Source organism: Castor canadensis, chromosome 2 (assembly GCF_047511655.1).
Source record: "Castor canadensis chromosome 2, mCasCan1.hap1v2, whole genome shotgun sequence".
NCBI lineage: Eukaryota > Metazoa > Chordata > Mammalia > Rodentia > Castoridae > Castor > Castor canadensis.
Genome location: NC_133387.1, coordinates 13,219,089 through 13,363,267, shown reverse-complemented (window position 1 = coordinate 13,363,267; position 144,179 = coordinate 13,219,089). Strand labels below are relative to the sequence as shown.

General features: G+C 37.2%; 1 protein-coding gene, 1 long non-coding RNA gene, 1 pseudogene and 1 gene segment (V, D, J or C); 3 read left to right on the top strand and 1 right to left on the bottom strand.

The window, feature by feature from the left end:
• The first annotated feature begins 37,195 nt into the window (after positions 1-37,195).
• Positions 37,196-37,708, top strand: LOC141416908 (T cell receptor beta variable 16-like). The segment is given in 2 exon segments: positions 37,196-37,244; positions 37,356-37,708. Coding segments are annotated over 2 exon segments (402 nt in total).
• Positions 37,709-49,178: 11,470 nt separating this feature from the next.
• Positions 49,179-126,611, bottom strand: LOC141419220 (uncharacterized). The gene is made up of 6 exons (XR_012443886.1): positions 126,320-126,611; positions 99,582-99,659; positions 80,420-80,561; positions 79,892-79,995; positions 75,099-75,150; positions 49,179-49,586 (listed from the first exon to the last, which is right to left on the bottom strand). It is a non-coding gene; the product is annotated as an uncharacterized lncRNA (long non-coding RNA).
• Positions 52,565-53,509, top strand: LOC109676506 (60S ribosomal export protein NMD3 pseudogene; annotated as a pseudogene).
• On the top strand, positions 125,646-128,691 carry LOC109676512 (trypsin-like). The gene is made up of 5 exons (XM_020152885.2): positions 125,646-125,795; positions 126,311-126,470; positions 127,435-127,688; positions 128,079-128,215; positions 128,504-128,691. Exons 1-5 carry the CDS (start codon positions 125,756-125,758, stop codon positions 128,651-128,653), a joined length of 741 nt encoding a protein of 246 aa, XP_020008474.1. The 5' UTR covers positions 125,646-125,755; the 3' UTR covers positions 128,654-128,691.
• The last annotated feature ends 15,488 nt before the right edge of the window (positions 128,692-144,179 follow it).

Below are 144,179 nucleotides of genomic sequence, written 5' to 3'. Positions count from 1 at the left end.
TCCCTTTATAATTTTGTTAGCTTTTTAAATATCTTAAAATATGTTCCATCTCTAAGAAGACCTGTGTAAATATGCTTTATTTTCAATTATAAATTATTTAATTTTCCAAGTTTTTTGAAGTATTACTGACAGATAAGAATGGTATAAATTTAAGGTATACAGGAAACATATTGATTTACATATACATGTGAACTAATTAACACTATCAAGCTAATAAACTACTCATCACCTCACACAGTTACCATTTCCTTTCTTTTTATTGTTTTTGAGATCACATTTAAGATCCAGTCTCTTAGCAAATTTCAAATATACACTACAGTATTATTAACTATAGCCATCATTTTGTACTGCAGATATCCAGAATTTTCAAGCCCACTTCAATCACCAATTTATATTCTTTTTAAACCTAAAATAAAAGGCATCATTAGCTGGGTGCTGGTGGCTCATACTTGTAATCCTACCTACCCGGGAGGCAGAGATCAGGAGGATCATGGTTCAACTCCAACCTGGGCAAATAGTTCTTGAGACCAAACCTCAAAAAACCTGTCATGAAAAAGGGCTGGTGGAGTGGCTTAAGGTGTAGGCCCTGAGTTCAAGTCCCAGTACCACAAAAAAAGGGGGCATCATTAAAGTAAGTATAAGTAGTGGACAGTGTTAGCATAAAATAAGAGAAGAGGAAATGGAAATAAGGGCTCTAAAGTCTTAATGCTATAATTCAAAATAGATGTGAACAAACCAAGGATGGAAACCCCTTTAAACAGCTGACACTCACAGACCCAATAGAGGAAACTGCATGATGTTTTGGGAGGAATCTTATCACTGCAAGGTAGATAGACACCAAAGGCCCAGTAGAGCCTTGACTCAGAACATCTTTCTGTAGGATAAGGAAACTGTGCCTTATCTTCTCATGCTATGGTTGGCCTTTACCTTTTCCTTTCAATCAATATATTATCTTCCTTAATCATCACCTTGTGATGTGAAATGCATCCCACACCTGGGCACATGACATATGGCAACTCTGAAGCAGCCCACTAGACATTGACACTACTCAATGACACATGTAAAATAAATTACAGCAATGATCCAGCATTTCTAACAGACTCCCTAAAAGACCACAAATGTCTAGATTTAGGGCATACAATCAGGAGCACAGAATATATGACTAGGTTGGACAGAACAGAGAGCCTCTAGAGGTTTTATTGTGTCTTTTACTTTCTTATCTGAAGTGGCCCCTGGCAGTGGACTCTGGGCTAGTTGGGACAGTGAGACAGGTACATATGGTATTGACCAAGATGGCCACATGGCGAAGCCAGGTTTCCCCTATGAGGATAGAGAGAGCTTTCCAACTGGTGTGCCACAATGGTCTGCTGCTATTATGATGTCCTTTTTTTCTGAGCAAATGACCCCCAAATTTCATATTTATTAAAATTATCATCTTTATCCAATCTGATATTTTGATTGAAATTGCATAAAAGCTATATGTGAATGTGGAAAGAACCAACACCATTGTAATAATGAGACTTTTATGAAGTTCCTAGGCCACCAGAAACTCATAGATTGCTACCATGTACTTGAAATGAATTATTCTTATTGTGCTTTCAATTAGGCCAATAGTGAAAAGCAGAGATTCATAGAAGCTAGACTAGACAGTCTTTTAAGTCAATTTCTAACAATTTCTCATTGTCTCTTTTTCCCACTCCCCCCACAAAATGGAACAAATGAAAGAAAGAAAGAAAAGAAGGAGGGAAAGAAGGAAAAAAGGAAGGAAAGAAAAAAAAGGAAAGGAAGGAAAGAAGAAAGGAAAAAGATATCCTTAAGAAGGCCCTTGTGCAATCTATTCTACCTGAATCAAAATCTTTCATTTCTCATACTTTTCACATTCTCTTCTGCATACATTTTCCCAACTTCCGGAAGACTCTTATGTCCAGTGCTTTTCAAACTTTAATATACATATTGTCAGGACCTTGTGAAAATGTGATTCTGATTCAATATTGGGTAGAACCTGATATTCTCTGCTTTTTGAATAAGCTTCTAATGATGTCAAGTTGCTGGCTCATAGACCACACTGAGTAGCCCAGCTCCAGATAATTGCTGCAGCTATAATCAGCATTAGGTCCTTCTCAATTCTGCATGACTCCTCAACTATGTTGGATATAGACTCCATTAACCACATTGATCTTTGTATTCCAAGTTTTATGTAATTCCTTTTCCTGAATCTAGGCACTCATAATTTTTAAAACAGTGACACAGTACTAGGCACTCATAATTTTTAAAACAGTGACACAGTATAAATACCTAAACGCCTATCATTCTGAAACTCACTAATTTCTGGCTGAGAAACACACAGCAGTAAACAGAAAGCAGCCAAAGCTATGGTAGTGAGTCATGGCAGCACAAGCCACGACTTGTCTTTGACAAGGATTATTTCTTATTTAGAGATGACAACACTCTCTGAGAGTAAGTATATTGAAGTAAATCACTATTGAAATGAAGTTGTTGAATCATGTGAAGCTGCCAATTTCACTGCTGTTCTGGTAGATAATTTCATGTCTCTCTTTTGTGATAAACTGAAGATATGTAAACTAAACAAAAGAACAGGAGAATAGAGAAAGGTCACAGAGTGGCCACGTGTTTCTGTTTCTAAGGAAGCCGTCTCTGAAGTGTTTCATTTAAAATAACGATACCAAGTTATAAAATAAAATGAACTTGAATCAAATTTCTATTCTACTTACTCACTTACAAATCTTTAAAACACCAGCTACCATAGATCAAAAATACATCATTTTAATTGGGCATAATATCTATATCTAACTATTCTTAACTGGTTAAAATACCACTGAAGTTCTTCAATACCTCAAACTCAGAAATTTTCACTCCTGAATATGGTAAATTTCTTATCAGATCAAGTCCCAAAGTTCCCTATATATTTATTTCTCTCACATTTAGTATCAATTTCTCAGTCCATCAAAAGTGCAGCAAAAAGGATTAGGATTAAGAGATTTGTATGAAAAGTTTGAAGGTAATAGGATTATTGTAGGATAAATAAGAGAGTGGAGTAGCAAATGATTTTGCCTTATAAACTACATTAAGAACCTGAAGGTTTTCTCAAACTCTAGGAAGAGGGTTTTACTATACAGCAGTGAAAGTGTATGGAAGTGTACCAATTTAAGAATTGCAAAATTGAAAGATGTTGGGTGTACTATAGATCCCCAGGAAGGAAGTGTTTTAGAAAGAAGACAAAAGAAAATATATAGTATATGGAAGGAAAAAGCACAATGCCATATGAAACTGCACACAAAATTTCTAGACATGGATATTCAAATAATATTGTGGTCTGTTTTCTCAAACATTTGAAGGCACACTGGACATGGTAACAGGGAAGGCAACTATAGTTACATTGAGCTCATATTGACTCAGGTTTAAAAAAATAAGAGAAGGCACTAGGAGCTTCCTCCCTTTCAGACCACTGTTATTGTGGTGGTTTAAAAGGTGCAGATAGGGTAACAGCAGAGTAAGGAACCAGAAAGATGTCTAAGCCACATTGTGCTTCCTTCTACTGCATGATTTCTTTGGCACAGTGAGGAAAGTAGTTTCTAAGTAATTTTCTTCTGACCACAAGGAGGTATTATGGTGTTACAGATAATCAAAAGTTGTAGAGAATTTCCTTAATATTCCCTGAAAAGTGGATATAGAGGAACCCATGGGCTGGATTTTTAAATTAACATGATGATAGTTTATAGACATAGGTTATCCACCTGTGATGTGAGTAGTAAAACATAAAGCCATGATCTCAATAGGTTTGCAAGTGAGATTTTACCAAAAGCTGTTCATGCATGGAAGAAACTCTGAGATTCTTTGCAGGATGTGAGAAACTTAGAGCAAGGGGGAGTGGACTAGATAAACATTGTGCAGAAATAGGGAAGCAGTAAATAAGGGAGCACTTGCCTCAAAAAAATAGCAAATGATATAGAAGATAAATGTTCACTTTACTCCTGAAGCAGCCCAGCATAGGATTCCCTACCAATAGGAAGCTGTGTCTAATATCATAATGAACAGTGACTTCTGCCCTTCTGAAGTCACTAGCTGATCTTCCTATCAGGGATCAAGAGTTTTCTGAAACTCCACCTCTCAAGGATCACAGCAAAGACCAGACTGAGGTCCTCATTCATGTTCTGACTCTGCTATGGCTCCTGGTCTTCTTGATTTGTGATTCTCCATCTCATTGGAATAGGCAAGTCCTGAACAGAAAGGAAATCTTTGACTAAGCTTGTCTTGTGCTCAGTTCTGTGCTCTTTATTTCATGGTAGCAGCATCAGTTTCTCTGTTAAGTTACTCTTCATTCTTCTTTCTTTGCAGATCATGTGAGTGCTATGGTTGTGTAGAAGATACCAGGTTGTCAAGGTGGGAAAGTGACCCTGATGTTCTCAGAATGTGAACCATGATGCCATGTACTGGTACCAACAGAAGCCAAGCCAAACACCAAAGCTACTGTTCTACCAATACTACTTAAGGAATTGAAAAAGGAAGCAGACACTTCTGATAACTTCCAATGCAGCTGGCTTAACGCTTCTTTCTGCTTGCTTGACATCTGCTCACTTGGCGTGGGAGACTCAGCCATGTACTTGTGTGCCAGCAGCAGCAGGGACACAACTTCAGCATCACCTCCCCTCTGTTCATAAACCTTTCTGTTTCCCAAATTCAAATGATTTTCCTAGAACCATTGATGTCCCTTCTTAAAACAATAGGCAGTGGGTTTGTGGCTGTCATTTTCTCATTCGTAGACAGAAGTCAACCATAAAGCTAAAAAAAACATTAACAGTTATACAAGAGTGTGAACGTGGTTACATGTGCCTGCCGTTCGCTTTGTGATATTTTCCCAGGAACGCCTTAAGAACCTATTCTCTCCTCTTCAGTGGAAAATAGAAACTCTTTCCTCCCCTCCTCCTTCCTTTACTCCTTCCCTCCTTTCTTTCTCCCTTCTTTCTTTCTCTCTCATCTCTCTCTCCATTTGTCTCTCTCTAATTTTAATTTAAGTTGGAGGTTTAGAAATACAAGAGTTATTATGCAAAGGATTATAGAGAATCAATGTCATAGACATTCCAGTCTCTGATATTTTGTGAACTCTTACAGTATTTATCATTTCACAATAATCCATACCTTTTGAGCTTAAACCTTGAGGAACTACCTTATTAATGGAGAAGAAAAGCACCACTGCCCCAAGATGAGAATCTCATAGGAGAAAAGCCATCTTAGAAAAAAATCATATATTAATCTACTCATATCTGAGTTGGAGTTACTGTTGGGATGGCCAAATGGATGCCATTAGCAGATAAAGAAATGGTAATGAAAGACAATATGGTTGTAGATGAAGATCTTAAAGTCATCTATACAGAAGAGGGTGCAAATTTCATCAGGGTGCATGAAAGCTGCAGAGAATGTAAAGAAAAATTACAGGTGTGAGGAAGAGGAAAGATCTCTTGAACAAGCTAAACAAGGGCTGAACTACACAAACTGAGACCTTGTAAATGTCACATGGGAGTATATATTTATATATCTCTTATAATTAATATCTCTGGGTAAGAATGGGGGGGGTCTGTAGTAAGGCAGAAAATATATATAGAGATAAGATTATTTAAAAGTATAAAATTTTCACATTAAATAAAAATAGGAAAAATATGACATGGTTTTTTACAAAAGAGCTTTTATAAATTATTTTCTTTGTATAAATGAAATGAGTGATGGTAATAACTAATATTTACCTAGATTTAGTGCATTTTAGTCATTAAGTTTTCTTTGCATGTATTTATAGTTCATGTAAGTATTATAATCTCACCCATTTTATAAATGAGGAAACTGAGACACAGATAAGCATCGTATTCTATAACACATACCTTATTTGTGGTATAGCTGGGATCAAAATGCAAACAGTTTACACTTTACTTCCAGAGTAGGAATAAAGTTCAAGAGTGAGGGAAAGAGAGAAACTGTAGCCCTCGACTGGTTGTTGGGAGACAAGGACCCCATGTCACTTTGAGCTTAAGGGAAATGGGAGAAGGATTGGATCCTGGCTTAAATGCCACAGACCTGAGATCTAGTGGATTTTCTGGAGTAGGTGTTTCTCCATTTGCTATAAGTCTTTGGTAAAATTTTCAGAGACCTCAAACATTTGTTTTGAAATTTCCAACTTTATGTTTTTCTCTGGAAAGATGGTATTCACAGCTCCTTCTGTTGCCATTCTGGAAATGTTTCCCTTATATCCTAAAATTGTTTATAGAAACAGGTGGCTAGCCTATGGGCTGCAGTTTGTCCACTTCAGCTAGAGTCTGACTTTGTCCTGCTGTAATGCTAGTGAGTCCTTTCTGGGGCAGGAGCCTTTTAAAGTTTCATCCTACCCAGACACAGATTACTGTTTAGCAGAAATGTGAGGAAAATCCTGTGACTACATCAGCAGTGCTCTGAGTAGCTTCATCCTCTCTGAAAGTTTTCCTCCCTAATTCTTGCTCTCTTGCTCCCATTAAACTCTATCTCTTTAACTCAAAATTAGATATTCTCTGTTTCTTCCCCTCCCTGTGTTAGATATCACCTCACTTTTTCTTTTTTTAGCAGAATCACAGCACTAAGTTTCTTGTTTTCCAATGATTGAATATCTTTGTTTTATGTGTTCTAATTTTGTTGTACAGATCAGGGCACCATAGACTATTGGATTCTCAAAGGTGATCACAGAGAAGCTTTGATTAGAGGCAAGGGAAGAAAAGAAAGTTATCTACTTCTGTTCTTTCCAGATTCTACCATGTGCTCAATATGCACCTGCTTCTTTGTCCTTTGTCTCCTGGCTGTAGGCAAGTACCTGTTCTAAATTTATCAGGCCCTGCTCTAAGTCTTTGGTCCAAATTGTCAGACTCCCTCCTGGGCTCAACCTCAAAACTCTGTCTCTTTTCTTTTCAGGCTCTTTGGATGAAGTCACTCAGACTCCACGGCACCTGGTCAAAGGGAAAGATCAGAAAGTAAAAATGCACTGTGTTCCTAGAAAAGGACACATGTTTTCTGGTATCAACATATCCTAGCAAAAGAGTTCAAGTTTTTGATTTCTATCTGGAATGAAAATGTCTTGGATGATTCAGGAATGCCCAAGGAGAGAAATTTTTCAGCTAAGTGCCCTAAAAATTCATCCTGTTTCCTAGAGATTCAACCTTCAGAGCTGCAAGATTCAGCTGTGTACCTGTGTGCCAGCAGTGAATCCACAGTGCTAAGTACTAGATGATCTTCATGCACAAACTCACTATAGTCCAGCTCAGGAAGCAGATGGTAATTTAGGTTGATAGAAAACAACACAAAGGAACTAGAGTTAGCTCAAGCTGTGGGGGAATTTATTGTCAGGCTAAACTATGTTCATAGAACCCCAACATGAGAACACAGAGATTTCTAAAAGGCAAGCTGGAATGAAGCCTTAGAACTGTGACATGGCTGATTTGACAACTCATTTCTTTCTCTACCTCGTTAGTCACATTATTCTTTCTTGTCATAAATTGTCATTTCTGCTTTACAGATTTCACAGTGACTAAAGATTTAGATGTCAGCCCTTTAGTTACATTGAAATAGACCAACTTGGGATTCTGTCATGCTAACTTATAAATCCAGAACGTAGAGAAAAACTGATCCTACTTTACCCAAGAATACACTCTTGGAAAATTCAACATTCACCAAGTGGGTGGAGCTATTTAGAATAACGTGACAGCTGGAAGCCTATCCCTCTGACCTATGGGACAAAGACTTTAAGAAGAAGAATTCCTTATTAGGAGCTAGGATATCTAATAGATGTTTGTCAAAAGAAAGTAGTGAGGGATAGTAGACACCTTTGTTGTGTAGAGTTCCTGGAAAATAAGAAGTACTTGGAAAGGGGATCAAACACTAAGTTTGAAGAAAAAAATCAAACCAAGTAAAGACTAGGTATGTCTCTTTTTAAATGATTAAATTGAAGTAATACAGAAAGCATGATAATTTTAAGTGTCACAACTTCAGACCCTACAAATTCACTAATTGGCTTCTGTGCAGCTTCAGGGAGAAAGAATATTAACGTTGTACCTAATGTGCTAGAAATTTAAAAATTCTCAAAAGACTCAAAATGTATGGAGGAACAGCACATTCATCATCAACATCAGTGTAAGGAGGCGCTATGGTGTCAACTGTACCCAAGTAGAAGACTATACTTAGAGCATATATGAAACTCAGTCTACCTCCATTTAAAATTTGCTGAAGCATTCTGTTCATGGAACTGGTCACAACCTGCCAATCTTCTTTACAGAAGTTCATGTATTCTCTCTAGTCATACCTGTTCTTATTTCAGTTCAAGATGAACACAGTTATCTTACTCCCAGAAGCCCAAATTTACTTCTTATTTTTGTCAGAATTTCACTGGAAGACTTTGGAGCAGAAGTCTTCACTTTTGTGGTCTACATAATGTCCAGTGTTTCATTTCAAGTTCCCCTTTCCACCTCTCCAGATGTCAATGTTTCTTAGTGTTCTATTCTTGGTCTCCCCAAGTCTGATCGTGCTCTTGATGGCTGATACCATCATGAATCCCTCCCATGAAGGCCATCAGCAGCCTTTCCTGGAGCATTTCCATTCTTAAAAATCTATTCTCCTAAAAATTAAAACTGTAAAGTCTTAAGACCAAATTACTCATGTGTATCCTTGTCTGCTTGGTCTCTTTGAAACATTTGATAAAACTGAAAATTCTGAAAACTTGTTTTCCCTCAGCTTCACTCACAACATTTTCAGTTACTTTTCTTATTCCCTTTCTCTATTCTTTGTATTTTTAATGCAGCTCTAAGAATAAACTCAATTTAATATTTCATTAAAAAGAAAAAAACTTCTTGCTCTATTTAAATTGTAACATTTAATTGAATGTAGAAGTGTCCTCTTTTGTTGCTGTTGTTATTTTAGCCTTTTAAAATCTCTATTTAAAAATTTTAGGGCAGGCAAGATAGCTCACTTTTCTAATCCCAGCTACTCAAGAGGTGGAGAACAGCAGGATCATAGCTCCAGGATAGCCCAGGAAGAGAAGTTAGCAAAACAATCTCAACCAATAAGCTGGGCATGGTGGCATGTACCTCTCAACCCAGCTACACGGGATGCTTAAAAGGAGGACCAAATTCGAGGCCAGTCTAGGCAAAAATGTGTGATCATATTTTAAAAAAATAATTAAAGCAAAAAAGATATGGTTCAGGTGTTAGAGTACTTGCTTAGCAAGCATGAGTCCTTGAGGAAAAACAAAAACAAACAAACAACAAAAACATTAAAGTGTGGTGTGAGGTGACTTGCCTCAGTATCATCTGAGGTGTAGGTTTAACAGGTGTATTCTAGAACTAAGTCAGAATTTCAGAGTTAGAATTTCTGGACACAAGTTTTAGGAATAAATCTAATTTTACCAAGTCCCTAGTAATTTTTTTTATTCATGCTAAAGCTTGAGAACTATTTGCATGATAATAAAATAACAACTCTCTTGTAGTTTTCTACCATTTTATTCTTCCTCTTTCTTTTAATTCTTACTCTCTTCATTTCTCTTTTCCATTTCTTATGTTTGCCTTAATCTTCAACTTTCCTAAGCATCTTAAAAGTGGGCCTGTAGCCTTTTTCATATGCAAGAAAATAAAGATGAGGGCATGCTGGAGGCCAGTGGTTCACACCTCTAATCCTAGGTACTCTGGAGACTGAGATCAGGAGATTAGCAGTTAGAAGCCAGCCTGGGCAAATACTTTGTGAGAACCTATCTCAAAAAAAAAAAAAAAAAAAAAAAAAGGTCTTCTTGTGTCTATTTTCTCAGAAGAGAGAAGCAAATTGATTGTTGTGGCTCCAGCTGCTACCAGTGAAGAGCAGGAACCCAAGCTATCTCTGAGATTATCATGATGCTTTCACTTGCTTTGAGATTTGGACTCCAGAAACTACTAGACCACAATACAGACATAATCATTCTGCAGATTACATGTCTAGAAATAAAGGCCCTAAACCCATTTTTTAAATGGCAGAGACCAGATATTTAAAACTCATATTATCCTACCAAAACAATAAAATAGTCATACTGATTTTATGTCAAGCACAGCTCCCCTGCAAACTCTTCCCGCATTAATATACCAAGTTATATATATTGTTAGGTAGTAGAGGCATGTTTTTCACAGCAATCCTGGTTGTCACATGTGTGGGGAAATGAAGATTTTGTATAATTTCATATGTAGATGATACAGATACAGAGACTATCTGGTTGCAAGGAACATTATGAATTATCACGACATGTTTCAACATGGAGGCTAATCTGAAAGGTGCTAGGTCAAAGATAATACATATTTCCTGCAATTTCTTCCACTGCTGCCAGATGGCAGTAAAGGAGCATGTCAAAAGTCCAGTATTAGCAGAGCTCCAGTAGCTCCTGCCTGTAATCCTAGCTACTTGGGAGGTGGAAATCAGGAGGATGGAGGATCCTGTTTTGAGGCCAGTTCAGGCAAAAAAGTTCCTGAAACACCATCTCAAGAAAAAAAAAAAAGCTAGGTGTTGGAGCATGTCTGTCATCCCAGCCATGGTAGAAAGCCTAATATGGGAAGATTGCTGTCCAAGATGGTCTATGTAAAATGTGAGACCCTATCTCCAAATCAACCAGAGCAAGAAGGACTAGAGGTAAGACTCAAATATTACAGCACCATCCTAACAAGCACAAAGCCCTGTGTGCAAATCCCACCAAAAAGTCCACTATATAGGATTCTCCTTCCTGATCTCACCCCAGGTAGAACACACAGGGGTGACCAGAGAGTGTCGTAGTCCTTATCACCCCACATTTCAGACATTTACCTATATTATATATGTAATTTTTATGAATAAAAGTATTTAGTTTTCATGACTTGAAATATATTTTTAATAAAAGTTTAATTTTATATTATGACTTGAAATATTTTTATATAAATAGATTAATAAATAAGAAAAGCACATATTGTATCAGACCATATGTCTTGCTTCTTCAGTCAAAGTTAGGATTAAAATTAGCTTGAGGGTCACATTTCTTATACTCTTGGGGAAAGTAACAAGCTGCTGAGGAGGGACAGTGTTAGTGGGTCTGTCCCAGATGGTCTCTGTTTTAGACAGCACAAAGACAGAAGTCTGGGTCTTCCCCCTTTTTAGCAAGAAGGGTCTCCTGTCCAGGCCCTGTAGACGTATCATCTTACTCTGACCTTGCCATGGACACCAGGTTTTTTTACTCTGTGGTCTTTTCCTTTCTGGGACTAGGTAAGTCCTGGCCAAGATGGGACACCCTTGACTTACTCTTCCATGACACTGAACTCTCTTTTTGCTCTACCTGTAGTTTCTGGTCATTCTCCAAAGGCCCTGTGAATGTTACAGATACTCAGACCCTGTACTACCTCATCACCAGCACAGGACAAGATGTAATGCTTAGATAGGATCCTCTTATCAAACTCAATAATCTCTTCTGTGTTTAATTCCCAGTCAGGATAATGTAAAAATCTGCAATGCCAGCCCTCTTCCCAAAGAACTCTCTGTGTCCATGGCCTTGATCACACATATCCCTGATATCACAGGAAGACAAACAAATGCCCACTGCCCACCCTAGGTCTCTGAATGCTGCCTGTCATGGGTCTCTAAAAGGAAGTGCAGGATGATAGTTGCAAGCATAGTTGTTATAAAAAATTTTTTTAAATACTATTTCCTTAAAAGAATGTAGGCGCTGCTGTCTGACAATGTGGACTACAAATCTGGCTCCTTTCTCAAAAGCTCTGTTAACATAAGTAAGTCTGTGAGTTTCTTTATGTTTTGGTATCTTCACTTATAAAATGGACATAACCACAGCAAACCTACTAGTATTGGATTACATGAAATAGATCATGAAAAGATCTAGCATGGAGCCTGGAAAACAGTAAACTAGTATAAATAGGTTCTATCAACTATGATTTCCAATTACTGTCAGGATTGCTATGCTATGACTGCTCATTATATGTAAATTACAAATGTGAATTTACATATGTAAACCAATAAATGTAACTTGTTGTGTTTACTCTCACCTCTTTTATTTCATACTGTACTGGAATTCCTAGTCAGAGCAATAAGGCAAGAGAAAGAAATAAAAGGAATTCAAGTAGAGAAAGAAGAAGTCAAATTGTTCCTACATACAGATCATATGATTCTATACTTGAAACACCCTAAAGATTCCATGAAAAATCTGCTGGATCTGATAAACACCTTTGGACACATAACAGGACATAAAGTCAACATACAAAATCAGCAGTTTTTCCATGTACCGGCAATGCACATACTGAGGAAGAAATCAGGAAAAGAATTCCACTCACAACAGCATCAAAAAATAAAACACCTAGGTATAAACCTAACCAAGGAGGTGATAAACTTCTACTATGAAAATTACTAAACTATGAAGAAAGAAATTGACCAAAACATCAGAAAATGGAATGACTGCTTATGCTTATGATTTGGCAGAATTAATATTGTGAAAATGGCTATACTACTAAAAACAATTTATAGTTTCAATGCAATACCCATTAAAATTCCAATGTTATTTTTTTGTAGAAATAGAAAAAAATCAATCCTAAAATTCATATAGAAGAATATAAGACCCAGTAAAATGTAATCCTGAGAAAAAGAGCAACATTGGAGTTATCACAGTAAGAGACTTCAAATTACACTACAGAGCTGGGCACCAGTGGTTCCTGTCTGTAATCCTAGCTATTCAGGAGGCAGAGATCAGAAGGATCGCGGTTCAAAGCCAGCCCAGGGACTGTTCACAAGACCTTGACTTGAAAATACTGAACACAAAAAGGGCTGGTGGAGTGGCTCAAGGTGTAGGCCCTGAGTTCAAGCCCCAGTACCCACACACAAAAAAAATTGTACTACAGAGCCATAGGAAAAAACCAGCATGGTACTAGCAAAAAGAGCAGACATGAAGACTAATGGAACAGAATAGAATATCCAGAGATAAAACCACACAAGTACAGCCATCTGATCTTTGACAAAGTAGTTAATAACATACCCTGGAGAAATGACAGCTTCTTCCAAAAGTGGTTCTGGGAAAACTGACTATCTACAAGCAGAAGACTTAAATTAGACCCCTATTTTCACCCTATATATGATTGATCTAAATGGATCAATCATCTTAATGTAAGATCTGAAATTTTAAACCTTCTACAGGAATAAATAAGGACAATGCTGGAACACATAGGCATAGTTAATGATTTTCCCAATAAACACCAATTGCTCAGAAAATAAAAGCAAGAATTGACAAATGTGACTACATCTAATTAAAAACTCTATGCACATCAAAAGAAACAATTACTAGAATAAAGATACAACCCACAGAATGGGAGAAAATCTTTGCCAGATATTCATCAGATAAAAGATTAATATTCAGAATATACAAAGAGCTCAAAACTATTCAACGAAAGAACAAATAATCTAATTAATAAATGAGCAAACAAATTTGACAATTCTCAGAAGAAGAAATCCAAATGGCTAACAAATACATGAAGAAATGTTCAATATCCTTAGCCGTAAAGGAAATACAAATCCAAACAACACTAACTTTCCATCTCACCCTAGTCAGATTGGTGATCATCAAGAAAACAAACAACAACAAATGCTGGTGAGGACACAGGGAAAAGTAACCCTCAGACACTGTTATTTGGAATATAAAGTTTTGCAACCACTGTGGAAACCATATGGAAATCACTATGGAGGGTCTTCAAAAACTAAAAATAGACCCTCCTTATGAAACTGCCATACCACCTGGGCATATGTCCAGTGGATTCTAAATCAACATACACGAGACCTATCTGTATCCCCATGTTTATTGCAGCTCTGTTCCCAATAGCTCAACTGATTCCCAGTTGAGGTGCCCAACAATCAATGAATAGAAGAAACAAAATATTTTTATATATAAATACATGTGTATATTACATACAAAATAGAATATAATTCAGACATAAAAAATGAAATTATGACATTTGAAGAAAAGTGGATGTAACTGGAGATTATCATGTTGAGTGAGATAAGCTCAAAAAGCTAAGTTCTCATTTGTAGAACTTAGACTAAAATGATGATGATGGTAATAATAATGGTTCATGAACTTGAAAGAGGAATGGTCTGGTGGTGAAAATCAATAGGGAGCGGAAAAGGACAGGATACTGAGGAGCGAACCAAATTATGGAGGAGGAGGACCAAATTATGCTACAGGTATATGTTCAAAGAGAGCGCAATGAAACCCAACAAACACTATTTCAAAAGGGATTGGGGGAAATGGCCATACAATGGAAAGTGTGAGCTTGTTCAAAGTATACTATACACATTTATGGAATAACCACAATGAAACCCCCTCTTACATTAATGTATACTAACTCAAAATATAATAAAACTATTAAAAATAAAATAAAGCCACATGCAAAAGATTGGCAACGAAAGACCTATGCTCTCTGTATTAACCTTTATCATAATGGAATTATAAGAATTACCATAGATATTTGTCCAACACAAACATGATGCACCATCACAATGACCACATTTAAGCACTTGACTATCACCTAGACAAACACATGATATTCATTTGAGGTGTCAGGCCTTGATGTAGGAAGGAGTATTGACTAGGTAAGGTGATACTGCATGTGAAGTACTATCCTTACCAGCATCCTAAATATCTGCAATTTATTCTCATTTTTCTAACAACAGAACTGAAATTCAAAGAGAGTAAGTACAAGATGTACAGTAAGAAAATGGCACACCTGGCACTTGAAATAAGGTTTTTATTGAATTCAATTCACATTACTATCATCATGTTCAATTAAAAATGACAAAGAGTTAGGAAAAGCACAGAGAGAAAATCCAGGGACACAAACTAAGGGGAAAATAGGAAGCCAAATGGTGTAGAAGTTTTAAGAAAAAACTGCAAGTTCTCTAGAAAAATACAAAAATAAGTATATTTTCTAGTAGTTTGGATAAAGCTCCAAACTCTCTTTCTCCTTTCTGGATTGTGACCACTGAACCTGTGAAAAGTTTGCATATATACTTATATCATTATATGATGATTAATCAAAATTGCCAAACTGACTGAATTCAGAAACGCCTAGGAGATTAGTAAAGCACACCTTTGGATGTATCTGAGAGGGTGTTTCCAGAGGCAGCTACATCATGAGGGATCTGACCTAATGGATGATTTAATTCATTGATAGTTTCAAAATTTCAATAGAAATTGGGGAAGTGGTAGAAATGTGAAAGGTAGTAACTGGTTCGAGGAAGCAGGCATGTTCTTGGGGCTATATCTTGACCTGGTCCCTTTCTGTTACAGATTTTCTCTTCTACATATTCACTATGATGTGAGCTGCCCCTCTCTCTGCTTCCTAGCAGCCATAATGTGAATTTGCTTTGCTCCACCTGGCCCCCTTGCTATGATGGACTAAAACCATGAGACAAAATCAATAATTGCTTCCTTAAATTAGTTATGTCACATAATTTAGTTACAGCGATACAAAAGTAACTAATACACATTGATTGAGGAGACCAGAAATTTTGATCCTTGAGACTGTCCATGACATTGAGCGACTGCCATGGTGACCTGTTATAGAGTTTTTGATCAGTGGTGATCAGATAAAAATAAATATCAATGTCTAAGACCCACCAGCAGATACTGAAGAGGAGTAGACTGAGTGCAGAGGCTATTGCATTGACTATTTACTGTTCCTATCTGATGTTCACAGAAGATGGTGAGCCTTATACTCCAGAAGATACATACCAGCTGGTGGAGTGGCTCAAGTTATAAGAGTGCCTGCCTGGCAAGCATGAGGCCCTGAAAAAAAAAAAAGGAGGTGGAGGTGGACAAGCAGGAACTTTGGTGTGATAGACCAGGCTATCTGCATTTGAATAGGGGAGCCATAGAGTGACAGATATAAACTCTTACGGTAAACAATACTTTTCTGTGTCATTCAGTGATAAGCAGAATCTCTGGGCTTCATTACCCTGACCCAGCCGCTAGATTATTTACCCTGTTTTTCTACTGGGAATAAGTTGTCTATGCTGGTTCTAGGTTCTCTAGGACATGGTGCTAAGTGCTTTTCTGATGGCTGCATCTTAAACGCACTCTTCTGTCCTTCCTGCACTTCCTACTTCTTTCCCACTGTCCTTCAGTTATCCAGAAACTAAGATGTCCATTTAGATGTGTGGGTCTGGAACTAAGAATGAGACAAGCAGAGGAAAGCACTGAGGAGCATCTCATAGGCTAGCATTGACATGTCTAGAGATAGGGTTTGCTCATTGCTACTTGGAGCAGGCTGATTTGTGAGGAAGAAGTTACCCATAAAGATATGTAGTTTATCTTACAGAGGTGAAGACATATATTCTAAGGAAAAAAATGTCTGGCTGAAAGAACTTTACAATTAACCCCTGCAACATCAGCCATTCAGAGTGAAGCAATCCCTTAGTTGCACCAGGAGATTGTCCTCGCCTCAGGCTTACTTAGAAGAATGGATGCAGATGCCAATCTGAGAGCTCCAGAGGGTAGACCCAGACCTAACAGAACTCAGAAACCCATGCAATGAAAGGGAGAAGGACAAAGTTGTGAAGAGAAAACTGACTTCTGCTTTCTTGAGGATAACCGGCTTAGGTATTTCAGTGAGGATAAACTTAATATTGACTAGGGAAATTTTTAATTAAAGAGTTATTAAATAATAAATCCTTCACATCTGGGACTATAAGTCTTATTAAAAATACAGAGAAAAATAATCTATTTCATTCTATGAGTTTATTATTTAATGGGAAGGTGGAAAGACAGACATTCACAAACACACTTAAGCATAAGCAAAAAGACTGAAGTAAATGACAGGAAAAAATGTCATTGAAAGCATGAAAAAGCTTTAAACACATTCAGAAATAAAAGTGGAATTCAAAAATACTATCAGTGGAAAAGAATGCTTTAATATGTCCTTGAATGATCCTTAGATTTTGGATATTGGAATTAGAAATTGAAGCTGTCGGATGAGGGAAGAGCAGGACAAAACAGCAAAAGTGGGAAAGAGTACAGAGTACCTGGTACCAGCAAAACTGGAACAGGTGTAAATAAATCTGATGGTTAAGCCAAGAAGCATAGTTCACAATTAGACTGAAATTTTGAAAAAATCTATTATGATGCTTAAAAATCCTTAAATATTTTTAAGCAAGGGAATTATTTCTACGTAGTATAAAAGTTATCAGTCACAACGAAATGCAGATAATAAGACATTTAACCTATAGTTTACAACACTGTATATGCACTGAATAATTTTCAAGAAGGTAGATCTTAAAACAATAACAGAAATGAGAAGTAGCAAAAGTATCAAATTTCTTAAAGACAAAGAAGGAATTTATTGGGATAGTCTAGAAAGGAAAATGTGAGGCATTGAACTAGAACAATAGCAACAGAAGTTGAAAGGGAAGGATGAATTCTTAAGGCAGAGAATGGACAGAATTTTAACACCTACCCCATGTTAGAGGGGAGTAAGATTAAAGATTTTTAAATAACGTTGAGAGTCTAAGAAGGACAGTGTGGTAAACAAACATATGGTACGAAGGTTTAAGACTACTTAAGCGAGAAGAGGCACATACTGAGTTTAGATCATTTTGAAATTGAACTACATTTAGGAGATCCACATGTCTATTCTCATAACCAAAGGAAACCCTGTTTCCTCTTTCAATTGTTAATGCCCTCACTCACGGCTATCCTGTCCCCCTGGGCTTATGCACACACGCACACGCACGTACACACACGTGTTCTCCTATGACACTCAACCCACCAGGAAATGGTGGTATCAGATTACAAAGTGGTCTAATCTATTCTTTTCATTAAAATATTTAAGTTATTTAAATAAAATTTACTGTATATATTTAAGCATACATTATAACATTGTGAGATAAAGTTAGATAGCAAAATGATTATTATAGTGAAACAAATTCACATCTCTATCACCACAGCTTCCCATTTTTTTGCCCACAGTACACCTAAAGTCTTCTCACTAAGCAAAAATACTTTAGGATATCCCATATTGGGCAATCCTCATATGGTACATTAGATATCTGGACTTGTTCCCCATCCATATCTACTACCTTATATCCTTTGACTGGCCTCCTCCATTTTGTAGCTGCCTCTTGTAACTGCTTTATTCTCAATCTCTGCATGTTTGACATTCTTTGTTAAGACTCCAAATGTAAGTGAGATCATGCATATTTTTCTTCCTGTTTATAGCTTGTTTTACTCAGCATAATGCCTTCCAAGTTCACATATTTTATGGTAAATAACACTCTATCATATTATTTATCTCAGTTCCTTATCTAACAGTCCATCCACAGACACTTAGGTTGTTCACATGTCCTGGTTATTGTAAATAATGCTGCAATGAACACGGAAGTGCAGATATTTTTATAAGGTGGTGATTATTTTCTTTAGGTATATATCTAGGAATGGGTCAGCTAGGTCATATTGTTGTTGTATTTTTTGGAACCACCATAATGTGTTCCATAGAGGTTCCATTGATCTACATCCCCACCAATAGTATGTAAGGGTTCTCTTTTCTCCACACCATTAGTAAGCATCCTAATGGGTATAAGGTAATATATCCTAGTGGTTTTGATTTGTATTTCCTGATTATTAGTGATGTTGAATATCTTTTTTATGTTTGTTGATCATTCTTAGGATAAATGTGTATTCAAGTCTTTTGCCCATTTTAAAAAATCAGGTTAGTAGTTTTCTGCTACTGGACAAACTGTATTTTATTATCATGCTTTCTATCTAAATTCCATGCTTTGATCTTTATATATAACAAGAATAATGTTTTGGCAATGGGAAAGTTAATCCTTAGTTCCTCTTTTATTATTGAGAGGTATATAACTGCCAGTTAAAGTTTCTCTGGATCCCAAGATTACAGAATGATGGGATAGCTCTGTGTAAGGACACTTGTTTTTTCCTTTAGGGTCTTGCTTCAGGACATTGTTTATTTTCCCTTAAATAATTTATGAAGGGGGAGTTGGAAGCCACTGTAATGAACTCCAACTCAAGGAGAGATTCTCCCACCTGGACCAGAGTTGGGTGACTCTGATCACACAGCTACTTGCTGCCATCACTGCTTTAGCTGAAGACCTAAGTGGAACACCTGCCTTCCATGTGCTCTTACGCTAGTCTATTTCAATTAATAAAACATTGTGAAAACAAAACCTACTTTATTATCAGTTAGCCAAATAAATATACAAGCAGGTGGGTTTAATTTTAGACAGCTCAGTAAAATAAATTTGGCATAGGAATTTTTTGGGCTCCAGACATATGCTAATTGATATGCATAAGAAGTATCACAGAATTGAAAATAAGATTACAATCTGACAATATCAGAGTACTTATAATCATCCTGTGGGGAGTTAACACATAAATAAATACATATAAATAGTATTTGGAAATGTATATGTTTTGAAGGCAAATAGGTTTATATGAGGTCACTAGGATGAGGCTATCCTGATGGAATTATGTCCTTGTAAGAAGAGACATTAGACAGCTTGCTCCATCTTTCTCTGCCATGTGAGAACACAGTAAGAAGGCATCATCTGCAAATGAGGCAGAGTTTCCTCACCATCACCTGGGCATGCTGGCACCCTAAATTCAGATTTCCAGCCTCTAGGATGGTGACACAATGAATTCTGGTCATTGAAACTGTGGCATTTTGTTATAGCAACCTAAGCTGGCTAAGACACTGAATTCTTCTATTTATATGAAAGTCTATATTGAAGGAAAAGCAGACTGCTGATTATTTAGGAATGAGAAAGAGATGGGAAAGGATGGGAAAGAGGGGTTAGAACATAACACAGTATTGACATGTACAACTTATTTGTATGCCCATTTTCCCTTGATAAAGCTGCTGTTAAAAAGAATGACAATGGAAGGAAGTCCAAAATACTTGGCAAAGTGTCTAAGTCAAAAATTTACTTGTTTGGAGATGAATAAGTGAAATTAAATGATAATTTATACCTTGCCTATATCCTGAATTAAACTATTTCACTAACTTTTATTCAGGATCTGCCATTAGCCAATTATCTCCCTTTTAAGAAGTGCCTTTCAATTGAAAGGTGGTGACATGTTGCCAGAGCTTTAAATTGGAGGGAATGAAGAATAAATGTGAGCATCACATTCTAAGGTTTTTGGTACTAGAAAGAATGTTTAGCCTTTTGTGTAGAGACTTTATTGATAGAGAGAAAGGAAATACACTTTTGTTAGAAGAGCAAAGTTTGGGGATCTGAAATTGGTGGTTTGACCAGGTAATTCCCCAGTGCCAAAGAGTCCTTTGGGTCAGGCAAGTATATTATTTAGAGCTGAGAATTTTCATCAATGATTTTGGTGGACAAATTGGAATATTCCCATGAGGAGAACTGATGTGATTTCAGAGGCAATCACAGTTGTATTTAGATTGGAGTGCAGTGGGGAGGCCTACTGAACACTCCACAAAATTATATAGACCTTTGGAAAAACACCTTATGATATTGCTGTAAATAAGACAAAACTTTCAGCCATTACTATTTGGGCATTATAAACTAGTATGACCTTATCAGTCAGAGTGTGGAAGGATCTAGATGTACAGGTTCTAACTTCTCCAGGGAGATTATGGACTCTAAAGGAATAGGACAGTGTCCTTTCCTTTGTATGCCTTTCATTCATTATACCCAGAAAAAAGAATGTATCCTTACAATTTGTAATCAGTACTGCAAGGGTAAGAAAGAAGGACAGGAAAGTGGAAGAAAGATCTCTTAAAAATATCTTTCCCATGCATTATTACAGAGGATGAAGATATCTATATTATATAATGAGGGGACATAAGGCTGGAAGAAGAATTTGTAGTATTTTTCTAATGTTTGTTCTTTGAACTACTTATTTCAAAAATTCAAATGGAGTAAAAAATATGATGAAAGTGAATAACAAATGTTAAAATAATATTCTTTCATGATTATTGCAACTATTGCTTAGCTGAAGTGGAAGAGGAAAGAAAGAAAACTAAAAAAATGTCAAGCCATTTCCTTTAGCAATTTTACCTTCAACAATGTTGGTCTTTGCTTCTCTGCCTCTTAATATGAGTATATAGATATTGTCTCTTGTCAATATCTGCATTCAACAGCAACCAGGAAACGGAAAGATAGTTTGAGGCAATAAAAGGAAGATAAAGAGGCCCCAAACAAGAAAAAGTGAAGAGGGAAGTAATAAAATTAGTTTTCAGATATATTTCAGAACCTAGTAACAATAGACTAATAATGAAGGTATTCATCTCAATACTCCCTATATTACACTGTCTCCCACAAATATATGTTAAACCACATTGTCTGTTGTTAAGAACAAAAGATCCACAATTTCAACTGACAAACAAAATTAGTTCTAGAACCAATAGGACCTATTGGAAGTGGGAAATTCACAGGAAAACCTCACAGGAAGCAGTTTTGAGTTCTAGTTCCTGGACCCACTACAGAAAGTGCTCTGCCTAGCCCTGCCTCCCAGTCAACATTCAAGTCCAGGTCTGCCATGGGCACCAGACTCCTCTTCTGTGTGGTGATCTGGCTTCTGGGGTTAGGTGAGTTCTGAGTTAATGGGTCAGCATCTCTGGTCTTCTTGGACCTCTATATTGCCCAAACATTTTCTGAAAGGTGTTAACATTTATGTGTGAATAAGTAATTGAATTATGGATAAAAGGCAAAATTGACATGATTTTTAAGGAAATGTAGGAGAATTCAGATATTTGACCTCATAGTTGGCTGCTTCATTGTATGGCATTTATTCTTCCATAATTACAACTGTCTCATATACCCTCTTCTCTTTTGAGGTCTCAAGAATGCCAGTGTCACCCAGAGCCCAAGACACCTGGTCAAGAGGAGAGGACAGGAGGCAACCCTGAAATGCATCCCAGAGAAAGGTCACAGTTATGTTTCCTGGTACCAGCAGCTCCCAGAGGAAGGTCTGAAATTCATGATCTATCTCCAGAAAGGAAGCATCATAGATGACTCAGGAATGCCAACAAAACGGTTTTCTGCTGAATTTCCCAGAGAAGGACCCAATGTCTTCAAGATAGAGCTAGCAGAGCTGGGAGACTCAGCAGTGTACTTCTGTGCCAGCTCAGCATCCACATCAGTGCAGAGTCATGTCTCTTCAGTGCACAAACATCCCCCCACTCCCTGCCCAGAAACAGCATGACAGGAAAGGAAGCACATCTGTATGATCAACATACAAGATCCATGGCATTGTTCAGGTTGAAAATAAGGAAGGATTGTAGGAATATCATGGAATATGTCAGTTTATGTTTAAGAACTAAGAATCTGTCATTTGAAAAACAACAACAACAAAATAAACATACAGGTTAGATTCAACACTTACCGATCAACACAGCTTCCTTTGTCTTACTACATACTGTGTATCAAGTTCTGTGTTTCATGATTTACATATATAATTTGATTAGCAAGACAATTAGGCAAAGGAAAGATTTTCTTCATTTTCAACATGAAAAACTATGGTTCCAGGAGTTATTTTTTTCTTTCTCAAAACTAAAAAAAAATGAATGAAATAAAGAAGAACTAATAGGTCACATAGACAGGATTTAAATGCAAGTTTGTGTTTTTATATCACTCCCTGCTGCCTGGTATTCTTTCTGGCGTACTCCTTGTCTTGTTGCTTTCCTAGTGCCTATGCAAGCTTTGATGGATGCTGGGATACAGACTCCTTCTATAAAATCATAATAGCTGAGAGATGGTGAAGGTAGAGTTGAATAATTGCCTGGAGTATAGGAGAAAGTTGGGTCCACAGATACTACTCATCAGAAATATGTCACCTCAATTTTTTTGTTATCTCAGTGAGTATTTTTTTAAATTTTCATCATTCAGGAAATATTGGGTACTTACAGAAAAAGGGCATATTGTCATTTGATTTTATGAAACAATTTCTGAAAGTCAAAAGGCAGATAAATGAAAAGTCATTTCTATAGCTTCACAAACCTGGGATATAAATCATGGTCCTGCATACATTTTTACATTTTGATTTTCTGAAATTACTTCAGGTCATCCTGCCTATACCTCACCCACCTGGGAAGGGAAAAAAAAAAAACAAAATAAAAACAGAAAACCTGTCAGAAAAACAGAAAAGGGGTGCTTTCTGGAGGCAGAGAGAGAGCTGGAGAGAATACCAGAAATCAAACAAACCCCTGTGACCTGAGAAGGATAGAGCAAGAGAAGGGGATTTCCAAGCCTATGCCATGGGTAATCTTCCAAAGGTATTGCTTCTGAGGGAGACATAAAAGCAGAGAGGAGGGTAATTAGAAAATGGAAATTAGATAATGAAGATAAAAGTAGGAAACTGGAGACAACAAAATCAAAGATAGTCATAAAGAAAGAGAATTCATGAACATCCTAATTGTGAAATCAAACAAAATTTATTAAGGTATCTGGAATCTGCTAGGATGATAGCAAAGTATTATGTTAAATTAGGTGTCCCAAAACACAAAAATGAACAGAAAAAATGAAAAGGAAAAAAGAAGTAGAAGCAGCCAGAGGGGGAGCAGTGAGTAGACAGGCATTGGCATCAATGCGGGATGAATCTGGATTTCAGCTGGTGCTCTGGCATTCTCAGGTACTGCCACAGAAACCTCTAACAGACCTCAGGAACCACTCTGCCTGAGAGTTTATGGCACTAAAATCAAATTTTATATTCCTGTACAATCAGAGAATCTAGTAAAGTAATCAAAACACTACTATAACTGCAAAAGTAAAAATCAGCAGGCCCATTAGAATGAGAACAGCCCCAGAAACAATACAGATGGGAGGTGTGAGTGCATGTGCTCTCTGGCCAGTCTGCAAAACAGGAAACCTTTCTTGAACATCTTCAGAATCCACCTCCTGCCCTGTTTCCCATAGTAAGCCAGGGGGACCCCTAAAGACAATATTCTTTTCTTATTTCTCTGCTGAATTCTGTTTGGAGCCAAAGGAAATTCCCTTCCCACTATGAGCAACCAGGTGCTGTACTGGATGGTCCTTTTTCTTCTCTGAGTGGGTGAGTACTGGACTCAGGAGGCAAGTTCCTGTCCTGAAGCCCCACATGTAGTCTTTCCCCAGGGATAGCAGCATTAAGTTCCTTCCTAGACTGATTCCAGCCTCTTTCTTTTTCTTCCCAGGAACCATAGATGGTGGAGTCACTCAGACCCCAAAATTCATGATTAGAGAGAAAGCACATGGTGTGACTCTGGAATGTGAACAGAATTTGGATCATGATGCAATGTACTGGTACCAACAAGACCCAGGGCAAGGACTGAGACTAATCTACTATTCACAAATTGTAAATGATGTCCAGAAAGGGGACCTAGCTGAAGGTTACAGTGCCTCTCAGGAGAAGAAGCCACTCTTTCTTCTCACTGTGACACTGGCCCAAAAGAACCAGACTGCCCTTTATCTCTGTGCCAGCAGTATGGCACAGTGGAGCACAACCACTTCCTCTCTGTGCATAAATGTGTTCCAATCCCTATTTCCTCCACCAGGTAGCTCTTCTTTGCTGAGTTCCTGACCTGCCTTTTCTTTCACCTCAGTCTGGCAACTAAAGGAAAATGTGCCATCAGCAGACTTTGTAGGGTACAGAAAAACTCCACTCACTTATTAAGTTGGTTTAAACATTATCCCCCCAACACACACATGCACACTAGATATATATAGAGAGACATGGACAGACACATACATACACAGAAGAGAGATACAGAGAAGAGAGAGGTTAATTTCATAGCCCCAAGGATTTTTAATTTTACTGGTCACTAGAAAGCAGAAGTGAACAGAAAATCATCTTAGTGAAGTGAGATATATATAAAAACAAATACTGAGGTGATGGTATCATAGATATACTTTAATCAAAGGTATTAGTGAAGCAGGGAAATGGCCAGTTCTGCCTGGTGACCTCAGAAAGGGCTTGAGAGAAGGCAAAGTTTGATAAAACTTGATTTGTGATATCACCTGGTTGGCTGGCATCACAAAAGTGAGACAAGCCTCAGGAGCTGTGAAAGGAAAGAGTGAAGCGATATCAGTAAAGAAGAGGATTGACACTCTCCTTCTTACCTTCCCAACCAGAATATGGCAAAGAGAGAATATTTGGAAGAATAAATGGAATGAAGTTATTGAACAAAATTGAATTTCTGGTTCTAGTGGACCTTCACTGACTATGTAGAAATATCCAGGGCATTTGCGTAAATCTATGCATGGAATTTAGAAGAGACACTTGGGTTTATGATAGACATTTAAGTGACTGCCGAACAGCCATGTGGTGGGTAAACTGTCCAAATGACTTTGATGTCTTCTGTGTATTTTCTCTTTATGTTCTGCCATCTACCCATTGAATTTTTGTACAGTATCTGTTTACAAATATTTATTTTATCAGATAGTTCTGTTTTTAGAAATATACGGCAATCTATATTATCCATTGAAATATATTTTTAAAACATTCTCGAAAGTATCACATAACTGTGGTCTGTTTTGCTTTGTGTCCCCTTGACTTCAAGGTATTTCTGAAGTCCTTGTCCAGAGTACACAAGCCTTAGGTCCATGTATTCTCTTAGAATTCCTTCCTGGATGCAGTATTTAGCTTTGGATTTATTTCCACATATTCTGTGGAAGCTTGTCTCAGAGCCATACCAAATTCAATACCCCATAGTTATGGGAAAGAGATACCTTGGAATCAGATCTAAATGTATTAAAACATGGAAAAATGAGAACTCCAAGTTGTTGTTGAAATTCGTGCACTCTGATAAGAAAAAGGAAACCACAGGAAATGGGGTGGTTCTTAGATGCTTCACTTTGAAGGTCCAGTCATGTTCACAGAAGCTTTGATAGCAGTTATTCCCTGAGCCAGATGGTGGTGCTGTGGAGCTGTGTGGCAGTGGGAGAGACAAAGCCTTGTAGGGTTACCTGCTCCCTGCATGCAAGCCATTCTCAAAGGAATGGGATAAGACCATCTGACCAATGAGGGAAAGAAAATTAAATGGAGGACAGTAAGAGACAATCTTGATTTCTGTTGCTCTCTTGGGCATGAATAGAAAGGACACAAATCTCTTCTTTTACATTGAATAATTTATAAAGTACAGCATATGGATTTAAATAGATTTCAGAGGCTGAGTGTGGTGGCATGCTTATAATCCCAGCACTTGGAAGGCTGAGCCAGGAGGCTTTTGAGTTCAAGGCCAGACTATGCTACATAGCAAAACCCTGTCTAAAGCAAGCAAACAAGCAAACAAACTTCAGAAATTACACTGTGAAACTATTGAAAAGAATTTCTCCTTCTCAGAGTAATCCTAATTCTAACAAGAATTCTGTAACTGTGAAGTTTTATCATAACCCCCATTCCTACAACCAAGTTATAAAAGAGATACTATCCAAACAGAAAGAAAAGAAACTTAAAAGGTATAAAATATCACTAAATGTTTCATTAGCAAGTTTTGAGTTTCAATCACATTTATTAACTACAGAGGTCAATTTATACAAAATTATAATCTAGAGCTATAATATTTCTTGAATAATGTTGTGGTTTAAATATAGTTTGATAGTCTGTCCCCAGTGAAACTCATACTAAGGCTTAATTGCCAATGTAACTGTTGACAGGAGTGGGAGTTTTGGGGGCATAGGGCAGTGGCTTCATGAATGAATTAGTGTGGTTCCCACAACAGAGGCTCAGTTTTCGTGAGAGTGGGTTGTTACAAAGTGTCTGGGCCCCTTTGTCCCTCTTCTCTTCCTTCCCATGTCTGCCATGAGTTGATGCAGCATGAGGCCCTCACCAGATACAGCTGCCCAACTTTGAACTTTTCAGTCTCCAGAATTCTGATCCCAAATAAGCACCTTTTCTTTATTAATTATGCAGTTTGAGGCATTCTGTTATAGTAAAAGAAAATCGACTAAGGCAGTATAATAAGCATAATTGCTCAACTTAAAAGCTCATTGAATATCATCAATCACAAATTAGACAAGTCAGAAAGCCAATATGTTAACTTATGTAAAAACTCAAGAAATAGTCCATAGTTCTTCAGGTGTGGAAAAGGATATATAATGTGATAAGAAGGCCCTGTTATGTACCTTCATTCATGATGACCCCAAACTGGATAATACCCTACTCCTTACTGATCATTAATAATGCAATGCAATGGGTAAGTAGATTGTGTTATATTTAATAACAGAATGTAATATACTAGAAGAGTCAAATATGGTTTTTAACAAAATAGATGAATATTATAATGTAATGCTGAATAAAAGAAGCTAGACACACATGAGTACATACTGTATAAAGTCAGATCAGTGTTTACCTTTGGGTCTGTTTGTTTACCTTTTGGAACTTGATCTGGGTGGTGGTCACATGAATATATTCATTTGGAAGAGACATTGGGTTGGACACATAAAATCTGTACCATCTATGATATATACTTTATATTTCACTTAGGAAGTTTAGGGTATGATGACAACTGTATCCCAATTATCTCTTTCTGTGTAACAAATGAATTCCAGATTTAGAGATTTGTCCTTATTCTCTAGATGGGTATTTTAAAAGCAGTATATCATGCACTTTTTAGTCTCATGATTTATACAACTAGAATGTTCAGTCTGTTGCTGATAATGTGCTGCTAGATAGCTTTCTGGATTATGTGATTGCTAATATATTTGGATTTATTTTTCTTATTATTTTACACATTTTGGTTTTCCTTCAGTTTTTTATTGACTTCTTTTAATTGAGTTATTTCTCATTTCATTGCTTTGCCTTCCAGAAACATACAACCTATTTTTATTTCTTTGATGGTTAAAAATAAAATTTCATCATACAATTATGTTGTGTTACCAAATTCTGAGATTAGTCTTAACTTTTTCCTTCTCCTGAAGCATGCATAAACTTTAGAACAATTAACACCTTTCTTGTCCCTTCCTTGTTTCCAACATTTTAGATAGCCATAATTTTAGAATTGCCTAATTATAATAACAAGAACTACATTGTTTGACCAATATTTAATTAGAGTCACTTACCTACACAATCATCATCACCTATACTCATCGTTTTTTGTACAAGTCTTTAGTATATATCAACTCAGAGTGGAATCCATCATGCTCTGCCTCTGCCTTGTTAAACATAATTCTTTGCCACATGGCCTTTAATTCCCAGCAGCAGATTGATTCTGGGCAAATATGTATAACACTATGAGGGGCAATCAGTGCCAAGATTTATTTTTTTCAGACAGGGTCTCACCATGTAGCCCAAGCTGGCCTCACATTTGTGATCCTTCTACCTCACCCTGTTTAGCACTGGAATTACTGGCCCAAGGCTCTTCTTACACTTCATTCCTATGATCCCAGGCCTCTGATTTTAATTTTTATCTCCTTTCCCAATGGTTCTCACAGATCTTGAAATCGTCTGAACACCAAAAAATTCATCACATGGAAAAAAATGAAAGTATGAAAGCAGCATTGAAATATTCTCAGAAACAAGGAATGAGAACGTGTACCGGCTATTGACAAAATGTGTATAGCTTGGACTATGGTAATATACATATGGCGGTGTTGATAATGGCAGAAATATTATGTCAGTTACTCTACAGTTACTCTATGAACACTAAACAATAAAAACTTTATCATAGGAATCAGGCTTGACATAATTTAAGGGGTGTGGAATTAGATAAGTAAGGATCCAAAAAATGGATGGAAAAAATTCTAACTAGCTCTGATGAAGGTGGATAAACTGGAGCTTGAGTTAAGTTACCTACATGTATACAATGGGTGGACCCACAAAGGGAGTTGGTGTAGGATCCGTGGAGGAATGTTGACTTCTCTATGGGATACCAGGAAAGTGTCTGGTGGTAGACTGGAGGTCCTTCTTGGTCAGTAAGGTTCACAGTTGGTTTGGACAGCTGGATGTGAAGCAGAGAAATATTAGCACAACCTGCTGGCACTTTTGATCTTATTCTTCATGGTTTCTTAGCAATGATGAGTTATGCCTAATGATTTTCTCCATTTTTTTTTGCCCTGTGATCAGCTGCAACTCACAACCATACAATTTTGTTTCTGATCCAGGGGGCTTCCAGACACTTCTTCCCAGACAAAACATAATGTTGGAGCAGAGGCAAACATCAAAGTTGCCCTTACTTCCTTGCTTCAGAAAAAGTACATTTGTAGTATTAATGTTCCAGTATAAACAGAATTTGATGGGCCACATCTAATACCACCATTTTAAACTACATATCTCAGAAAAAATAGATCTAAAGATTAAGCAAAGGCACAACCAGGAGACTGTTAAAATCTCTTTGTAGTTGATACACATTTTTAAGAGTAGTAGTGGTCATTAAAATGATTATTCAAACATGTTCAAACCAGAAAGAATTCCCTAAACTTAGAACTCATTTCTTTTGGCCAATTCTTAGTATGACACCCATTACAGTTTTACCATCTAATTATTATTCTAACCTCCTTTACACAAAGGCATGCAAGGTAAATAAATAGGTATTTTTAGAATTAAGTCCATCAGTGAATGAGAGTAATTGTCATGAGATAATCATTAGGTGAATATCTCATTTAGATGAGCAAGTGTTTTTATCATCACTATGAAGAAATACCGAACCTCCAGTGCAGGGCTGGACTTTGTGAACACATGTGGCAGTGTCGACTGTTCTAGTGTGCTGATGTCATAATCTTGAGGTTATGGTATGTTAGCAAAGATCTGAAAATAATGCCTTTTAGTACACAAACACACACTAGTTTCCTTATAAGAAACTCCCTTAAATTATTACATTGCCATATGTCTCTGTCTTCTATACTTTTGAAAGTTGAATTGGGAATTTTCTGAGGCCTTTTTAAGTAATGTGTGTCTTTGATCAGCATCATTGGAAAGGACAACCACTAGGGGGCAGATTAGCGCATTCCTCCCCACATCAGTGCCCCCCAAGGATCAGGTATTGATCCTCCAAGAGGTGGGAAGAATAGAGTAAATTGTCAGACCTCTCTTCAGAAAAGGTGGTGTGAGGCCAACACTGAAGATGCTGATGCTTCTGTTGCTTCTGGGGCCCAGTATGAGCTTTATTATACCCAGGAGCTTGGGCGGGCTTGTGTGTGTGTGTGTGTGTGTGTGTGTGTGTGTGTGTGTGTTGGTATGAATGAAGTGTGTCCAACCATTTTGTGAATAATTTGTGCTTATCAAAGTGAGAGGGAGTTTCTGGGCTGCTAAACTGTAAAACGTGAGTCGCCAGTCAGAGGATGGGGGAGACAATTATGACCCCTCCTTCAAAGGGGAAAAAAAAGATTTTCTTGTGGCTGGAAGAAAGGTGAGGGAGGGAGTAAAGCTGAGTTTTCCTGTCTGACTCTGGTCCTGCTGGCCTCTTTTGTCCTCCTGACCTCCATTTCAGTAGGCTCCGGGCTTGGTGCTTTGGTCTCTCAACACCCAAGCAAGGTCGTCTGTAAGAGTGGAACCTCTGTGAAGATTGAATGTCGCTGCATGGACCTTCAGGCCCCAACTATCTTTTGGTATCGTCAGTTTCCACAACAGAGCTTCACATTGATGGCGACTTCTAATGTAGGCTCCGGTGTCACATATGAGAAAGGCTTTAACCAGACTAAGTTTCCTATTAGCCACCCAAACCTCACCTTTTCATCTCTGACAGTGATGAACACACATCCTGAAGACAACAGCTTCTACTTATGTGGTCCTAGTGACACGGTGCTGGGTGGAAATCAGGGGTCTCAGCAAGAACATCTGAATCCACCTGCGCTCCCCACTCCACACACCCAGGGAGCCTTGAACAAGAAGATGTGGAGGATAAAAAGGTACAGCTTCTCTGGTTGAGAAAGCTGGAGGGGTGTGTGTGTGTGTGTGTGTGTGTGTGTGTGTGTGTGTGTGTGCGTGTGTGTGTGTATGTGTGTGTGCTAGAGAGAGATGGAGAAAGAGAGAGGTTTTGAGTGTGGAGTGGGGAGGAGGTATTTTGTTTGAGGCTTAATAAAGTGGAAATAGGGTTGGGTTTATAAAGTGGTCACCTGACATGGAAAGATCCCTGAAAATGAAAAAACCTAGACTTTTGCCCTAACTCTGGCATGCATTCTTGGTTGAATCTATGCATAGTCCTCTAGGTAGGTCTGAAGCCATTACTATAAATTGCCATGTATTTTCTATCATAAACTTTGGTGTTTGAATCTCTAAGACTATTCAGCCCTGCTCTTTCACCATGGTTGACTGCCTAGATAGAATTATAAGGCCTGCAGGCAGAGAGAGTTACTCATGTCAGAGTCCAGTGACATGCTATTCAGTGTCCTTACTGATGAATGAGCAGGGTGAAATTGGGAACACAGGAGGGGAGTACCCTGTGAACCTATGTGAGATACAGAACATAACTAAAACATCTCTAGAGAAGAGGCAACTGATCTTCTGTGGAGAAAGATGTCAAGGAGGAGACAATGCAGAGGGAATCTGAGTGGAAGACTTAAGAGAGCCTGGCTTGTCTGCTTAACTAGAATGTTTGGTCAGAAATAGAAGATAAGCAGAGCAGTGAAGGTAGGTCCTTTAAAACCTTTCCTAAGAGAAAGCAAGACAATTGCATTGATCACAAATCTGTGTAATCCAGCAGAAAATGAGCAAAGGATATTAATATACACTTAAGTCCAATAAACATGTGAAGAGATGGGATGAGAGAGAACCACTTAGTTATAAATTTACATACTGTCAAGGTCAATTTTGCATACTGTTATAGGAGGAAATGTTTCAAAAGTCCAAGGCTTGATAAAAAAAATCTGTAGTTAGGAATCACAGTTTAAGAGCAGTCAAATCTTATGCATATGAGCACAAAAAGGAGAGAAAAAGCAAAGTTGTGAAAAGATTAGATGGGATTCAAGTTCTTAAAGAGGAAGATGAAAAGCATTTCATTGTGATAACTTGGGAGAGGAGTAGTAGTGGTTCAACTTCCACTAGTCTCATATATGAATTCACTGATTCATCATAGTGGACCATCTACCCATAAACCTGAACCCATTTAAAATCCTTTGCAACTTAGAGCAGGGGCTTAGACGCCAAGTGTGAAAATTAAAGCATGTGGATATAACCTTGCCCATGGCCAAAGTGAGACTTAACAAAATAGGAAGTGAACTGTCAAAAATACATTTAAGCATAATAAAATTTTAACGGGTTTATTTCAGCAGACAATGATTCACCATCCAGTAATAGAGAAGCCAAGGAGACTATTTCAGATGCTTCCAGGGATGCATGATCTTTTACGTCTTCCCTGTCCTTATGCGTTCCCTTATCGTGCTTCTCCATTTCTCACACAATACCCTATATTAGGACATAAAAGATTTATAGTGTGTGGGCCAACTGTCATTGCAATATAATATTACACAGACATATTTTTCTGAGACTAGTTTATGGAGTCTCATCCCAGTGTTACAGTACATAGAGATCAGATGTCTGAAGGTGACCACTTAATTATTTACTTTATGATTTCAAACAATTGCCGCTATTTTTCCATGAGAAAATGGAAAGCATTTTGACTATTTTTGATTGACCTATAGTCAATCTCAAAATACTTGTTAATATTTGAGTGGCCTTCTTCTGTACTGTACTCTGTAGTAAAATTTTAAAAATGAGTTAAGATTCTTTACTTTTATCTAATAAAATGGATTATGGTTAATTTACTGTGGATGATACTTGATCCAACACTTCCTGGAAAGTCTGAAGTCCTTGGTATTAAATATTTAATATTTCCTTTTAAAAATTTAATATTTTAAATATAAAATTTTCATTTTAAGAAAACTTATGGAAAAAAACATTAAATATTATGCCTAAATACTTTTATCATAATGAACTGTAGTTAATTAAGTAGAAGTGAGGACAATGAAAGATAATCAAAGGAAGAACATTTAAGAAAGATGGAAGAGGCAGTGTGAAAATAATTCAATCAGAATGAAATCGGTGTAATTAATGAATGGAAAGAAGCCAGCAACAGGCCAGGAGCAGAATGAAGAAAGGGGTGATTACAAGGTGAGACTGAGAGAGTAAGAATAAATCAAGTCAAATGTAATAGAAATTAAAACTTTAGTTTCACAGGAACCATTGGGGTTTTGACAATTTGATTTCTGTAGTAATTAGATGTGTGCATCTGTGTGTGCTTCTCATGTGTACACTCACACACTTAATCACCCCAGGCACAATGGGAAAGCACAATGGGAAATTTTGCCTCTATCTTCTTAATGTTTTTCATTTGGAACTGAGAATTAAACTGCATAAAGAGATTAACAGGAGGGAAGCATACAAGTTTATCTAATGCAAGTTTTATGTGATACATGAGCCCTCAAAGGAAATGAAAATCCAAATATGCAGTAAGTTGAATATTTACATACTGAATGAGACAAACAGTCATAAAATTTGAAAATGTGACAAGGCAAGTGGACTTATGCTAGGGCAGTTAACTGAATGCAGAGAAAGGTTTGCCTGACATTTTGCACAGATATTTCTTGCACAGATATTTCTTGATCTCAAATTCCTGCCTTCATAAGAAAGGTACTTTCCTTCTGCTACAAGGTGGACATCTTCCATGTGGGGGTTTTACTTCCCTCTTTCAAGAAGAAAAGAGGAGGGTCACACTGTCCTTCTTGTATCTGCTATTTCTTTTTAAGTATCTTTAGCTCAAAACATATCTTATGCCAAAGTGGCATAATATTTTGGAGTGTCATATTCAGTCCCCTTTGACAGTATGAAGGGAGTTGACACAGAGAAAAGTTAATCAATGCAGTAGCCACAGGGTGATCCCAATGATGATGGTGATGATTATGATAGAAATATGAGGAAAGGCAGTTTTCAAAGGTGCTTCAAAAGCTAATCAAAGACCTGATACTTGATTAGATATGAGCAGCTGTAGACATGGAGGGGTTGAGATAGCCACTGCGACTGAATTGGACTAGTAGTACTAAGACAAGCATACCATGGTTTATGTTGAGATTTGGTGAGCCTCTGAGAAAGAAACCCAAGTGGGAATATGCAGAAAGCAGTTGCATGTACTCATCATGGACTCAGAAAATAGATCTGGAGGAGAGATGAAAATTCAGGATATTTAGCACAATTGGAATAATGAATGTACATTAGATTCCATATTGACAATATACAGTGAAAATAACAGAGAACTTAGGCCAGAAATTTAAGCAACACATTCATCCTGACTGACGGTTAGAAAAAATTGAGACTTTAATAACTAATAAACCATCCATCAACATTAGATCAATGACTGTGTATTTTTGTAACTAATTACTAGTAACAGCTCTATGAAGTGAAAAGCAAGTTATCAAACCAAGTGCTTCCTTTTTCCTAATTTCTTTCTGGCACTTGAGATACTTCACTGTTTGTCATATTTGGTGACTCCAATTCACTTCCAGGTCAGCCATGGCCGCTAAAATCAGCAGGCATAGAATGAATTTGCTCCTTTGACCACTAGGGGGAGATATGGGTCTTTCTGTAAAATACTCTTGGACCATTAAGATCAGACACAGATCTTCAACTGAAGAAATTGTTAGCTGCTTCAGCTACTCCAGGTGAGATGGATAGGCATGGGATGGAAGAGAGGTTTGCAGATAGTTAATAAGCCAGTTTATTGCATAAATAGCATTATTTATTTTTAATTGTAATGATATATGTAAACTCTACCACATATCATTTATCTATATTAGTTGTTCAATTTATACGCAATAAAGAAAGAAAATAGAAGAGAGAGAGAGAGAGACAAAAGAAAGAAAGAAAGAAGACACCATCATTTCTATTACATACACATTGTACTGCATTTGCAACCAGTGGAACAAGAAATAAAAGTGTGCATGAGAAAGGAAGGAAAAGAAAACAATTGTTAGCAGCTGATAAGTTTGCAAAGAACCAATAGTTTCCAAAGAAGCATTGCATTACTTATAGCTAAATTTAGTAAATTTACTAAATATATCATAAATATAAAAGATCAGTTTTATTTACAAATATTAACAAACAGTTAAAAGGTAGCACACACATGCACACAGAGATATCAATTACAAATAGTAACATAATATAAAATGAAAACATATAGGAACAAATTTATTAGATGATAAGGAAGACTATAATGTAGAAGCTAATTTAAATTTTAGAGGAAAACATTTTGAAAGTCTAAAATAAGTGAAGATACACACTATGATTCTGAATAAATGAAACTAATACTCCAATTTCAGCAATATTATTCATTTATCATTGAAATCACAAAATTTGGCAAAAATAATCTAAAATTTAAGTGGAAAAGAGACAAAAGAAAAGGCAAGATCATATTTAAAAACTACAAAGTGACTTGCCTGACTTATTATCAAATTATTTTCCAACTTATGATGATGAAAGCAACATAATAAATAGACAAATGGAAAAACAACAGTAAAATTTAAAAGTCCCATATGTATAGGAATTTAATATATGACAGATGTGTTGTTAAAGATGTATGAGAAGATGAGGCAATATATAATAAGTTATTTTGGAACAAGTGGTTGTCTCTATAAGGAACACTGAATTTAAATGCTGCTCACAGCAGGAGCCAAACTAAATTACAAATGGATTGAATGTTTAAATGAAAAATTCAAAATGTTAAATATTTCTATACATAATACAGGAGTCTATCCTCATGAACTTGGCTTATGGGAGAATTTCTTATAAAAAATGAAAAGATATACACAAAAGAAAGAATGTTACATAGTACTAAATAAAGAATATTAACAAAAAGTCATGAAAAAAGTGAAAACTTAAGTCAAAAATTGGAAGGACATTAGCAGATATACTGCTGAGAAAGGTTAAGTATCCAGAATATATAAAGAATTCTTACAAGTAAGTAACAGCTAATCAGCTAAAAAAATGTAGTCAAAGAGTATTTTACAGAAAACTCTGGCTACCTATAAATATAAAAATATGTCCACCCTTCTTAGCAGCCAAGAGCACAGACTAAGTCTATATTGTGTCATGAGACACAAATTTAACTTAATTGGCAGGCCAAATTAAAAGGATTCTAAATACCAATGGTGGTCCTAGATATGGGGCATTTGAAGCATGAGCTGTTGGTAGGACTCTTCTTTGGCTCAATCACTTCAGAAATTATTTTGTCACATATGTAAAGCTGGCACGCTGCATAAGATGCAGCCTTTACATTCCCATGGACAGAAAACTCTTTGCCACGTACTCTCTAGAGACATTCTCAGAATGCAATGCTGTCTGCAGGAGCACAAAAACTATGGGTCTGGAGGAGAGTGGGCATTAATTCAAGAATAGAAAATAAATTGCAACAAATGGATAAAATGCAATGGTAAATGTCAATGAAAATAAATTGGCTATATTAGTATGTGTCAACATGAATTAGAATGGAAAAGTAACATCATAGAAAAATTTGAGCAAAATGATTCCTCTTAGATGTATTTTAAAGCATATAACACTAAAAATGTATAATTTACAGATTCTTATGTCAATGTTAAAAACTATCATGAAAATTAAGTGAAAGATATGTCTAAACTTCATAGGTGTGGCTACCTGGACATGACAGAGAATGATGGAATCTGAAATTGTAACACAGACTTGAAAATTCTCAGCCATAATCCATCATTTCTTAAGCTGATTGGTTCAGGAAAAATTATTGACTTTATTATTTCTCTCCATACATTGCATTTTTTCATACATATCTTTTGTATAGTTTAATATTTAGTTCTTTAAAGTAACTGCTATGTGATGTTGTAACCATGGCAACATAGATTCCATATTAGTCAAAATGAATTGACTAGAGTTGTATGTCAACATGAATTATGCATGAAGCAATAAATTACCTATGTTGGAAAGGAGGAGGCAAATTTGCAAGGTTAAAAACCAAATAAGTGAATAATGTGCAAGTCATTTTATTAAAATAAAACAGCAAAAAGTGACCCCCAGAAGAAGAAAATAAAACGTTGCAGCTCACACTAGTTGTTTCCACCAGTGAAGAAAAAACCTGCCCTCTCACATCCTGTGAAATGTTCCTGTCGCATGTACATGGCAACTGTGTGAGTCTATGGGAAGTGATCACATCACAAAAGGTTGCCTGGCGGGGAGAGAATGAAGAAGCCATACAGAAACGGCCACATCTCAAATCTCTCTCCTAAACCAACCATGCACCTCGGCCTTCTCTGTTGTGTGGCCCTTTATTTCTGGGGAGCAGGTAAGTCCCTGTTCTCAGCTAGTTGGACACCAGTTTTAGAACTTTTTCTTGTGTTTGCAAGAAAAGGCCCTTTCTGGGCCTTTTCTCCAGCTTATGTGTCTTCTTCCACAGTTTCCACGGACACTGAGGTCACCCAAAGTCCTCGACATGTGGTTAAACAGAAAGCAAAGATCGACTGCATCCCTGTAAAAGGACATAGTTACGTGTACTGGTATCGCAAGAAACTGGAAGAAGAGCTCAAGTTTTTACTTTACTTTCAGAATGAAGACATCATGGAGAAAACGGAATTTATCAATGAGCGAGTTTCTGCTCAGTGCCCCGCAAACTCCTCCTGTAGTGTGGAGATCCAGTCCACTGAGCTAGCAGACTCAGGGCTGTACTTCTGTGCCAGCAGCCAGTACACAGTGATGAATGCTGGCTTTCAGCAGAACTCAAACTCATCATGGACCCCGCTCAGGAAATAAGGGATACATTAGGTTGCTAGGAACTAACATACTGAACTTGAGAATAGGAAAATTTGTATATAATGACTGTAAGTGAGCAAAAAGGAGTGATTACAACAACTAATGGGACAGAAATCCAAGGAAGAGAAAGTAAAGCATAAAAAGGACTCACGTTCCTCAGTGAGCAGAATAAGGATTCTTTCCCTCTCTGTGTGTGTGTGTGTGTGCGTGTGTGTAAATTTCTGTGTAAATGAATACGATGAATTTCAGTAATCTTAATAAAACTATGTAATCCCATACTTTTCCACGTGATAAAGCTAGGGGTTCCAGAATAATATGTGACTTTCACGTGGACCCTGATTATCTGGTGCTGCATTTTATCTGGAATAGGACCCAGAGATTCTCAGGTTGCATCATCGCTTCTCATAGCTGTCCCTGTTGTTGGAACTTCACAGAATCTCTTAGCTACTCCAGCCCTCTGGAATACTAAATCATGTGATTTTAAAAGAAAATGTACTATGGCATAATACATGTAATAAAATGCACCCTGTTTTAAGTGTAATTTTTATACTCATGTAACTACCTTGACAATCAAGATACAGTTTCTCAAAAAGTTCCCCTTGTCTTTTTATGGAAGTTTTAGCAAATTACTTCCGGCATTGCTTTGTTATTTTTACTTTGTAGGTCTTCCACATATTTTGTTAAATGTTCCTAAATTTATTTTTATAAAGTTATTGTAAATGTACTTTTTAATACTCATAAGGAATATTTATATTTACAAAAATATTTTGTCAAGATTGCACATCAAAAATGCCATCTTTATTTAATTTAAGACTTAGACCTATAGACAGATGCCAAAATTAAATCCTCTTATACAATTCACTGTGAGTATTGATACATATAAGAAGGAGTATGATGATACCTAAAACAGTTTAAAGTGATGGAGTATTGATAACCACTATGGTTTGCTCCAAGAATAGAGTTGATCATTTAAAAGTTAAAAAAAAAGAAGTGTCTTCACATTTCTCAACTGATGTCTACTTCAGCATGTTACATAAAAACACCTCCTACAGAACCAGCAACCATGTGTGAGCTTATATTCTCATGTCATCCAACTAAGTGTCAGGACTACTCAGCTTTGAGGTAAAGTATACTCTCACATTGGAAAAGTTACAAAACTTCTACAAGGTACACTTTAAGAACAGGAAGAGTTTGCTTATGAAAATAAACTTGTGAGTTAAGAGTAAAGGGAATATCTTAGTTAAGTACATGATTTGGAGTAAATAGTTTGGGTGTTACCACTCTGCTGGTCAAGTTCTTGTGTTCCTTTCTTCTTTTCAGGTGCTACATTCATTGGGTTTGTAGTCCTGCAATACAGGATGTCAAGAATGGAGATGCCAAGTTTTTACATGTGGAACACAGGGACACATAGCAAGTGTAGTTGCCTCTCAAGTTTTCTCTGAATTTAAAACTGCTCTGAAATATAGTTAATTAAGTTTAAAAATATGTAAGCACCTGAAAGGTATGAAATGGTACTAGACTGTATAATCTGTTAAAATATGGGAAAAACTAGTCAATAGAATAATGTTCTTGATAATATATGATAAACTTCTTTATGATTTGTGAAAACCCCTTTGAGTTATCATGAAATATGACACTACTTAAGGAATACAAGAAGTATTTGAATCCAGTTGCCAATGTCTAAAATCTGTCAAGAAGAATACTGTGTATATCACCATACAATATCATTGGACTCTGAAACATTTCAGAATTAGTAACACATACTGTTGCAAGGCATCATTTAAAAACATGTAGTATGTGGTTCTGTTTGTGATTCAATTTTAGGAATATTATTTCTGATACAAGGTTTCCTACATAACACCTCAATCTTTCATGTAAGAAGACAAATGTTATCAAACTACTATTCCAATAATGGCTCTCAGGACACATAGATACTTGAGGATAATTATTGTGATGACAGAGATGATGATGATATGGATAATGAGAGATGTAGCTGACAATGAATATATATATAATATTGCATTATGCTAACTAACTATATATGTATATCTGTAGAAAGATAGATATGGAAATTGTATGATATTTCTAAAACCAAAGTACAATCATGGAAGTGCTGTTATAATTTAAGTCTGTAAATCAGTCTAAAGAAGTAATTTAAATTGTTTTTCCTTCCATGTCTTTGACAAATATGGGATTTACATGTATGTGCAATGTATTTTTGGAGATATATGAACTTCCTAACACTTCCCATCCATAGATTCCAGCATGAAGCACATTCTTTTCTAAGGCTTAAAAATTTAAACTGTGATGCCAGGACCTCCAAGGGGTGCATAGATAAAATTCAGGGACTCCATGAAGTTGAACAGAAAAATATATCCTTATTTTCAGTAATCTATACTTGAAATATGACATTTCCTTCCATGATAAATATAGTGAATAAAAATAACAGTTTTGGTAATACCTGTGACAAAAGAAATAAAATAAATCACAGATATTTACATGTATATTACATACATTACAGTTGATATGAAAGCTAGATTTTTCCATATCACATTGCATGCAGTAAAGATCATTTACTTTCAACACTGCTTTGAAATAATGATAATTTTCAGTCACCAGAGTATATTTCATTTATTCTACTTTAAATATGTACACATATTAATGCACCATGAATTATAAGGTAATATTTTGATATCTGCCCTTAAATATAATTGCTTTCCTTTGTAATATTATAATTCTAGCTTATACCTTTGAAATATTAATCTGAAAAGAGATCCTAGGGATTTATTGAACTGACAAAGGGGTCCATGGCTAAAAAAAAATGAAGTATGCCTGTATAAGAAATGAGATCTAAACTTTGCAGGTGTGACTGAAAACATGAAGCCAGAACCCAAGCACTAAAAGCAAGTATGTAGTAAGTATTCTGTCTCAGAGTTTCACCCACACTCTTCTCTCTTTCTGTCTCTGTCTCTCTGTCTTTCTCTCCTTTTTCTTTCTCATCTGTCTTTCTTCCAGAAAAGGTCAGCAACTGCTACTAAGTAACCAGATTCTAACCGAAAGTTTGTCATAAAAGTATCCTCTATATCTCAGACAAAATATAAAATAACAACATTTATCTAACAAAATAATAGCATTTGTAAAGAAATGTTCAATCTATGATGTCATTTTCATTTATATAAGGGTCTTGAGAAACCTATGTTATGCAGTAAATTAACGTGCACATTGTAGCTCAGTGCTGGGCAATACTTTAGTTAGTGCAATCATGTCAGTAAATGTCTGGTTTTTCTTGATATGATATTAATTTCCGAATTCCTTGTGGATTGGAACATCAAGTCCAGAAAATAATAATAGTAAGCATAAATGTGGTGTTTATTATGTGTTAAGAACTGTTCTAAATTACTCACATATACAATTTTATCTTGATGTAGATACTCATTATTCCATTTTACAAATGAGAAAATCAAATCAAAGGGAGATCAAGTAATTTTCCTCAGACTACATAGCAGCTAAATGGCAGAGGCAGGGTTCAAGTTCCCGTTTCCCAAAGCCAGGATCTAATCCGTGGAGGGGAGCTTTGGCCCTTTGTCATTGCTAAAACTACAGGAGTAACCTACCCCATTTCTACTATGTTAATTGCTTATAGTAAACACAGATGATAGAGCAAATGCCTTTTAAAAAACAACTAGACTTCTGAACTCCATCCTGTGTTTGGGGATTCTTATCTCAATAATATTGGTGAGAACAGCGCAGACTATAGGCCCTGAAAATTGCAAATATTTATCTTTCTAGATCTCATCACAGCCAGTACAGAGGCATGTGGCATTCTGAAATTTAAGCTGATCAGGAAACGAGGGAGTTCATCCTCTCCTCATGTGGGTACTTGCCCATTTAGAAGAGATATAAAGAGCATCTATAAGCAGAAGTGAAGGTGCAAGGTTTAGATTTCCCTGAGCCTTATCTTACTTAGTCTCACCATCTGACAAACCAGTTGTGACAGTTAGTCATCTTATTCCAATGACAAATTCTGCACATTGACTGGGGGTAGAGGGCCTCTTTTGAAATCTCTCAGAGCTTGTGTATAGAGCTTATGAAAGACCTTGTCCCTGAAATGGGCAATTGGGCCATCTGCCTCTGCCTTGTCACCCTTTGGGAACAGGTGAGGCCAACACACAGTTGGCAAATTCTTACCCAAAGCTTTGTAGACATTTTCCCCACACCTTCCTTTTACAATAGCACCACTCTTCCATCTGATCATGATCCCCAGTCCTTGTTTCTTTACCTCACAAGACCTGTGGATTCTACCAGATGCCATTCCTGCTCACTAAGGCTGGACGAGATGTAACCTTGCTATGCAAGCAGAACTTGAGATACAATTCCATATACTGGTACTGGCAAGAGCCAGGGCAAGGTCTAAGGATGATTTATTACTTAGTGGTTGAAAAGGATGTTCAGAAAGGAGACGTAAGTGAAGGCTACAGTGTTTCTCCAGAAGAGAAGGGGCTGTTTCCTCTGATGGTGAAGTCAGCCCACACCAACCAAACAGCTTTGTATCTCTGTTCTGGCAGTGTTCAACAGTGGAAAAGCAGTGCCTGCCCCTCTGTGCACAAACCTGCCTCAGTCTTGCACTCTCACTGCTTCTTCGATTTCATGGTTTTTTATACTTTATTTTTATAATTGTGGTACTGGGGGTACATTGTGACATTTACAAAATTTCTTACAATATATCATTAGTTGAATTTGCACCCCCTCCATCATTCTCCTTTATCCATTCTCCTCCTCCAGCCCCCATTCCTGGAATAGCTTCAACAGGTCTCATTTTTCCATTTACATACATGAGTACAGAGTATTTCCACCATATTCACCTTCCAATCCTCATTCCTTTTGTCCTCCTCACTCCCACTGCTACCCATCCCCCAGACAAGACCTCTTTTGTCTTTCTATTCTCTGTTTTTGTAAAAAATAAAATGGCACTGTGTTTGTTTAAGATAGCTACACAGGAAGTTTCATTGTGATATTCCCATGTATGTATGTATTATAACCCAAAGTGGTTCATTCCCTCTATTTTTCTTCTTTCTACCTTAGTTCCCGTCTTGAGAGCTTTATGCATGAAAACATGACAATAATATTTAGTGTAACATTAATTGCAATAGTGAACACTGTAAAACATCCATATGTACACAAAACAATTGATAAATAAATGATGGTGTACTATTATGAAGGAATTATATACCTTGCAAATTAATGATCTAAAACTAAACACATGAGTAAGACTGAGTTTCACAAATTTGAATGAAAGCTACCTTGCAGAAGATATGTACTCTATTGTCCCATAGTGGAAAGTTTAAAAATACGCAAAATCAAATATTATTTTGTTTAGTTTCTACATTTATGTATTAAAAGGTAAAAGAGAACTAAAGAACCTCAAAAAAGAGTGCAATAGAGTTAGAAAACAGAAGGCATTGTTATGGCAAAAGAAACAAGATTTCAAAGATTCTGGTAACACATTGTTTCCTTGGTCAAGTTTTTAACTCAAGAGCTCATTTTCTTGGTGCAGGATCAAAGTCTTGTCTGTATATGCTGTATTATTTTTGCAACATAGAAAAAACAACCTCTCTGAACAATGGAATGAATAAGGAGAAATTCATGGAAATACATACCTCATGCTGTTAACATTACTTGCCTGAAATGGAGATAGGATTGAAGAAGAAGAAAATAAGAAAAAATGACCAAAAAAAGTAGTGAAAAATAAATGCTAATAAATGAACAAGGTAAAAGCTAAAATACTCATTCAATAACAGCTAGTCACAGAACCATAAAACAACAATAGTGGCAGGGATCTTTTATACCAAGAGATAATTAGATAACTAATAGCCAGAAACAATGACAAATCCTGATATGTATATTAATGGTTAAATACATTTAGGGGACAATTGTGAAACTTTGAAAAAACTGATTAGTAGATAAGATGAAAATGCATTGAGAGGGAAGGGCAATCATTAACATAAAAAAAGTAAAATTTTAAGTAACATTTTAATCAAAACATGCTTCCTGTACATGTCTGCTTATATACATAGAAAGAGGGAAATCTTGAAAATTTTTCACTAGAGTATATGTACCTATTGTTTAGGTTAGTAAATATACATATAAAATGATTTTGTTGCGTGGGGTTTTGAACTCCAGGTTAGTTGCTAGGTAGGTGCTCTATCTCTTGAACCAAATCCCCAACTCTTTCTGTTTTAGTTATTTTCCAAATAGGGTCTGTGTTTTCACCTAGCTTGGACTGCGATCTTATTTATACCTCCTGCCTGGCAAACCCAATTTATTGGCTGAGATAGGTCTTGCTAACTTTTTGCCAGGGCTGCCTTTGAACCATTAACTTCCCAATATCTGCCTTCTAAGCAGCTAAAATTATAAGCTTGAGTCACCACGCCAGGCCTAAAATATTTTTAAATGAATAAAACATCAAGTAGTTGTATTTTTCCAGTTAGGGTAAAAGCTTTTATTCTGATAACTTGAAGTGATTTTTCCAATAACTTGAAGCATTAAAGTGCCAATTATGAGTCTGCAAAGGATCCCGTCACAGGAAGCTTGCTGGTGGGGAATGAAAAAGCTTCATCCTTTTGTGACTTCAATGTGACCATGGGCATAAGAATCCTCCACTGTGTTGCCCTTTGGTTTCTAGGAGTAGGCAAGTCCTGAAAAAAAAAGGAAAAATCCTGGGCTTGCCAACCCTGGAACCATGACTCATTGCAGGCACCCTCATAAGCTCTCTTTAGCTTTTGTTTCTTTCTCTTCCAGGATTTTTGGAAGCCAGAGTCATACAGAATCCAAGACATCTGGTCAAGGGGAAAGGAGGGAAAGCAAAAATGGGTTGTACCCCTAAAAAGGGACATAATTTTGTTTTTTGGTATCAACAAAACCAGAACAAAGTTTTTTATTTCCTTTCAAAGCCAAGAGATTTTTGAACAAACAAATGTAATCAAGGAGAGATTCTCAGCTAAATGTCCCCCAAATGCCTCCTGCAGCTTGGAAATCCAGTCCTCTGAACCAGGAGACTCGGCACTGTACCTCTGTGCCAGAAGTCAGTCCACAATGCTGAAATATTCCTCCAACCCCAACTCCAGTGCACAAACTTGTTGACACAACTCAGGAAGCAGGTGATGCCTTAGGTTAGAAGGAAGTAACAGAAATTAACTAGAGCTTGGGTGAGCCATGGTGGTTTTTCATGCAAGATCAGAAGGTGTTTAGAAGTCATCTCCTTTTGTCTAGTCCTGGCATTGAGAATAAGGTGGTTAATAAAGATCATAACTTATTTGACATTGGTCCCACACACTAATAAAAATAATCATTCTGTCTCTATCTATGCATAGATTTAGATCTCAAGACAATGAATGGATCAGTGATGATCTAGACATGACCTCCTTATGCAGAGCCCAACTCTAGCTATGTGTGTATACACATAAAATCACAAAATGATACTATATTATGCATAAAATTCTGGCTCTTAGTGGAATTCTCCTTAGTGGAAACTGAGTGAAAAATTACTTGTTTCTGTATGGGAATCCAGTCTGCTGTTTCTAAATGATGCACAGTACTCCATCCCACTTCCTCAGAAAATGCACAGTTTTCCTGCCAGCATTAAAACACTTCTGCATAGCACATCATGGCATAGATCTGTATAATCACTTTTTAGTATTCTAAACCCAGAATAGTGATTCTTGAGACATGGACTACTACATATATATTTTATTTCTATAAATTCCAAAAAGGGATCTTCAAAATTACTGTGTAAATCTACAGTCCCACAAACAAGTGTGTAAGACTTCCTCATACCTGCTTTTGATATAATATAGTTTGAAGTCAGGTATTGTGATACCTCTAGCATTGTTCTTTTGACTGAGTATTGCCTTGGCTATTCGTGGCCTCTTGTGTTGCCATATAAATTTAACGGTAGATTTTTCCATCTCTTTAATGAATGTCATTGGAATTTTGATGGGAATTGCATTAAACATGTAGATTACTTTTGGGAGTATAGACATTTTTGCTATGTTGATTCTACCAATCCATGAGCATGGGAGAGCCCTCCACTTTCTATAGTCTTCCTCAATCTCTTCAGAAGTTTATAGTTTTCCTTGTAGAGGTCATTCACATCTTTTATTAGGTTTACACCTAGGTATTTGATTTTTTTTGAGGCTATTGTAAATGGAATTGTTTTCATACATTCTTTTTCAGTTTGCTCATTGTTAGTATATAGAAATGCTAATGATTTTTCTATGTTGAATTTATATCCTGCTACCTTGCTGTAGCTATTGATGATGTCTAGAAGCTTCTGACTATTCACAATAGCCAAGTTATGGAAACAGCCAAGATGCCCCACCACTGATGAATGGATTAAGAAAATGTGGTATCTATACACAATGGAATTTTATGCATCCATGAAGAAGAATGAAATGTTATCATTCGCTGGTAAATGGATGGAACTGGAGAACATCATTCTGAGTGAGGTTAGCCTGGCCCAAAAGACCAAAAATCCTATGTCTCCCTCATATGTGGACATTAGATCAAGGGCAAGCACAACAAGGGGATTGGACTTTGAGCACATGATAAAAGCGAGAGCACACAAGGGAGGGGTAAGGATAGATAAGACACCTAAAAAATTAGCTAGCATTTGTTGTCCTTAACACAGAGAAACTAAAGCAGATTCCTTAAAAGCAACTGAGGTCAATAGGTAAAGGGGACCAGGAACTAGAGAAAAGGTGAGATCAAAAAGAATTAACCTAGAAGGTAACACACACACACAGGAAATTAATGTGAGTCAACTCCCTGTATAGCTATTCTTATCTCAACCAGGAACACTTGTTCCTTCCTATTATTGCTTATACTCTCTCTTCAACAAAATTAGAGATAAGGGCAAAATAGTTTCTGCTGGATATGGAGGGGGTGGGGGGGAGAGGGAGGGGGCGGAGTGGGTGGTACGGGAGGGGGTGGGGGCAGGGGGGAGAAATGAACCAAGCCTTGTATGCACATATGAACAATAAAACAATTTAAAAAAAGAATTAGAAAAATCAAAAAATTATTATCAGAATAACAGAAGAGTTTTAGGAAAGTAGGGGATATATGAAGCCATCATTGCAGATTGTGGGACATATGAGTTAACAAAATAATGTTAAGAGTTGAGGTCTCAGTTAGAATTAGAATACTGCAAGCATGATGGTTATCAATCTGCCTAGAATGTATGATTTCTCCCGCACATCTGCTCAGGTATCTGCCAGAACATGGAACTAAATTGACCTGGCTTGCTAGATTACACTAGTAAAAATTTTCTATTCTGTTTCCACTATCACTAGATAGATATTGGCCTCTTCTCATTATTTACTCTTTCTAATCTTACTTCCTGTAACCTAGGTAAGAATGGGCCTTTTATCAACAGTGTAGGTCAAGGCTTTGTTTTCTCTCCACTTAAACTAATCCAATCAGCTACAATAAAAAATCCAATTTAGGGTTCTTTGTTTCTAAAAAAAAAAAGTACAATCACTCACCAGCAGAATACAATGTTTTTATTTTGTTATCATGCTACTTTTGTAACTTTAAGAAATGTTTATGTTAGTAAAATACATATAAAATGCTTGTAAATGAATAAAATATAAAACATTTATATTTAATCAGGGTAAAATCTTTTCTTTTGATACCGCAAAGTGTTTTCATCAGAAACATGAAGCAGTAACATGGCGATTATGAGTCTGCCAAAGGATCGTATCGCAGAAGGCTTGTGGGTGGGGAATGAAAACACCTTTCTTTTGCTACCTCAATATGACCATGGGCACACAAGGCTTCTCTGCTGAGCAGCCCTTTGTCTCTTGGGGGCAGGTGAGTCCTAAGTACAAAAATTAAAATCCTTGCTGGGGTTGCCAAGCCTGGATCCAAGCCTTGTTCTTTTTCAAGATTTCTCCTCAGCTTTGTCTTTAGCTTCTGTTTCCTTCTCTTTCAGGGTGTTTTGATACCAAAGTTGCCCAGACTCTAAGACATCTGGTCAAAATGAAAGGAAAGATAGTGAAGATGCTTTGCATCCCTCCAAAAGGACATACTGTCATTTACTGGTATCAGAATCATAATAAAGACCTAAAGTTTTTGATTTGCTTTCAGAACCAACAACTTCTTGATCAAATAGACATGATCAAGGGCCATTTTATAGCTGAATGCCCCCCAAACTCTCCCTGTAGCCTGGAAATCCAGTCCTCTGACAAAGGAGACTCAGCATTATACCTCTGTGCCAGCAGTCAGTCCACAGCGCTGAAATGTTCCTCCTCCTCCCAGTGCACATAATTGTTGTAGACTCAACTCAGGATGCAGGTGATGCATTAGGTTGGAAGAAAGTAACAGAAATTAACTGGTGTAAGTCATGGTGGTATTTCATACAAGACTAGAGAGAGCTTACAAGTGAAGGAGTGATAGGTTGATAATTTTCAAACACCCGCTCCTGCCCCCTGCCTGACCAGGTCTGAAAAGGCTGCCCTTCCAGCTCTTGTGTTTCTTTTCTTTTTTATTTGTGTCATTCTTCTGTCTCTGGACCTTATATTTCCCCCTTCATGCAGTTCTCTTGGTTAGAATAAGATGATCACTAAAGATCAAAATTCAGCTGGTATTGATACAACACACTGATAAATGTCATCCTGGCTCTTTCTAAGTCTGAGTTTAAAATCTCAAGAGAAAGAATGGATTAGTGATGGTCAGTCATTGCCACATCACGGAGCCTCCATCTCCATCCAGGTATGTATGTATGAATCACATATATTTTGCTTTAATATGGAGGAAATTCTGTCTCTTAGCTTTTTCCCTGCAGCTCAAGTGAATGAAACAATTAAGGTTTCTGAATGGGAATCCATACTGTCCCCTCTAGGTGAAGCACAGTATTCCTCACACACTTCTTCAGAAAAGAGCCAATTTTCCCTCCAGTTTACTGTCAACAATGAAACACTTGTCCATAGGCTTTCATGGACCTGTTTGTTCAATTTAAAGGTTTATATAAACAAAGTTTTGAATGTTGAGACATGGAGTGCTACATGTGTTTGTTATGTATTTAAATACCACCAAAGGGCTCTTCAAAATAACTAGGAAACTCTACAGTCCCACATACAAGTGCACAAGGCTCCCTACCATATCCTTATATTTTCTTACAACACTATCTAGTACTATCAATTTTTGCCTATCTAACAGGGTAAGTAAATTTTCCAGTCCTTTACTTTCTCCTAGGACATCATCAGCATCTATCAGAAAGATTCAGATGATGATTCAGGGGAAAAAAATCAAGACCTTAAGAAGTAAGAAAAGGAGAGAAAGAAATGGAGAGAAAGAGAAATATCTGAAAATGATATCACTAAGACATTAACAAAGTTATCATTGATAAAAAGCAGTATTTTACTATTTTGTTTATTTTATAACATTCAAAAAGATATATGTGTTATGTTACTAAAATTAGATATAAAATATTTTTAAAATAATAAAACATTAACCAGTTATATTTACTCAGGATGAAAGCTTTTCTTTTGATACCATGAAATGTTTTTACTGTTATCATGAAGTAGTAACAATGTTTATGAGTCGGCAAAGTGAACACATCACAGAAAGCTTGTGGAAGAGAAAGGAAGACACATCATCATTTTGCTACTTCAATGTGACCATGGGTACAAGGTTCCTCTGCTGTGTAGCCTTTTGTGTTCTGAGAGCAGGTAAGTCTTGAGCACAAAAGGAAAAATCTCGTCCCGGGCTTGCCAAACCTGGATCCAAGCCTTTCTCCTTTTCAAGGTTTCTCCTAGGTTTGCCTTTAGTTTCTGTTTCCTTCTCTTTCAAGATTCTTTTGATGCCAAAGTCATTCAGACATCTGGTTAAAGAGAAAGGAGAGAAAGCAATGATGCTTTGTACCCCTCAAAAAGGACATACTGTTGTTTACTGGTATCAACAGAATCATAACAAAGAGCTAAAATTTTTGATTTACTTTCAAAACCAACAACTTCTTGATCAAATAGACATGATCAAGGAGCGATTCTCAGCTCAATGTCCCTCAAACTCCGCTTGCAGCCTGGAAATCCTGTCCTATGAACCAGGAGACTCAGCACTGCACCTCTGTGCCAGCAGTCAGTCCATAGTGCTGAAATGTTCCTTCCCTCCAGTGCACAAACTTGTTGTGGACCCAACTCAGGAAGCAGGTGATGAATTAGGTTGGAAGGAGCTAATAGAAATTAACTGGACTGGCATAAGTCACAATGGTATTCCCACACAAGGCTAGAGGGTGTTTAGAAGTCAAGCAGTTATGGGTTGACATTTATGAAACAGCGTCTTCTGGGTCTGGTCTGGGATTGCTGACATTCCAGCTCTGACATTTTTTCTCTTTTGTCTGCTTCATGTCCTTCTGTCTCTGAATACCATCTTTCTCCTTTGTCCAGTCCCCATGGTGAAAATAAGATGGCCATCAAAGATCATAAATTCAATTGACATTGGTCCACCACAATGATGAGGATTATCCCAGTTTTTCCTAAGCTCTGTTTTAAAATTCTTTCAAGAGAAAGAATGGATTATTGATGATTCAGCTATTACCTCATTATGGAGCACCCAATTCCTGCATGAATACATTTGCTAAAACTACTTAGATTTTCCTTTATTATTGATGCAATTCTGTCTCTTATATTTTCCCCTCAGCTCAAAGTGAATGAAACAGTCCATACTTATGTATCGGCATCCAGTCTCTAACTTCTAAATGATGCACAGTACTCTATACATTTGCATTTTCCTGGTTGCTAATGAGTTTGATCACTTTCTGATATGATGTTGGTCCTGAATTTCTGCTCCCAAAACAGCTTATTCAAATCTCTAGGCCCTTTTATTGGTGAATTATATATTTTTCTCAATGATTTATAGGCATTCCTGAGATATACTATATATTAATCCCTTTTGTTAGTTACTCACTAAAAAATACCACCTTCTAATATGGTGCCACTCTGTCCCAGACTTCATGGAGACAGTAGTGTGGTAGGAACAGATGTCTCCTTCCTTGAGTGTATGTGTGTTATCTCCATTTTCTGAATCAGACTTTTCTTTTCAGTGCTCTGGACATCCATATTCTTTTTCTCTCATTAATGCATATTTGTGCAGCATAGGAAATTTATAGTCGTTGCTGCCCCCAAAACCTCCTCAGCCTATAATGCCCTAGTCATTCAGAAGTGCTCAAAAATACTTTACTCATTTAATTGTGCCTTTTGGCAAACCTCATTCAAATTAAATTTTTAAATCTTTTTTTCTAATTGGATTCTTCTGTTTGGTTATAGCAAGAGGGCATGAAGACTTCACACATTTTTTTCTTAAAGACCCAATATTTGCCCACACATTATCTCATTAATGGCCAAATTCCGTCCATTGATATCACCAATTTCATTAATCTATTGATATGACATTTGACACATTTTAATTTTACAAACATTTGCAAAATGGCTTTATTCACTGAGACATAAAAAAGACTGAAAGACTTGATGTTATACTACATGGAATTTCAATCCATCTAGGAAAATAGAGAAGATTAAAAAGAGCCATGAAAAATATATTTCAAAAGATATGTATTGCTTATACATACAAATTGTTAAATGAAAAACATGAGTGTGTCATATTCTCTATAGAAAGATATGTGTCACTGGATCAACTAAAAAAAATTCCTGAGACATAAATTTAACGAAGAAAAATTTAAATGAAACCCAGAAAGCCCATAACTGTCTACCATAAAAATAAATATAATAATTTGAGAAAAATTTTGCACCAAAATTTAATAGTAAATGAGAAACTATAAATAGGAAATTATGTAAATGTAGAAAAATGTGGTATCAGTTAAAAGTATCTAAAACACTTCATAAATATTTCATGCTATACATTTGATGAAGACCATAGTCTGAGGGATAATCTTTTAAACTACTTATAATACATAGTGTCAGTTTGACAATATAAATCAGTAAGTTCAATAATGCTTATTAATGGGAATTTGGTCTAAAAGGTAGTTGTTACTGTATTTGTCTTTCTTCTATAAGCCACTGTAAAATTTGAGAGAAATTTTAAGGCAACTGTTTTCAGACATTAGACAATAGTAAGTAGAGGATTATATCATCATAGGATGGAAGAAACAAGGAAAGGGGCTTCACTATTGCCCCAAGACTCTGTGTTGGTATAATTTCTGGACTGCAGCATAAAGGACATTGAGTCCACATAGGGTTCGGGGATCTTTCTGGGGGAGAGAAGCACAGTCAGAGTTCAGGGATGGGGAGGGGGGCACTGCTTGTAGGGGTAAGCCACTGCAGAGAAGGAAGCTGTGTAAGACCTCCACACATTGCAAGGGGTCCCCTTATATCTTTAGTCAAATACTAAAACAGAAATGCATAAAGAAGTTTCTGTAACACCCAGCAGAGAGCTGTTGTTGAGAGCTGTAAGAAGAAAAGAGGTTCTGGAAATCACACAGACCAGAGAGACATGAATTCTGACAAGTTAAAATGGAGAAGCCTCCCTGAAAGCCTGGCAATGCTGCTGGAACCTCAGAGGATCACTGCTTAAGAGAACTACTTAGTTCTAGAATAGGACCCATCGTAGAATTGTCCAACAAATTCCAAAAGCCCAAAAAGGATCTAACTGATCTTCCATTAAGTTAGATTCTCCATTTCAGAGGAAAACATATTAGTACTATCACAATAAGAGGGGAAAACAAGATTTTCAACAGTGTGTCATCCACAATTTCAGTTTTGAAATGAAAAGGTATTAGATATTGCTCACAAAATCTTCACCGTGGTTGAGCTGATAAGGTGGTGAGATATAGAGAATGATGGAGTAATGGCAGAGTCCACTGACTCATGTTCAGGCTTTATGATGACTGAGCCCTACTAAGAGGCTTAACATTCAGTTAGTTATTCAGAAAGAGATGATACATGGTGATATCTGTCAGCACAAGTTTATGATGGATTGTGTTGTTTAATATCAAATGTGCAGAGATTTAGGTAAGATAGAAGCCTAGGATATGTAGATTCAAGTCAGGCAAACGATTTCACACACACACACACACACGCACACACACACACAGAGTTTCTTCTATTTGGAACAGTTAATTCTAAAATACACACAATAAAAATATATTTCATATCAAATTCATGATGGTCTGGATTTATGTTATTGCTCAAAAATTTGTGCTCAAAAGATGGTAGAATTTCTTCAATGTACAGTTCCCTATAGATTCAAAGCATCACAAAAATATCTCACAGGATATCCATAGTAACACATATAATTACAAAAGTACATTTTCTGTGGAATTTGTTACAATATGCAAGGATATTTGTCTGTCTCTAAAACTGACATAATGGGTGGGGAAATATGAACCAGATTCATATTTGAGTAATCTGTGGCATCCACCTCATAAACACAAATAACTTCTAAGTTACGGATATTGCTGGAAGCCCTTTCTGGGGTCAACTTTTCTAAGTTTATGTCACTCCAAACAGCTAGGGAAGGACATTGTGATGGAGTGCAGCAGTGTCTGGGATCTAAATCTCAGTGCAGGTGCTGGAAGAATATCAGGAAAGCACACCCCTGGGGGAAGTCTGGGTACAGAAAACATCTGAAATGATTCAGATAGATAGTAATTTAGTCATACTCACTTGGAGCATCTTATAAATCATGGAGGTCTGATGTTGGAGTTTGATTTGTCCAATTAACTTAACTTGTGAGCATGTCAACAAAAGGAACTCAGAGTTCAAGATGTGTATTCATCAACAAGAACTGTGACCAGACCCAATGCTAGTGTTATAGAAACAGGGTCCTGAAAGAACTTCCAAGAGATAACATGGATGCAGTGATGAAAAGCAGGACTGAGATTTCTTTGAAAATCTTGAAGAAACTGAGGCAGTTATAAAAAGAAGTCAACATTTTCAGATATTCAACCACCTCTAGGGAAAACAAAAATGCATCTCAAATTAATCTGGTTTAGATTCTTGAAGACCTTCATATTTCCCGGATACTACTGCTAGGGACAGTGCATCAGTGATAACATGGTGAGGTCATGATGCAGGCAGTTTCCACATCTGTGGACTCAGGCAGCCAGCAAAAAATAATCTTTTCTGTCTATTCCAACTGTACCTCCATATTGTAAGAGGTGAAATTTAGTTTTGAATCTTAAAAAAGATATTTTATTTTTGATTCTCAAAAAAGTATTAGATATGGGAAGAAACAGGAAAATATTATGCATGCATAGAAATAGGCAGTAGAAAACAACCATGAAATAGTACAGCTGTTAGAAACTTCAGATGAGAATTTTTAATGAGCTACTATCAATATATATTCAATGACTTAAAGGGGAATATGGTATTAACCTAATAAACTGATAAGACATATTAATCTATGGCAATCAAGACAAAAACAGAAAAAGCAGAAGCAACCATATAAGTGATAAAAGAGAAGTATCTTAATAGTTGCAATAGGCATGAAAATACTGATAAAATAGAATAAATATGCCGATAAATTCCATAACATGGATAAAAGGAAATTATTTGAAAAACATAATTTACCATGCTGATTCAAGATGAAATAAGAAATGTGAAGAACCTTATTTGCAAGAAATTGAAGTTTGTTTATCAAGAGTATTTTCTCGAAGGAAACTATAAATGATGAATTCTATACAAATTTAAAAAATGAAAATCAGCTTTACATAAACTTCTAAAGAAATCAAAAGACTGGTGTAGCTGTTGATTCCATTGCTCTGAGTGCCTATTTTTGTGCCAGTACAATGCTGGTTTTGTTACTAAGGCTCTGTAGCATAAGCTGAAGTTAGGCATTGTGCTATCTTCCACATAGCTCTTTTGGCCTGGGATTTCTTTGGTTCTTTAAGTTCTTTTGTTCTTTCATGTGAATTTTAAGATTAATTTCCTACTTCTGTGAAAAATAACATTGGAATTTTGATGGTGATTTCTTTTTTTTTTTCATTTTTCTTTTATTATTCATATGTGCATACAAGGTTTGGGTCATTTCTCCCCCCTGCCTCCACCCCCTCCCTTACCACCCACTCCGCCCCCTCCCTCCTCCCCCCCCAATACCCAGCAGAAACTATTTTGCCCTTATTTCTAATTTTGTTGTAGAGAGAGTATAAGCAATAATAGGAAGGAACAAGGGTTTTTGCTGGTTGAGATAAGGAAAGCTATACAGGGCATTGACTCACATTGATTTCCTGTGCATGGGTGTTACCTTCTAGGTTAATTCTTTTTGATCTAACCTTTTCTCTAGTACCTGTTCCCCTTTTCCTATTGGCCTCAGTTGCTTTAAGGTATCTGCTTTAGTTTCTCTGCATTAAGGGCAACAAATGCTGGCTAGTTTTTTAGGTGTCTTACCTATCCTCACCCCTCCCTTGTGTGCTCTCGCTTTTATCATGTGCTCATAGTCTAATCCCCTTGTTGTGTTTGCCCTTGATCTAATGTCCACATATGAGGGAGAACATACGATTTTTGATCTTTTGGGCCAGGCTAACCTCACTCAGAATGATGTTCTCCAATTCCATCCATTTACCAGCAAATGATAACATTTCATTCTTCTTCATGGCTGCATAAAATTCCATTGTGTATAGATACCACATTTTCTTAATCCATTCGTCAGTGCTGGGGCATCTTGGCTGTTTCCATAACTTGGCTATTGTGAATAGTGCTGCAATAAACAGGGATGTGCAGGTGCCTCTGGAGTAACAGTCTTTTGGGTATATCCCCAAGAGTGGAATTGCTGGATCACATGGTAGATCGATGTCTAGCTTTTTCAGTAGCCTCCAAATTTTTTTCCAGAGTGGTTGTACTAGTCTACATTCCCACCAACAGTGTAAGAGGGTTCCTTTTTCCCCGCATCCTCGCCAACACCTGTTGTTGGTGGTGTTGCTGATGATGGCTATTCTAACAGGGGTGAGGTGGAATCTTAGCGTGGTTTTAATTTGCATTTCCTTTATTGCTAGAGATGGTGAGCATTTTTTCATGTGTTTTCTGGCCATTTGAATTTCTTCTTTTGAGAAAGTTCTGTTTAGTTCACTTGCCCATTTCTTTATTGGTTCATTAGTTTTGGGAGAATTTAGTTTTTTAAGTTCCCTGTATATTCTGGTTATCAGTCCTTTGTCTGATGTATAGTTGGCAAATATTTTTTCCCATTCTGTGGGTGTTCTCTTCAGTTTAGAGACCATTTCTTTTGATGAACAGAAGCTTTTTAGTTTTATGAGGTTCCGTTTATCTATGCTATCTCTTAGTTTCTGTGCTGCTGGGGTTTCACTGAGAAAGTTCTTACCTATTCCTACTAACTCCAGAGTATTTCCTACTCTTTCTTGTATCAACTTAAGAGTTTGGGGTCTGCTATTAAGATCCTTGATCCATTTTGAGTTAATCTTGGTATAGGGTGATATACATGGATCTAGTTTCAGTTTTTGGCAGACTGCTAACCAGTTTTCCCAGCAGTTTTTGTTGAAGAGGCTGCTATTTCTCCATCGTATATTTTTAGCTCCTTTGTCAAAGATAAGTTGCTTATAGTTGTGTGGCTTCATATCTGGATCCTCTATTCTGTTCCACTGGTCTTCATGTCTGTTTTTGTGTCAGTACCATGCTGTTTTTATTGTTATTGCTTTGTAATATAGTTTGAAGTCAGGTATTGTGATACCTCCTGCATTGTTCTTTTGACTGAGTATTGCCTTGGCTATTCGTGGCCTCTTGTGTTTCCATATAAATTTAACAGTAGATTTTTCAATCTCTTTAATGAATGTCATTGGAATTTTGATGGGAATTGCATTAAACATGTAGATTACTTTTGGCAGTATCGACATTTTTACTATGTTGATTCTACCAATCCATGAGCATGGGAGATCTCTCCACTTTCTATAGTCATCCTCAATCTCTTTCTTCAGAAGTGTATAGTTTTCCATGTAGAGGTCTTTCACATCTTTGGTTAAGTTTACACCTAGGTATTTGATTTTTTTGAGGCTATTGTAAATGGAATTGTTTTCATACATTCTTTTTCCGTTTGCTCATTGTTAGTGTATAGAAATGCTAATGATTTTTCTATGTTGATTTTATATCCTGCTACCTTGCTATCTATTGATGATTCTGAGTAGAGTTTTTTGGGTCTTTAAGGTATAGGATCATGTCGTCTGCAAATAGGGATATTTTGACAGTTTCTTTACCTGTTTGTATTCCTTTTATTCCTTCTTCTTGCCTAATTCCTCTGGCTAGGAATTCCAGTACTATGTTGAATAGGAGTGGAGATAGTGGGCATTCTTGTGTGGTTCCTGATTTTAGAGGGAATGGTTTTAATTTTTCTCCATTAAGTATAATGCTGGCTGTAGGTTTGTCATATATAGCTTTTATAAGGTTGAGGAATTTTCCTTCTATTCCTAGTTTTCTTAGAGCTTTTATCATGAAATGATGTTGGATCTTATCAAAGGCTTTTTCTGCATCTATTGAGATGGTCAAGTGGTATTTGTCTTTGCTTCTGTTAATGTGGTTTATTATGTTTATTGATTTTCATATGTTGAACCACCCCTGCATCCCTGGGATGAAGCCTACTTGGTCGTGGTGAATAATCTTTTTGATGTGTTGCTGAATTCGGTTTGCCATTATTTTGTTGAGGATTTTTGCATCAATGTTCATTAAGGAGATTGGCCTATAGTTCTCCTTTTTGGAGGTGTCTTTGCCTGGTTTTGGGATAAGTGTAATACTGGCTTCATAAAATGTGTTAGGCAGTTTTCCTTCCCTTTCTATTTCGTGGAACAGTTTAAGGAGGGTTGGTATCAGTTCTTCTTTAAAGGTCTGATAGAGTTCAGCAGAGAATCCATCAGGTCCTGGACTTTTCTTTTTGGGGATACTCTTGATTGCTGCTTCAATTTCATTTTGTGTTATAGATCTATTCAGGTGATTAATTTCCTCTTGGTTCAGTTTTGGATGATCATATATATCTAGAAATCTGTCCATTTCTTTTAGATTTTCAAATTTATTTGAATATAGGTTCTCAAAGTAGTCTCTGATGATTTCCTGGACTTCCATGGTGTTTGTTGTTATCTCCCCTTTTGCATTCCTGATTCTACTAATTTGGGTTTTTTCTCTCCTCATTTTAGTCAGGTTTGCCAGGGGTCTGTCGATCTTGTTTATTTTTCAAAGAACCAACTTTTTGTTTCATTAATTCTTTGTATCGTTTTTTTGGTTTCTATTTCATGGATTTCAGCTCTTATTTTCATTATTTCTCTCCTTCTATTTGTTTTGGGATTTGTTTGTTCTTGTTTTTCTAGGAGTTTGAGATGTATCATTAGGTCATTGATTTGGGATCTTTCAATCTTTTTACTATATGCACTCATGGCTATACACTTTCCTCTCAAGACTGCCTTAGCTGTGTCCCATAGGTTCCGGTAGGTTGTGTTTTCGTTTTCATTGACTTCCAGGAACTTTTTAATTTCCTCTTTTATTGCATCGATGATCCATTCTTCATTAAGTAATGAGTTATTTAGTTTCCAGCTGTTTGCATGTTTTTTGTCTTTACTTTTGTTGTTGAGTTCTACTTTTACTGCATTGTGGTCAGATAGTATGCACGGTATTATTTCTATTTTCTTATATTTGCTGAGGCTTGCTTTGTGCCCTAGGATATGATCTACTTTGGAGAAGGTTCCATGGGCTGCTGAGAAGAATGTATATTGTGTAGAGGTTGGATGAAATGTTCTGTAGACATCTACTAGGTCCACTTGATCTATTGCATATTTTAGATCTTGGATTTCTTTATTGAGTTTTTGTTTGGATGACTTATCTATTGATGATAATGGAGTGTTAAAGTCTCCCACAACCACTGTGTTGGCGTTTATGTATGCTTTTAGGTCTTTCAGGGTATGTTTGATGAAATTGGGTGCGTTGACATTGGGTGCGTACAGATTGATGATTATTATTTCCTTTTGGTCTATTTCCCCTTTTATTAGTATGGAATGTCCTTCTTTATCTCGTTTGATCAATGTAGGTTTGAAGTCTACTTTGTCAGAGATAAGTATTGGTACTCCTGCCTGTTTTCGGGGGCCATTGGCTTGGTAAATCTTCTTCCAGCCTTTCATCCTAAGCATATACTTATTTCTGTCGGTGAGATGAGTCTCCTGTAAGCAACAAATTGTTGGATCTTCTTTTTTAATCCATTTTGTCAAACGGTGTCTTTTGATGGGTGAATTAAGTCCATTAACATTAAGCATTAGTACTGATAGGTATGTGGTGATTCCTGCCATTTAGTTGTCTTAGTTGTTTGAAGGTTTGATTGTGTGTACCTAACTTGATGTTACTCTCTACTGTCTTGCTTTTTCTTATCCTGTGGTTTGGTGCTGCCTGCCTTTTCATGGTTAAGTTGGGTGTCACTTTCTGTGTGCAGGATCCCTTGCAGAATCTTTTGTAATGGTGGCTTTGTGGTCACATATTGTTTTAGTTTCTGCTTATCATGGAAGACTTTTATTGCTCCATCTATTTTGAATGATAGCTTTGCTGGGTAGAGTATCCTGGGGTTGAAGTTATTTTCATTCAGTGCCCGGAAGATCTCACCCCACGCTCTTCTTGCTTTTAATGTTTCTGTTGAGAAGTCTGCTGTGATTTTGATGGGTTTACCTTTCTATGTTACTTGTTTTTTCTCTCTTACAGCCTTCAATAATCTTTCCTTAGTTTCTGAACTTCTTGTTTTAATGATGATATGTCATGGAGTAGTTCTATTTTGATCTGGTCTGTTTGGTGTCCTGGAGGTCTCTTGCATTTGTATGGGAATATCTTTCTCTAGATTTGGGAAATTTTCCATTATTATTTTGTTGAATATATTACGCATTCCCTTCGCTTGCACCTCTTCTCCTTCTTCGTTGCCCATGATTCTCAAGTTTGGTCTTTTGATGGAGTCAGTGAGTTCTTGCATTTTCTTTTCACAGGTCTTGAGTTGTTTAATTAATAGTTCTTTGGTTTTTCCTTTAATTACCATTTCATCTTCAAGTTCTGAGATTCTGTCTTCTGTTTGTTCTATTCTGCTGGATTGGCCTTCTGTTTTGTTTTGCAGTTCTGTTTCATTCTTTTTTCTGAGGTTTTCCATATCCTGGCAGTTTTCTTCTTTAATGTTGTCTATTTTTGTCCTGAGTTCATTTATCCATTTATTCATTGTGTTCTCTCTTTCACTTTGGTGTTTATACAGTACTTCTATGGTTTCCTTTATTTCTTCTTTTGCTTTTTCAAATTCTCTATTTTTATTGTCTTGGAATTTCTTGAGTGTCTCCTGTACATTTTGGTTGACCCTATCAGTATCATCTCTATAAAATTCTCATTGAGTGCTTGTAGTATGTCTTCTTTTAAATTATTCTTGTGGGCTTCATGGGGTCCTTTGGCATAGTTTATCTTCATTTTGTTGGAGTCTGGATCTGAGTTTCTGTTCTCCTCATTCCCCTCTGGTTCCTGTACTAATTTTTTGCTGTGGGGAAACTGGTTTCCCTGTTTTTTCTGTCTTCCCGTCATTGTCGTTGGTGTTGTTACTGTCCCTGTACTGTGTGCAATTAAGTATTTTCTAGCTTGTAATAATAACAATGATAATATTTAGAATGGAAGAGTGAGCTGAGATGGAAAGCAAGAAGTTAAAGAAAAGGGGAAAACAAATATACAGACAAGAGGGAGAAAGCAGAACAAGGTATCAGACAAGAGAGTTTCAAAGGTATAAACAGGGAGTGTTAGTGTACTAATCGACAGTAAGCTGAACAGACATTAGAGAGACAGAGAGAGGATTGAAAATCAAAGATAAAAAAATAAAAAATAAGTAAATGAAAGTAATATCTATATATAAAAATGAATTAAAATAAAATGGAAAATAGAAAATTAAAAAAAAAAAAAACCAAAAAAACGTCCAAGTTTATATGCAATGCAGTTTCGGTCTTAATAATTTGGGTGTCCATCTCAATCTCCAGTCCTGGAGTTGGTGCCTCAGATGTTGTTCTGTAGTTGTCTCATCAAAGGGGATGCATAAAGTAGAACAAAACTACACACTCACACACTCACACACACACACACACAAAAAGCCCCACCAAGTGTCCCCAGTTCAAATGCAATACAGTTTCAGTAAGTTTTTCGGCTTGCAGGTGTAATTCGGTTGTTCTCTCATCAAAGGTAGGGAGAAAAAGAAAAAAAGCATCTGGAGACAGTTCTGAGAGTGGTATCTGCAACTGTGGCTTGCCTGCCTGCTGCTCTCAGCCTGTAGCTGGCGGCGTTATTTATGCAGATCTCTGGGGTGAGCTAGCACTCACCTGGTCGCACAGGCTTTGTTTGCTCAGAGTTCTTCTGTGCGGGAGCCTCTGCTACAGGCTTTCCCCTTTCCAAGCACTGGGAAAGGTGACACTGCCCCCTCGTTGTCAGGCCTGCATGTTTATTTACAGTTCATGTGGGAGGTGGGTCTTCCCCCCTCTCCTCTGAAGTTTTCCTCCCACTGCCACTTTCAGAAGCTTTCCTGCTTCTGCTTACTGGGCAGTGCTGCTGCTCCTGCCGGCCGCCATGCTTGTTTACAGTTCACGTGGGAAGTGGGTCTTCCCTCCTCTCCTGTGGAGTTTTCCTCCCTCCTCCACTCTCACAAGCTTCCCCGCTACTGGTTGCTGGGCGCACATCCCGCTCCCACTAGAGCCTCTCCGACCCACCCGGCTTGTTTATTTACAGTCCTGGGAAGGATTCCCTTCCCCCAATCTTCAGCGCTCAGGGCACCCCACCCTCTTTCCAGCGTGTCTTAACTGTTCTTATTGCTTATTACTCAGTTTCTCTTTTTTTTTTTTCCCGGGTGGAGATCAGTCTGTCCAGGGGGCTATGCTGCTCTGGCCCAGGCTTGTCTTGGGGGTACCGTGGTACCGCGAAGCTCACCTGGTCCGCGTTTTCTCAAGCCGTATGGGCGCCAGCCACTCACGGCCCTGGGAGCCCTCCTCGTTTCTCCGTTTAACGTGAAGTGGAGATTCTCTGCACAAGCTGGAGATGTGGAGGGGTCAAAGTTATGCCTTTTCTCAGTGATTATGCCTGCAAAGTGTGTCTCTAGCGTGTCTCCAAGATTTCACTATAGGAGGGTCGCTTTCTGCTTCCTACCTCTAGCTGCCATCTTGGAATCTTCCTCGATGGTGATTTCATTGAATCTGTAAATCTACAGATTTTGTTATTATAGCAATTTTCACAATTTAATTCTGTAAATTCATGAACGTGTGAGGTCTTTCTATCATCTATTATCTTCAAGTTCTTTCTTCAAAGTTTCATAGTCTTCATTATAGGAAAAGATAGAAGGGGAGAGTGAAAGAAAAGGGTGAAAGGGGGGTGAATCTGATCAAAGTATTTCATATGCATGCATGAAAATAAATAATGAAACCCATTCAAATTGTTTTAAAAGAGAGGTGGGAGGATAAGAAAGAGTAACAGAGGGGTTGAATTTGACCAAAGTACATTATATGCACATATGAAAATACTGCAATTAAACTTCTTTGTGCAATTAACATATGCTAGTAAGAGAGAGAGAGAGAGAAATAGAAAGAGAGAGACAGAGACAGAGACAGAGAGAAGAAAACTGAAAAAGAGAAACAACTCGTATTATATGGACTAACAAAACTCAAATGCCAAAATCTGAGAAAACTATTCAGGACTACATCCTTTTTGACCATAAATGAAAAAAAAAATCTTTCACATCATATTAACCAATCAAATTCAAATACATATGTGTATATATGTATGCATACATGTATATCTATGCAACGTACAAAATGATGATACAATATGGTCAATATTGCAGAAGAAAACATGGTTTAGCACTCAGAAATCAATGTATTCACCAGAAGAATAATGAACAAACATTTGACCACTTCAACAGATGCAAAAAACCATTTTATAGATCTAGTACTCATTCAAAATAAACACCTGGCAAATTGGTAATAGATGAGAGCTTTCTCAGTCTGATGGAAACTTCATCAGATAAAAAGTTTACACCTAACATACCATTTAATAGTGTATGTTGAACACTTTTCTCCTATATAGGGAACAAGCCATGATATTTTCTCATCACTGTTATTCAACATTGTATTAGACATCTTAACTAGCATGGTAAAGGCAACAAAAATGAAATAAAAATTAAATATCAAAAAGGAAGAAATAATAGTATCTGTTAGCAGATTACGAAGTTATTTATATAGATAACCTTAAGGATTCTTTGAATAATTGGGAATAATTAGTGAACTTTGTAAGATAATAAAAAGTCAAATTTATATTTACTAGCTACAAATAATTGGATAAAACTTCAGAAAATAATAACATTTATAATAATATCAATAACAAATTATTTGGAATAAATTCAATAGAAATGTTAAATGCAAAACTACAAAGTATTTCTAGGGGAAAACAAAATGTTAAAAATGAAGGGGGGCACCACTGATGAATGGATTAAGAAAATGTGGTATCTATACACAATGGAATTTTATGCAGCCATGAAGAAGAACGAAATGTATCATTCATTGGTAAATGGATGGAATTGGAGAACATCATTCTGAGTGAGGTTAGCCTGGCCCAAAAGACCAAAAATCATATGTTCTCCCTCATATGTGGACATTAGATCAAGGGCATACACAACAAGGGGATTGGACTTTGAGCACATGATAAAAAGCTTTAGCCCACAAGGGAGGGGTGAGGATAGGTAAGACACCTAAAAAATTAGCATTTGTTGCCCTTAACGCAGAGAAACTAAAGCAGATACCTTAAAGCAACTGAGGCCAATAGGAAAAGGGGACCAGGAACTAGAGAAAAGGTGAGATCAAAAAGAATTAACCTAGAAGGTAACACACATGCACAGGAAATTAATGTGGGTCAACTCCCTGTATAGTTATCCTTATCTCAACCAGCAAAAACCCTTGTTCCTTCCTATTATGGGTTATACTCTCTCTACAACAAAATTAGAAATAAGGGCAAAATAGTTTCTGCTGGGTATTGAGGGGGTGGGGGGGGAGGGAAGGGGCGGAGTGGGTGGTAAGGGAGGGGGTGGGGGCAGAGGGGAGAAATGACCCAAGCCTTGTATGCACATATGAATAATAAAAATAAATAAAATTTTAAAAAATGAAGGGGCATACATTTTGTGGATTCTAACAAATGTTGGAATAACTGGACAAAAAATGAACCTGTGATATTACTTACCATGACAAATGAAAATAAATGGGATGTTTCATACACCTAATTGCAGAAGCTAAAATTACAAATGTTCTAGAAAAAACCATAGGAAAACCTCTTTGTGAGTTGAGCACAGGCAAAATTTTCATAGGACACAGATATCACTTACTGGTACTTACTTCTTTGGCATCCTGTGGCAAAGGACTGTGTTATACACAGCAATAACTCACAAGTGGGAAGAGAATATTCAGCAGTCTTTAAAAGCCCATCTATCTGCACACAGCACAGAACAGGCTGTGTGTCACACTCCCACACAGTTGATTATGTGACACACAAACCCTTCCTGACTGTTGCACACATACATACACATACACACACAGTACAAAACTGGCAAAGATTGTGGTCTGTAGGTAAGACTAACTGGTAAGCACTCTGCCTGTGATAGAGAAGAGGTCAGAGGGGAAATAATTGTAAATACAATTTGAAGGCTCTATGAACCAGCACAGAGTGGAAGAAATACTGCCTTATGCCATTAAGAACCCTATCAGTTGTCCAGAAATGGGATGTCTTCTTCAATTCCATTCCCTTCCATTCCTATCCAATGTCTCCTCCATTAATTCCTCTGTTACTATTCAATCACTCCTCCTTGGCCATAGGTTCTGTGCTCAAAATGATTTCTGTTTCTCTTCTCCTTGGCACACATCTATAAACTTTGGTCAGCATGACTGAGCAGTGGCCTTTCAACCACTGGACCTGCATCCTCTCTTCTCTCAACTGGTGTGAAAGAAGTTCGTATTCTACACAGTAGTTCATATTCTAGAGTCCACTTAAATATTTCCCTACAGCAGGTGGTAGCAAAACAGCACATTGACATTCATAATCTAAAATAAGGGCAACATCATTTTCACACGAAGTTCAAACCAAAAAATGACAGTCCTCATTATCATTATCCTATATTAATCAAGCCTGGCTGAGCAATTCACTGAAATATATAAAGGTTTCTCCTGGTGGTTTAATAGAGAGCTGTAATCAGAGAGAGGAGAAGAGAGAGAACACTGGAATGTCATGTGGAATGTGTGCAGTGGCTGTGAATTCTGCTTAAGCACTCCTACATAAATCAGCATCTATTCACAGTAAGACAGGAGAAGAAATACGTGTGGCTTAGATAAATAAGAGAGGCTAGGAGTTGGCAATTATTGAAGCTGGGTTATGTAAGGATATGGTGGCCCATTGTTCCCTCAGGTCTACTTTGTATATATTTAGATTTTTCAGAATAAAAATTGAGACATGGGGAAACCTTAGTTAATAGGTATAGTTACTTATAAGAATATTCTCCCCTATATTCACACTAGGGTAAATATAGTGAACAACAATACATTGTATGTCTCAAAATAGAAGAGAAGATTTGAATGTACTCATCATAAACAAATGATAGAGGTTTCAAGTGAGGGATATACTGATTATCCTGAGTTGATGATTTCTCAATGTCTATATGAATCCAAACATACCTCACAAATATGTACAAATACTCTGTATCAGACAAAAATTGCAATTAATTAAAATATAAATAAATAAAGACTACCAATTCAATGCATCACAGGATTTATTAGTGGAGGGTACCAATGTGGATATGTGGATGAGGTAGAGCCAGGGCAAGCACAGACCTGAAGTGGCAAAGAGTCAATTGTTGATTGCATCAGACAAGGTGTCACTTGACTTACTTGTAATTTATTGAATTGAAATTTTTAACATTTTCCTCTTAAAATTAGGAACAATTTGTGCTATGATAAAAACCATCAATTTAATGGTCTGTTTTCAGATAATTCAAAACATGAGTATGAATTATCATGAGTGTTACACATTTCTTAGAAATACATACCCACACTAAATGAACATCTCCCTATAATGAACCAACATTTTTAGTAAAGTTTTGCACCCAGAAAACATTGACAGAAAGTAGGAGTCACTAAAAAACAGGGAAAATTTGGAACATAGTCATTCTGCCCTTTTTCAAGCAAACCAAAAATCTCAAATTTTAGAGAATAAGTTCAAATTTTTTAGCTTACTAGAGCAGTTAAAATAAAAGGGGAAGAGAGAGAGAGAGAGAGAGATTTACAGTGTTATAACTTCCCAGCGAGACCACATTATCCTTATTTGAAGGGTTCTTCATTTTCTCCATAGCCTATGGTATTGGGAGGAGAAAGACTATTGTCAGATAACTCAGCAAACAGCAGGGAAAAATGGAGTAAGTGGAACACGCTCAGCTTTCACCAAGAGTGATTCAATATGTAAGCTGAAGTCCGCCTGCAGGAGTCATAGAGGAGTAAGAAGGTTATGTCTAGGGGTAGAGTTGTGGCTGCATCTTTTTCTTAGCCCTAGTAAACTGGGAGGAGTACAGATCTCAGAACCTGAATCCTTCCCCTTTCCTATTTTCATGCCCTGCATCCTCCCAACACTCTTCCTGACTCTCCTTGCCATGGGCTCCATGATCCTCTGCTGTGTGGTTTTTTTTTTTGTTGTTGTTTGTTTCCTGGGAATAGAAAAGTTTGGGAAGCTAATGGAGAAATTCCTATCTTAAATTGTCCAGGTCCTTTCTTCTGTGCCACCAATTATTTGCACAGTGTTCCTTGGCCACCTGCTCTTTACACGGAACGACAGGCACATGGGTGTGTTATTTGCTCAGAAGAGTCCAGAAGCCTTCCTGGGTGTGAGACCTGAGATACTTAGACTTCGGGATGCTTCTATTAAGTGTATGCTCAGTCTAAGTGCCACTTTGGGTCAATGTCCCCAGGCAATCGGATGACTAAGACCACATGCTGCACTGAGTCTGTCTCTCATGCCCCCCACTCTCTGTTCTAGTGGGGTGGTCTCATAGTAACCTTCTAGGAAAAAGTAAAGTGGTTCAACAGTGACCTTCTGGGAGAATGGGCTCAAGTATTTGATAGTGTCTTATGATTCTCAATAAGCACAATTCTTACAAATTCAAATACAATGTGACTTTTAATAGCTCTTTTGCTGTCATCCTGATTTACTTTGCAATGCCTCCACCCCATTCTGTTCCTTCTGAAAGCCCCTTTATCCTGTTTGTCATTTCTCAGTCTCAGATCTTTTGACTTCAACTCCACCATTTAGTTCTATACTTGGTTGCCTTTATACTAAAAACAAACTATCTTGTTTTCTAAAATTTCACCTTAAGTAAATTTAATTACCATCAAATCTGACTCAGAAGGTAGAGTACAAGAGACTGTGATCTATAAAAGTAATTCTTCATCTACTGCCCCATACTTTGATGTCTGCTGATATGTTTCAATTTGCAAATAGGTACTTAGTTAAAAAAATTCTCTCTGTACAATATGGGCCCAAAAGTAGGAGTATGGAAATTCTCCTTTTTGTCCAGTCCCAGAATAATCTCCAAATTTTCCTTCAATGGAGACCCTTTTAGGACCCAGGAAGATACAGGAACAACAATATTTGATCAAGGACTGTCAGAACACAATGAAAAAGTCTGTCTCAGAATCGAGTTAAAAGCTTCCCCATAAGCTTTGTCTTCTTGCCCTATAAGCCTCAACTATTTCAGAAAAATAATCCAAAGGACCTGATCACTGTTCAGAAATAGAGAATCCAACTTGTTTCATTTTTTACCTGTTCTATCTGAAAACAATGCCAATCGTTCTTTTTTCAGCTTCCTTTACTGGCTCTATCTCATCTTCTTTATCTTTTTAAAAAACAGTTTTTCATGAGTTTCTTTCCATGCACACTTCATCAACAGTCTCTCCTGTAATAGAAATTCTTCTCTCACAAGTGATTAACTATTCCATTTTATTATATCCTGGTTATTTCTGGTAGGTTTCCCTAGGATTTTCCTTCTTCCCCCACCTTTTTTTTCTCAGTAAAAATATTTTCTCTCAGCCTTCCCATCCATATTCATGACACTTTCCACCACATTTTCTTTCACAAATTCTTTCCTGACAATTCTTTACTGTCCATTGGGCATTGCAGTGGTTGCCACACAGGCCACTCAAATGCAAAAGTATTCATTATTGAATTTATGATCTCCCCACCTCTTGATGCCCCCATTCTGGACACACTGTATTTCTGTCCCAGTAATTGGAACAATCATTCTAGGCGCTTTGTTTCTGTTAGCTCTCACATTAAACCAGTTTATAAATCTGATATATCCCATAGATTGGGATATATTGTCATAGATTAGATTCTCAGAAAACAGACTTTAAAGGAAGATCATCTGCTTTTCTGTCACACACAGTGTGGTACTGTCCAACATTCTTCACCCAGCTGAAGCCCGGGAACAATTCCCAGGACTAAAAAGCTGATCAAATCTTCCAAATTCCTTCCATCACTTAGATTCTAGATGGGTTGAACTTTTTATACTTCCTTCAAAAGCTAAGCTAGATGGCACAGCTATACCTTTGCAAAATCTCTCCCCCATATCTGAATTGGTTACTTCATGACTTTTACTTCTTTAATTCATCTTCATTTGTCCAGTCAGAGATGAGCTTAACATAAAGGCTTTTGTTTGAAAACTACAGAAAGAAAAGATTCAGATCTTCTCTTCTATGGAATGCATTGCTAGAATACTGTGGTTATTTTTATAATTTTTAATAGTGGCTTTTCACAAAGCTATATGTTCTTTAGGGGAAAAGAGATGAACCTCTAATTTTATATCCCTGGCATTTAGTACAACTTTTAATTTAGTGAAGAAACAATGGAAGAAACCATGGGAGGAAGGGAGGTGGATAAGAAGGAGTATAGATCTAAATATGTCTTAAAGAAGTTCTTCAGGGTTTTCTTCCAAGAAACATATTTTCTGACTTCTAGTGCATGCATATTTGAGCTCTGCACACTTCCCACTCATAAATCACTGTAAACCAAACAAAATATGTTTTGTTGGATGAAGATTAGAAAATGAAAGAGAGTGCTTTAGTGGACCAAAATGTATGTATATCACAATTATTATCTGATGTTAACATCTGATGGCAATATGTGATTGAGGAATAGGGAAAAGTGAACCATAATCCACTCCCCATGCACACATGAGAATGCTGCAGGAGAAATAAAAGCTATTCTCCTTGATGGAATCTGAATTTTGAAACAGAAGTTATGTAAAGGAGGATATACATGTGTATGTGCATGGTTACTTGTTTCGTTTTAATTTTTAACACCAACTTATATATTAGTATAGGTTCAAAATTATGCTTTAGTTGAAATATTTAGTGATTTGGGTTCTTGCCCAGGTTCTAGTTCTGCTGTGGCTGGCAAGGGAGCTGAGTGTGGAACAGGACGATGAGGGATGCTCTATCTAAGGGCCTTTGGACTTCCAAGTTCTGAAAATAGGGAACTGAATCTCACAAAAATACTTAGCCGTTGCATAAAATCTTACCTCTCAAACTCTATAGTCTCTGTGGAGTTGAGCTCCATCCTGTAAATGTAGGATCCTCAGTGCCATAGTCTATCCTTGGCATGGCAGGTAAAATCTGAGAGGCAATCTCACTTCCACATGCATTCAGAACTCTGAGCTTTTCATCCAATTTTAGAAACCAGAGCCCTATGCTATTCTTCTGCCTCTTCTGCAAACAGGTGTGTCCTTTGCTGTGATAAGAAATATGAACTCAGCAGTGCTATCCTATAGTTCTATATCTTTTCATACTGACAGAATACAGACTCCACCTTGCCTCTTCTTATTGGAACCTCTTTCTCCTACAAAGTTCATGGATACTGGAAGGACTACAATGTCCTAGGACTCCTAGAGGCTTCAGAGAGAGAGGGTGCTTTACTGGACTATAGATGTATAGAGACATATATTACACTTATCTCTGATAATACCTATATCCTTAACTGTTGACTCATTTTAAAAAATTTCAGCAGTTGTTCCAAAGACTTCTACAGCTATAGCAGAAAGGTAGTCTCTGGGTAGTGTTTTCATCAGTGAAGACATGCATGATCATGCATGACTTATTCCTGCAGCAGGGAATAAGTTTCTCTCTAACTTCAGTTCCACTTTTATCTGCATAGCATCTGAGCCTCTCTCATATATACTCCCAATCCCAAAACTGTTCCTCTTAGTCTTCCCTCTTTCCTTAATCACCTCTACTGTGAGGTATAGATTTTACCTCAGTCATTGGTAAGGATTGTCATCAACTCTCTACTCGTCCTTAAATCATGTCACACCTAGAACAACTGGGAGCCTCTCCTTCCTATATATTTAAAATTCATCAGAGAGAACCTTCTCAAATCTCTAATTTTCTATTTTCCCTTTTCACTTTTTTCAGAAGGAGGCAGTTAAATTTCATTCTCTTTTTCTTCCTCTATTCTTCTTGCTAGGTTAAGACCAACAAGTCAAATGTCATTAATGATTTTAATGCTTACGGTTGTCTTAAAGTCTCAGATATGATAAGAATATTTTGCAGTTTTCTAAGTCATACATCATATTTTTAGGACATATGAGTGGACAAGAGTAGACAGGAGTCTACACACGTTGTATAAAAATTATGCAAATAAAGGCTGAAGACTTAAAACTCAAATAATGGAAATATTTCCACTATTGAATACTCATGGAAGTAGTCAAACTCCCATATCAGTATGATGTAAAAAAGAATTTTATTGAATCCGATGTCAAATGTGCATCTTAGTGATCTGGGGTAAAAGAAACCAGCAAAGGAGGAAGTGGTACTAGGATTAATCTTTTTGACTCACAAGAATAACTAGCAATATTTCTGCTGAAAGGATAATGGGCAAAAGGAGAAGAGAGTATAGCACTGGGTTTAGGTGTTATTTACTGTAGCAGCACCCAAAAGGTTTTAGCCATGTTACCAAAGCATGTTCTGGGAAAACTGCAGATTGGAATACTTGTTCTGTCATCATTGATGGTGCAGTTAAATGAAAGATTAACTTAAAATCATTGTAGACGAAGCCTAAGTCAATAAAGTCTGAAAAACAAGTAGTAAAAGATGGGAGTGAGAAAACTGCATGATTATCACACACCTCTGTTTTCTGAGAAATCAATAAATACGTGTCACCCTTCCAAATCCTTTACACCTTTTGGTCTAAGGGTTGCCTCATTTAATGCTCACAGCTCTCCTGCCCCATGTCTGATTCAGCCACTCTGCTCAATTGGCTCTTCCTTTGAATGTTTTTTTTTTCCCTCTGAGCTTTGCCAAGTTCATTCCTATTTATCCTTCAAATCTTGACTCAAATAGCATTTCTATTTCCAGCATTCATAATCAGGTCTAATCTTCTTATTATTATATGCTTTCAGAGCTCTGCACTCCTCATCTTCATAACTTGTAAAAAAATGTTGCAATTGGATGTTATGTAAGAATAGTAAAGCTTTAAGTTAAATAAGCAAGCAGAGTATCAAGCCTGCTTTGGATGAAGAAAATGAACCTTTGATAGGTAAAGGATACATATGAAACTGAACTTAAGCAGGATGGCTATGGGGCCCAGGGCAGTTGAAGAGAAAGTGTCATTACACAGTGACTTCAACAAGAGCCCATCCTACTTCCCCAGGACTAGAGACATCTTTTCTAGCCCTGATTGTGCCATGGCTCTTAGGCTTGTGTGCTTTCTAGTCTTTTATCTTCCAGAAAGAGGTAATATGTACCTTTTTTTCAAAATCGGGAAGGAATAATTTTTCTGTGCTGGATGTGTTCTTGGCTCAGCATCAAGGCCCATCCTGGATTCTGTTGCCATTATTTGTCTCCTCTTGCAGGCCTAGTGGATACTGATATCTCCCAGACCCCAAACCCTGCATTATGGCAAAAGTAAAGAAAATTACTCTAGAATGTTCTCAAATCATGGGACACTGCAAACTGTACTAATATTAACAAGATCCAGGAATGGAACTACAGCTGATTCAATATTCACATGGTGTTAAAGCCACAGACAAAGAAAGGAGAGATTTCCTCCAAGTTCACAGGCTCCAGAAAAAGGAAGGAGTATTTGCCCATGACACTGGAGTCTACCAACTGCTGCTCACACATAACCCATGACTTCTGTGCCAACAGTGAGGACACAGCGCTACACTTGTACCTAAACATTGTATAAAAATGATCATCACTAAGGTGAGGAAGTCCTGCCTTGTCTTAAACTTCAGAAGCCACTGTAAAGTCAGAGTTGATCTCCTGAATGTAATTGCACTTTTGAAGCTGAGGCTTGAACTCATTTTGTCCTTCAAAAGTGGGTCTGGATTTAACAGTTGCCCAGTGGTTGTCTAAAGCAAAGTCACTCCTCAACTAAGAAACATGACAAGGTTGCTTTTAATTCCTCCTCTGGATGTCTCTGCCTCTGGTTCATGAATCTTTCCTCATGTTAAATTAGTTCTTTCATACACACGCTCTCAATGTCCCTGCCAGTTCCCAATTCCAGTTCCTCTCTTCACAACTTTGGGTCTTCAATGACCCAAAACTGCCTGGTGCATAAGGAACTCAGACTGAGGTTGAAAAATAAATAAATAAAACCGTCCAACCACTTTTCCACTTCTCCTGATCCAGCCTGGATCATTTGGAGACCATCTGACCCTCGGGAATCTATTCCACAGATAAATGCTATTTCTGAATTGAATATGCTGAATCTTAGAGATGTGTTCTTGATTCACATAAGACCATACCTGGGATGTGGAATTGATTTTTTTTGTACAGGTAATGGACAAAAAATATGGGCTGCTTTGGAATCCTACATCTCCTGAAAATAAGAAGTGCCGACTTCAGATGTGGAATCTCTCTTTTGAGGCTATAAAAGAATAAAGTCACAAAGACTTTGTCTTGCTTTTGCCTTTTTAACAAAGTAGCCAAGTATATTAGTAAAAAGCCAAGGAACATGGCATATATTTGATCATGACAGTCATTAATTGTTAATATTTCTTTTTTATTTCTATTCTTATTGTTTATTATTCTCTTATTCTCTATTCACATTTATATTTTCTCCTGATTTGTGGATTTTTATTAGTCTTCTTACTCTATACATACACCTTAGACAAAATCACATAATCTTTTACTTGAATTATAGCTCTCATTACTTCCAAACCCCTTCCCTAGAGTGCCTAATAGGCATTTTTACCTCCATATTTCATAGGTTCTTTATCTGAACTTATTTCCAACAGAGCTCATCTTTCCTAATATCAGACCCGCTTTTGGAGACACCATGACGGGATACTTATCTCTCCCACGGTCAGGTCCTTACCAGATGCCTGTAAGGTTAAAGAACTCTCTTTATCTGACTCAGCCTCATGCATTACCTTTCTTTTATTCCAAAAGTGATATGCATGATAGACAAATGTGATCATGTATCTGGGACCCTCACAATTTCTTGATGTTTTGTATTCAAGATCATATTTAAGCTTCTTAACTTGTCTAGAAATCTAACTCATCATCAACCCTGTTGTTTGAGCCACTTTTCATCACAGCAATACTGAATTTCTGACCACTTTATGAAAAGTCTTCACCCTCTTACTCATTTGTGTCTTTGTACCTAACATCTCTCTGATTTTTTGGGCTACATTTTTCATCTGCGGGGCTGACTTCTTTTCTAGAGCCTCACTAACCACTGTCTTAAAACATGAAATCTCAGTTCCTTCCCACTCTCCAAATAGTGATATGACAGGCTAGACTTATCACCACCCTTCTCATTTTCCAGGGTGTGGTCCCTGAAGGCTCATGTTTTCCTGGGGGCATTTTGACTAAGATTGATCACAAGGTATAAATCAGACAAATAAAATAGAGCAGTGTCTGAGCATGGATGGGTGTCAGTCCTTCTGGGTGCTGTTGAATGTAATTCAGATCCTGGTGCATCTTCCCATCCTTTGGTGGGAGGAAGATATACTTTGATCCTAGTGAAGACAATGATGAATGCTTCCTGGATAGATGCTGAGTGAATTTTGGGATTCAAATCAAGAAATAAGTTACATGTTCAAGTTAACAACTACCACTTAAATATGACCAAACACAAATCTTGTTTTATTATAAAAGTAATAACTACTGTTTATTTTTTATAATTTGAATGGAATATTACTTGCCAAACATAGAATTCACCCATTTCAATGTGTTTAATGATTTATACTAAATTTATTGAGTTATGCAATCATCACCACAATTCAGTTTTAAAACACATCATTGTCCCAAATAGATCTGTTCTTCGTTTAGCAGTTGATTCTCAGAGTGGTCATATTCTGTATTTCTTACTTGTTTGGAAAATTCATAAAATTGAATACTATGATATATCATCTTTTGTATTTGGTTTCTCTAAGCTTGCCTATTTGGAGTATTTATTCATATTCTAAAATATTTTGATAATTTGTTACATTTTTATTGCTGAAAATCATTCCATTGTGTGGACATATCATACTGTGTTTATCCAGTCACCAATTCTTAGACATTTGTATTGTTCCAGTTTTCAAGTTATTAGAATAATGGAGCTATGAACATTTATATATGTCTTTGTGAGGAAATAAATTTTTGTAGGAATGAAATTGCTAAGTTATATGATAAGTATGTGATACACTTTAAAACAGAACAAAAACCTTATAAAATGTTTTCTAAAGTGGCTACATCATTTTATATTTACATCATCATATCCTCTCCACATTCTGCTGTTTTTATTATAACCATCAAGGAAAATGTATAGCGTGATTTCACCTTGGTTTTTAATTTTCATTTCTCTAATGACTGTTAATGTTGAGCATCTTTTACAGTTTCTGTTTTTGGTTTTGCTGCTTTTTAAAAACATTTTTATTAGTATATAATAATTATACAAGGGGGTTTATTGTGACATTTCCATATATGCCTACAATATACCCCAGTTTGGTTCATCCCCTACATTATTCTCCCTCTTCTCCCTCCCCCTTCTTAAAATGGCTTTGATTGGTTTCAATGCTCCATATTCATAGATGTATAGAAAATACTTCAACCATATTCACCCTCGTTTACTCTCTCTCTCCCACTAGTCCCCTCTCATTTACATGTCATAACTATTAGAATGGCTATTGATACAAAAGATGAGAAATAACACATGTTGGTAAGGATGTGGATAATCGGAACTCTTGTACACTATTTATTGGACTAGAAATTAATGCAGCCATTTTGGAAAACAGTGTGGAAGTCCCTCAGAGAAATAAAAACAGACCTATCATACGATATAGCAATTTCACTCTTGTACATATATCTATAGGATATGAAATCAGATGTGGAAGAGATGTTTACCTTTCCATATGCACTGCAGCAGTATTCATAACAGCCAAGTTATGGAATCAATCTACGTAGAGGAATGGATAAAGAAAATGTTATATACATACTCAAAATAATACTATTTAGCCCTCTTAAAGAAGGAACCCTATCATTTGCAACAACATAGATGGAACTAGACAACATTATACTAAGAGAAATAAGCCAGGAAAAGAAAGACAAATATGCAAGATCTTGCAAACATGTGAAATCTAAAAAAGGTCAAACTTAACAGAAGCAGAGAGTAGCAGGGTGGTTACTGAGGAGTACTGAGGTGGGTATGGTATAATGGGAAATAGGGAGATGCTGGTCAAAAGGTACAACATTTCAGTTGGATGGGATATGTTGTGGGAATATATTGTATAGTATAGTGATAATAGTTAGTAGTACTGTATTGCACTCCTGAAAATTGTTGAGTGCAGATTTTAAATATTTCCAACACACACACACACACACATACACACACACACACACACACAAAATGTTAAGTAAATGAAGTGATAGGCATGATAATTAGCTTAATGTAATTATTCTACAATGTATGCATACATCAAAATGTCACAACATAGCATTGAATACAGTTAATATATACAAGTTTATTTATCTGCTTAAAATAAACAAATAGATGGGAAAGACATGTAGCTTTTAACTAGGACTGCTTGAATACAAACAAAATATTAAATTCATCTTTAATAACTAAAGTTATTGTGATGTTGGGCTTTAGTGAAATGTGCATTGAACACATGGTTGCATAAAATTCAAATGACCATTTACAGCAAACAGAAAGCCATGACTAAATATGTGCCTTATTCTGGGTACAAAAGCAAATAGATCTCAGCCCTTTAAACAAAAGCAAAAATTCCCAGACACTAGTGACTCACTGTAATTCTAGCTGCTCAGGAGGCAGAGATAAGGAGGATTTTGGTTTGAAGCCAGCCTGGGCAAATAGTTCAAGAGACTCTGTCTTGAAAAAATTTATCACAAAAAAGGCCTGGCAGAGTGGTTCAAGCAGTAAAAGCTCCTGCCTTGCAATCATGAGGCCCTGAGTTCAACACCCAGTGTCTTCCCCCTAAAAGGCAAAAACCTTATAATTAGAAATTCTTTAATTTTGTACTCATTGTATTGAGGGAGGATTTGCTGGCCTCTTTGTTCTGCTCTAACTGCATATCCCTCCTTGTAAGTCTTAGCAACATTTTGGAACTCTTTATCCTGAGGTTGTGAAGCCACAGTCTATGTTCTAGATATGGCAGCATCAGGTTCGCTCTGTCTCTGGCTTTGTCTTTATCTTCTCTCTCCTTGCCTTGTGGGCCTCATTAAAGTTTAAGTAAAACAGACTCCAAAACATCTGATTGAAACGACAACAAAGAAGTTCTCAGAGTATGTGACAGGATCTTCTGCTGATATCTATAAGAATCAGATTAGGATTAGATTTGATTCTTTGTTCATACGTTTTTAACAACACACATATCCATTTGGCAAACAGTATTTCCTGGAAGAGGTAGAAGTTCTGCCAATTGTGAAACTTGCCATGCCCTTCCAGACATCTCTGTACTTCTGCTACCCACAGCTCCCCACCGTATGTTCACTGCACAATGATAGTGTTCTCAAGATAGAGGAGTCTCTAGCCTCAGGAGGCTCCACCCCATCCATAAAAACAGCCTCTTCCACAGCAGTAGAGGATGGCCCTTTACAGAATCTCTAACATAAGATTCCCCTGTGCACTGTGAACTGAGAGACTTCCTTGTCTTCCTTATCTCCTTGTGCTCTACCAGTGGGTACAGCACAGTACAGAAGCCAAGAGACCTTCCCCAATTCAAATAGAATCATCTTTCTGTTTCTGAGATTAAATTACATTTATTAAGACATTTTATGTGGACTTTCAGATTTATTACTCCTCAGAACATCTCTTCAAAACCCAATCACACACATCGCAATGCTTCTACTCCTTCTGGTCCTGATTCTGGCTCCGTAACTGCTTGAGACAGCAACCTGCTCTAAAGCACACTGTAGATACCACATAACCTCCTTTACCTGACCTCTGAATGCCACAGCCATTCATGCAAGTTCTCTGGCTAGAGACCTGGGAATATCTTCATGGACATTCTCCTTCCCTGATGAATTTATATTTCTCAAAACTTGTCAAACCCTTCCACTGTTTTCTAAACTTTATCTTAGGTGACCATTGCCTTTCACTTGAATTGCCCTAACATTTTCCAAATGGTCTACATATCTGAGATCTTCCTTCTGTTCCAACCCAGTTCATTCTCTTCCACTTAAAACATTTTGTAGATTTCCATTGACTTGCAGAATATGACTAAACTTTTTATATTCAAATGTTAGACATCAATACTTCTTAACCAACATTGCCCAGCTTACCAGTTCTTAAACTCATCCATGGTCTAGTGTTTGCACACTTACCCAGTCTTATAAATCTTCCTTGTTCTGGACTTTGCACACCTATCCATTGTGAAACTCACCTACTCCTCATCTACTTGCTGTACGCTTATGCGCTAAGCCACATTCTTAGTCTCTCAGTTTTCCCAAAGTTGCAACGTACTTTCTCACTCACTGCCGAGCCTTAATGCATGCTGTTCACACTCCCTGGAGTAATCTTTGTGTCCCTATGCACCAGTACACCTAACTAGCTAATCTTTCATGTGGAAATCACATGTTCTAAGAAACCATGACTGAACATTGACTCTATAAATTTCTCTCCTAGAAGTATTTCTGCAATTATTTGGGAATTTTGACATTTTGAAAGGCTGAATTATGATTCCAAAAATGTTCATATGCTAATCCTTGGAAATTATGAGTATGTCGCTTTATATGACTAAAAGGGCTTTGCATATATGATTAAGTGAAGGATCTTGAAATGAAGAGATTGTTGTGACTGATCAGCAGCAATACAATAAGCAGAGCCCTTGTAAGAGGCATGGTAGAGGAACAGAACCAGAGACAAGAGATGTGACAATGGAGGCAGAGACAGGAGTGACACACTTTAAACATGTAGGGAGCAGTCATAAGCCAAGTAGTGAAGGGGCTTCCAGAGCCAGAAAAGGCCAAGAAATGGATGGTCCCTGAAGCCTTGAGAAGGAACAGCAGCTACTAGCACTTTGATTGTCATTGCATAAGATTCTGAACAGAATGAAAGCTGAAAGATGGAATCAATAATCATAAAAGCAGAAACTAATAAGGTTGAAAATATAAAAACATTAGAGCTAAGAGAAATAAATAAGCCAATTGTTTGGGGGAAAATAGAAAACCACTTGCTAACAAAAAGCCAGAGAACTAATATAATAAATAAGAAATGACAAGGAAAACTATCATCATGATAGAGTACATTTTTTGCAAACATATTTTATACTATTCTGTACAAATAGCCTAAATGAGATAGGTCACAGTTTGGAAAGATGTTTTTAATAAAACTAATCTATTGTGGATAGAAAGTCTAAACAGAGCAAGACTGTAAAAGAAGCATAAATTTGTAATAGAATTTCCTCACATAAAAGCATCACTGCACTTGGTTTCTCATAAGAATTTTGTCAAACCTTTTATAAATCAGAGATTGTAAAACTACCAACAGCATTCATGTTCTCTTGGATTTGGATATGATGGTCCCTTTGCCTGGTTTAATAGAAAATTATTTTTCCTACGAAGCTTACATAATACTACATCACTTCTGCAAAGCTACCTCCCTGTTCCCTGAGAGACAGGGAGATCTGCTAACAGGAAAAGTAATTGCTGAAACAAAAACATGTTCAGTTGGATGAAATATTTACCTTGGACCAGAAATGTTTATATGAAAATGTAATTGTTCAGAACTCTATAATAATTCTCATAATAATAATAGTAAGATACCAACCTGGTTTCAGAAATGATTCAGTACTATCATGAACTGTTTAGGATCACTTAGGATGTGCTAAATACTAAAGAAAACCAGTTTATTTTATTTATTTTTTTAACTTCCTTCTTTTTTTAAATTTTTATTTATTATTTATTTATTTTTATTTTATTATTCATTTATTCACATGTACATACATTGTTTGGGTCATTTCTCCCTCCTGGCCCCTTAGAAATAAGTACAAAAACCGAAAGATATGACCTAGAAAGTGACAAAAGCCAGACCTTTATAAAAGCCAATCCAAAAGAGATACACTAGAAATTTAAAGACAAAAATGGACTTTAGAAAGCCACTTATTATAAGAGTGCTCAAGGTTTTCAGGGGAAAAAAATAAACAGAGCAAGTTTAGGATATCTGTCAATAAATATTTTAAATTTCAGATTGCCAGAGAATAGCATATAAAGTATGGTTTGCTCTTCATAAGTTAGAGTAAAATGAAAAATAATTCCTACAGAAAGAAGACACCAGCCAAACTCTTAAAAAATGAAAAAAGAAAAAAACTGCAAATTATAGAGAATCTTTGGGAAAATTATCATTAATAGTTGAAAGTACAGATTTTGGAACCCGAGTCACTCTCCACTTTTTCCAAGTTACTTAACTTCTCTCAAGGTAGTTTACCACTCTATAAAATTAAGTCAGTAATATGTGGATCTAATAGGTTTTATTTACTTGAGAAACTGTATGTTTATTGTCCAACATAATCACCATACAAAAATAAGACGATATTACGTGATGGTGTTAATAGCAGTGATGGTTCTACTGGCTAACCATTTTAAAAGTTAAGGCTTAACAAGTAATTACTGTGTTTAAGTATGTAGCCCTTTCATATTGATTCACTTAATCCTCATAGCAAAACAGTTGATTTACTTACCTTCCTAAGACAGCAGCAGAACCAATATTCAAATCCAGGCAGTCTTCCTTATGAGCTTCCATGATAACCACTTGGTAAGACACATGACAGATGAAGAACTAACACTGATTCAGAAAGAGGACAAAAGAGAAAAAAGCACACACAAGCATTCCAGGTACACAGTCCGTGACCCAACAAGAGCTGTAAAGGGACTCATTCCTTCTCTAATCCTGTCATTGATATTGGGCACATTTGGGTGATAGACTTCTTATTCCCTGAGAGTTGATAAGATCAGGACTTATGAGAAACAAATCAGTTCCTGGGATTTCTAGACTCTTGTACAAGCATTTAAAAAAATTGTAGCTAAAATAGTGGGCACTATCTGTAACTTCTGCAGTCTCCTGCAAGCCACCTGGCCATTAGAGAATCCAGAACCCAAATGCCTTAAGAAAGATAGGAAGAAAAGCTTTTCTGGAATGTCTTTAAGACTTTGTTCATTCTGGTGTGACCAAGACATAGGGCTAAGGCTGCAATGAATCTAGTACTCACTTGTTAGTAGAAGGACTGAAGATGTCCCTGATATGTCTATTCCTCCAGGAAGATGAGAACATTTCTTTGTAGTCCACGAGGCATCTATGTCTCTTTCCTTCCAGTTCATATAAGGCAATGCATAGCCACATTCTCAGTTGATCTAGAATTTGAGAGAACATCTTCCTAGAAATGATGTTATAAGAGATTGCAACTTGATCCCAAGTGCACCTTTGAAGACTACAATCTCACGGTATCTCCAACATCCTTTTCTTTCCCTCCAAAGCAAACATTTGCTTTCTTTTCTTTTTTTGTTTGTTTTGTTTGTTTGTTTGTTTTTTAAGATTGGGTCTCTTTATAACCTAGTGGTCCTAAAACTTTCAGGCTGGCCTCAGATTTATGATCTTATTGACTCAGTCTTCCAAATGCTGGGATTATGGAAATGAATGACTACACCCTTCCCAAAGAGAATGTTTTCCTGAGCAATAACTGGAATCCTCACTCAATAGGAACACAGGTACATCAGCAATTCTCCATACCCAAGTTCACCTGGTTGAACCTTTGCTAGGAGGACTATACAAGATCCAAATTCTCTCTGAACCCATTTGGGCACTTCCTAGTTATTCCTAGGCTTATATACCCTTGGCTGCTCCATAGCCTCTGACATACCTTGCCACTCCCTTAAGAGCCCAAGGAGAGAGAAAGGATGACAGCCTTATATGGGAAACATGCAGAGATTATAAAGCACCAGGAGAATGAGCAGACTGGTCAGAGTACTTTTGGAGTGGAATTTGACATTTTGGGTATAGTGATAAAATGAGAAAGAGTTCCAAAAGAAATAGAGAAAACACTCAAGTTCCCATATTTTTACCATATTTTAAAAAAATATTTAAAAGACAAAAATCATTATAACAAAAGGATATATCATTAAAAGGAAATCAGAAGCAAAAACAAAAACAAAACCAAAAAACCTTTTATGCTGATTCTTCCATGGAACAACATAAACAGTTATGTGACCAGAATAAATGAAACTGTCCTGCTGGCTGAGTCTTCTAAATCTTTTCTGAATCAGTGAGGGAGGGTGTGGTCTCTCTGCCCTGGAAGTAGATTAAATTTTTGATGCCAGAGACTAAATGCATCACAACGCCAGGCCATTTTCCACATCTTACACTGCCATGAGCTCTAGGCTTCTCTGCTGGGTGGTTGTTTGTGTCCTGAAAGCAGGTGAGTCCTCGCACAGGTGAGAATTCCTGTCACTAGCTTCCCAGGTTCTCACTACAAAATGTTGCTTCATTGCTGTAGCAATGTTCTCTTCCCCAGGCTCTGTTCTTATTTGATCATTTGTTTCTTCTCCTACAGGCTTAGGCTTCAAGGATGCTATGGTCACACAGTTCCCAAGATATAAGACCTCCAGGACAGGAAAGGAATTAACACTACTGTGTTCTCAGAACATGAATCACTTTTCAATGTACTGGTATCGACAAGACCCAGGACTTGGATTGCAGCTCACTTATTACTCAACTGGTATTGGCAGCATTGAAAAGGGAGATGTCTTCAAAGGGTATCATGTCTCTCGAAAAGAACAAGAGCATTTTCCCTTGACCCTGGAGTCTGCCAGTACCAACCAAACATCTGTGTACTTCTGTGCCAGCAGATTATCCACAGCACTGCAACACCACATCCTCTCCATACAACAATGAGACAAACTAAGGAGGGGACTTTGCCTTCAATACCTCTCACCTTAGCCAGGAGATGTTTCCCTACAAGTTTGTACCATAGCTCTGTTGATATTCCTGGCTTACCTCTTCCCATTATTCTCCTTCTAGAACACCTTTTCTATTGAAATCAAGGTCTTTCCCCTCATGGACATTCCAATTTTCTAGAGGGCATTAACACAATATGAGCAATTTCTTAAATGAAGGCCATTTTTCATATACAAATGTAAGGAAATTTTGATGACACTGAAATCCGTACAATCAAGTGTGTGTGAGTATGTGTACGTGTGTGTGTGCATTTAAGAGAAATGAAATTTATTTATTTATGGGGCAGAAGCAGGTGCACATTTAAAAATTATGACTTGTGGCTCTGGATAGAAAAACCAGAGATGCAGCAGGCTCACTGGTACTTTCCCAAAGGAGGAGATTGAATATAGCCATTTTTATTGTTTTCCTGTTGCTGTGTATCAAGTACTCGCAAATTTAACAGGTTAAAACAACAAGAATACATTGTCTCACAGTTCTGTGTGTCAGAGGTCCAGGAATGTGTGGCTTAGTTCTCAGCATTTTCTCAGGGAGAAATCAAGGTTCAACTGGATGCATTCTCCTCTGGAGCTCAGTTACTCCTCTTATCTCACTTCTATCATTGCCAGTATTCACTTCCTTGTGAGGTAGGACTCAGTACTCCATTTGCTGGTTGGCTATAATTGGAGATTGTGCTCAGCTCCATGCAGATTCTCTGTCCCTTCCATCTTCAAAGTCAGAAATGCACATCAAATCCTATGATTCAAATTTCTTATTCCCTTTCTGCTGCAGGCTCAGTGCTTCTTAGAGGGCTCACCTGATTGGACTAGATTAAGCCCACCAGGATAATATCTCTTTTGGAAAATAATGTAACATACTACAGGAGCTATATCTCATTGCATCATTAATGTCCACATATACTCAAATAGAAGAGGATGAACCATGAGCAGGGGTCACTGGGGATAATGCTTAGAATTCTGCTTACCAGATTAATGGATACCAAATGCCAGGGAGATCAGGAAAAAAACTGAAGAGAGCATACAAATGAAGGCAATTAAATGACACTTTAAAACTGTTCAAGAGGTGTTTCAGAGTTTTGGCCATGCAGTGGGACAAGTTCTCTCCCTACTGCTTCAGCAGGAACACAGTATAAAAGTAAAATGGACTAAAAAGGAGCAAAGAGCTGGTCTAGGAAGAAAAGACGAGGTGCTGGGATAAATCTGGATTCTGAAGGACAACCAAAACTCAGAAACAAAGGGTTTTGGTCCCTTGGCTGACCAAGGGAAGAAAAATGATACCAAAGTCATTACTAATGGAAAGGTAGCATGGAAAGAAATTTGAGAACATTTTTTCTGAAGAGAATATATTTAGTTGGCAAAGATAAAGAGACATATATTTAGGTTTGTCCATATAAATTTTGTAGTAAACTAACATGGAAATTGTTTTTCTTACAGTTGATTTTTTTGGAGGGGAAGTATCCAGTCCTTTGAAATTCCAGTAAGTAGAAAAAGTAATAACCTCAAGCTGAAGCTTCAGAAAAACAATGCATGTAGTCAACAAAGGAATTTTGTTATAAGCAATTTGGCAAAGGCTTCCTGAGGAAGAAATCTGGGATGACACAAATATCAACCAAAGTCTTGGGGCAGCAAACTGAATGACATAGCCTTCTATGATTAGACAACAAAGGCAACTCAGTGTAACTAAAATACTGAGGAGTTGCACAGAAGTGAATGGCCACTTTCAATTCCATTGATAGAGAAAAAATAAGAAGAGGAGAGAAAAGCTACTCTTTCTCAGAGGTAACTTTAAAATAAATTTTTACTACAATATATTCATTATATAAGAGGGGATTCATAATGACAATTCCGATTAGGTTTATATTGTACATTAGTCACATTGCCCCATCATCTGTCCCCACTTAAAACAATTGCAAGGGGCTTCTTTGTTCCATTTCATATATGTATATGAAGTTCATCAACCATATACTCTCACCTTAATCTCCTTCATTTACCCTCCCCACTTCCATTTGTACCCTACCTCACACACTGAATCTATTTTACAGTACTGTTTTTCATTATTAATATTTGAGTTTATGTTCAAAGGGGATTCCCAAGTATCCCTACTGTGGGTACACTTTACTTTGGTCCATTCAACCTTTTTCATTACTCCCCTAACCTCTTTACCAACCACTCCCTCCATTTCAACAGCTTTCAATACACATCCATATACTCTCTACCTTCACAGATGTTGTGTTTTACGTTTACTGATGTTCTGTCATTCTCTTTTATTTTCCTTCTTTCCCCATGTTCGACAGAGTAGTTCCACTGTTACAAACATGTTCTACATATGAGTTTGTACATGATCATGCTTGTTTTTGTGTATATGTTTACCTTTGGATTTATCTTCCACATATGAGGAAAACATGTGGCCTTTGTCTTTCTGAGCCTGCCTTACTTCACTTAATATGATGTCCTCCAATTGCATCCATTTACCTTCTAACCACATGTTATTATTCCTTATGGCTGAATAAAGCTCCATCATGAATGTATACATTTTCTTGATCCATTCATCAGTTGTAGGGCACCTGGGTTGTTTCCAAAGCTGGGCTACTGTGAATAGTGCTGTGATGAACATTGGTGTACAGGTGTCTCTATTGTATCTTGACTTTTGTTCCTTTGGGTAGTTGCCCGGGAATGGTATTACTGGATCATAGGAAAGTTCTATCTTTAGCTTTGTGAGGAATCTTCATACTGCTTTCCATAGTGGGTGTACTCATTTGCATTCTTACCAACAATGTATAAGGGTTCCAGCATTTGTTGTTGTTTTTACCCTTGAATATGGCCATTCTAACTAGAGTGAGATGAAATCTATTGTTTTGATTTGCATCTCTTTTATAACCAGGGAAACTGAACACTTTTTAATGTGTTTACTGGCTGTTTGTATCTCTTCCTTTGAGACTTCCCTGTTTAATTCATGTGCCCATGTTGATTTTTTGGGGCTTGAGTTTTTTGAGTTCCCTGTAGATTCTGGATATTAGTCCCTTATGGGATGAGTAGCTAGCAAAGATTTTCTCCCATTCTGTGGGCTGTCTCTTGAGTCTAGTGACTGTTTCTTTTGTTGTGCAGAAGCTCTTTAGTTTGATGAGGTCCCATTTGTTTATTCTTTCTCTTAGATACTGAGTCTTTTGAGTTCTACTTAGGAAGGTGTTCCCTATACCTATATGCTCCAGTGTATTTCCTACAATTTCCTGTAGTTTTTTCAAAGTTTCAGGCATTATTTTAAGGTCTTTTATTCTCTTTGAGTTGATTTTGGTACAGGGTGAAAGACAGGGATCTAGTTTCAGTCTTCTACATGTGGATATCCAGTTTTCCCACCAGCATTTGTTGAAGAGGCTGTCTTTTCTCCATCATGTGTTTTGGGCTCCTTTGTTGAAGATCCTTCCTGCTGTTCATTATCCAAGAAGGGAAATTGGGTCACAGGAATCATTACCCATGTATTAATGAACATGAGATCTGTAACTTTCATTTGGTTTTTAATTTGAATTAGAAACAAAATGAACACTTACACTTGCAGGTAAAACTCATTATGTTGTTTGTCCCTCCTATACTACATTTCCAGTTCCAAATATGCAGCTTTTGGCCTTCTGAACATGGCTAAATTCACTTAAGATGATGTTTTCCAGTTCCAAATAACAAAATTTCATTCTTAAGTACTTTTCAATATCCTTGCCAACATTTGTTATTGTTTGTGTTCTTGATGATAGCATTTCTAACAGTAATGAGGTGGAATTTTAATGTGGTTTTGATTTGCATTTCCTTTATGGTCAAGGATACTGAACATTTCTTCATGTGCTTTTTGGCCATTTAGACTTCTTCCTTTGAAAAATCTCTGTTCAGTTAATTGCCCATTTCTTCATTGGGTCATTGATTTTTTGGGGAAAGAGTTAAATTTATTGAGCTCACTCTATGTTCTGGTCATTAGTCCTTTGAGAGATGTATTGCTGGCAAAGATTTTCTCCCATTCTTTGAGCAGCCTCTTCAATTTGATGACCATTTCTTTAGTTGCACAGAAGCCTTGTAATTTCATAGTCCCATTTGGCAATCATTTCTCTTAGTTGCTAAGCTATTTGAGTTCTAGTTAGGAAGTCATTGCCTATGCCTATTAATTCCAGTGTATTCTCTGCTCTTTCCTACACTAGCTTCAACTTTTCAGGTCTTACATTAAGGTCCTTAATTCACTTTGAGCTGATGCTTGTACAGCGTGAAAGACACAGATCTAGTTTCAGTTTTCTGTATGCAGATATCCAGTTTTCCCTGCAACATTTATTGAAGAGACTGTCTTTTCTCCATCGTAAGTTTTTGGTGCCTTGGTCAAAAATCAGATAGGTGTAGCTATGTGGATTCATATCTAGGTCTTCTAGTCTGTTTCACTGGTTTTGTGCCAGTATCATGCTGGTTTTTTTGCTATGGCTTGGTAATATAGTTTGAAGTCAGATATTGTGATACCTCCAGTGTTGCTGTTTTTGCTCAGTATTGCCTTGGTTATTCATGGTCTTTTTGTGCTTGCAAATGAAAATTCAGGTCAATTTTTCAATCTCTGTGATGAATGTCATTGGAATTTTAATGGGGATTGCATTGAACATGTAGATTGCTTTTGGTTATATAGCCACTTTCACAATATTGACTCTATCAATTCATGAGCATGGGAGATCTTTCCATCTTCTGTAGTCTTCTTTGATTTCTTTCTTCAAAATGGTTTATAGTTTTCCTTGTAGAGGTTTTTCAATCCTTTCTTAAGTTTATTCCCAGATATTTTTTGAGGCTATTGTAAATGGACTTTCTGTTCTTCCATTGCCCTCAACAGCCAATCCATACATGAAATGCTTTCATTTCTAGCTCCTAAGTAATGTTGATCTTCATCTATTATCTAAATCACTATTCTGCCATGTTGTAAGACATAAAAGGGGCATAACCTTTTTAATCAGTTTCATAGATAAATGTAATAGATTTATTATTAAGCTCACTGGTTCCTTATTAATCTTCACTCCATCTAATCTAACATTAGGACTGCATCTGAATATGATATTTCAAACTAAAAGAAGTGTTTCTTATCATTCCCTTTCACTACATATTTCAATGACTATGTTATACAATACATAAAATCTAAGTTTATGAGTATAGAAAAACCTTAAGACTATCTCTTTAATGATTTGAGAGAAAGGAAAATTAGTCTTTCATGAGAACTATACCTTAGATTACAATGTTAAGTTCTCACTAGAGTGTAGAATTTTTTTCTAGACCTCTGTATTTTTCCTCTTTAGTCACTTTGATATCTTTCCATATTAAGACGATCAGAGTTGTGAAGGGTGGACTGCAGGACGTCCACATGTTCCCTAAAGATGGCAATTAGCCAGGGAAAGAAGCATCCCATATCCTTCCCAAGGGACACCTGTTTTCACCAAAATCTTCATGCAGAATCATACTCCTCCCACTGGCAACAAAAAGAACTATAAAACCTCATGTCCAACCCAACTCGGTGGACTACTGGATTCCAGGTCCCACTGTATGCCTCTCCGTGCAGCCTTTTCTTTCACTTTTCTGCAAATAAAATTCCTTTGACCTTTTCATGAGTTCCTGCTTTGATTTCTAAGTGCAAAACAAGGACCCTCACCACCTGAGAATTCCAGCACATCAGTTGGGCACTGGAAAAGAATGTCCAGTGTGTTTGTTAATCATGCCTTTTATTATATGTATTCTCTGATATTTTGGCATCTGGGTCTTGCTGATCTGTCCCTGCCAGGGTGATCTCATGCCTAGAAGTAGCAAACCCTGTTCTTTGGAGCATCCCTTTCATATCACATCAACCTATCTCCTAAACCACATTTGTTAGGCTTCCAGAGGGCTCTTAAGCTCTGGACTACTATTTCCTTGCCATAAATTACTCAAGGATCAAGTACTAGACACACTGATACAACCTCTATACCCTGGAGCCCACCAAAGGTGTTCAAACATGCCAATTCTGATTAGCTTTCTTACCCTGCTTCCTATTTAATTCTAATGAAAACTACAATAAAAACTCTTCCTAATTTTTTTAAATTACTATCTCTACTTTCTGACCACTTTGGGGATTTTTAGTGTGGTTTCTTTCTGACGTTGTGAAGTCTTACTTTTTGAGTATGGCCTCAAGTCAAAAAACATATTCTCTTGGAGAGCCCTGGGTGGTGGTGTGTATGGTGGGGGGAGTGTTAAGTTCAAACATGTATATCAGATGAGACATGCTGAGGAAATTAAACCAAATGCATTACTCACAGGTTCCAATGAGGTTAGGGGAACCCAGTGTGGGCTTTTATTATGGGCATGAGTGTTATCCCTAAGGCTTTCACACAGGGGTTCTGGATTGGTTAATGTAAAAAGAAATAATCTCCAGGAGGGGAACTCATTCACATTACTCTGATGTTGACCATTTGGCGTTATGATGCTAAGCAGCTATACAGTATGTTGAATCGGTGAAGGGGGGGCGGTCACTGGGATGAGTGATGAGCAAGCCATATCACAAACAATCATACAGGTAAGGGAAGTTTTATTTTATTTTTTTTCTTTTATTATTCATATGTGCATACAAGGCTTGGGTCATTTCACCCCCCTGCTCCCACCCCCTCCCTTACCACCCACTCCGCCCCTTCCATCTCCCAATACCCAGCAGAAACTATTTTGCCCTTATTTCTAATTTTGTTGTAGAGAGAGTATAAGCAATAATAGGAAGGAACAAGGGTTTTTGCTGGTTGAGATAAGGATAACTATACAGGGCATTGACTCACATTGATTTCCTATGCGTGGGTGTTACCTTCCAGGTTAATTCTTTTTGATCTAACCTTTTCTCTAGTTCCTGTTCCCCTTTACCTATTGGCCTCAGTTGCTTTAAGGTATCTGCTTTAGTTTCTCTGCGTTAAGGGCAACAAATGCTAGCTAATTTTTTAGGTGTCTAACCTATCCTCACCCCTCCCTTGTGTGCTCTCGCTTTTATCATGTGCTCATAGTCCAATCCCCTTGTTGTGTTTGCCCTTGATCTAATGTCCACATATGAGGGAGAACATACGATTTTTGATCTTTTGGGCCAGGCTAACCTCACTCAGAATGATGTTCTCCAATTCCATACACTTACCAGTGAATGATAACATTTCGTTCTTCTTCATGGCTCCATAAAATTCCATTGTGTATAGATACCACATTTTCTTAATCCATTCGTCGGTGGTAGGGCATCTTGGCTGTTTCCATAACTTGGCTATTGTGAACAGTGCTGCAATAAACATGGGTGTGCAGGTGCCTCTGGAGTAACCTGTGTCACAATCTTTTGGGTATATCCCCAAGAGTGGTATTGCTGGATCACATGGTAGATCGATGTTTAGTTTTTTAAGTAGCCTCCAACTTTTTTTCCAGAGTGGTTGTACTAGTTTACATTCCCACCAACAGTGTAAGAGGTTTCCTTTTCCCCGCATCCTTGCCAACACCTGTTGTTGGTGGTGTTGCTGATGATGGCTATTCTAACAGGGGTGAGGTGGAATCTTAGCGTGGTTTTAATTTGCATTTCTTTTATTGCTAGAGATGGTGAGCATTTTTTCATGTGTTTTTTGGCCATTTGAATTTCTTCTTTTGAGAAAGTTCTGTTTAGTTCACTTGCCCATTTCTTTATTGGTTCATTAGTTTTGGGAGAATTTAGTTTTTTAAGTTCTAAGGTAAGTTTTAAATAGACAACAGGTGACAAGAAACAATGGGGCTTCAAATGTCTTTTGTCATGCCTAAAAATGGATGCCAAATTAGCAAGTATGTTAAACAAATTTATGTCACCAACCCTGGTGTTTTCTTGCATGGCATGCCATGCCTTCTCCTCTTAGGAACGGGACTAACAATGTATCTTTCCACTGGCAGCAACTTTCTGATCTGCTGGTCTCAACATACCTGAATAATAACAAAATATATGTTCTAAAACACTCATTTGCTCAGAACAGCTGTAATTGGCCAATGCTTAAGAATCTTTAGGCATACCATCCAGGGAGGAGTTAAAGAAAGAAAAGCAAATGAAGTGCTCTGATGGAAACATGCACAAGAAACAATCATCACTTTGTCTCCATGCGTTTTCCAGGTCTTAGGGTACAATGCCTATGCAGAAAGGGCTGATAAACTGTCTTTTGCTTCACTCTATCAGATGTATTTCTATTTCCCCACCTTGTTATGGGCAAGGGGAACTCTGACTTCTGAGGATTGGACTATAGACAATTTGGGAGTCATTATTCTACCCCTAAAGAGCCCTTGATAAGGCTAGGAACTGGTTATAGTGAAGAAATATAGGGGTGAGTATTAGTGGCTTACACCCGTAATCCTAGCTACTTGGGAGGTTGAGATCAGGAGGACTGCAGATCAAGGCCAACCTCAAGCAAAAAGTTCATGAGACCCTACTTCAATGAAAAGCTGGGCTTGGTGGTGCACGCCTGTCACACCAGCTATGGTGGGACACATAATATAGGAGGATTACTATTCAGGCTGGCTTGGGCAAAAGCAAACCCTATCTCCAAAATAACCAGAGCAAAAAAGGATTAGAGGCATGGTTCAAGTGGTAGAGCACCTGCCTATCAAGTATGAAGCACTGAGTTCAAACCCCAGTACCATAAATAAAAGAACTGAATACATAATTTGGAGAGTAGTAGAAGCAAACCCAGGATAATTCATTGCTGAAATTTTTTCATTCCTTTAATAGATCTATAATGAATGAATGTCATGTGTCAAATGCTAACTTAGACCCTGATAACAGAGACATGAACACAAAAGTCAGTTCATTACCATTTTATTGGCTATGCTTGTTTGATCATTCATTGAACATATATGTCACACACATAGGCAAATAAGAATTAAGTTTGTAGGTTCAATTAAGTAAGCTAAGCAGTTGGGCTAAGATAGAACAATTATCTGAACAGTCTGGGTGAGTCAAATCTAAACACGTGGGTCCTAAAAAGTAGCTAAGGTCAGAGTGATGTTGCAGACTTAGAAGATGGAAGAGGGGAACCCAGGAATGAAGGTGGTCTCTTTAGGTTGGAGAAGGCAAAGAAATAGATTCTCCCATAGAGGCCCATAAAGGAATTTAGTCCTACCTTCCTCTTGGTTTGAACCCAGTGAGACTCATACTTAACTTTGAATCTACATAACTGTATCATAATAAATTTGTGTTGTTTTAAGCCCTAAGTCTGTGATGATTTGTTACAGCAGCCATAGAAAACTATTGCAGGGCTCTATTTCCAAATAGCTGAAAGAAGATCAATGAAAACAGCAGCTCTGGAAAGTGGCCTAAGAAGAGGCAGATACAAGGACAGGGTTTGCATTAATGATGCCACTTTTAAGGACGAATACCAATAGTTTCTGTTCTATTTCTGCAAATGCCTCATCTCCACAGGCTACAGATCAGCATGGCTCAGCAAGGAATTCCACAGTCACTCAGAGAAGGAGTGTTGTTTTGGGAAGAGTTTCTTTTGGTGTGGCAGTCAGTGGCCAGCACAGTGTTCATGGCCTCTACTAAGTAGTATGGGATCACAATGGTGCTGCTGCCTAGGAAGGCAAGGAGGCTATGACAAAGTACATGGGAAATAGCCCTCTAAATAGCAGGTTAGAATATAATCTATACTTGTCATTGTGAATGTCAAGACAAAGCCCACTTGCTTTCCAGTGTCCTTCTCACACAATGGTAAGACACAAACAGAAAAGCATCTTGTATAAGAAGCTCGCATATCACCCCTCAGAAGAATTATATACCATGACATTTTTGTACAAACCACTTAGTCAAAAACAGTTAAAATAGAACATGTGCAGTTTACAAAATGGAAAAATAAGGATGCATGCTTAAAAAATGAAAACATGAAATCACAGCAGCCTTCTCAACAGAAACATTAAAAGCAAGAAGAGCATGGAGTGAGATCTTCCAGGCACTGATTGAAAATAACTTCAATCCCAGGATACTCTACCCAGCAAAACTATCATTCAAAACAGATGGAGCAATAAAAGTCTTCCATGATAAGCAGAAACTAAAACAATATGTGACCACAAAGCCACAACTACAAAAGATTCTTCAAGGAATTCGGCACACAGAAAGTGAAACCCAACATAACCATGAAAGGGCAGGCAGCACCAAACTACAGGAAAAGAAAAAGCAAGAAAATAGAGAGTAACCTCAACTTAGGTACACACAATCAAACCTTCAAACAACTAAGACAACTAAATGACAGGAATCACCACATACCTATCAGTACTAACACTTAAAGTTAATGGACTTAAATCCCCCATCAAAAGGCACCATATGACAAAATGGATTAAACAGGAAGATCCAACAATTTGTTGCTTACAGGAGACCCATCTCACCAAAAGAAATAAGCATAGGCTTAGGATGAAAGGCTGGAAGAAAATTTACCAAGCCAATGGCCCTTGAAAACAGGCAAGAGTAGCAATACTTATCTCTGACAAAGTAGACTTCAAACCTACATTGATCAAACGAGATAAAGAAGGACATCCATACTAATGAAAGGGGAAATAGACCAAAAGGAAATAACAATTATCAACCTATATGCACCCAATGTCAATGCACCCAATTTCATCAAACATACCCTGAAAGACCTAAAAGTATATATTAACTCCAACACAGTGGTTGTGGGAGACTTTAACATCCCACTATCATTAATAGATAGGTCATCCAAACAAAAAAATCAATAAAGAAATCCAAGATCTAAAATATGCAATAGATCAAGTGGGCCTAATTGATGTTTACAGAACATTTCATCCAACTTCTACACAATATACATTCTTCTCAGCAGCCCATGGAACCTTCTCCAAAACACATCAGATCCTAGGGCACAAAGCAAGCCTCAGCAAATATAAGAAAATAGAAATTATACCATGCATTCTATCTGATCACAATGCAATAAAACTGGAACTCAACAACAAAAGTAAAGACAAAAAACCTGCAAACAGCTGGAAACAAAATAACTCATTACTTAATGAACAATGGATCATTGATGAAATAAAAGAGGAAATTGAAAAGTTCCTGGAAGTCAATGAAAATGAAAACAGAACATCCTGGAACCTCTGGGACACAGCAAAGGCAGTCCTGACAGTAAAGTTTATAGCCACGAGTGCCTATATTAAAAAGACCAAAAGATCCCAAACCAATGGCCTAATGATACATCTCAAACTCCTAGAAAAACAAGAACAAGCAAATCCCAAAACAAATAGAAGGAGAGAAATAATAAAAATAAGAGCTGAAATCCATGAAATAGAAACCAAAAAAAACATACAAAGAATTAATGAAACAAAAAGTTGGTTCTTTGAAAAAATAAACAAGATTGACAGACCCCTGGCAAACCTGACTAAAATGAGGAGAGAAAAAACCCAAATTAGTAGAATCAGGAATGCAAAAGGGAAGATTAAAACAAACACCATGGAAGTCCAGGAAATTATCAGACTACGTCGAGAAACTATATTCAAATAAATTTGAAAATCTTAAGGAAATGGACAGATTTCTAGATACATCTGATCATCCAAAACTGAACCAAGAGGAAATTAATCACCTGAATAGATCTACAACACAAAATGAAATTGAAGCAGCAATCAAGAGTCTCCCCAAAAAGAAAAGTCCAGGATCTGATGGATTCTCTGCTGAATTCTATCAGACCTTTAAAGAAGAACTCATACCAACCCTCCTTAAACTGTTACATGAAATAGAAAGGGAAGGAAAACTGCCTAACACATTTAATGAAGCCAGTATTACACTTATCCCAAAACCAGGCAAATACACCTCCAAAAAGGAGAAGTATAGGTCAATTTCCTTAATGAATATTGATGCAAAAATTCTCAACAAAATAATGGCAAGCTGAATTCAACAACACATCAAAAAATCATTCACCATGACCCCAGGAATGCCAGGGGTGGTTCAACATATGAAAATCAATAAACGTAATAAACCACATTAACAGAAGCAAAGACAAAAACCACTTGATCATCTCAATAGATGCAGAAAAAGCCTTTGATAAGATCCAACACCATTTCATGATAAAAGCTCTAAGAAAACTAGGAATAGAAGGAAAGTACCTCAACATTATAAAAGTTATATATGACAAACCTACAGCCAGCATTATATTTAATGGAGAAAAACTGAAACCATTCCCTCTAAAATCAGGAACCAGACAAGGATGCCCACTATCTCCACTTCTATTCAACATAGTACTGGAATTCCTAGCCAGAGCAATTAGGCAAGAAGAAGGAATAAAAGGAATACAAATAGGTAAAGAAACTGTCAAAATATCCCTATTTGCAGACTACATGATCCTATACCTCAAAGACCCAAAAAACTACTCAGAAGCTTCTAGACATCATCAATAGTTACAGCAAGGTAGCAGGATATAAAATCAACATAGAAAAATCATTAGCATTTCTATACACTAATATTGAACAAACTGAAAAAGAATATATGAAAACAATGCCATTTACAATAGCCTCAAAAAAAATCAAATACCTAGGTGTAAACCTAACAAAAGATGTGAACGACCTCTACAAGGAAAACTATTAACCTCTGAAGAAAGAGATTGAGGAAGACTATAGAAAGTGGAGAGATCTCCCATGCTCATGGATTGGTAGAATCAACATAGTAAAAATGTCTATACTCCCAAAAGTAATCTACATGTTTAATGCAATTCCCATCAAAATTCCAATGACATTCATCAAAGAGATTGAAAAATCTACCGTTAAATTTATATGGAAACACAAGAGGCCACGAATAGCCAAGGCAATACTCAGTCAAAAGAACAATGCAGGAGGTATCACAATACCCGACTTCAAACTATATTACAAAGCAATAACAATAAAAACAGCATGGTACTGGCACAAAAACAGACATGAAGACCAGTGGAACAGAATAGAGGACCCAGATAGGAAGCCACACAACTATAACCAACTTGTCTTTGACAGAGGCACGTATCACCCTATACCAAGATTAACTCAAAATGGATCAAGGATCTTAATATCAGACCACAAACTCTAAAGTTGATACAGGAAAGAGTAGGAAATACTCTGGAGTTAGTAGGTATAGGTAAGAACTTTCTCAATGGAACCCCAGCAGCACAGCAACTAAGAGATAGCATAGATAAATGGGACCTCATAAAACTTAAAAGCTTCTGCTCAACAAAAGAAATGGTCTCTAAACTGAAGAGACCACCCACAGAGTGGGAGAAAATATTTGCCAGCTACACATCAGACAAAGGACTGATAACCAGAATATATAGGGAACTTAAAAAACTAAATTCTCCCAAAACTAATGAACCAATAAAGAAATGGGCAAGTGAACTAAACAGAACTTTCTCAAAAGAAGAAATTCAAATGGCCAAAAAACACATGAAAAAATGTTCACTATCTTTAGCAATAAAGGAAATGCAAATTAAAACCACACTAAGATTCCCCCTCACCCCTGTTAGAATAGCCATCATTAGCAACACCACCAACAACAGGTGTTGGCGAGGATGGGGGGAAAAAGGAACCCTCTTACACTGTTGGTGGGAACTTAAACTAGTATAACCACTCTGGAAAAAATTTGGAGGCTACTTAAAAAACTAAACATCGATCTACCATTTGATCCAGCAATACCACTCTTGGGGATATACCCAAAAGACTGTGACACAGGTTACTCCAGAGGCACCTGCACACCCATGTTTATTGCAGCACTGTTCACAATAGCCAAGTTATGGAAACAGCCAAGATGCCCTACCACCGACGAATGGATTAAGAAAATGTGGTATCTATACACACTGGAATTTTATGGAGCCATGAGGAAGAATGAAATGTTATCATTCGCTGGTAAATGGATGGAATTGGAGAACATCATTCTGAGTGAGGTTAGCCTGGCCCAAAAGACCAAAAATGGTATGTTCTCCCTCATATGTGGACATTAGATCAAGGGCAAACACAACAATGCGATTGGACTTTGAGCACATGATAAAAGTGAGAGCACACAAGGGAGGGATGAGGATAGGTAAGACACCTAAAAAATTAGCTAGCATTTGTTGCCCTTAATGATGAGAAACTAAAGGAGATACCTTAAAAGCAACTGAGGCCAATAGGAAAGGGGACCAGGAACTAGAGAAAAGGTGAGATCAAAAAGAATTAACCTGGAAGGTAACACACACGCACAGGAAATCAATGTGAGTCAATGCCCTGTATAGCTATCCTTATCTCAACCAGAAACACTTGTTCCTTCCTATTATTGCCTATACTCTCTCTTACAACAAAATTAGAGATAAGGGCAAAACAGTTTCTGCTGGGTATTGAGGGGGTGGGGGGGAGATGGAGGGGGTGGATTGGGTCGCAAGGGAGGGGGTGGGAGCAGGGGGGAGAAATGAGCCAAGCCTTGTATGCACATATGAATAATAAAACATTTAAAAAAAAGAATTAACCTAGAAGGTAACACATGCACAGGAAATCAATGTGAGTCAACTCCCTGTATAGCTGTCCTTATCTCAACTAGCAAAAACTCTTGTTCCTTCCTATTATTGCTTATACTCTCTCTTCAACAAAATTGGAGATAAGGGCAAAATAGTTTCTGCCCGGTATTGAGGGGGTGGGCGGGATAGGGAGTATGCACATATGAATAATAAAACAATAAAAATTTTTTAAAAGATGCAGAAAGAAAAAAAATGAAAACGTGGAACTAGATACTTATTTCAATATAAGACACATAATTTGTTTAAACAAATTGCTTAACCTCACAGGACTAAGAATTTCCAGAATTGAGTTCAAATTCAAACCTGCTTCAGAATCTATCTTCCTAGCCATAATAAGAGTTGTATTCATTTTAAAGAATATGTGATTTCGAAAATAAAACTGTGTCAGAAAAGATGTAGAAATGAGAATGAACAAGTACAAAGGACAATTTTTCCATTTCTAAGTTGATCTAAAACTATTAACTTTGCTGAAGTTCCACGAGGAAAAGACCTGTTGGGAGGGAATTTTTACAGACACTTGTCTGTGTGGCGTTGGGCTCTTTGGGGATGGTGTGTTTAAAGAGCCCAAAGGAAGCCATGGTCCTGTTATCTCCAGGTTCTGGGGACAGGCTGTTTCATGAAGCATTCCCATGGGCCTGCTGGTAGGATCTGTAGTCGGTTTCTGCATCCTTCTCCCTCTGGCTTCATGAGTGGCAAAATAGCACAGACCCTGAGATTCCCTACTCAGAGAAGCAGGAAACAAACTTGTATTGGATTGTTTTCACACTGTCCTGGAATCTACAATATCTGGGGCTACGGATAGTGTTTATCCATTATTCCCTTGAGGCTGGCCGTTTTGAAAAGGATATACTGTATGAATATAATCTTCCAAACATAAAAGAGGGGGTCTGTGGATGTAGCTCAGTGGAGTGCTTGCTGAGCATGCACAAAGCCCTGGGTCTGTCCTCAGCACAACAACAACAAGAAATGGAAAACAGAATTATCTCTCCTGACCCTTGAGTCTTCCAGCATTGACCTCACATCTGAATCTCTCTGCACCAGGAGTTTGTCAATGCAGCTACATCCTCTCTACACCACAGTAGCAAACTTGAGGTGTGTAGCAACCCTGGCCTCTGAGACAACCATAATTATACTGTTGCCCAGGATGCACGAATGAGAGATACGGTAAATTTACTGAGTGGTGCCAATAAGTTGGCACACAACTGAGAGGAAACACACACAAAAAGTCCTTCTCTATCCTCAGTTCTTCCCCTTTCCTTTGCTTTTCCAACCTAATCACTCTTACCCCATTGTACCATGGATTGTGGTCATTGTATATAATTTTCTGTTGCTATCATACAAATTACAGCACACTGTGTGCCTTGAAACAACACAAATTTATTATCTTAGAGTTTGAAGGTCAGAAGTCCAACACAGGTTCTACCTGACTAACATCAAAGTGTCAGCAGGGCTGCATTCCATTCTGAAAGATCTAGGAGAAAATCAGTTTCTTTGCCTGGTGGTTTCCTTCCTCTGTTTTCAATGTCAGCAAGCAACTTTCCATCTCTCTGACCTATCTTCTATAGTTGTGTCTCCCTCTGAACACAGCTGGGGGAAGTTCTATACTTTTAAAGATCTGAGTGATTAAATTGGGCCCATCTGGATAAACAGAATATACTTCCTCTGTCAAGGTCAGCTGATTGTCAGTTTTAATGGTATCAACAATTTTAAATCCTATTCACCATCTACTTTAATTAATTCACAGACTGGGGATTAGGACTTGTTCGCCTATTGCTTCGATATTCCACTAGAGGGCACTAACGTCTTCCTTAATATAAGCACTAAGTTTCAGGTAATGATTTGAAAGTTTGATAAAATTGAACACTGTATTAACAATTATAACAAAAAACACAAGTATCTCTCATTGAGAGTTTTCAAAGGTTGATCATGGAGGATAGGAAAAAATAGGGTAAAGTGAATTTCTCAGAACTGAACCATCCTGTGCCTAAAGTGAAATAGAAGTATGATAAGATGAGAATTATATTCTTTACCTGGGATCAAAATCATACAGAAGAAAACTGCTGCATATTTAAAGAGAAAAGCATGCATTTTATTATAGAGGTTTTAAGGAATGGTTCCTTCATTGGGTAGATGCAGGCATAATTATTTTTTAATTAAGATAATATTGCCCAACATGGATAAAAGAAAGATGTGGCAAATTTTCTGAGAGGTCCAGATTCCAGCAAGAACAGGGAAAGAAAGGTAAGAAGTATGCAGAATTCACAAGAATATGTAACATTAAAATGCAAAAGATACGTTTCAGAGTTCCCACCACAGAGAACTCTCTCTTCTTCCCATTCCTATTGTTAGAGAAATAAGAGTCTCCCCTGCTTTCAGGAAGTAGAGTTACTTTCCATAACTCTTGAATGTGGTTGCCTCATGTAGAAGCGATCAGAGGAAAGGTGACATGAAGGAAGGATGTGAAGTAAACAACTGGCTCCTAGTTAGAACTCAGACTGCTTCACCATTTTAATGCCTTGGTTGACATAGAGAAAAAATAAGAGGCCAAAGAAGCCTCATAGTCAAGGGAATAGACTTGGAGGAATCATGTGACTGAGGAAACTGATTTAGCTAGCAAGGGATAGAGAGATAGTGTCAGCTACCTCCTAGATCTTGTAGTAATCTACTGTGAAAAGTATTTGGGAATAATAATCGTATCTTCAAATATAATTTCCCACCTTTACAATGTTGGAAGCACTATAGAACTTAGGAAATTACCAGAGATAGTGGGCTTTCCATCATATATGTGGATACAACATGCAAGATTTCTTAAGATGCATTTGTGGTGGCAAAGTTTACTATGTAATATGAATTTATTTACTTCAGTGGGCTTTTGAGAAGAATATTTCCTTGTTTCCCTTAAGAACATATAGATCCATACCTGGGATGTGGAGAATTTCCAGGATGACACAATCGCCTATGGCTGAGGCAGAGTGGAGCTTGCTCCCCACATTCTTTTCTGCGATACAAAAAGAAAGAACACTTCAATTTAGGTACGAATCAATGTCATTGCAGCAACCACTCTCCTTCCTCTCATGAGATAAAAAGTAATAGGGTCTCACCTCAAATGGGACTAGGGACAAAAATGTCATCTATGATGTTAAGAGCAGCCCTGAAAGTTAGGATGAGAGCCCAGTTCTGGACTGGAGATAAAAATCATTTGGCAAAATACTGAAAAGACTCAGGAAAGATCTAGATGTGGGCAGAAGTAATTAGGAGGGCTGGAGCATCTCCTTCTCTTCTTGACCCTCCCCCTAGCAATATTCTGCTTCCAACAAAGTGCAAGGAAAGCTCAAAGGTATACATCTATCTAACCATTACATTGTATATTGCAAGTATAAACAATTTTACTCATCAACAATACCTTAATTTTTAAAAACTAACAAGAAAGTTCAAAAGTGTTCAAGGGGGAAGACATCATTGCTTTTCATCAGTCTCTTTTGGAGAAGAGGAAGTGAAGAAAGATACAGCAAATCACGTCTTGAGGGGAGCAGCTGCAGGCTCTGGCAATCACAAATAAATTTTATCTCCTGAAGAGCAAATTAGCCTCGACACATGTTCAGGATTTTGAACTGAATACAGAGTGGTGAAATAATCCATATTGAGAATTTGACGAAGCTTTTATACCTTAAACACTGTTAAAGGTAGTGACTAAAGCATATATCATTGGATAGAGTCAGGAAAGTATTTGGTTTTGGTTTTTTTTTTTTTTGCAGAGTAGGAATTACTTCTTGAAATGAAATTCAAATAATAGTGTAAGTTTCTAAGTGATATGAAAATCACACATTATGTCAATTTGTAACAAACCTCCAAAATACGTAAATATTTGATAATTTCTACAAGTATGTGTTAATAAGAAAACATGGCAGCCTCAAGGAGATTAAGGAAAATGACACTGATCCCAAAGTCCCCAAACCTAAATCAGTGCTATTGCTTGTGTATACTTTAGTCCCTTGAGGAAAAGGAGTGGCTTCTATTACTGAAAATGTCTCTGGGGCTCAAGTAGTTTAAGAGGTAGAATCATTGCAGAAACCAGTAAGAGCTCCTGGAACTAGCAGACACCTGATCCCATGCCGGGGTTACATTACAATGCTGCCTGGGGTACCAGGCTCCTCAGCTGTGTTGTCCTTTGTCTCCTGGAAGCAGGTAAGTCCCACGACACATGGGCAACCTGTGGCCTCACCTTACAAGCTGCAGGTCAAGTTCTTCTCTGAGCATGTCTCTAATTCTGTCTCCTTCCTTAGTAGACCCCATGGAAACCCAAGTAACCCAGACCTCAAGACACATCATCACAAAGATTGGAAAGAAGTTGACCATAAATTGTTCCCAGAACATGAATCATAATGCTATGTTCTGGTGTCGACAAGACCAAAGGCTTGGTCTAAAGCTGATCTACTATTCAATTAATGTTGGGATTTTTGAGAAGGGAGACATCTCTGATGGGTACACCGTCTCTCGAAAAGAGAAGAAGAATTTTCCTCTGTCATTGGAGTCCACCAGCATCAACCAGACTTCTGCATACCTCTGTGTCAGCAGTTTATCCACAGCACTGCATAGCTAGCTGCTGTTTGCACAAAAAAGGCAGTCACAGGATGGAGACTCCTCCCTCAGAAGGCCAAAGGAAAATCTTTCCCTAAAGCCAATGAGCATAAAAGCACTCCCTATGTCACACCTTCAAGGAATCTGACTAATGCAGTCTTTCTGCACTGGGTGACACCTGTGGGCCAGTCCTCCTCTCTCCCATTGTTCCACAGAGCTTTTTAAAGGTCGGGCAGGATAAGCTCCCTGAGTTGGGTCTAGTGCCAGGAGTAACACTGCTCTGTGTTCCTTTCTCCTTATGGAACTTAAATTTCCAAATACAGCTGAGCTGTTGCACAAACTGAATCTCTCATTTCCAATCCCCTCTTCACAAAATTTAGTTCCATATTTTAGTTTCTATTCCTTGATGTTTTGTCACTGGATGGTGGTGGGAGGGATACCCCCATCATGTTCTGAGTTATTTACTAAATCTGAAATTTTCCCCACTCAGTAGATGCTCCTGCCATCCACTAATGTGCAAGCCAGAAGTGCAGGAATGATGTTCACTGCCTCTCTGATGTTCTCCTTCTGCACCTGACCCATCACCATGTCCTGAGTATCTCTAAGTTTTATGTTCCTTATAAATTTTACTAATTTTTCCAAGCTCCCTGATACCACTATGGCCCAGCAAACTTCATCTTTCACCTGGATTCCTCTAACTACCCTCCCACTAGTCCTACCAGTTTGCTCTCTGCTCCTACACACAAACCATGCTGTTGACCATAAAACCCTTCAAAGTCTTTCATTAACTAGCTAGTGTCAAGTTTCTGTAACTTTACAAGTCTCTCCACACCCCCATGATGTGAGGGTTGTATTCCTGCCTATCTTCCCAGCTTTGACTTCCCTTTATTTTTGGCTACCTTAGCTGCCTACATTCTAACTAGAAATGTTCTACTTCTCTGAGATATATCCTATGCTGACTCACTCCTATGTCTCTAACTATGATGCTCACTCCTTCCCTGGAAATCCACTTGGATACCTAACTAATGATGTCTTTATATACTACCTTAGAAGCCATTTTCTCTAGAAACCCTTGTGTTTCTGATGAGTTGGTTCCTCTGCTATGTGCTCTTATAACAGCCTGAACAGAGCTAACACTAACATTCATGCCCCAGAACTGACCTGCCAAGGGCCCTGTGCTGCTTTGCTGTGTAGCCCTTTTTTCCCTTACCATAGGTAGATCAGGGGCACAGGTATGGTGTCCTTGAAGTTGGTGTTCCAGATTCTGTATTAGCACTTCTCTGGTGGTTATATATCAGTACCCTTCCTAAATACTCTCTCTCTTATTCACACTATCCATAGATCATGGTGTCACTGGGACCCCTATTAGATTTCGGGGTTAGAAAAAATGACTCTGACACAATCAGAACATGTACTATGATCCACATGTATGGGTGCAGACAGAGTGCGATATGAGACTGTAATTAATCTATTATTCAGTTGATGCCAAGAGTACTGGCAAATGTGAAGTCTCTAAAAGATATGGTGTCTCTTGAGAAAAGACTTTCTCTCAACCTCCAGATGTGTAGCCCCTCTGGGATACTTTGTCAGCAGTTAACCCACAGCACTGCAAGTCACTTCCTCTGTACAGAAAATGTTTTTGTAAGTGGCCTCACCTTCCTGACCTGTGTCTTTACCATAGTAAGATAATGCCTCCACAGAAAAGGACCATTCAGAAACCCTCAGAACACCCCCACACCCAGCTTTCTCCATGCACTAGAAACATTTGGAGCACCCAGGGCCCTAGAAAGTAGGGTAGGAATCCAGTCCATCAAATGCAGCACTGGAATGAGCTATGGAACTATCACTGCCCTCCTTCCCCTATTTGTTTGCTGTTTCAAAAGGGCTTCCTTACTCTGGGCCTTTAACAAATTGGCCAGAATCAAGCCACCTTCCCTCCCCTCACCTCCTGGGGAGAATTCCATTCTGCATGGTGGTCCTGAGGGACCCTCTCCAGGGTGCACAGACACTTCCTTGCATTTATTTCTATATGCCAGGGAACAATTGTAATCTCAGTTTAATTCCTTTTATTTAAGCATGTCAGACTGTAGTGTGTGCATTTATTGGTTTTGCCAAAAATAGACTTTTAAATTGTACTTGCTTTGTGAAAAAATTTAAAAGAAAACCCATCCTAATAGGGATAAGATAATTTACCAATTCAGAACCCTCCGTGTAAGCAAATAGTCCAGCAAAGCTGCAGTTCAAAAGGTATTCATGTTGAGATCTGTGGCAGCAGCTTAGTTCCTGGTAATATTGTTTTGGTTGGATTAGAGATGTTTACAACAATGTCAAAACTAAGGAATGTAATCAAAGTCATGATGACTATTTTATATTGCAAAAAAATCGCAGAAACTGTTGTGTGCCTATGTTTTGTTTTGTTTTGCTTTGTACACAAATTTCCAAAAACAGATATGTCACTAGGGAATTTCGATGGATGATATACTTATAATAACTACAAAAAAACTTTATTGGAAAATATAAGTATCACAGCGACATTTGTATTTCACTCTTTAGTTTTGATCAGTGGTTCTCAACATGCACCAGAAATACCTGGTGAGATGTTTTTGTTTCTATTGTGAAATAAGTTTCATGAACACTTATCATGAGATCAAACTAATGAATTAATTTAATAAATTGTTAAATGTACAATGCACTATTTTAAACTATAGTTATGAAGTTGTATAGCAGATGTCTAGAATTTTATCATCTTGCATGACTGACAACTTATACCAGTTTAACAGCAACTCCCTATTTCCCCAGACAATCATCATTTTATATTCTGCTTCTATGTGTTTAATGTTATGCTAAGTAAAATAAATGAGTCACAGAAAGACAAATATTAAATAGAAGGAATCTTTCATCACCAACATTGTTTAGAATTTCTGGCATGTATTGATGACTAGAGCAGAATAATTTTATTATTTTTTTAAAATAATTTGTCAATGACCTACCCTTTATTACCTGCACCCAAGGCTAACCATACCCCAATTCCACAATGGGTGTACCATTGTCCTGCCACCTCTTCAAGTGAAACTGCACCTGTAGGCATTTGCACCATTACTGAAAAGAGCAACATGGAAACAGAAAGTGTTTTGTAAAAGGAATTAAACTGTTGCCCATTGACAAAAGTCACCTTTCTCTAAGTACCTACTTCTATGGAAGCAAAGCAACAGCAGTTAGAAAAGAATCATCTAAAATAAACAGTTTTAGTAGATTAAATATGTACTTAAAGACATATACAATGTTACTCCATATATACCTGCACACATACACATACACTCCCATAGGAAAAAGTGTTAACTCTTTCCGATACAGGATGTGTGTTTGTGCACACATGGGCACACACACACACACACACACACACACACACACACACGACACTCCCGTGGTACTTCTTTCCTCTCTAGAACCTCTAGACTGTCTAATCTAGATGATGGAGAAGAGTTCTTGAGCATGGGCATAAGCAATGACATCATAGATAGTCAACTTCAACTGGGAGAAGATCTGTTCATTCTTCAAAACAGCCATGGAAAACAGCCTGCTCTGTGGTGTGGCCCTTTGTTTCTGGGGAATGAGTGAGTCCTGGTCATTGATGTGTCTGGGGAGTTGGTGGGATGCTGTCCTATTATTTCTAGGCCTTGAATACCAGACTTTTCCCTTATCAGCCTCTCTTTTCAACACCCCTCTATCCTTTAGTCACAGATCTTGTGGACATGAAAGTAACCCAGACCCCAAGATACCTGGCCAAAAGAGTAGGAGAGAAAGTTTTGTTGGAATGTTCACAGGATATGGGACACGAAAGAATGTACTGGTATCGACAAGACCCAGATCTGGCACTACAACTGATTCATTTCTCATATGATGTTGACAATAATGAAAAAGGAGATATCCCTCAGGGGTACAATGTCTCTCGGAAGAAGAGGGAGCACTTCTCCTTGATTGTGGAGTCTGCCAGCACCAAGCATACATCTCTGTACCTCTGTGCCAGCAGTTTATCCACAGCCCTGCACAGCCACATCCTCTTTGCACAAAAAAGAGCAGATACAGGAGGGAAGCAACTTTAAATTAGGCAGATGCTGGCTCCCATGGTACACTTATACCAGTTAGAAATAGTTGGCACCTAAAAAGAACCTCCAGAGGCACATATGTTAGCAAGGAAAGCACAAGATGTAGTCACTCCTTTCTAAGACAGAGGGTATTCTGAAGTTAACCTGATCAAAAGTATGTGATGTCCCTAACCTAAATTCATGCAGAAGACCTCTCACATATTCACACTGAAGCCCTGTTCTAACATTCTAAAATAATTTTTCTTTCTATTTCATATTGTGTCCCCTTTCATAGGCACTTTGTACTTTGATAAGCATCTTTGCTTTTGTTGATCTGTCCATAGAGGACACTAACACATTTAAGCTCTTTGGATAGACATTATTGTCCATGTACTGATTCAAGAAAAAGTTCATAGAATTTGAATTCTTTTCATTCATTTGAGAAAGAAAAATGCTCTGATATAAAGAAGATCTTTCTCAATATTCTCTTATAAATCACATTTTATTGGAAAAAATATTTATTCAGGGCATGAATAAACCACAGTGCAGAAGTTGGTAAGAACTGGTCAGAACACAACCATACTCATGATTACCTGGAGAAAATGCCTGCTTGCTTGTTTTAGGGAATGTAATATGACTATTCTGCCATAGTACGTTAATTGAGCCTTTTGTACTTTGGGAATACAAAAGTAATTTAAAGGATATTAGGAACCCCAAACAGCAGAGATTTTCAAGAACTATCAAACAGGCATATGAAAACCTATTTTGATTCAGTGCACATTTTTATGTAGAGAAAGTCAAAGAAAAAAAGTAAAACAATGTGTATTATAATGCTCAGGATTAAGTTTGTATGAGAAAATGGACATGAGCTGATTTTTGCATAATAGTAAACAAAGAAAGAGGAACTGACAAAAAAAGAAGAAATATTTTGCCTGTTTTTGCAAGTGATTCCACTGAAATGAAGGGGAAGATTCTTTCCTAGACACAACATAGGTATCACATGTCTCCTGACTGAAGTCAATATACAGAACCAAGAAATCACATCATCCCCAAATATCATTAAATAACAGAATACTTTATTTACATATTTTATGTGCAGTGAGTGAGTCTTCAGTGTGTCTGAGAATCTCACATTTATCCACAAATTCATAATTTCCCACAACAGGTGTTGCCCAAACTAATATCAATTTCAAGAGAGGGAACAGATCCAAGCATTCTGCATCCATTTCCAGTGCCTCTAGGACCATGCCCACTAGAATTGTCATCACCTCAGCTGAGATCCTAGTATAAACAGACTACTCCAGTGCCACATCTCCTCTTGGCATGGTTTGCTACCTGCTTTCTCCAACACAGCCTTACCTTGCAGACCAAGGAGAAAGGAAGGATACATGAATTAAAGAGAAAATATGTAGAGATTAAGTATCATTTAACAAAGTGAATGAAAAAATATTTTTAGGTTAAAAGAGTTTTTGGAGACAGCATGACAATATTTTAAGATTAATTGGTTTAGACTGAATAGAGATTGTATTAGTCAACAACAGAAAATACATAACAGAAGACCTGTAAAGAAGTTGAAAGAATTGGAGGTGTGGCTTAAGAGAGAGAGAGAGAGAGAGAGGGAGACTGTAATGATTTTATTCTGGGAAAGGAGGTTTAGGTTTAGGAGTCAAATGAAAAGGTGTCCTATGAAGAGTTCATATTAAAACATCACTAATACTTACCAAAGGACACAGGATGTTTTCAGAAATTATCAGCCATTATTTCGATAAAGGTGGATTGCATTAGGGACTGAACATTTCAGAGAAGAGGAAAACTGCTACTGTAAATCTCTCAGAAAACAAAGTTTAAAATTATGCAATTTGGGCAAGCTAACAGAATAAATTCTTCCATATTAAGTGGAAATTTGAACAGAACTTTTTGATGGGACATGGTAAATTGGAGGGTATGGTCTCTTCCAACAGGAACCAAAGACAATGAGAAAGAAGGAAATGCTTTTTTTTCTTTTCTAAAGGCTACTGAGATATCTCAGCTTATTTATTTTATATACAACAGCCCTGACATACAGGCAGTATTTTCTTCTAATTAAAAATAAGGACCCTAGATTTATATAGGTTTCTCATAGCCACATAGCCTATAAACCAGAGGTTCCTAAGGCCATTCAAAGAGTGTCACTTGGTTCTATGACAAAGCATTCCTATCTAATAAAAAGAAATAAGGTTTTCAGCTTGTTCTCAATGAACAATTGTTACTTCCTAATATAATAATTGCTTGTATGCTTTACAAATGCTCAAAAATCCTTGTACTTAATATTCAGTTGTGAGAATGTTTCATAAGTATGAGTGGTGTTAGAATAAGAGGGCCAATGTCAAATACACCAATTTATAGTTCTAGATGCAGAATTATTGCTTGTCCTTATCTGAACATTGAAGCTATACTTGACCTTCTTCATTTTCATTATATTTTGTTTCACTTTTATTTATTCAAAATTACTATCAGAAAGTGATAAGACCAAAGGCATAACACAATGCTATAAGTGAATTTTTTATAAATTGCACAAAAATCCGTGGCCCCCATGCTTCAAACAATGCATAAAATATAAGCAGCAAGGCACTCAGCGCTCTGATGGGAAACCAAAGTTTATTCTAAGGAAGTAGACTGGAAATACATGGCACATCAAGAGTGAAGTGAGGACGTGGAGAAGCTCAAGTGGTAGAGTTGCCTGCCTAACAAGTGTGAAGCCCTGAGTTCCAACCTCAGTAGTGCCAAAAAAAAAAAAAAAGTGAAGACGAGACATAGGGCTAAAAACAAAGAGAATGGTTGATGTATAGTCTAGAAAAGCCAATTACTCAGAACCTTTTGTCAAGAACTGTTGATAGCATTCAATTTTGCCGGGCTAACAAACTAACAAGTTAGCCTGCCACTGCTCCATGGATGTTAATGGAAGAGCTGGAACACTGGGTCAAAGTATTTTGATATTCTCGGCACAGCAGTAATTGTGAGCTTCATGCTTCCATAAGTCCCCTTTGGCACCCTCCCTCAAGGTTCCCCAACAGTGATATGGAACATCTGCTGGCTGCTGCACATGCAGTTTGTTTGAGTCACAACTAACACTTTAAGAACCTAGAAAATCCCAGTTTATTAACAAGGCTGCTAAGAAACTTGATCAACCTTTGCCCTAGAGGGAGGTATTATCTTTGTTATCCTAGATAGCAAGTATATCTAGGAAATCATGGAATGATATATTTCAAGCCCTGGAAAAAAACAACTGCAAACCAAGATTACTATTCCAGTAAATTTATCATTCAAAAGTTGATAGAAAATTAAAGACCTTCCAAGATAAACATAAGCTAAAGCAATTCATGACCTCTAAGCCAGAAATGCAAAAGACAAGTAAAGGAATCATACACAGAGGAAGAAGAAAGATAGTAAAAAACATAAACCTCAGAAAGAAATTAATTTTATGAGAACAGATGAACAGAGAAAATTCGGTAAGAATCAAACATGTCCAACTCAGAAAACCAGCAAAATCTGAAGATGAACAAAGATGAAAGAAAAGAACAAATGGTACTCACATTAACCAGAAAAATGATGAACAAAATCACAGGAATCAGAAAATCCTCTCAACAACAATCCTAAAAGTTAACAGTCTTAACTCTGATCAAGAAACCTTGACTGGCTGATTGGATTAAAAAAGAAGATCTAACTTGTATTATTGTCTATAAGAAACACACCTCACAGGCAAAGACACACAGAGACTGAAAACGATTTAGTAAGCAAATGGAAATTAAAAGCAAGCAGGAGTAGATATACTCATAAATGACAAAGTAGTTTTCAAGCCAATATTACAAGAGTTAAGAAACATTAACAAAGGGAACAATCCAAAAAGAAGATAAAACAATTGTAAATGTATGTGCACCCAAATCCATAAAACAAACACTACTATACATGAAGGGACACACAGATCTAGATACAATATCAGTGTGTTATTTCAACATCCCACTCTCATCAATAGATCATCCAACAAAAAAGTCAACAAAGATGCCTCAGTGGTAAACTGCACCATGGATCAAATGGACCTAATAGACAACTATAGAGCATTCTATCCAAACATTCTTCTCAGTTGCCCACAAAACTTTCTCCAATATAGGTTACATTTTAGGTCATTAAACAAGTCTTAACAAATTTAAATAAGCCAGAATGATTTTATATATTTTAACATATCATAATGGAGTAAAGTTAGAAATTAATAGCAAAAGAAACTATACAAGCACATGGAGATTTAACAACACACTTTTGAATGACCAGTGGGTCATTGAAGAAATTGGGAGATAATTAAAATTTCCTAGAATCAAATGAAAATGAAAACACTACTTATTATACTCTGTGGAGTGCAGAAAAGGCAGAGTTAAAAGAAAAGCCAACACAGAGATCTTAAATAAATAAGCTAATGATGCACAAGAAGGTCTTACAAAAGCAAGGAAAAGCCAAACTTGAAATCTGTACATGAAATTAAATAATAAAAATCAGAGCAGAAATTAATGAAATAGACAAAGAATGAATGATACAGACAGTTATTTGAAAAGATAAACAAGATTGATAAAATCTTAGCCAAACTAACCAAATAAAAGAGTGAAATAACCCAAATTAATAGAATTAGAGATTAAAAAGGGGACTATTACAACAGATAACAATGAAATTTAAAGGATTATTTGGAAATAATTTCAAAACACTAATTCCAAAAAACTGGAATACTTAGAAGTAGATAAATTTCTAAATGCATAGTACCTACAAAAGTTAAACCAGAGAGTATAAAGCACTTAAATGTATCTATAATAAGCAATGAGATTGAAGCAGTAATGAAGGCCTTTACACAAAGAAAACCCTGGACCAGATGGATTCATGGCTATATTCTACCAGATCTTTAAAACAGATCTAACACCAATGTTTCTCCAACTACTCTATAAAATAGAAAGAGAAAGAATGCTATTAAACTCATTCTATGATGGAGTGTCACCCTGATACCAAAGCCGCATAAAGACAAAAAAAGAAACTTGTAGAACAATTTCTTTGTGACTACAGACACAAAAGTTCTTAATAAAATAATTGAAAACCTAATTCAAAAACACATTAAAGAGCTTATATGCTGATCAAGTTGGTTTCATTTCAGGGATGCAGGGTTGATATGATTTGACATATTCAAAATAAAACACAACACATAAATAGAATTAAGGACAAAAGTAATTATACAATCATCTCAATAGATGCAGAAAAAGCCTTTGAGAAAATCAAACATTTCTTCATGGTAAAACACCTGAAGAAACTGGGAATAGAAAAGTTACCTTAACATAATAAAGGATATATATGACAAACCTATAGCCAACATTAGAGACAATTTCTTGTAAAATCAGAAATAAGATAAGAGTGTATGGTCTTTCAACTCTTATTCAATATGGTTCTTAAATTCTTAGCCAGAGAAATAAGGCAAGAGGAAAAAAAATAAAAAAGATGCAGGCAGGAAAGATTTTTGATAAAGTTTCCAAAACTGAATGTTGGAGGAGAGAAAGCCTCTTCAATAAATGGGGTTGGCAGATTGGATTTCTACATGTAGAAGACTGATACTACATTCCTATTTCTCCCCCCGTATAAAAATAATTCAAAATGGTTCAAAGACTTTAATGTAAGACCTAAAACTTTGAATCTACTACAGAAAACATAGGGAAAACACTTGTATATACAGGGAGAGAAAACTAATTTTTAATAGGACTCCAATAACTCAGGAAATAAGAGCAAGAATTGACAAATGAGATTCCATAAAATTAAAAAGTTTCTGAATTTCAAAGAAAATTATTACCAGAACAAAAATACAGCTGACAGAATAGGAGAAAAAGCTTCAAGCTATTCATCTGAGAAGTGATTAATATCCAGAATATATAAAGATCCCCAAAAAATTAAATACCGAAAGAACAAAAAATTCATTTAATGCATGGGTAAAAGAATTGGACAATTTTCAAAAGAGAACTGACCAATAAATACATGTAAAATTCTCAGCATCCTTGGCCATGAAAGAAATGCAAATCATAACTCCATTGAGATTCTCTCTGACCCTAGTCAGAATAACTATCCTCAAGGAAACAAGCATCAACAAATGTTAGCAAGGATTTTGGGGGGAAAGGAACCATTACACACTATTAGTAAGAATGTAAATTAGTGCAGCTACTATGGAAATCAATAAGGATGGTCCCCAAGAAACCACAAATAGCACTACTATATGTTCTTGCTATACCACTTCTGGGCATGTATCCAAAGAAATGTAAGTCAGTGTACGATGAAGATACTTGCAGACCCATTTCTATAGCAGTACAATTCACAATAGCCAAGCAATGGAATCAGCCTAGGTGCCCATAATCAATTAGTGGATGAAGAAAACATGCTGTATATATGCAGTGGGCTATTATTCAGTCATAAAGAAAAAAATATGTCATTTGCAGGAAAGTAGTTGGAGCTAAAGATTATGTTAAGCAAAATAAATCAGACTCACAAAGACAAATGTTTCATATTTTCTCTCATATATGGAATCTCTACCTGATATGTACACATACATTGTGGTGATGAATGTAAAAGGGGAACTATTTGGAAGATTTAATTGGTGCGAGGGAAGAGGGGATAGAAGAGGGAGACAGAGGTGAATATGACAGAAGTAGATCATAGTCTTGAATAAATATTGCATAATGAAACTTATTAAAATTATAAATAACAACTAAGGACTGGGTTAGTGGTACATGCCTATAATCCCAGCTACTGAGGTCAGAGTGTAGGAGGTTGACATCCAAGGCTATTCTGGGAAAAATTAGTAGAAGAACCTAACTGGGGGCATGAACCAAGTGGTAGAGCCCTTGACTATTAATTTCAAGCCTCTGAGTTTAATACCTCATAACCATCCCACAAAAAAAATTGTATGAAAAGGATAGGAATGTGGGAGAAGAATAGGAGAGCAATGGAGGTTATAAATATGGCCCAAGTACACTATGTTTGTATAGTTCAACTAATATATGCTAATAAAATTTTAAAATTAAAAAAGAATAAGGGAATTGTAATGATGATATGGTGACTCTATAAGATCTATCCTCCAACAAATAACAAATACAAACTCTGATAAGTAGTCTGAAAGCCTAGTTAAGTCACAGCAAAGCAACAAAAAGCAGGCAGAAACTACAAGAAAGCCCATATTTGGATGAAAGATAAGTTTTCCATATTTATCACTTTGTTCTAGAAAGTAAATCCCAGTCAAATGGAAACTCAAAGATCCTCCTATAGAGTTAGTGAAGGCATCTAAGGAAGGGGATACCCACTAACGGACAACCCAATATTCTAATACAAACTCTGCCCAAGTCTCTGGTTGATGTTTAAAATATGAACGTGACAACAATACTCCAGTGAGCCATGCTAAGACTAAAAGAAGTGAACTGAGATTTCAGTTACTTCCCACTGTAGAGAAACAGAACTTGAAGTTTTAAACCCATTGTGTTAAATGCATGTTAAAATCCAGTCATCTTCAAACATATGAAACAAAATCCAGACATATCTTTAACAATGTTTAAGATACAATATGAAAATTAATAAACATATGAAGGAAAGGAATAGCAAATTAACATGGAATTGTAGAAAGGAATATTTAATTTACAATGAAAAATTATAACACTGGTTGAAGCAAAGGATTTAAAAGTAGGTATCATTTAAGACTCAACAGGAGGGAGCTTTTTAGATAATGGTAATGCCTTATAACTTAGTATACTGAATAGATTGTATGCATTTGTCAAAATTCATTTAATATTTCATTCTATGCAAATTTAATCTAAAAGTAAAGATATCTTGAATTCTAGCTAACTATATGAATGTTAAAATATTTAGGGGTGAAGTACACCTTCAACTAACTTTTAAATGACACCAAATTTCAAGAATAGAGAGGTAGAGGAATAACTATGTAATGGAAGTAAAGTAATTTTATCTATGTGGTAGAATTTTATCTAGGTGGCAGACACATACATGCTAACATACTTTCAACCTCTGCAGATGTTTGGTATGTTCATAATAAAATGACAAATAGTGAGGCTAATCTGTTTTTAGTGATATGAAATAAAATGTGAAATACATTGAAAAGAATATTTGCCAAGAAAAAGAAAAGCAAGGTGCAGGAAGGTTTGGGAAGTGTGTTTCTGTGTAAAAGAATGGATTTCATAAGTCATTTATGTGAACTTGAGCAAAGAAGGCATATTTCTATGGACAGGAACAAAACAGTCATTAAGACTGGTTTTCTATAGACAAGGTAACTTATTTTATGCTCTTTTTTTGTGTGATTTAGTGAATCTTTACTCACCTGAAAGGAAACACATGACTTGCATCGATTAAATAAATAAATGTCTTGCAATTTATATGAAAGATTAGTGTTCAAGACACTCCCTGAATTAAAAAGCTTGAGACCACTGCAATTGGAAAGAATAAAAAGGGAGAGGAATGTTTTGTTGTTGTTTTGAACAAAAAGAACACCAATGAACAGACAAACATTTTGAATTCCATGAAGAATTAGTCATTCCTTGGTAATTTTTCATAATGATTTAGAATGAATGAAATAAGAACAAAGATATTTTGGCAGAAAGTTTGATACATTTGACTGAAAGATTTAAAAAACATGCCTACATGTTCAGAAAAATTGTTGAATCCTGAATCTTTTACGAGTCATGCTACTTAGCAGGGTTTATTGTAAGCTATTACCTGAAGTGTGTCTCCAAGAGGTACAGAGGCTTCACACAGGCATACACACCATATGAGGATTACTGTAATACTGTCAGCACTAGAAAGGCACATTTCTTCTATTACAAAGTCAATTGCTTTTCACAATTTTATTTTCTGACACAGGTAGGTCCTATAATCAATATTCATCATTGATGTACTGGTAATAAACATGACCCAAAACTAATGTGTGTGTATTTAATAATGCATTTTATAACAGACTCAGGATCAAAGGACTGAAATAGATTAGTTTTGCCAGGCTGTCTTTCTAGACTGCTTACTTCCTTTAGGGTGGTAGCCTATCATTCCCAATTACCCACCAGTTACTAAGACACAGGAAAATGCAAAAGTGAGACAATCTCTTATAGCACTGATGTCAATGCTTGGATTTTTGGATTATGTAGACATGATTTGTGTCCTGTCTCTGTTATTTACTCTTGTATTATGTGAACTTGGATAAGCTGAGATCTCCAAATCTTATGGGTAAAATTTCCTAATTTGTAAAATTAGAGTGACAATAGTATTCTAAATAATCTAACCCAAAATACACTGACATAATGTATGAAAAGCAGAGTAAGTGCCCAAATACTAATTCTATTTTTAAAATGATTTTAGGTAGCAACATTATATAAGAAATAAGTTGGAAAATGAAAAGAAGATCATAGCATTGATGTCAAATTTTATAGAGAGATGATCTGTTTCATACTCTACGCTAAGCTAAATTAGAGTAGGAGAATACTTATTACAAATGTCTAGTAATTAAAGAGAGACAAATGAAAATAGTTATAATTGTGATAGCATAAATGAGGGAAGAGATATGAGAAATACTACATACACATACATGCATCTAATTTGTGAATTAGTAAATAGGGCAGGTAAGTAGAAGAAAGGTTTATTGAATTCCTGGGCTTAAAGACAAAAAAGAATGGAAGTGCCATTTACTGGGAAAGGGGAATTCTGATAAAAGCCAGTTTAATGTTGTATCTATGTTGGAAGAGGAATAATTTGTTCAGTTTGGGTTAGCCACAGTTAGGATAACCATTGAAATTCTATAGTACATTTCTTTCCTGTTTTACAATTTTACCTTCAGTTAATTGAGGCCAATATTGCAGCCTATTTGTACTTAAACCTAGAGTCAATGATACATGGTGCTCTATAATGATGGACGGATAAATGGTGGGCAGGAGTCAAGTGATTTCTGGGACACCATGTGAATGAAGATCCATTCTAAGTGAAATCACACAGTTCCCCTAGGGGGCAGCCTAATTTTTTCCTTGTTCTGCAGAAACTCAACCTTCCACTAGAGGAGGTAAACAAAGCAGCAACTAAACTGTGGGGAGGTAAAAAACTTGCATTTGACTTTTGAATGCCTTTTCTCAGGGAAAAGGCTTTCATCTAAAAATGCGGATTTTCTTGCTACTTTTTCTGGAACAAGGTAGGAGTCTCTCTCATGGGGTGTCTGGTGTTAATATTAATGTTCAGTGGAAGTAGAAAGAGACTTCCTCTCCAGAGGTTCTGGAGCCATCAAAGAATGAGCGGCAAGTATTAGATGAGAGGATGGTAAAATAAGAGTGGCCATGTTACAGGAAGATAATGTGATATAAAAATAAATAAAGCAGGCACATTCCTCATTTAAGTTATTGCCTGTCTGTCCTCAAGTCTGTCTACCTTCACAGGTCTCTATCTCTCTTAAAGCAGGCTCTGTGTGTGGTATTCTCCTCTATCAAAAGCCAAACAGGAACATATGTCAACATGGGACCTCCATGAAAATCGAATGTCAGGTTGATAGCCAAGTCTCCATGATGTACTGGTACCGTCAGTTCCCAGGACAGAGCATGATGCTGATTGCAACTGCAAATCAAGGTGCTGAGGCTACATATGAGAGTGGATTTACCAAGGACAAGTTTTCCATCACTCGTCCAAATCTAACATTTTCAACTCTGACTGTGAAAAACATGAGTCCTGATGACAGCAACTTCTATCTCTGCAGTGCTGAAGATACAGTGCTGGATGCAGATCAGAGATCTGAGCAAGAAACTCAGCTCCCTCCTACTCAGATCCCCTCAGATGAGCCTGAGGACCCTGCCAAAGTGGGATGGGAGGAAACCACAGCTGCTGAACAGAAAGCTTCTTATGTGTTTGTGGGTGGGCATTAGTGTGAATGGTAGACTAGGAATAGAGAGAAACTCTGTAGGACCCACTGGAAGTTTCCATCACAAACAGGAAAAGTGGCTTCTGGGAGGGAGCCTGAGGTTAAAATTTCATCCCGCAGTCTTGCTTAGAAATAGTTAAGATGATCAGATACAGTTTGCCTTCAGGTGATGAAATCAGAAATACCCTTTAACTGTTTACCTCATGCTGCCTGTTTTCTATCATTTTATCCCAAAGCTATATGATAATCTTTTCTCTATCATAATATATTTTGAAAGGACTTTAATAATGTTCATATGATGCTAGTTTATTACATTGATGGCATGGTGATTGTTCTAAGTACATAGGACTATAAAATACTCTAGGAGCCCAAATTGACACATACATGTAAAACCAATGTAAGATTTGCAAAAGTTCAGGGACCTGCAACATTGCTGAGCCTTGGAATACCTCCAGAGGACTGGGATGTGTTGGACTACCTCTTCTGAAGTGGGATATAAACTCCTGCATGTTATAGCATCCAGCAAGGAGAAAGAGACACAATTCTTAGTCCCTTTGACCAGGGAATTAAACTTTGGATATACTACATGTGATTGTCCTATTCTGGTTCCATTTACCATTAATTTGTAAAGCTGGGACCAGTGGAAGAGAGATTCAATAGCAGAAAAAAAAATCTGTGATGAAGCTTGGGAACAGACCAAAGAGACAGTTTTTCTTAAGAGCCTGCAGAAGATAGGGAAGCTCTATATAGCCCCATATCTTGTAATCCCCAATAAAACACTCAAGACTATGTGAAGCAATTTCACTGTACACAGGTTACCACTTCAGCTCTGCATCTTTGCCTTTGGTTTTACTACTTGCATGTGTTCTTTGAGACAGAAAACTCCCACACACATGCATAAGTTACATCAAGAAAGTTTTCTAGTTTTAGATAGGCAGCAATGGACAAAACAGGCCTGGAATTTAAGGAGAACTCATCCCCTGAGGCTCAGCTATGCAGTGCAAAATGAATGGAACACCATCTGTAATGTCTCACTTACACCATGCTGAGGAACCCTGGTTGTATACCCCAGGGGAGACAAGACATGCTGGGATACAGTGTGGAAAGAGATCCTGAAGGAGTCCTCAAGGAGGACTCTATTACAGTTCAAGTTGTCTTCCTTATCACAGGATGTTGTATTCAAAGAACATTCTACAGTCCTTGAAAACTATAAGTGATAAAGTGGGGAGCACTGGGTTGTTCTCAAGCCATGTGGAGAACTGTCTCATAGGGAGATGCAGTATAGGTGTAAAGAAATATTCTCTGCCTGCCAATAACTTTTCTACCTTAGGAAAGTTGCTGCTGGCTCTTCATTGAATGACTCTTCACAACGTTCAGATCCAGGTGTTAATTGATTAACAAAACTATGAAGTTGGGCCTGCAGAGGGCAGGTCATACCATTGTTAAAATTTTTAAAAAGTATGATTGAGACAGACCAAAGTGTAGCTGGAAGAAGGAACAATTCAATTTCAAGAACATGTCTCAGAGCCTCATGGTACCGATATCTGTTTTCCCTTTCACTCTCAATCTACACTCAGTCTCATGGAAATTCATTTCCAGATGAAAAACACGGGCCTCTTTTCTGGATGGATCTGTCTGTTATTCTGGAATGAATATTAGTCTATCACACATGTGATTTTGAAAGATAGTAATGAAGGGATACCCTCTGAAGGTCAAAACTTCAGTTCATAAATCTAGTTGTTTGCCTTTTATAGGAGAGATGGCCTGCAGTGTAGATCAGTCTTGGGTTCAACTTTCTTTCATTTTATCATGCAGTTTCTTTATCTTTTCAGTCATACTTTTCCTCTTTTTTGCTTTTTCCTGCTGTGTGCAGGAAAATTTCTTTAGAATCATTGCTCAGTTCATTAATTCACACCTCTGAGCCAATAAGCCATTTATCCTTTCAGCTGGCTTTATTTAAATTAAATTAATCTTAATTTCTCGTAAGTCTACTTGGGACATTTACAAGTATAGTGGCCGTTTTTTAAAATACTGTATTTTTGGATTATTTTATTTCTTTAAGGATATTAAATATTTATTTGGAACTTTTGTTTGTTGATGCATTTTTACATCCAATTTTTTGCTTGTAGCAGTTGCTAACTCTCACCCCTGGTGGCTTATTTCCTTGTGCATTATGTAATTTGGTGTTGTGAATTCATCTTTGGGAATTCTTCAAATTCTGTATTAAAAAAAGAGGTGAAATTATCCGTATATTGTGCCTGTTAGAAAAAAATAATTAAAGTAACTACTATCTAAAATTGTATTTCACTGTAATACTTGACATTTTTGTCATTACCATTCCTTTTTAAGTATTAGAGATTATCATCCTTATAAAATTTTATCATTAAAAGAGTTCCTCTTTTTTCTCTTTCTTCTTTCCTTCCTCTTTCTTTTTCCTTCCTTTCTTTCTCCTTTCTTCCTCTCTCTTTATTTCTCTCCTTTCTTTCTTTCTTTCTTTCTTTCTTTCTTTCTTTCTTTCTTTCTTTCTTTTTCTTTCTTTCTTTCCTCTTCCCTTTCCTTCTCCTTCTTCTCCCTCTTCTTCTTCCTTTTGAAGTTCTGGGGATTAAATCCAGGACCTTATACATAGCACACAAGTGTTCTACCATTTGAGTTATATACCCAACCCATGGTTTTAAACTTTTATTGATAGATAGCATCTTGGTAAATTTTCAGGCTAGCTATGAACTAGTGATCCTCCTGCCTAAGTCTCCTGAGCAACTGAGATTACCAGCATGCAACACAATGTCCAGCTTTTTTTCTATTTTAATTGCATTAAATGTGTGTATTATTGTAAAATGTGCAGATTACTAAGGTAAGGAAAAGTAAAATCACTCAGTTGTAATAAAATTAGCCCATATGATATATAGGATTTTAGATTTTATTCTATGAGCCAACAATAGTTCATAAATACCATTTCACATCAAAATATGCTTACATTAATTTTTCCAAGAATATTTCATTGTGTTGTTGACCATCCTTCATGACGTAAGTATGTATAATCAAATGGCAAGGTAAATATCCACATACTGCATGACAGAGCAATTTAATTGAAAAGCAATTGATATTGTGTGTTGATTTATTTTTCTTATAGATTTAGATGGGAATAATGAAAGTCTCCTTATCCCACTTCACATGGCTCCTTCTCATTGTGGTCTTACATCATCTCCCTAAGAGAACTTTCCTGACCACCATAACTACACTTTATGCCATATTACCACTAAATCTGTTTCCATAATATCTAATCACTATTTTTCTGAAGTAAAGGATATATATATGTATATACATGTATATGCTTATTTAATATATATAACCTATATACATTATATATGTTTATTTTCTGCCTTATATATCTGTGTGGATGTACATACATACATAAACACTATGAATCAAGAACTTATTCTTTTTTTTTTATTGCTATTTTCTTACAGCCTAGAACTCTTGGAATATTTCAGAAACTCAATATTTATTCAGTACATAAACATGACATAAAAAACAGAAAACTTATCAAGCAGTAGTGGACTTCCCTAGGGAAAAACTCCATAAGGCTTTCACAAAGTCTTCTGAGTTTAGAAAAATCTGATACCATACAAATATTAACTACACTGTTCTAGTACAGAGAAACTAGAAATGTCAAACTCTGCATTTTAACAAACTTTGTATTTGAATAAAGTATACAATAGTATGTGTCAATTTCCCTCTGCTGCCTTTCCCAATATTGGGAGATGGAACAGATGTTATGGTTCTGTACAGGGAAAGTCCAGAACCTGTATAAACACAGTGGTCTTGTGGTTCAAGGTCTTCAAATTAGAACTGTGCCAGTATCTACGTGGACAAAGCACTCACTTCTAAGCCTTGGAAGCCTTCTGAAGATTCTTTTGGCTAAGTTGACTTAGAGGAGATCCATTCATCTGTTGTCTGCCTTCCAAATGAATGACATATTGCATACTTTTCAAGAAACAAATGAGTGGAGGGAGCCAGCTAACAAAGTGGACTTGCCACCAAACTTGGTTTCTAGGGTTCAATCTAGATAAATTAAGATTTACAAAAATAGATAAATGCATTTAGTATTAAATTCTGTGTATCAGGGAAGGCATGCAGGCTGCACTTAAACTAACCCATAAGGGGACTCCTCCAGGACCCTACACTGACTTGCTCTTGCTAACTCTCCAGAAGATTCCTGTAAACTATGCAGTTCAAATAGGCCCAATAAGAAAGTAGACAAGGAGTGGCTGTATTGTAAAAAGAAAATCCATTATTATACTACACAAAACAATCTATTTTTAATAACTATAAAGCCTCAATTGATAAAGACTTTTCTATTCACCTTTATCCTAGCTATTAATTCTGAAGGACAAATAAAATATGCAAATGGTACTTGTTGGAGCATGAAATTTGCATGTCTCTCATGGTTTCATGGTAGGGAGGGGAGACAGGGAAGGGAGACAAGACTAGGCTTCTAGGCCTCCGCCTCACTCCTCAGATTTCTCTAGATCATACAGAATTCCCGCTTCTCTATCTAGATACAGTGAATCAGGGGACAAGATATTCAAAATAATTTATTGTATGAGATATATAGCTTAGAAAAAATAATGGAGGAGAAAAGGGAATTTGGGGTTTTGGGGGAAATCAGCCTAGAATTTCACAATCTGGCAATAAAGTGATAAAGGACAGTAGGGCCCAAGGAGGAGCTCACTAAAAGTGAGGCGATATACCTTATATGCAGACATTTGCATAAGAAAGAATTATAAAAAGAAGACAATGATGTAGAATCTGAAAAAATTATCTACTTTCCGAATACCGAGAGATAAGAAAGACTCTACTATGTAGCAACACATTGGGAAAAGAATATAGTTCTTAGAGCAAGAGTTTCTGGTATCATCTCTGAATTCCTAATCCAAGTGAACCCATAGAAGTCACTTAGCCTCCCAGACTTAGATTCTTCATCTGTAAAAAGTAGCTATCAGTGTCTGTTACAGACTACCTCAGTGAGGCAGTACAAAGAATCAGATGAAAGAAAGGGAAATAGTTGGTCCATAGTAGAGCATGCAGGTCTAGGGTGGGGCTAGCATGCTTCAATCTCATCTTTCCAATTTATGGCTGCATGAACTTAAACAAGTTTCTTCACCTACATAAAGCTCATTTCATCATCTATAAAATGGAAAACCCCATAAGTAATTGTGATGATAAAATGGAAAAAAAATTCCTTGAAAGATTTAATCATTTAATCAATGTTTAGTATAGAATAAACACACAGAAACTATGTCTTTACTATAGTTAAGGAACAGTGGCTCGATATGCTAAACACTAAATGAAAGCCAGGAGAATGTCTTAGAGAAGTACATAAAGGAATCCATGGTTTAGAAGGAACACTAACAGATACTGCATAGACATCCAAATTCAGTCCAGGAAGCTGGACCTAAACTCACTCTACTAATTTGAGTCTGAAGTATAAGGCTGCATTTGCAGCCTGTAAAATGATTTTTCCTAAGGCCTGAAACTTTGAGACAACTACAGGAGATAGTAGGGAATACACTGGAACATACAGGTATAAGGAACCACTTCCTAAGTAGAACTCAAAAAGTATCTAAGAGAAAGAATGAACAAATGGGATTGCACCAAACTAAGAGGCTCCTGGTCAACAAAATAAACAGTCACTAGACTCAAGAGATGGCACAGAGAATGAGAGAAAATCTTTACCAGCTATTCATCTGATAAGGGAATAATATCAAGAATATACAGGCAACTCAGAAAACTCAACCCCTAAAGAATCAACATCCCAATGAAGAAATGGGCACATGAATTGAACAGGGAATTCTCAAATGAAGAGGTATAAGTGACCAGTAAATACATGAAGAAGTGTTCAACTTTCCTGGTTATAAAAAAATGCAAGTAAAACATTTAGATTTCATCTCATGCCAGTTAGCATGGCCATAATCAAGGGTAATAACAACAACAAATGCTGGTGAGGATGTGCCAAAACAAGGACCCTTATACACTGTTGGTGGGAATGCAAATTACTATAACCACTATGGAAAGCAGTATGGAGATTCCTAAAAAAGCTAAAGATAGAACTGCAGTGATACTGCTCCTGGGCACCTATCCAAAAGAATGTAAGATGGGATACAATAGAGACACCTACATACAGACGTTCATCACAGCACTATTCACAACAGCCAAATTTTGGAAACAACCCAGGTGCCCTACAACTGATGAATGGGTCAAGAGAATGAGGTATATATACACAAAGAAGTATTACTCACCCATAAGGAATAATGGCATGTGGTTTGGAGGTAAATGGATGTAATTGGAAGACACCATGTTAAGTGAAGTAAGCCAAGCTCACAAAGACAAAAGCCATATGTTTTCTCCCATTTGTGGAAAACAGATCCAAAAGATAAACATGTATACAAAAATAAGTATAATCATATACAAACTCATATACAGAACATGTTTGTAATGGTGGAACTACTCTATGGAACATGGAAAAAGGAGGAAAGGAAAAGAGAATGATAGAGCATCAGTAATGTAAAACGTAACATCTGTGAAGGTAGAGAGTATAAGAATGTGTACTGAAAGCTGTTAAAATGGGGGTGGGAGGTAAAGAGGTAAGGGAAAGTAATGGAAGGGGTTGATTGGACCAAAGTAAAATATTCTAACAAGTGGGTATACATTGAGAAACCCCATTTGAACATCAAATGAAATATTAATAATGAAAGACAGGACTGTAAAATAGGTACAGTGGTTACTCAGAAGGCAGAGATCAGGACTATCATGGTTCAAAGCCGGCCCAGGCAAACATTTAGTGAGACCCTATCTTGAAAACACACATCATAAAAAAGGGCTGGTAGAGTGGCTCAAGGTGTACGTTCTGGGTTCAAATCCCAATACTGAAAAAAATAAGTACAGTAGCAGTACTAGTGGGATATGGGACAGTGAACAAAGGAGATGAAGGTAAGGAAATATGGTTGATGGACTTTATATCCCTATATGAAATAGAACAAAGAAACTTCTTGCAATTGCCTGAAGCAGGGCAGGGAGAGGGTTGTGGGGAGAGACAATGGGGACAATGTAACTGATGTAAAATATAAGCCTAAATAGAATTGTCACTGTGAATCCCTTCCTGTATAATGAATATATTGTAATAAAAAAATTTTAAAGATAATCCTTATACAGACTTTAAAAAAAAAAAGCTTTCTTAGGCTTTTAGTAGGAACACAAAATAGGTTGATCTTCAGCTTTTCAGATTTCCTATCTTTTGCCAAGGATCACTTTTCTGTGGGCCCCCTACACAGTGCACACTACAATGTACAGATACTAAACAAAAGTGTGTCTTCATCCTCTAAATCAGTAGTGAAATGAACACTCCACAGTAAGGAAAAACAGCCACATCTTAAGTGATATCACAGAAAAATCAACTATTATGCAGATGTCACATGTTTCCTCAGACACCACCAGCCCTCTGTGAGCACAGAGAACTGTGCCCCTGTGTTAGAAATGGGTGAGATTGTTCAGGAGACAGGTCATGTAAGGCTGTAATACAAGGTGCCAAGAGAAATATTAATTCAATGCTCTATATTTTCCAGGAGGGCAACTGCCAGTAGAAAAGTGAGGATATAATTTGAATTCTGGTGACTGCCAGCTTGTCCTCAGCAACTCTTTAAATCTTATCTGCAGCAAATACTACATTTCATACTTCCATGTCTTCTGATATACTTAATGCAGTGCTGACATTTGTGATATCTTCCTGAGCAAGAAGGAATCCTTCAGAGTATCAGTCTCTTCTTTGGTAAGTAGAAATAATTCACTTCTATATGACTCATATTAAACAATTTGGTGAAAATTCAAAGTGTGAAGCTCAACACAAAGGAAAGGTAGCATACTGCTAATGTTCATGTGAGCTTTCTTGAAAATCTTTCAGTCATTGTGCAAGTATAATAGTATTGGTTCTTAGTTATCAGGCCATCAGGCATTACATAAGGTACACAGTAGAGAGGTGAGAGCCCTGAGCAGATCACTAGTGTGAAGAAGCTGGCATGCCATACAATGGTTGGTCCCAGAAGATACTTTCTGAACTCCACACTCCCCTTATCTCTCTTTATCTAGTATTGTATAGTGAACTCACCCGTGACTCTACTCACTCATTGCCCCTCACAAAACATGAGCCCAATTAGTTGCAAAAGAGATACTTTGCATACTGTAAGAAGGCATTTTTCATGGGGTCACATAATTATATACAAATAAACACAGTTTATGGCTCCATAAATTGTGGGGCTGAAACAAAGTGGCCATGGCACTGGATCCAAATAGGAAGATTTATTCTATACTGAAATTAGCATAATAGTCTGCATTTAAAATGAAAAATTCCAGAATCCAGTCATCCAGGTGGCACACTTCTGTAATACCAGCTTAAGGCCATTCCGGGCTACACAGAGAGCTCAAAGATAGTCTGGAATTTATAGGGAGACCTTTTGTCAAATATAAATACATAAATAAATTATCAGATAAAAGAAAAGAAAATTCCAGAATCCCCTTCCCCCCAAAGTCTTTGTTATTGAGTATGGAGCTGGAATTTCTAACAAGATATGAACCTCTCAACTGCTACTTCCTACCTACTACAGGTAAAAAGCCAGATTGATTTTTGCACAAACTTATTCTAATATCCAAACTGGGGCATATTATTTTAGTTTAGGGTGTCTACTCCTAAAAAACAGGGCAGTTTTCATGATCTTCAGTGCAGATTATGAAGTCAACTGAAACCCTGCTTTAAGAGGATGGATATTCTGAGCAACGAGAGGGGAAAATGTACTGACATTGAGGAAAAGTAGGAATGTGGTGCTTGTCTTCCATCCACCTACATTATTGAGTCAGCTTCTACTTAACCTTCACCTCCCCTCCTTCAAAGCAGTGGCCATGCATAAACCTTGATGGAAAGAAAAGCCAGAAGAAATTCCAAGTTTCCTAAGGAACTCTGATTCTCCCTTCTCATCATCCCTAGATGATACAGTTCTGATCCTCAAGCATTTGGGTTTGGCTTTCTTATTCAGGGATTACATTGGAAGGAAAAGTCTTCATGCTAATTGATGCATGACTTAGACAACACTTCTGTGCTCTCATGGGGCCTACAGAATCCTGAACCAATCTCTTTTCTTCTAAGCCTAAATCAGCCCATATGTGTGCATGGGGGGTTATATTTGTCCATTTTTCTCATCCTAGCAGTCTTTCATGAACTAGCTTCTCTTTTTCTTGGCCCTTAGATATTTTCTTATCACCTCAAGGTCACCTAGTCACTGAGTGATCAAACATAGTAGAACTGATAGAAGTCTGCAGGATGGGAAAAGAAACAGGTGTGTTTGTGCAGGAAAGAACAATGACCCTCTAGAACACATGACCTTCTGTCCATCTTGGGAGTTATAAAAACAGACTTCTTCATACTGCTGTTACCTTTTTGCCACCATGAGTGCACTCCTGATCTTGGCCCTTGTGGGAGCTGCTGGTGAGTTCCATACCTTGCCTTGCTGTGAGCCCTGTCCTCCACTATCCAGAAAGACATAGGTCTTATTATCAGTCCTTTCTCTCCTGCCTTGCCTGAAAAATGAAATTTTCTTTAATCTAGCCAGCACCCCATCTTGCTATATTTCTGGTGTCTCTGTCAATCCCACCTCTCGCCCATTCTCTATGATTCTACTTTAATAAACACCCTTCATCCAATTCATGGTTATGGTCAGGGTGGCTGGAAAGGGAAGGCAGATGGATATGGATCATGAAATTATCCAGACCTTGTGTCCATACCCGGAAAACCCAGAAAATATCTATGCAGGATACCTAGTTATGGGCCCTGCAGACTCTGTCACTTGGAAAACTGACAACCATAGTTGACAATGTATTCTTAGATTACTTAGTCATTGTGATCATTGGGAATTCTAATTAGCAGGTAACCAACATTGGGTTAAGGGCTCCACCCTCCAACATCCTGCTGAATTGCTATCTACTTTACTATCTCTATTCAAGCTGCCTTACCTGTTGATGATGACAAGATCGTCGGAGGTTACACCTGTGCAAAAAATTCCGTTCCCTACCAGGTGTCTCTGAACTCTGGCTCCTCCCACTTCTGTGGTGGCTCCCTCATCAATAGCCAGTGGGTGGTGTCTGCAGCTCACTGCTATAAGTCGTAAGTGCTGGGCCCTTGACTGCAAAGTCCACAGCCTGGGCCCTCTTAGAGGAATGTGGAATCAGTTCAGGCAAGTTCTGATGCTTTGTAGTGGATAGGAAAGTTCTTGGAGAAGAGATGAAGTTGCAGGCAGCAGCTAATTTACTTGAGCTGAGGGTGAAAAGAAACACAGATGAGGAAGCCTCTCATACCCCAAAAATCCCACACTATAGCAAAGACTATGGGACATAAATGCAAAGTAGCATTATTTTGTTGTGGTAAGGACCAGTTAAGAAGGATGGCAAGGAACATATGGAGATATAATACCTTGATGTTCTATCTATCTGGGCAATAAACTCCAAGTTACTAAAAAGAAGTTTGAATATCTGTGAGTTTCAAACCTTCTTATTTATGCTGATTCCACTGTGTAGACATAGCAGAGAAGTTTTGCCTCCAAAAGGGATTCCTAGTCTTGCGTGTGCATCAGAAGGGTTCCATAATCAAGAGGGTTGTGAACACACCAGTTGTTACCTCCAAGACCAAGATTTTGATTCAGTAGGTCTAGGGTGGGGATCAAGAATATAAATTCTGACAAGGACCCAGACAATACTGCTGCTGAAGATCCCAGAGCCACTTTGAGCCCCACTGTATTAGATGCCACATAACAATACTGCTTATGAGAAAAGAAGAGAGAAGCAAAGGTCCCTACATGTAGTCAGCAAATGCAGAGCATGAGAGAAAATACAATGAGGGAGCTATAGGTCTACACATTGATGGTCCATCACATCATACTCTCCATGCCACCTATCTCCAAAGCAAACAGGGCCTGGGTATAAGGCCAGCATTCAAACAACACCCTTTAGCTGTTTTTTGATGTTGCTGGGTCCTCATCCCAAGCCTCCAAGTTGCTCATGAGCAGGGAGATTGAGAACCTGGTGTGTCTTGAACAATGTATACCAATCTACCATGCTTCCTCTCCCTACAGCCGTATCCAGGTGAGACTGGGAGAGTATAACATCAATGTTGTTGAGGGAAATGAGCAGTTTATTGATGCTTCCAAGATCATTCGCCACCCCAGCTACAACTCAAATACCCTGGACAATGACATCATGTTGATCAAGCTCTCATCAGCTGCAACCCTCAACTCCCAAGTGGCCACTGTATCTCTGCCCAGCTCCTGTGCATCTACTGGAACCCAGTGTCTCATCTCCGGTTGGGGCAACACCCTAAGTTCTGGTGGTGAGTGGGACCCTTCACCTTCCCAATCCCCTCTTCCCTTTTCCAGAACCAAACATGTCTCCAAGTTTTAATCCATTTACTTCCAGCCTGCAAATAGATTCAAAAGACTACAACATACAAGACTCTATATTGGGAACCAAAGAAATACAAAGTTCCAGGCATTTTTTTCCCTACAACCTAAACAAAACCAATATAGAAGTTTCCATTATTTCTTCCAGGAATGAATTTCAAAAATAGTCATTCTGAGAACTAAAACCTGTTGTTACCTTTGGGTATTAATCTCTTTGGGTCCTCTCCATGGTTGCCCACCATTTTGAGCACTAAGTTATTGTTTCTCAGTCTGTTTGATTTATATGTCTTCTTTCCTTTATCAATTTTTGTCCCTCAAAGTCTCCAACCCAGACCTGCTGCAGTGCCTGGACGCTCCTGTGCTAAGTAATGCTAACTGTGTAGCCTCCTACCCTGGACAGATCACCAGTAACATGATCTGTGTTGGCTTCCTCGAGGGAGGCAAGGATTCCTGCCAGGTGATTTGAGCAATTCACACACCGTGTCCCCTGCACATACCCAGGCCCCACATGGGAGGGCATATTTGAATGCCCAAGTGCGAGGTTGGGAGCTCTATGCAGTGTATCCAATGATAAATGAAGGAGGCTCATTTGAGTCATGTCTTCTCTTTAGTAAGAGCAGAGAATGGGCCACCATGGAAAAGACATGGAACCACATGGCAGGCTAGCTAGGGGTCTTAAGTTTAGAGTAAGTGTTGCCACATTTCTCTTCAAGTTCTTCTTATACAACTTTTTCCTTTTCTCCAGGGTGACTCTGGTGGCCCTGTAGTATGCAATGGAAAGCTCCAGGGAATTGTCTCCTGGGGCTATGGCTGTGCTCAGAAGAACAAACCTGGAGTGTACACAAAGGTGTGCAACTACGTGGACTGGATTAAGTCCACCATTTCTGCCAACTAAAGACCCCAATTAGCCATCACTAAGCCAATAAAATAAATCTGTCCTCACTGCCTGTGTCTGTGCCTGCTTTGTCTAGCCCTTTACTTTGGAAAGAATGCTGTACAATCTGAGGTCTATAGACTTTTTCTGTGAGAGATGTGAAAAGTCCCCTAATTACCAAAATATATACCACAGAGTAAGTAATAACTCAGCAGTATATGACATGATGGTATTTGAAAATAATAATAGGGGATAAATAGGGGCTCTTTTCTCATGAAAACATACATTTTAGAAACCTAATGTTCATACAAGAGTATTCCTCCAGTGGATTTTTAGGGTTTTTTTGGGTTTTGCATCTATTAGGGTTTGAACTCATGGCCTTGCACTTCCAGAACTTTTTGCCTCTGTAGGTTATTTTTCAGAGAGGATCTAGCAATTTTTCTCAAGGTTACCTTTGAGCTGCATTATTCCTACATATGCCTCCCAATAGCTTGGTTGATGGATGCATGCTACCACTGCATGGTTTATTCATTGTAGATTGGATCTCACTAACTTTTTGCCTTGGCTGGACTTGAACTGAAATCATTCTAATTTCTACCTGCCAAGTAGCTGGGATTACAGGTATGAGCTACTACATCTAGCCATCAGTGGTCTTTTGAAGGTGCTAAAATTTGCATAGGTTAAATGGTTGGCAAGACCTTCTTTGATTATGGTGGAACCTCTTTGTACTCAACATATCTAAGGAAACCTCAGCATTAACTACCCTGACTTCTTCTGAGTCCCCTCACACACTTGTTCTTACCAACCTAGATATCCTCCCTCATAGAAGCAGAGGACCTACTTAGAGAAAAACTTGCTAGCCATTTCTCAACCATCTCCTTATGTGTTTCCCTCTACCACGCTCCTGAGAAAGCTGCCTTTTCTCCACTCCACAAAATAGTATTAATATGAATGCACCATACTGAAAAATTCATGGGCATTTTCACACTTGGTTCACCCACCTTTTAGAAGTCACTATTATTCCAGTGACAGAAATAAAAGATCAGAGGTTCAGAGAAGGTTATTAGCTTACCAAGGTGGTATGCAAAGCAGATGATAGATATGTAGATTTCCTCTCCAATTGTCTGCATGCTCTCTACTTGGCCTTCCAGTCTCTCCTGCTATACCTATGGTCTGAGATGACATTTTTTTTTTAGCAAACTTGCCTCCTTAGAAAGTATTTTTATTAACTTGAGCCTTGTCAACAGACACACTAATCTTAATATTTTGTTCTATTTCTTTATCAATTGGTGTAACCCTGAACAAGTGACACGATTTCTATATGCCTTAATTTTTAACATATAAAATGAACATAATAATGAGATTTTAAAATGAGGGCTTCATGTAAAAAGGAGATTTTTTGTCCACTTCATGTTGTGACTACTGGAGAAAAATAGTTAATGTAGTTATGACCTAAATTTACTTTTCACTATATTATTTGGCATTTTCCCATTATTAATTCCTTTTTAAAGGTTAGGTATTATCTTCCTATTGAAAATGTTGTATACTGTTAATATTGGTCTAGTTTCTGCTATTTTATTTACCTAAAATACACAATTCATTGTAAAATAATCTTATTATTAAAGTGAGAAAGATATTAATCACCAAATTATAATGAAATTAGACCATATGATATATTTTGCTTTGGAATTTACATACTTAACTCAATGTTATTTTATAGATACCATTTCATATAAAAATATATGCTAACTCAAATAAGAATATTCCATTGTACTGATTACTAGTCTTCATGTCAACAATTTTCACCATCAAACCAATCACCAGGTAAATATCCATATACCAGATGATAGAGGTTTTCAATTTGAGAAAGCACTGCTGTGTGTGTTTATTACTTTCTTACAGACTCAGAAGGGATGAGTCTTACCTACTCATCCCACCTACACATGGCTCCTTCTCATTCACATCTTTAATCAAATATCATCTCCCTAAAGAGTAATTTTCTAACTATAGTATCTGCACACTATATTCAATAACAGCTTTATGCTATTTTAATAGCACCTAGACACTAATTTTTAAATAAGTAGCATATATATAATTATATATTTTCTGACTTTCATATGTGTACAGCCACACATATGTGGAAGTATTCAGATACACACACATAAATAACATTTCTATCTTCCTTATTTCTCTTTTCTAACATCCGAGAACTCTTGTTATATTACAGGAATTTGATAACTATTTATTGAGTACATAAACATGACTTCACTGAGGAAAATTTGGAGAGAGACTCCAAGACAAGGTTTAGAATCAGCCAGTCATCCCTATCTTCCCTGAAGGATAGACTCAAACAAAAGGAAAGCAGCTAACTTTTGAGGGAGCTGTGAATAGAAAAAGTTTCATTGTGAACAGAGACTTGAAAAAACTAAAGACTTAATACAGTCCAACAGAGGGATAAAAACAGTGCTAAGCACAGACCATGGGATGGTGGCAGGGAAGAAGGTGGGAACAGAGCCAAGAGAAGGAAAAAAGAAGAAACTCAGAAAACGCAATTGGCACAGGCCTCAGCACCATGCACAAGTGCAGTCTAAATATACAAGGTACCTGCAATCTGGATAGCATACTGGTACCAGGAAAGTTATCTTTTCTTCCCAACTTATAATCATGATGTTTCACCAGGAAACCATCTTAATAAAGTTTTAGCTTAGCTTACTGCTTTGGGAGAATGGGGTCCCCACACTTCCTTTTCTCTAAGCAACTACAGCAACAAGAATCCATATTCGGATCCAGTTAGTATTGGCCCAGGTAGTCAATGTGGTCTCCCTATGAGCACCAGGTTGGTCTGGAACTACATATGTAGCCTAAACTAGCCTCTGACTCATAATCCTTCTATCATAGCCTCCCAAGTGCTAGAATTAATGGTTTCATTTCTTCTTTTAATATTTAATTTTAGGATGCTTTTTTCCCAGTTCTCAATGTCTTATATCCCCTCCCCTTTTTGAAGCTTTAATTGGACCATATACCTATCTTCTTTCCTCTTCTTTCTCATTTTCCCCTTTCAAAATATTATTCTTTTCTTCCATTTGTATTTCCAAAATATTATATACATTTTGTTTTTCTGCAAACAAAAAAAATGAAGAAAACTACTACATCATCAATAACCACAGAAAAGAAACTGTCAAATATAATTTAGCATAAACTATCAAATTAAAATTGATAAAGATTTGAGTAACAATAAAAGAAGGAAATAATGGAGAGGTCATGGGAAATAAAAAGTAAAATCAGGTTAAATAAAACAAAAGGAAAAGAATGTAGTGAAGAGAATAGAAGAAGAGACTAAAAATCTGATTAGACAATGAAGAAGAATTCATGAATAAAATTAGGTAAAAGTAAGAAGAGGAATAAAAAAACTAAAACATAAAGTTTCTTCAAAAATAAAGTAAGGTAAATGAAGTACTAAGAAATCATAGCGAAGAAGAAGGAAAAGGGGAAGGAGAATAAGGAGAAGCAGAATTAGAGAAACTTATTTCCCGGTCCTCTAATATTGGTATTCACCAGTTCTTCCCCTCTGCTTTCAACTTAATGCTTGCTGCTGTGGGCAGGTTAGTCAAGAGTCAGTTTTCAGCTTCAGCTACCCATTCATTTGGAACACTTCCCATGTTTGCATTAGTGGCTGCTGATAACCACAAAGAGTGTTATAGCCTGCAGTCTAGGTGATATCCCATTCACTTCTGAGGCCCCCAGTTTGTGTACTCATTGGTGGCAAACATCCAGGCCCAGGGGTGTCCCCTGAGTTTCTCAGACAGTAGGGGAAAAATCAGCTCTGATTTCTGCACTGGAGGGGGACACCTAACAGAACCAAGACTCTCATTATTCCCATACCCCACCCAGTAGTAGGCCAACCTGTAGGAGGGAGGAAGCTTGGAAATCCAGCCATCTGTAGGCTTTGGGCTCAGAGCTTTCAGTACATCCATCAGTGAACCACATCCACAGTTCTGGAAGCCAATCAATCCATGGATCATGGGTTCAGATATCAGAACAAATGACTTATACAGTTCAGTTCTTCTTTTAGTGACATGATATTTGCATGTTCTTCATAGCTTCAAAATTGGGAGAAAGTGTCAGAGAAGGAGGATGGTACACTCCAATTAAATGATAAGCCATTAACGTCTGGGAGTCTGCCTCAAACTTCATGTTTTCCCGGATCACACGAAGTTTTCACCATCCAGATTCAATGAATCCTGTGTGAGGTACTCTAAAAATAAGTTCTTATTAGATGAGGTGAAATTATAATGTGGAAGAGATATATAGGTGAGAAAATAATGATGGAAGCAAGGAAAGGATCTGGGAATTTGTGGGGAAGGTAGCCTGAATATTCCATATCTAGTTAGAAGACTCTGATTCCCAAGCAGGTGTTGACTAAACACTGAGAAGAAATACATGGTATGTGGGCATTTGGATAAGGAAGAATTATAAAAGAAAACAATAAGGCAAAATCTAAAAACAATCTGCTTTTCAGATTATTGAAAGGCCAGAACATATGGAAAGGACCTTAGGGACATCTGATTTCCTCCTCGGCAAATCTTCTAGATGCCAATTGACCAAATCCCAAACTTCACAACACCTTCCATGTCTTCTGGTAGCCTTGTTGTAGTGCTACCATTTTAGTTATCTTTCTGTGCAAGAAAGAATCTTTTGGTGCCTCAGTTACATTCTCTGTAAGTAGAAATTATCCCCTTCTGTATACCTCTGAATTAAAGAACTTTGTGAAAAGGAAAACTGGGAGGTTGAACACAAAGAAAGGCAGTATACTGCAGTTGTTTATGTGGAATCCCTTGGAAAGTTTCAGTCACTGTAACAAGTGTAATAGTACTCCCTCTTAGGAATCAGACCATCAGGCATTACATGGGGTGCAGAGGGCAGAGGTGAGAGTTTTGAGTAGTGAGACCTTGGTGTAGCGAGGCTCAATAAGCTATGCTATGAGTGGTCTCAGAAGGTACTCTGGGTCACCCCCAATTCTTTTGAGACTAATTTCCTCATCCTCCATCCAATACCACCAACAAAAAGAAGAAGGAATCATGTCCTCTAAGAAGGCTCCTCTAACTAGTTCATATCATTAGACACAAGCACACACACCATCTTTTTCTACATTATTCTACACTGGTTAAAAATCAATAAATTAAGGTAATGAAATACAGTGGCCATGGCAAATCCTAAACATGGATCCTCTACAGAGAGATTCACACTGTACTGAAACTAGCATAATGGTCTGTAGTATTTCAAATGGAAAATTCCAGAATCCAGTCAATGAGGTGATAAACTCCTGTATGACCAGCATTCAGTATGCTGAGTCAGGAGTATCAGGAGTTGTAGGTCAGCCCGGGCTACATAGAAAGTTCAAGTTCAGCCTGGACTAAATAAATAATAAATAAATATTTAGCAAATGCCAGAATCCCCCCGCCCTCCCGTCATTGTTATTCTCCTAGTACATGATCCCTTAACAGTGTGAAAATCTCTGATATTACTCTCAAACCTCTGAAAAAAAAAAATCTATGTTTCCCATTGCACAAAGTCATTCTTATATCCTGTCTCAGGAACATAATTCTAACAGAGGCTGTCCAATCCTAATAAGTAGGATAATTCTCATCATCTTTAATGCATATTTCCATGGCAACCACAAGATGGCCTAAAAAGGACCCATAACTGCCTGAGCAATGAGGGGCAAATGCTTTAACATTAAGGAAGAGGAGGAACATGATATTGGCCTTCCATTCCCCTACCTATATTTAGATAGATAATTGAGTCAGACCCTGCTTAACTATCCTCTCTCCTCCTTCAACATTATGGCCATCCATGATAATTTGAGCTCCACTGAATTAGATCCCAGAGAGCAGTGCTTACCAGGAGAGAAGGGAACAGCAAAAGTGCCTGTATATAGACAGGAAAATCAAGATAAGAAGGAAAATAATTTGTTTTTATGTTTAAACAGCCCCAGAGTTTGATAGGGAGTGTCTTTTGGTGACCACATTAAGGAGTAGTCCCCTTTGTCTCATTCCTTTGTCTCATTCCTCTCACAACATCTACCTCTGAAGCATAAAGGGTCTGGGTCTTTCACAGTAAAGACCCATCAGACTTTGTTACTACTAGAATGTTGCCAACTGCCTTATTCCAAGCCTCCAAGATAAACATGAGCGGGGAGCTTGAGAACCTTGGGTATTTTGGGCAATGGAGGGAAAGGCTCTACCACACTTCCTCTTTCTAACAGCCATATCCAAGTAAGACTGGGAAAGTATAACATTAAAGTCATTGAGGGAAATGAGCAACTTATCAATTCTGACAAATCCACCACTCCAACTACAACCCAATGACTTTGAATAATGACATCATTCTGATCAAGCTCTCTTGACTGTATCCATCAACATTTAGGTATCCCCCATACCTCCACCCACCTCCTGTGCACCTGATGGCACTCCTGCCTCATCTGTGGCTAGAGCAACACCCAGAGCTTTGTTGGTGAGTGAGACCCTTCACTCCCCACATCCCTCTCTTACCACACCTTCCAAATTCAAGCATGCCCCTTGGTTTGAGCCCATTTCCTTCCAGGCTGCTAATATATCCCAAGGGTCCAACAAAAACAAGCTGTGTAGTGGGTACCCAATAGATGCAAAGTTCCAAGGAGTTTATCACTATAGCTTATGCAGGATTAATATAGAAAGTGCTATATTTATGTTGAACAAGGGGGATTGGTAATCTTATTCAGGGTATTGAAAGCCACTGAACGTTCTTGTTGGATCTTCTAATCTTAGGGTCCCATGGAATGTCTCTCCATTGTTCAGAAATGGATGGTTTTGCCAAGTCCAATATGACTCATATGTCTTTTTTCTTTAATCACTTCCTACACATCAAAGTCTACAATACAGATGTGTTGCCATGCCTATGTGTCCTCCTGCTAAGTAAGGCAAACTATGAAGCCTGCTATGCTAGGATAATTACCAACAACATGCTTTGTGCTTGCTACCTCAAGGAAGGCAAGAATTCTGGCCATGTAATTAGAATCCTTTACCTTCCCAGACCCCTGCCCATACCCAGACCACACCAAAGCAGCATTTGAATGCTCAACAGCATGAGGAAAAGAGCTCCATCAGTATCTCCGTTGAGAAGCAAGGGAGGAATGTTAATTTGACTGAATATCATTCCTTAGTAAGAGCATAGAATGGGTTATCATGAGTAAAACATGGAGCCAAACATCTGACTAGAATGGAGTATTAAAGTTTAAAATAAGTGCAACTATATTTCCTCTCATGTCCTTGTTACTCACGTTGTCCTTCCTCTCTAGGTTCACGCGGGCAGCCCTGTGGTCTGCAGTGGAGAGCTCCAGGAAATTGTCTCTTGGCTGTACACTGATGGGTAATCTTAACGTGTGCACAAAAGTGTGTAATTAAGTGGATTGGATTTGCGCACCATTGCTGCCTACTGAAGGCCCCTAGTCCCTCTATAGTCACTAAGCCAACAGAGTGAATCTGTTCTCAATGCGTGTGTCTGTGCCTGCTCTGTCCAAACCATTTGCAATATTCCCCAATCTGAGGTCAGACAGATGTTCTCCCATGAGACATGAACACAGAATCCCTAATTCTCAAAATATATTCCATGGATTACTTTATAAGTATACAAAGAGATAAAATCCAAAATTAATAATAATAATGGGAGAAAATGGTTTTCTCCAGAGATTCATTCTAGATACATGATAAAGATCTTTCTTGACCCTGTTACTTCAGTGTATCTTGAAATGCTAATATGTGCACATGTTGGCATGTTTGGCAAGACTAATGCCTTCTTTGATTCTGCTGGGAGCCACTTTGTACTTATATCAAACACATGTAGGGGAGACTGAGCAATGACCACCTCAACTTCTTCAGAGTCTCCTCACACCTCATTCTTGACAACTCTATTGTCTTCCCTCCTGACAGCAGTTGTCCTGCTTAGAGAAGGACTTATTTGCCATTTGCCATCCACTTGTTCATGTGTTTAGAGGGAGAGATAAGGCTCCTTGGCTCACTATCCCTCATACTCCTGAGAAAACTGCCTTTGCTTTATCCACCATAATAATACCAATATGTTACCCCTTCCTGACAGTTTTCTATGTATTTTCACACATAATTCACTCTCTTTTCTGAATGGTTATTATTCCAGATACATATTGAAAGCAAAGGTGTAGAACAGGCCATTAGCTTGCCCATGTTGCACACCTGGCAGACAATTAATATGGAGATTGTATCCGTATTCTTCTGCATGCTCTTTAACCAACCTCTTATTTGCTTCTGCTACAACTATGGTCTGAGATGACATTTATAGCAAACCTATTTCTCTAGAAGCTGTAAAGCAGTATGGTTATTAATTTGAACACTGTCAACTAAAAGACCTATGTTAGAACCTGGTTTTACTTTTTCATCACTAGGTACAAACTTGAACTAGCTGCACAATTTCTATACACCTTAATTTTCACATATAAAATTATAAGATTCTTAAATGAGGATTTATTATAAATATGACATGAAATTATCCCTATAAAGCACATAATCTTGTGCCTAGCACAGAAAAAAGTCAATATTGTTTAAGACACAGATTTATTCCTTACTGTAATATCTGACATTTTAGCATCAATTCCTTTCACAGTTATGAACTACTGTATGATTCAGCAATAGCACTCCTAGGAATATATTCAAAGGAATGTAAGTCAGGATACAATAAAGACACTTGCACACCCCGCATATGTTCATTGAAGCACTGCTCACAATAGTCAAACTATGCAAATAGCCCAGATGCCCTACAACTCATGAATGGATTAAGAAAATGTGCTATATATGTATACAATGGAATTTTATTCAGTCATGAAGAAGAACGGAATTTTGTGGTTCACAGGTAAATGGACAGAACTGGAGAATATCATCTTAAATGAAGTTAGCCAGGATCAGAAAGACAAAGTTTAAATGGCTTTGCTCACATGTGGAAGATAGATTCAATACAATACAAGGATTATCATATATACATTTAAATATGTACAGAACATGCTTCCAAAAGTGGGACTGTTAGGGGAGGAAAAGAAGAAAAGATTGATAGTGAGTGAATAATAATGAAGTACCTCACATCTGTGTAGGAGCAAGTCACCACGAAACACTCTGAAAACTGTTGAACAATACATACAGGGTAGGGAGAAAAGAGGGAGGAAGAGCAGTGGAGAGGTTAAAGTTATTTAAGCACAATATATTTATAGGTAAAACATCAAGGCAAAATCTTCACTGAACAATGAACAAACAAGTAACGAAGGACAGGAATATAAAATAGGTCACGTAAAGGGAAGGGTATTAGCACTAGGTGAAGAGTAATCGAAGAGGGTAAAGGAGGGTGAATATGGCCGATGTACCTTCTATACAGATTAATATGGAACACTGAAACCTGTTGAAGTCATTTTAAGAAGGAGAATGGGATCAGAGGGAGAAAAATGTAGGGGATTAACCAAATTGAGATATAACACATGTATATACGGAAATGTCACAACAAAACCTCCTGTATAGCTAGCATATACTAATATAAAATTTTAAAACAATAATCACCTTCCCTTAGAAATTTTTATGCATTAAGATTATTAATATTAATATTCCATTTCTTTTCACTATTTTGCTTACATATAATACATGCTTCATTGTCTAATAATCAAGTTGGTGAATAAAAGCTAAATCACTTAATTGTAATAAAATTAGACTATATAATACATTTGTTTTAGACTTTATGTAAACCAACATTTCACAAATATGATTTCATATAAAAGACATATCAACTTTTTATAAGAATACACCAGTGTACTAACGACTTTATGTCAGTAATTTTTGTAATCAAACCAATGGTAATTTAAATATCCATATACTAGATGATGGGGGTTTCAAGTTAAGAAAGCAGTTACCTGTGTATTAACTTATTTTTCTTATAGACTCAGAAGGGAATAATGAAAGCCTGAGCCATCCCACCTTCAGGTGGTTGCTTCATATTAGTATCTCTTTCAAATATCATCTCCTCAAAGAGAAATTTCCTGATCACAGGACCTGCACTTTATGCAATATTCCCAGCTTACCTTGTTAGCATCTCATCACTTTTTCTAAAATAAATGATACATATGATTATTTTTTCTGCTGTTCATCTCTGTACATGTTCCCATGTGTGTATACATATGTACACATAAATGCCATGAAATCAAGGGCCATTTTATCTTTTGTTTTAATTGAATTTAATAAATATTTATTGAGGAAAAAAATGACTTTTGACATGGAAAACTTAAGAGGAGACTTCCAAGATGGTAATTTAAAAGCACCCAGCAATCACTATCTTTTCTGGTGGGTAGAATAAAGCAGGAGAAAAGCCACTACACTTTGAGGGAGCTTTGAACAGACAGAGTTTAGTTAGAACAGTCAGAGACTTGAAAGAATTCAAGAGATTTTAAAGAGCTGAAGAGAATGTGCTCCAGCACAGACTGTGTGGCTGTGGGATAGCAGAGGGTAGGGGTAGAATCAAAGAAAGAAAGAGGAGGAATTCCAGAAAATTAAACAGGCACTGCCTTCAGCACCATGCTGAAGTACAGCCCAAACAGACAGGGTATGTGGAATATGCACAGCATATTGTCACTAAGGAAGTTCTCTTTTCTTCTCAATTTATAATCATTATGTTGTGGCAAGAAATTATCTTAAGAAAGTCTTGTCTGAGGTGAGAGCTTTGGGGATCAGCGGTCTTACATTTTCTTGTCTCCAGGTATCCAAAACAGCAAAAGCCATAAACAGATCCAGTAGGCCTAAATAGCTTGTCTAACTCAGGGGAATGACAAAAGAACTGAGAGCACCACACATTGGGAAGCTATGCTGGGATACTAAAGGTTAAATGCTCTCTCACCATTTAGAACCATCAAGTTGGGAAGCACCAGGAGGGGTGGAATGTGTGGTTATAAACCATAATGTCCTTGAACTATTTTATCACACCAGGTCACTGGTGGAGGAGTACATGTGGGATCTGATGCTGCCCACTGTTTTACTCCTTCTACCCACAACCCTCATCTGAGATCTTGGATAGTGACTGTGATTGGATCTACACAAAGCACCCAAAATCAGCCCACCCATAGGAGTGCACAGAGGAAATACAGAATAAATGACTAATTGTAGAAATCTTGAGTTTTGCCCTCAGCTTCTCATGGGAGCAGAGAAGCTAAGAGTGATTGTCCACCCACAAACAATTCCCTCTGGTCACTTAGGCTAACAACACAAAGGAAAGAAGAAAAAGCTAAAGATCATGTAGCTCATGTTCTTATGGTCTTTCCAAAGGCACATAGCCAAAGATGTCACAGAATGATAATCCATTTAACATAGGTTAGGAACTTTCACTCTGTCTTCACTATTGACCTCCTTGTAGGGAAGGGAAGCTATTTGAAATTTTTTGTTTTTATTTGCTTTTGGACTACTCATTAAGACTTTCGATTATACCTTCTTGGATTGTTTGTTTTCTTTTATATTGCCCTTTCATTTTTATTCTATTTCTTTTCTTTTCTTTCTTTTTAATTTCATTACACAGCATAGCAGTCTCACTGTGAATGATATAGAAAATCCCAGAATACCCCATATCTTTGAAATTAGCACTTTTCAATGTGCTAATATCCCTACTATAGCTGATTACTTGATCATAACCCAGGCTTACTATCATCCAAACCCTCTCTAACATCCAATCTGTGGCATAGATTGCATATCAAGCTGTACATTCGTAGCACATTGGGGAGTTTTCACGATCTTTCTTGCAGACTGTATATTTAGATTGGAGATTTGAGATGATTAATACTCATATTTATTGTTGAAAAGTATGGAATAATTCCTGCCATTTTGTTGGTTTTTTGGTGTTTGAGTCTTCTCTGCTCCTCAATGCTTATCTAGTCATTTGATGAGATTTAGTCTTTCCCATATTTTCGTTATTGTATCTGTTTTCCTTTTGTATGCGGATTTCTTTACATATCATCTGCAGTGCTGATTTAGTGGTCATGATTCTTTTAGTTTTTGATTTCTCCTTTAATCATGAAGGAAAGTGTTTTTGGATACAGTAATGCAGTTTGGTGGTTATTTTCTTTCAGAGCTTAAATTACACCATTCCATACCTTCTTTGGTTTAAAATTCCTCCCTCATTTCCTCCATTACATTCTTTATTTCATTTATCTCTTGAAATTATTTCAGGCTTTTCTTTTTTTTCTCTTTAATTGTGTTGATAGTCTCACAACAAATTTTAAATTGTTTGAGATTTCATTCATTGCAAAATCATTTTTGTGTGTTACAGCAACATTGTTGAATTTTGGAGAGTCACATTGCCTTCTTTTTTCATATTTTTTACCTTTATGTGTTGAAGATTGTGCATCTGAAATCAATGTGTTCGTTAGAGTTTTTATCTTCTGTAGTCTGTTAGTTAAATTATTGTTAATTTTCAGGCAGGACAGTGTCGTGGCAGGGTTGAGGTACTGTTTCTGTCCTCTGGACTGGGATTACCACATACTCATGGCCCCAGAACTGATCCTTAGCACTGTTCTGACTGACTGAGACAAATCAGCTGAAATCTCTTGTAAAATGGTGAATTTTCCCTTTCTGGGCTGCTTTCATTTTTCTATGTACTACTATTGTCCATTGGAACCTAAAGTGTGGAACACTTCATTAATTTGTGTCATCCTTGCACAGAGGACAAACAAACCTGTACATCATTCCAATTTTGGCAAATGTGCTGCCAAAGCAAGCAGTAACAGATGACTTTTTGCAGGGTTGAGCAGTGACTGTCCACCCCATATGGTCTTCTCTCCTTCCTGAGAAGTATAAAATCAGGCTTTCCATCCCTGCTCAGTTGACATTTTGCAACGTGGGTGCACTCCTAACCCTGGCACTTGTGGAAGCTGCTGATGAGTTGATGCTTTGCCTCAGGGCCTGCTTTCCACTCTCTCATAAGACAAGGCCCTACCATCCTTGTTGCCTCTCCTGTCCTGCCTGAACTCAGATGTTGTCTTTTCCCTCTTCAGCATTCTGACTTTCAACTTTCTGGACCCTCTCTGTGCAGAATTGTTACAATTTTATTCCTGAATCCACTCCCACTAGCGTACTTCATGTAATTGAAGCCTAGTTCAGGGCGGCTGGAGAGGGAGGTCAGGAAAAGTGGTCCATTAAATGAGACACCAGGCCAAATGCATGGCTCCAAAGCTCTGGAATACCTCCATCAAATCTGCTCGTAACCTCAAATGGACCGAAAGAAGTTGAAAAATAGCTCTTGCTAGAGAACTACCCTTAGAATTTCTGAATGCATGTGTCTGGGAGGCAGCCTGTGTATTGAGATTTTCACCTACCCAGTAAGTTTAAGATTTCCAGTCATGGAGCCAAGGTTAAAGACCACTTTTCTATTGGTCAGTAGCAAAATAATCTGGAAATGGACATGACAAATAAGCTGTTGTCTCCTCTATCCATCAACTCCCTGGTGGCCACCACAGTTCTGCCTACATCATGTGCCACTGCTGCCACCCAGTGCCTCATCTATGACTGGGGTAACACACGGAGCTTAGGCAGTAAGTGGGACCCTTTACCTCTTTTCTCCCTTTTCCCTACACTTTCCAGAACCAGTCTTGTCTCTGAACACATTTTCTTTTAGCATTCAAAAAGATTTCAAGCCTTACAGTGGGAGTTAGAAATTGGTTTTCTGGGAGCTAAAAGCCACTATTTCTTGTTCTGCCTGATGATATTGGGGTCCTCTGCAGTGACTGTTCAGTACTGGATTATTGTTCCCCAGTTTTATCTGACCTATATTTCTTCTTACCTTGTTAATTTCCTTCTTCTCAAACTCAACAAATCATAGTTGTTATAGTAACTATGTGTTTTCCTGATAAGTCAGTCCTACTGAGAAGCCATGTACCCTTTAAATGTCAACAATAACATGGTCAGAACAGGATTCAAGGGAGAAAATTATTTTTACTAGATGATTTAAGGCTTTTTACCTACCCACCACTGCTCCCACACAGGTTGCCTTTGGAGACAGAATTTGAATACTCAAGGAGGTTAGGCTTACAGCTTAATGTAGTAGCTCCATTGCCAAGTGAGGAAGGCTCATTTGACTGCATGTTAGTTCCATAGTAATAACAATAGAGAATTAGCCACCATGAGTAAAACACAGAGCCACATTGCTGACTAGCATGGGGTCTTAGCTTAATAGTAAACATAGCTATATTTTACTACTTGTCCCTATTCCCTGGGGTGACTCTGTTGGCCCCATAGTCTACAATGGAGAGATCCAGTGAATTGTCTCCTGGTCATTAGCTTCACTTTAAAATCTGCACACCTCAAATCTAGGCACTCAGATTTGGCTATGTATGTAGTTTCATATCTTTCTGACCTACATCGAGGGACACTGACTCAAAAAAAAATATATGCAAAATAATTATCCACATGCTAGATGGCAGTGTTGTTTAATTTTTTAAAGCAATTGGTTTTGTGTGCTTATTTACTTCTGTTATAGACTTAGAAAAATTATGAAGACCCACTTCATCCCATCTTCACATGGTTCCTTTTCATTTGGATCTTAATTCCAACATCAATTCCCCAAAGATAATTTTCCTGAACTCCATAACTGTTCTACTTATCATATTACCACTCTACCCACTTTAACAATACCTAAACACTGCCTTCTGAAAGAAGTATATAAGACCTCCTCATATTTATGTGGATGCACACATATTCATAACTAAATCTCAATAAAGCAAGAACCTTTTCTATCATCCTTACAGTATTTTCTTACATCTTAGAACTCTGAGATTCTCAGGAATTCTGTAAAAATTTATTGAGTAAACAAAGATGACTAAAGAAAGGGAATATTTGGATGGAAATTCCAAGATTGCAGATGGAAGCACCTGACAGCTCTATGGGATATAATCAAAGCATAAGTTGAACAAAAGATTTAAGTTGTGGCCACTGGAAAGGCACTACAGATTTGTAGGTTTGGTCAACTAATTGTGTCCCAGAGATCTTCAATGATGTGGTTGTGATTTTTTTCTTTATTTAGATCTGAAGGTAATACCTCCTTGCCTTTATCATCAATCATTGAAATTCTTTCATCCAACTGGTCTAGTCTATTGATAATGCTTTCCACTCAGTTTTTATTTGATTTGTTGAGTGTTTCATTTCTAAGATTTCCATTTTCACATTTTTTTCAGAAACTTTCTTTGCTGACTTTGCTTTCCAAATTGCTTAGTTTCTCATCCCAGTCTGGACTTGACATTTTTTACTTCATTCGTTTATTTGAATCATCTGAGGTAACTGATCATTTTTAAACCTAGACTTCTGAATTCTTTGTCCAACATTTCAACCATTTTATTATCTTCGGCCTCAGTTACTAAAGGGTGTTGAACTTTTGGAGGGGTCATGTTTCCTTACTTTTACATATATTTTGTGTTATTATGTTGCAATTTGTGCATGAGTTGCTATGGATATGTCTTGCAGTTGTATAT

Bases quoted from the DNA above. Each gene is read 5' to 3' on its own strand.
- LOC109676512 (XM_020152885.2), top strand. From the start codon at position 125,756: ATGAGTGCACTCCTGATCTTGGCCCTTGTGGGAGCTGCTG. The intron at 127,689-128,078 runs GTGAGTGGGACC...TGTCCCTCAAAG, and splicing joins CAACACCCTAAGTTCTGGTG to TCTCCAACCCAGACCTGCTG. The intron at 128,216-128,503 runs GTGATTTGAGCA...CCTTTTCTCCAG, and splicing joins GAGGCAAGGATTCCTGCCAG to GGTGACTCTGGTGGCCCTGT.